The 104,024-nt window shown below is 27.3% G+C and overlaps 5 protein-coding genes and 1 pseudogene across 6 annotated transcripts; 2 read left to right on the top strand and 4 right to left on the bottom strand.

The window, feature by feature from the left end:
* Positions 1 to 11,373: 11,373 nt before the first annotated feature.
* Positions 11,374 to 15,651, bottom strand: LOC132925572 (pre-mRNA-processing factor 39-like; annotated as a pseudogene).
* Positions 15,652 to 19,205: 3,554 nt separating this feature from the next.
* Positions 19,206 to 22,368, bottom strand: LOC132925571 (uncharacterized). Its single transcript, XM_060989961.1, has 7 exons — positions 22,235 to 22,368; positions 21,793 to 22,096; positions 21,550 to 21,731; positions 21,354 to 21,490; positions 20,954 to 21,180; positions 19,903 to 20,429; positions 19,206 to 19,251 (listed from the first exon to the last, which is right to left on the bottom strand). Exons 1-7 carry the CDS (start codon positions 22,366 to 22,368, stop codon positions 19,206 to 19,208), a joined length of 1,557 nt encoding a protein of 518 aa, XP_060845944.1.
* A 6,129-nt stretch (positions 22,369 to 28,497) lies between these two features.
* LOC132926683 (uncharacterized) lies at positions 28,498 to 31,480 on the bottom strand. 2 transcript variants are annotated; one of them, XM_060991081.1, is made up of 6 exons: positions 31,200 to 31,480; positions 29,736 to 29,875; positions 29,569 to 29,675; positions 29,104 to 29,232; positions 28,797 to 29,029; positions 28,498 to 28,610 (listed from the first exon to the last, which is right to left on the bottom strand). In XM_060991081.1, exons 2-6 carry the CDS (start codon positions 29,830 to 29,832, stop codon positions 28,514 to 28,516), a joined length of 663 nt encoding a protein of 220 aa, XP_060847064.1. In that variant the 5' UTR covers positions 29,833 to 29,875; positions 31,200 to 31,480; the 3' UTR covers positions 28,498 to 28,513. The 2 variants fall into 2 exon arrangements, with proteins under 2 accessions (XP_060847064.1, XP_060847065.1); XM_060991082.1 differs by lacking the exon at positions 31,200 to 31,480 and adding an exon at positions 29,955 to 30,500.
* A 3,438-nt stretch (positions 31,481 to 34,918) lies between these two features.
* On the top strand, positions 34,919 to 38,657 carry LOC132927556 (TP53-regulated inhibitor of apoptosis 1-like). The gene is made up of 4 exons (XM_060992103.1): positions 34,919 to 35,160; positions 35,884 to 36,077; positions 36,143 to 36,296; positions 38,517 to 38,657. Exons 2-3 carry the CDS (start codon positions 35,886 to 35,888, stop codon positions 36,245 to 36,247), a joined length of 297 nt encoding a protein of 98 aa, XP_060848086.1. The 5' UTR covers positions 34,919 to 35,160; positions 35,884 to 35,885; the 3' UTR covers positions 36,248 to 36,296; positions 38,517 to 38,657.
* Positions 38,658 to 43,235: 4,578 nt separating this feature from the next.
* Positions 43,236 to 50,152, top strand: LOC132927175 (coiled-coil domain-containing protein 25). Its single transcript, XM_060991649.1, has 6 exons — positions 43,236 to 43,560; positions 43,669 to 43,716; positions 46,217 to 46,308; positions 48,530 to 48,709; positions 49,257 to 49,456; positions 49,894 to 50,152. The coding sequence occupies exons 1-6, from the start codon at positions 43,536 to 43,538 to the stop codon at positions 49,973 to 49,975; spliced, it is 627 nt and encodes a 208-aa protein (XP_060847632.1). The 5' UTR covers positions 43,236 to 43,535; the 3' UTR covers positions 49,976 to 50,152.
* Positions 50,153 to 71,559: 21,407 nt separating this feature from the next.
* Positions 71,560 to 87,448, bottom strand: LOC132924312 (neuromodulin). Its single transcript, XM_060988541.1, has 4 exons — positions 87,004 to 87,448; positions 76,023 to 76,136; positions 75,563 to 75,726; positions 71,560 to 73,681 (listed from the first exon to the last, which is right to left on the bottom strand). The coding sequence occupies exons 1-4, from the start codon at positions 87,155 to 87,157 to the stop codon at positions 73,547 to 73,549; spliced, it is 567 nt and encodes a 188-aa protein (XP_060844524.1). The 5' UTR covers positions 87,158 to 87,448; the 3' UTR covers positions 71,560 to 73,546.
* Between the last annotated feature and the right edge of the window lie 16,576 nt (positions 87,449 to 104,024).

The raw sequence follows: 104,024 nt of genomic DNA, 5'->3' as shown, positions 1-104,024 counted from the left end.
ATATACATAAGTAGGTACGAGTAATATTAATATATTATACTAATATGGTATAAATATATATTATTATAATAATTTAATTAAATACTAATAATAAAATTAGGTCTCAAATTAATATGCATTTTCATCTTTTTTTTTTTAAAACAGTCCAAAAAGTAGCTATATCAGCTACAATTAATACAAGTTTGAATTATAAATTATAATCGATAGATTCAAAATACATAATTTTTTTTTCTTATTTTTGCATACTTGGATTATCTTTAATTTTCATGCATGTTTTGGCATTTTTCTAAAATATATACATATATTGAGAGAAAATTGTATTAAGTTATATAATAATACTATTACCTAACTTACTAGACATATTATTCACATTTCGATTATTTTTAAATTTCTATTAGCCCGTATATCGACTTTCGGTCAATTATCGTCAATAGTAACTGATTATTGTATTATCGGCTTGCTATGTTAAGAATTACATACATACCTTAGAATTTAGATAAATGACATATTATATTGTATTATAAATAAGTTTTTTGTAAATTCTCCGACGATAATGTAGGATAAGTAATGGTTTAAATTTTATATGACCTTGCTTCGGGATAATATGTGTTTGTGTAGTCGTGTGTGAATTAAAAATAATATCAAAAGTAAATATGTTTTGGAATTTGGAGAAAATATTTTTTATTTGACGGAAACATTCTATTTTGTATAATGTGCAAGATTAATAGTCAACAGTGAAAAGCGCTTTACTGTCTAAACTGTAAAACACATCCGAATATCTGAGCCGGAAAAATGAGAATACATTAAAATCGAAGCAATTATTGACAAATTTACCAGAAAATTTTATATACGCTAAAGATTTGTGCAAGACAGTTCCGTAGGTAAGGAAAAGAGGTTTTGGGGGGGGTCAAACCGTCAAACCTCCTTCATTGCCAAAATCCCAATTAGTAAATAAATAAGTTATAATATAATTAATAATCTTTAATTAATTAAAAAATATACCTATTACCTATATAGTAAATAGGTATTAGTAGATTTTAATGAATCCCTCTAGCTGAGTAAAAACAGAACATGAATATTTTTGAGATGCAATTTTACAAAAATGTGTTTGTTTTAGTACTTTTGTACATTTCTCTAGAATTTAGATCAAGGAAAACGGTCACTTTGTATGGTCTATTAAACTGCTTAACGCGGACATTTTGTACTATTATACGTATTAATGTATTTAGTATTTGTATATACATACAACTTATATATAAAATATAAGAACGAAAGTTCTCAAGGTTCGTATATTGTAAATATAAGTTATATACCTAAATAATAAGTATATAAAATGTCAATATTACAAACGTTAAAAAATATAATACTTTAGTCATAAGTCAAATTTATAGGTACCTATATAATATATTATATTAACAAGTCAAAATAATCAGTTTTTTTTAATCTATTACTACTATATTATCAAAAGTCATGTTAAAAAATAAATTATAGATGTGTACAATATAAATAAATAATTATACTGAAAAAAATCGTTAAAAAATACATGTCAATATATCGTATATAATATAGCCAATATAGAGAATTTAAAAATTTGAAATTTGTCATTTCCTTTTTGATGCTAATTATAATATACATTTAATAGTTCATTTTTATCACCAGCATTTGATTTTTGTCTCTTATGCATAGGCGCAATTTGAGTTTTAAATTTATGGGGGGGGGGAACTATTATAATTTGCATGTATGCACTGCTGTGTATATGCATTATGTTCCCAGAGATATTGTTCGAACACGGATACGTTTCCCGCCATCTAGTCAACCAGTCCTAAGGTGGTGCGACTGTAGGACGAAAGCTCGCGAAGTTGTCATCGCCGCCGCCTGTCGCAGCCGACACAGCAGTTACTGAACGGTTGCTCTTTCAGCTCTGTGGTTTTGTTCTCCGGCGTTCGGCCCGTGCGGACCTAGTCTTCACTCTTCACACTGGTTTTGGTCACGTGGTTGTTACGTGCCTACCCGTGTCTACCTCACACGCGATCGTCCAGCGTGATCACTGATGCTGTGTTGTGTTTTACGCCCAGTTCGACGTCTTATTCGAGCGATACGACAATCCGTCGTGCGTCCACGTGTGTTCGCGTACTTGCGGTCCGTTATAACTGTGACGTATATGACGTGTCAATAGCAGTGTGTCGTGAGAAAAAACAGCATTACATTGCTCACACACACTCTTACGCGTATAGTCGCGTGGTCCGACGGCTATATTGTGTTTAGGTATCAGGTAGGTACGTCATCGTCGTCCGATATTCGCTGTGTTCGCGTGTGCCACCCACGCCCTAGACACGTGATCGTCTCGCATCTCAAGCTGCTGTCGCTTTACCAGCTTGGAGGACCAGAGGAATAGCCGCAGTATTATCCTGCAATCGTAGACCGTCGTGTCTTCATCGAAGCTGTGGTCATTGGTAACGTGTTATTTTGTACCTGTTCTCTGTTGTAAGCTCCCTCTAGTCCCTCTGGAGCACTGCTAGGTGACTTATTAGTTATTATTATATATTTTTGTATATTTCGGGCGCCCATACTTTAATTATTATGATTTAGTGTATATGTCAGTTTGCGACGTTTGCGTACTATTTATTATAACTTTATGCGCATGGTGTTTTAAATTGTTCATATTATTTCAGACTGCAGTTATACCAATCGGTGGGCGTCCCTTCCTTTCTAACACTTCGCAAGTCGCGGCCGACCACAACCGTCCTTATAGTAGGAGCGGTGACGGCGCAATAGATATATAAAAGTAATAGGGGATATTATTATATTAACAGATCGTTTTGGGGGGCTTAGCCCCCCAAGCCCCCTCAAATTGCGTTTATGCTCTTATGACTATGTAATCTTATGGGGAATGCGTTTTGAACAGATGCTATAACGACTCATTTATATTATATATATACTTTAAGTACCTATTTAATAGTACAGTGTCCGCGTTCTACTATTTTAATTTTTACTCAACCATACAAAATGTCCGCGTTTCGCACTAATAAGCTTTAATGTTCCGAATGTTCGGCCGAATAAAGTGATCTGAAAGACTAATGTGTAATCTTATCTTTTCTTCAAAAATACTGTTGCCATCCAGCGATCGCATACGGGTCATACTGTTGTTAATAATTATTGTTTATCAACATTTTTAATCATTGCCTTTCAGCGTTTGACATTACGATTTACCGATTTACAATAATTTATGACATTACGTCATTTTTCTGTTGAAGTCCGACTAGACACTATACAGTATTATACATTTATACATTTATACAGGATATGAGTGGTCTGAATATTTTTGTGCTTTACAGGTAATTTTGTTATTTTTAAAATTACCTACATCTTATATTTTAAAAATTAAGAGCGTTTAACTGGATTAGCCCTTTTAAATAGGGTACGTCATTATAATTGATCCAGTACAAATTGTCAACAAACTAACTCAACGCAGAGAAAGATTAAATTTATTTCTATAATAATTAAAAAAAAAATAATAAATATTACTAACATGTATAACAAGTATTGCATAGCGGCTCGTAATAAAATGACACGTTCATTAGTCGTTATACCAAGTGATAATCATTTCATATAATGTTGTATTAACCTAATCCTGTACTCAAGTATGTTGTGAGAGAGCTTTCTCTAAGTTAAAAATAATCAAAAACTTTTGGAGATCATCAATTGTTCAATAATTACTGGAGTCACTAATATTAATAGATATTGAATCTGACTTGATACTTAACACCAATGTTATCATTGATAATATTGGAAAAAGTTTTACAGAACTGAGCAATTCATTAATTTTTTAATTATTAAAACATTAGTATAATGATTAATGTTGTTATATGTTTCTAATTAATTAATTAAATTATGGACTTTTGAAATTTAGTTGGTAATAAGAAGGTCATAAACTATGTTGATAGTAAATTAAGTTTTTATTATAAATTATAATTAAAAGGAAAAGATATACCAAATATTTCATTTTAATTTTTCTGTTTTTATTTGTATATTTGAATAAAATATTATCATTCAAAAAGTACTATAATTAAAATTTTAATTATAATTATAATAAATAGTATTATTGTAGTATTGTAGTTTTTTATTGTTTAAAAAAAATTTTAAAAACCAATTTAAAAAAATCAGGAAATGCCACTGGATTTAACTAGTGAAATTCATTAATAATAATCCAACTACTTGATAAATAAGTGGTCGGTGGTTAAATATTTTTAACAATCTGTTATGTTATCGTTATGGTAAATGTTAACCACATGGTTAACTGAGTACAGCAACAGTGTAGTGTTTCGTGGATTTAATATACATCTATAATCAAATGTTTTAAACACGCAAAACACGATACTTACAACTTTACAAGCTACAAGTTGAATATAATCAACTTGACTACTTAACATGACAAAGTGAACACTTATAGTGAAAACTCGGCTTTATAGGATAAGAATTTCACATCTTCGTGATATGGACCATCCATGGTCGTCTTAGTATATTCTGTACCTTACCTACCAGTTACCATAACCATATAGTACCTACGTTTAAAACTATATAATATTTATTATTTAATAATTACTATTAACATACCTACCGGCTACCGTTGCTACCTACGTATTTTGGTTACAATCGGTGTTTACTGTTTTGGTTATTTTTATAAGTTCATAATGATTTACAATGCGACGTACACAAATACGCGCGGACCTCCTCGGTGAGGACTGGTAGTGGTGGTGCGGCACTCGTCGACCGACTGTCATATTATTATAAATATATTCCCACCGCGTAGACTCCACTTCATCGCTCCGTTTGACGGTCAAACATTATTTTAACAATTTCATTATGTACATCAAGCGGATAAAATTAGTCATCAGTTAATTGTTTTTTTTAAGCTATCGATTCCAAAATTGTATAAGAATCAATTTGAGTCTTCTACCTCATATATAGTTAGGATTAGGTTGGCTGTTGGTACGTTTCTACTTCGCCATACGTAATAATTATATTAAAAAGTAACATAAATTACAACGTTGTGTATGAATAACTGTATTGCTACTTATTCATAAATTATAAAATATAAACGAATAGATTATTTTAGGGTTGTCATATGTACAGGATTTCTGCATTTAAATTAATTGTAAACCTACGATACAATCATTTTTATGTGTTTGAAGTTTTAGTTTCTATGAATTTAGACTTTCACGCTTAAAATCACGAAACTCATTAATCATTATTTCTCATTGATTTATCAAATTTTGACAAAATTCAACAAAATCACGTACAATTTCAAATTATTTGTACCTAAAAAAATTTATAAAATGTTCTAATTTTGTGGTTAAGGCTTTATAATTGAATAAAAGATTCCTCATAAGTAATTTTTACTGAAACCTAAAAATCTAAAATATGTATATATTTTTATTATTATTTGTTTTATATAGACGTAATTTTATATTCAAATTTTGTCGTAATTGAACATTTAGTAAAAAAAACGATTTTAGTTTATATAAGCTATTGTCTAAATTTTATACTTTTTATTACTAATAGTAAAATACATTATTCCAATAGGTAGTAATAATATAAATTTATTATATTTGATAAAAATATAGGATACTCTATACTTCATGATACTTAATTATGTTTTATAATATAAACTGACATAATCTCTAATAAGAATCGTTTTTTGTATGCTTATAATAGTATGAGACTCGGGAATTCCTAAAAACAGTAAAAACGATACTAATATACTACCATAATAAAGAATGACACTCCAGTCCTTAAGGTTATTGACAAAAGAGTAAAATATTGTTGTAACATAATCATCAAAATCACGAATAGTTAAATATCAATATAATCAATATAATAATTTAAGGTAAAATATCAAGGATTTTATTATAAGTTGCCTGTGTTTTTTATTTAATATATATATCAACTAAATGTTTTATTCGACTAAATTGTCTTAATTTAATTAATAACTCTATACCCTTAACCACTGCTCACTTGTATATATTATAGGAATCGTTGGTTGAAATACAGCATTAAACAATAAAATGATTTACCATTGAATTCAAGTTTAAAATATCTATTGAACTAATAAAGTACTTAGATACTTATTATAATGATGTATTGATGTGGTACACGCACGACACCTAGGTACTTAAAACAAAAAACTAAAAAAGCGGTTACCTATGTTTTGATTTTTAATTATTAGCTTATAATTTATTAGTTAATAAGAGTTAGGTATAGTGATAAAATTATTTCAACCTATATAAACGTATATAAAATAGAAAATTAAATTACTTATAGCAATGTATATTATGTATTAAGTATAGGGCTATAAGTATTGTAATTAATAAATTATCCTTAGAAAAAAAGGCTGGTAAACTGTTTCCGTTCAAAATTATTTTTCGTGTGCAATGATTTATCACATAAATACGGCACAGTTGCGATTACTTAATTTTAGCGTTGCTGGCCAAAATCAAAGTATGATTGTGTATTTTATATAGTGCGTCGTATGGATACGATGTTTGTCATCAGAAAGTAATATGAAGGAAGCTCATTACGTATAATATATTATTATACAATTTTGTTTTAACTAGCGCTGGCTTTTTTTATTTTTTTAACTAAATCTTGAGACTGAACCACGTTGCGCACAATTATGACCGGAAAACGGATCACTGAAAAGCGATCGGCAGTGAAAAAGTTGGCTGAGCGAGGCGGGACGCTAAGAAAACGCGAAAACACGTCAAGCGTTTCGACCTACGCTTTGGACAGCGATAACGGTGGCCGGTCGACTAGTGACATCGGCGACGTTGTAACACTGAGACGTAATCGTCGGCGCATAGGCCGCCGATCAATGAGGCGTCGGCCGAAGAGCCGCAGGAGGCGTAGTCGGTCACGGTCCGGTCGCCGGCGCATAAGGAGACGTAGCGGTACCGACGAAGACGACATGACCACGGACGCGGAAGAAGACGATGACGAAGCCGACGACGATTCGTCAGCGGTCGATGCGACATCCAGGAGGAGGAGGGCGAGTAGAAGGAAGAGGCGAAATGGCAGCCGGCGTCGTCGTCGTCAATATCAGATCAGTAGTGGCGACGATGAAGACGACGATTACACCACCGACGACAACGCAGAGACCACTGACGAAGCTTCGTCGTATAGCGGCGGCGGAAGCGTCCTCACGATGGCGGCCAGCAAATGTGGAAGTCCTTGTGGCAGCACCCGCCGCCGGAGGAGGAGAAGGAGATCCACGCGTCGGAGGTCGACGGGGTGCAAGCCGAGGAGAAGAAGGAAGAGGAGAAGCAGTGGCTGCCGCGTCTTTGCACTTGGCGAGTCCGCCGTCGGTGAAATATCGGATGATTTGCCAGAGACGAGCGGGACAGGCCACACGCGCATGACGCGGAACACCGGATTGGACACTGTCGCTAGCACTCAACGGGATGGCCGGAAATCGCGCTCGGCGTCCCGTTCAGGCTCTGCCTAAACAGAACACCTTGGCAGTCGTGATGTTTATCATCGATTTTAATATAAGAATTTTTTTTAAAATCTGTTAGATCGAAAATAAATATTATGATACCCGTAAGATAACTAAACCATGTATAATTTGTACGCCGCGTATGAACTGCAAACCACGGGCACCAAGGTCGAAAACCAAATCGTTTTAGTAACCCTTGAAAATTCAAAAAAAAATTACAATTTCAAAATGCTCATAGTCTTATTTTAAAATTAAAATAAGATAAAATAAAAAATATATTACTTTAAAAGAAATGAAAAACAACCAAAAGTTATCATTAACTTATTATTATATAAAAAAAAACATAGGAACAACTTTAGACTTTAAGCAGTGGTTTTTATAACCTTTTTCGAATGACAGAACATTTAAAATTTTATAAGGTTTTCGCGAAACACATTAGTAAAATAAAACAGTATTTATATACATTTTTAATTTTTCTAATATACTAAACAATGCATGACGTATAGCATAAAACAGTTTGCATACATGTTACTATTATGTTAGTCACTAAAAAATAATAAAGTTTAAAAAATTTAACAACTTGAAATGATTATTGAGCTTGGTGACTTTTACAGATATTTTCAATACTCTATACTATGTTCTCTAGTTATTCATGTCTTTTATTTTTATGTTTTGTAAGTCCACGAAAGCAGGGCCGGTGAGAGAGTGGGGCAGCGAGCGCTAGAGCCCCGGGGCCCGTACCTCCGAAAGAGCCCGTGACACCTTTTATACAGAATTGTTTTATAATTATTTGCTGTACCATAAGATACTATTTTAAACAATTTTATCTAATTAATTTTAAATTAATCTATTGTTGGTGATCGCCGATCAGATATTATCTTAAGAAACTATAAGGATATAATTGGTTTAATGGTTTTTATTTTTAGTGTTATTGTTATTTATTTTTTTCCCAAAATGATTTTAACTAATTTACTATGTTTTTGATGTTTACATTTTATAAAAATTTAAAAATTGAATATTTGTATTGTACTAAATTACAATATTTACAATATTTACAATATTTGTATTGTGTTATGTTCAAGAAGTACGTATATATTGGCGGACAAATAAGTGTAAGTAAAGGGGGCTTGGAATCGATCAGCTCGTGGGCCCGACAAAAATTCTCTTCGGCTCTATATAAAAGTCAAAATGTTAAGACAATGAAACTAATCTCTCTAACATCAGATAGTTCATATACTTCGTATAGATATCTCAAATTACATTATTAAGCTTTACAATAGAAAAATAAATAAATTTATTAGAAAAAGGTAAGTAATACCGCATTAGGTGGTATCAAGTGGTATTGTGTACTAGACATTTTATATCAAAATGTTATTGCTTATAGTTAAGTTCATGATAATATAAAATACATAAAAGTTTGAGTTCCCACGAATTTCGTTAAAATTCTAACTTCAAATGCATAATATGAAAATAATGCATGTCTAATGTCTATGTATTTTTAGTATATAAACAGGTACAAGAATATCTTGTGTCGGATTTTGAATTAAATTTTCAAGAATTTTGAACTATTGAATTATTGTTTATCGAAATTTACAAAAAAAAGGTTGAACATTTGTTAAATTTTATCATATGTTGAAAATGATAATATAATCATCTCGTGAAAATGTCATGTATCTATTGTTATTATTTTTTTCTTTTGAAATACAATAAAAAAATCAAAAATTGTTTGAAGAGAAATAATTATACGGATATTTACTTGTAAAAAATATTGAATGTCGTAAATATTAAAATGTAACTTAAAATTTTCTTGCAAAATACAAAATTAATTTGGCTTTCCGGTAGAATTTTTTTTCACATAGGTATAGGTTGAACAACTAATAAAGAACCTTGTATTTTTAAATTTCAGGTATAAAAACAGAATAAATTTATAAATTTTGTCAAAGTTCCAACTTTGAACGCTTATAAAAAAATATTATGATTATAGATTTTTGATATTTTTTAATTGAAAAATATAAACAACTTACGAGGAGCTTTGTATTAAATTTTCAAGCATTTTTACCCACAAATAAATTTCAATCGATATTTAATAATCTAAAAAATTAATAATGTTTTATTTTCATAATATTCTCATATTTTTTGTTTATTTTCAATTATAAAAATAAATACTGCCAATACTGGAAATGTTTAAGTTTGACCTCTCCAAAGTACAAATTAGATCCAAAAACCACTCTTATGTTCAAAATCTAAAATTGTAATTTTTTCGTTTCTAACGATATTTTCACAATAGGTATTCTAATTGTTTAAAAAACTCAACCTTTTATTTTATTGTTCTGTATTTTGAATTAAACAAACGGTTACATATTTTTATATTATTTATATTTAAACAAATTAAATCATAAATTTATATATAAATAATAAAATACAAGATTAATGTCACATCCAAAAAATTTGAAGGAATATAATTGCATAACTAGTCATGATAATATTTTCTCATCTATATAATTATACGCTAACATTTCCTCATTATTATAATAATAAAAGCCGGTTTTTAAATAATAATATAGTACATTTAAAATTAAAATATTTGTTTTGTAAAACTTAAAAATAATTTTTATTTGATAAATAAATTCCTTATAATAATTAAGTTTTATTTCCTAGGTGTCTAATTTTAGAGCATCTGGGAAATATATTAAAATTATACACATTTTAATTGAAATATTATATATTATTTTTATATGAGGTTAAAAAAGTTTGATTATATTAAATTATTAATTAAATGTAGGTAATATGTTTATTAGCAGCACACTTAGTATAATGTACCTATATTATATATAATATTATGTAGTCATATAATTAATGATAAAATCTCCAATTACCTAATAAATTAAATAAAGGTAATATGAATGTAAATAAATTTTATTACAGTCAGTGTATAATCGGGTATTGTAGGACAATATTCAATTTCAATGAATAATGTGTAAAATTATCCATTTTATCCAGGTATTGTATAAAGTTACCAAAAATACAGTAGGAAATTGTGATAAAAAAGATACTATTTATAAAAGTTATTATTTTAAGATAATAATTTACAATAACTTATTTTTGTAAAATATGAATGTTAGAAAAGTAATGTATATTGTAATTTTAATTAAACTATTGAATTTTATAAACTAAAATAATCTATATTAATAAAACGCAATGTTAGTGTACGTATAAGCAATCCATAATTAAGTTTATTAAACTTCTGATAATGAAATTTTGTACATAAATAATTTTATTATATCCAAAAGTGAACTCCTCAAAGCTATTTTTTTAAATTTTGCATTTTTAAGAAGAGTTCTATAAAGATTTATTAGCTGATAAAATAGATACATATTTTTTTTTTTTTTTTTTGTATAGAGTTGTCATTCTTTATAGAAAATAAAATAGTTATTATGATTGGATATTATTTTAGACCTGTATTTTAAATTTGGCCAAACAACTGTGTTAAAAATCTGTGTTGTTAAAATTTAATGTATTTTAATAAGGGTAATCTGATCTAAAATTCTATATTATATTTTTGACTTAGGTTATCATCGACATACCCTCTGATCAAGTTTTTATGTTACAATAAGTATGCAATATGCATGTAAGTTATCATTTTCACTTTATTATTACAAATTTTGAAATCAAACACATTATCGCTATACTGTAATACAGCCATTACTTGGATACCAATGTTAGAGAACGTAATTGATAACTGGTATCGTTAAACAAATACATATCTAGAAAAATTCTACCTATATATAGATTATAATTAGAAAATTTGCATTGCCTACGGAAAATGGAGCACTGTATACAATGTGCGGACAACATAAACAAATAAAAAAAAAAAAATAGATTCAGCTATGCCTGAATATAAGGGCCCGTAGAATGCCCGAATTATTCACTCTGACTGTAACACATATATAATTAGTAAATTATAAAATGTTTCATTAAAAACATTTTTAAACGAAGTACAACATATTACAAATGTTTATTTGTAAATGAGTTTACTTGCTAGAAATATAAACGAGTGCTTAATAAATTAAAAAATTAAAGGTGTGAATTTGCTGATATTCCATGATTTCTATCATGTATTATTGTATTATTCAATTACTGTTTTTTTTCTTTAAAACACACATTTTAAAAATTCTTGTATTCAATTTTAGCTAAACGTCATACTTCATAATCTTGAATATAATCTTCGATGTATTCCATTTTTTTTTTTTGAAAATACAAGTTTTTCTTTGTATAATTTACATTGCAATATTATATCATCAATTGTTTGTAAAACTGATAAATGATTTTTTAAATTTAATTCCATTTTCAATTCAACTAACGTTATATAAATCTCAAGATTGTCGTTCACACTAATGTTGTTTTTTCGTATGGTATCATTTAAAATATCAGGCGCGAGATTTAACTGTCGCTCGTGTTTCCAAACAAAACGTGCATATTTCACCGCAACGTAACTGGAAAAAGACTTTGTTTGAGAAAAATTTAAATGATGCTTAAATAAAATATTTAAGGTCCCATGGTCCTTTCTTCTAGCTAAATTCATTATTCTAGTAGTAACATCTTTTGAATTTGGATAAATGATCCCTAATTTTGTTATAATTTCAATAGCTTTTTCTATCCAACCTTTGTTCTCGGAAAAATCAAAATATTTTAAATTTAGCAAGAATGACTTTGGATGGTGGAATAATGATCTTTTGAATACATCTACTAATAAAGCATTAACGTCTAAATTTACAAAAGATAAATATTCCAAATAATTTAACCATAATCCTTCATTTAAAACACACGATATCAAGCATCTTTCATACAGAAAAATAATGCGTTCATGGTTTCCAGCTTTATTTTCAAACTTAATATAGTTTTCCTAATTTTTTATCTGATCAGACTCTAACTCCCTTACATGAAAGTGAGTTCTTTGTATATTTTCCTCAAATGTTTTCCGACTTTCAAATTCTTTGGCAGTTTGCTTGTGAATATTGTACCATGATTCAATAATATCAATCCTTAATATGGACATTATACTATTTTCAGTATATTCAGTTATCTGTAAACTATCTTCGCCGGGTGGTATAGAATCATCAACAATGATATGTAATCATGCCATAACTTATCAGAACGATAATCAAGTCCACACATTTTTAAACTTCTTTCAAACTCTTTACGAATAAGGTCCTCTTCATTTCTATGTTTCAATCTCAGATATGACATGTAATAAGTTCACAAATCAACACTTATAGGTATGGAACTTAAGCTATTTTCTAATACTTTTTTAAACCCATGTATATTATTATTTCTTTTTTCAAAATTAGCATATTTCTTCCAGTAACCGTAACAAAGTAGATATAGTTCTAAAAATTTAGAGTAAGCCATTCTTGAGTTAACTTCAATATTTTGGTAATCAATTATATTTAATAAATGTATCAATTCCTTGAAATTTGAAGGGTCTCGTTCAAGATGTTTCCATATCTGTTGAAATTGATATTCACAAGTTTTTTCAATTTTAATTTTCTTCAAAGAACGCGGTTCATTTTTATCTAAAGCCTCGTTTTGATTTTGGTAACGCTTTCTATTGTCTACTACAGTCTTTGACAATGTTTTTAGGCTACATGGCAACATTTCATATTCATGTTTCTCAACAATAGTAGTTGGCGGTAGTCCATCTTCTGAATCAGATTTATTGTTAATACATTTTTCATCTTCCAGTAAATTCTTACTATTTCCTAAATCAAAAATTGTATTTTTTAATAATATAAATAAAAACTTATTTAGCTAGGGTGTTCTTACTTTCAACAGGTTCTTTATTATTAACCCGCTCTTCATCTTTAAGAGAGAGATTGGCACTGCCTAAATTAAATATTTTATTTATGAATATTATCAATAAAACAAATTCAATAAAGTTAAGTAAATATTTACATTAACCAGATTCTTGGTTGTTAATTTGAAGAGAAAGCGATGGTCCATCCTTTGTCCTAGGTCTATTGACTCAATAGACCTAGTATTGACAATGCATATTTTGTCTTCAGGTATTAGTTCATCATCAACTAAATCAAAAAAACATTTTAATAAAACACGGGATAACATAAAAGTGATAATATACTTATAAATATAGTATAAATGTGTATAAATTACCTATAATAATTATTTGTGTACTACTGATGTAAATATTACTTTGAAAAATAATTATACAGAATACTAAGAAACTATATTTTCAAGTAATAATAATTCTGGTAAGGGACTGTTACACGTTTATTTTATGCTGATTTAGGGTTGTGGTAAAACTAGTAAAAGGTAATATAATGAGTAGAGCATGATGAGAGTTAAATATTTATTACAGAGACTAAGACCAAAGAGTTAATAGAACCAATGATTAAGTTGCTTAGGGAACACATATTGCTCTGCTTTATGCAATCAACCAGGGATTAAATACCAAAATAACTGAAGAACTAAGGGACTAGAGTTTAATGTAAATTGCAGTATAACAATTTCTTATTTTCAACGTGCATCCTAAATAGTTGTGATAAAATATTCTAGAATAGAACATACTAGGGATCAATATAAACAACTTTGATGAAAAAAATAAAATTCAACTGCTATTATTTTAATAAAAACTAACATTTTAGTGCATTACTGCAGATTGTATTAATATGTAAATTATAACTATTATCACATTTTTTTTTTGATTTGATTGAAAATAAGACTATCTATAAAATTCCATTTATTTTGTGAAGGAATATAAAGTATAAACAGATAATTGTATCTAGAAAAGCTCATTGTTTTGAAAAAAACTTGGTCTTCAGGTTTTTGTTCAGTATCACACATATTTAACATTTACCTGCTATAACTTAAATTGACACAAACTTAAATTATATAGAATGTATAAATTAATGGGAAAGTCAGTAACTGTAATTTGAAATATAATGCTGATATTGTAGTGCAGTGTTTTTCAACGTAATATATGACTAATTCCCTTTTATAATGGTCTAAAATAAAAAAAGCAATTTTGTAGTTATTTATTTGTAATATAGAGAAAAAAAATAATTTTGAAATCTTCTATTTCGAAAAATACAGCATAATATTATTGTAAAATTGTATGGTTTTTACACTGTGATAACTAATTTGCTAATTTAATAGTTTATAAAGAACACACAACTCGTTGAAATTATGCGTAAGATTTTTTTTTTTAAATTGTTCAAAATGTCCACCATTAACTGTATGCACAAATTAATAATTTTAAAATCCTATGAACGTAGTACCAAAATTAATGTATCACTGAAAATATTTTACACATTTTTAATTATAGATTCACGAAATTCCTGTATATACCTATACTATATTTTTTAAGTAGTACAATAAAAAAAAATCTTTGAGATCAAATCTGGAGACTGCATTGGCATTTCTGGGAAATGATTGTTCAACCAATCTCTAGCCACCCGAGCATAATGCGCATAATAATATGCATATTTTTAAAATAGAAGTATTTTTTATTTATTCAAAATTGTTGTTTTAGCCATATTACAAATAAAATCTAATATATAATCTACAAAATGTCTATTTTTTTTATTTTTTTTAAAAAATTCTGAGTGGTTTCTTATTTTAGATTTAGACCATTGTATTAGTCAAAAATTACATTGATAAAAACTACACTAGCATATCTACATAACATTTTAAAATACAACTACAGGTTTTTCAATTAATTTACATATTGTATAGGTACTCTTACTTTTTCCAGATTCTTTATTATATATATCGTCATCTTCCTTAGATGCTTTATCTGAAAATACTTGGTTTTCGAGTTTTTGTTTAGTATCACCAACTATATTTAACATTTTATGTATCATCATTCATCATTAATATCAATAAAAACATACTTTAATGAAGTATTTTACTCTTACCAGACTCTTGATTGTTTACTAACATTTCTTCATTATGCTTAAATTTACTTTCAATACTTGTTTTGTCTTCCGATTTAAATTCAGCAGCAACTTTATCAAATATTTTACCTTTTAATATTAATAAAAATAAAAATAATTGAAATAGGTATTATTACTTTTCCTAGACTCTTCATTAAGAGTAGTGTTAATTTTTTTTTGTAGATTAATGGATTCTTTTTGATCAGGCATGATTTAAAAAAAAAATCTGAAAACAATGAATTTATATTAATTTATTTATTATTAAGTTTATAGATAGGAACTAAAATGAATAAATATGATACTATAGATTCAAATGAACGTAAACATCAATTGGGCACATTATATATGTATCTTTCAAAATGATTGGTTTAGAAATACGAGTATTTTTTATAGATATTTCCAATAACATAATATCAAAACAATTTCACGCATTAAAACATTTGCATTTTATTTTTATGAAATATTTCAACTATATTTTTATAACATAAATCTAAAACATTTATATTATATAAAATAAACAGTAGACATTAGTTATACATGATTATTATAAAGTCAACATAATACGAATTACAGATAATATATAGAAGGCTTCCATACCGTATTTTGAGGATACTTTGCACCATGCGTGGTAATATTGTATCAAATAAAAAGTAGTTTTAAATTTTACAAAATATGTATTGAATATATAAATGATACAATTTTGTTCTTATTACAAATACACAAAAAAAAGTTGAGAAAAATTTTTTGTGTTCATCATCTTCATTTTTAAATTGCAGGTAATTTGTATTTTATTTTATCAGAAATATTAAAAGCATTATGAAGTATATTATTAAGAATATATATGGTTTTAAGTGCAATTTTTTATAGCTATAACAACTTCTGTAAAAAAAACATTAAAATTATCTAATTTCTGGTTAACTTTGTACCACAAAGAAGGTATTATTATTATTATTATTATCATTGCTATCATTCAATCAATCAAAAAATCAAAAACATTTTACAGATGAACTGTGAAACTAGATTAGTTGTTCTTCTAGTAAAAATACATTATTATGGAAATAAGTTCTCCGAAATTAATTAGAAGATACTAAAAGAATTAGAAACCTATTCTGAATAAAATACATGGTTACCAGTTGTTTGTTTTCTTCAATTCCTTCATTGTTTGTATTTTTTAAAAGGCTATTTAAATTAATGCATATATTGATAAGATAACCTATTTCATTTATTTTAAAAGACTGTTAATTTAAAAAACAAATACAAGCTGTGATAGAAAAATAAAAGTACCTAATTATTTAAAAGTTAAAAATGTAAATGTATCAATTTAGAAGTAAATTAAATTATATAATAGTAATAATTAATACGTGATTACACCCGACAACAAATTGTTGATATGTGCATGATGTGCACCCGAAAATAAGTATTTCCTCTTAAGGCTGTATCTTTAATCTTTATATATTATTATAATAATAATTTACTGTACATATACACTACCATAGTATCTTCCATGTATCGTACACAGAAAATCTTATTTATTATTACATAAACACAACTTCTTACTATGGTGTATTCTTTCTAAGAATAAGGGGTGTTAACCCTTTTATGTTATCTTACATTTTTCACGAGATCAATTAATATGGATCAATGGACCATAATATTATTATGTACACTTAAGATAGATTGTTTGTTTATCCCTGCTGTTTATTGTTTACAGTAAAATTAATTTTGTTGACCATTTTTCAAAGAATGCCATCAAGAAAATTATGTTATGAAAAAAAAATATTATTTAATTTAAATTGTAATGTATTGTTAGGTTAAAAGTTATATGGATTTTTAATTATAAAACTATTTATAATTTTTCTTGTTTTTGATAAATTTTTTTAAAATTAAAACTTAAACGCAATTTTTTTTTTATAAATTTCAGAAAAATTCATTTTATGAAATACATTTTATTAAAGCTTCATTAAAAAACCAACAAATACATCTCATCGCTCATCATTTTAAAAAGGCTTGAAGGGGGGGGGTTGATTTATTATATTTACCACGGATCACCTATTGTAAATTCGTTACTGATCCTTTACAAACAATATGTTTCAATCCCCTTAACCCAGTCACTATAATAATAATATAATACTATAATACTATAATTGTTAATATATATAATTTATCAAATTAAGTATTTTTTTAATTAAAAATTCTATTTATATTTTATTTTATTTTATACTTTATAGTTTATATTCAATTTATTTGAGAATGTACAGATGTAACACAATGTGTCTACACCATCATGCTTTTTTTCATTCCAATCAATTATAACTTCCTAAGAACACAACTGATGATGCCCTAGATGTAAAATTAAAGTGAAATAATAAAGATATGAAGTATATACGGTATTGTGGTTCTATGCACAGCATATGCAACAAAAAAAGTGATAATAATATATTGTAGACGACGATTACCTGTATAATTTTATTTAAATAATAGAAATAGCATTTTTTCTATCATATTAATAGTTGTATTGTCGTTGTTTAACTAATAACGGATCCGATAAACATAGCATGTGTTAACAATGCGACTTACCACAAATGATCACGAAACTATGTATATGTTCGAGATAGACTTCAACAGTTCGACAACAACAGCAACGACGATCGCTACCCACCACGGCCAACAGAATATGGCGTAGCCGGTGTTACAGGCTGCAGGACTATCGCTGTCGTCGTCACAGATTCAAGTATAAACGCATGCGCGGGCCCGGAAACGGTGTAGCTCGACGTCACCCACCGCCTAAATATTAGTGAAATCTCCACGCAACCCTTCCCTGCACCGACCCCCTCGGTTGTTAGGAACATTATTTGCTGAGCCAGCAAAGGGCAAATGACCAAATTGGATGATAAACTGCTCGGGACCTCGGGTGTTTGATGTTTGCAAAACTGCAGTGTTCGTCAACTGTTGACACACATATTTGACAATATTTATCAAAACAATACATATTGTAGGCATGGAGGCATGGTGGTTAATTAACATCACATGTCAGAATAACTAATAAATATTAAAACAAAAAAATTTTTTATAGCATGCCTACAATTTGATAATAAATATAAATGAGTAGTTAGACATACATAAACGTATAAACGACGACATTATAAACTATATTTACCTTACCACTTTACCAGGATTGTCGCTGTTAAGTGTTATGAATGTTATGATCAATAAGTGTATGCACTTTTAACGTATTGCTTATACATCACAATAGGTATTTAAAACATTATTTTTTTATCGTTAATTTGGACACATTGATATTTTAATATGTTTATAACATTTGACATATTTTCTTAAAAAACAAAAACTATTTAAATATATATTGTTATATATTATCATTGATTATATGTTATTAATAATTATAATCAATGATATTATAATACATAAATATATTGTTTTTAAATATATTAAATATTAATGTACTTGTAATTTATACTTAGCTAGGTACTGTATAATTGATTTTACTAATCAATAGACCAATAGGTAGGTACCATTTGTTCAATACCTAATGATTTTCTATTCACCCTTCGTTATATTAGCACATACAGTCTGATTAAAATTTAGCTAAATCTATAATTTTAGTTAAAGCTTTATAATATTATTCAGTAATAATATTATGTATGTCGATATAAAAAAATCTAAGTAATTTATATTTCTGTAGGATTTAAATTTTGACAATTTTGTTTGTTTTTCAATTTTTCTTGTATTCTGTCACTTATTTATCTCTATATGTTGAGCATTGACTTCATTCGTACGACCCCAGCTTGCTTCCTAAATAAATATTTTATTGTTAATGTTTTATTTAACACATTTGTTGGGTATCTTTATCTGAGGCTTCGGTTAGTCTTAACAATTGAATTCAATTACTAGAATACCTGACAAATAGATAGTAATAAGTAGATAATGAATTCCTCTTAGTTCGTGCATATGATAAATGATAATATCTTATTTTTGTCACTAACATATTCGTTATAATTAAAATTCATAAGATTCGTCAAAGGTATTATTATAATATAGTAAGTAATAAATATAAATATTATATTATTGTATAAAAGCATTGGAATTTTTTTAATATATTAATAAGGATGGACTAAGTAGGGTCTAGTCTATTATCCCCGATGGCTTGATATAATGCCAGCCTTCATCGGCATTAACCCTGATCAAAAATAAATGAAAGGAGGTCCAATGACCTAATCTAATTAATTATATAGTTCCATTTTCCTTCTAAGCTTATCAGTTGTCACCACAGAGGTGAATTAAAATGTAAATAGTATTATATATAAATATGTATAAGACTAATAAAATATATTCTAGATATTTGTTAAGACTACCAGGCACAGGAAAAGACCCAAACAAGAAATGCGGCCCGCTGTCCTTTGGGCCAGTAGACCACTAGACAAGTCCAGTTTAGTAAATAGTTACTCTTGGCATGTATTTAACGTCTGTGAATTATTAAGACCATTATCAGCCAAATCATGTGTTGAATGAATTTCTTCCATTTGGAGAATTTGATGCATTTTTACTTCTATGCCATTAAAATCTTTAATAATTAGATTTTGTGTTGATTCTCCATCGGATGTCATCGGATCTTCGGTTTGTCCCGTTATACAGCTGTTTTCAATGCAGTTTATTTTATATAAAAGTTCAAATGATTTATTTTCTATTTCTGTCATGTATTCCAAAATGTTTTCTTCGTTTAATGGCTCATTTATTTTAATTTTTAAAGGTCGACATATATACGTGTAGATCTTATCGCATAACTCTTCGTACATTGTTTTCATGTAATCCGTAAATTCTTGTGCTGATGTTAAAATTCGATCATTTGTTTGGATTGTTTCAAAATATTGTTTTACTATGCATTCGTTATTGCTAATTCTATCATCATTTAATATTTTCCTATCAATAGCAATATTTTGATCACGCCTTATAGAACTCTCCAATTCTAAACACTGTTTATTAAAAACAATCAACTAAATTAATCAATACAATCATTAATTTATTAATTATATTTCATATTATAAGCATAAATATAACATGTATTAAAAATAATCTAAAGAAATACTTTCATAAATTGTATTCATATTACAAGTAATAAGTTTTTAATTATTTAACTTCATTAAAAATAGTTATTTTTCGCTTTTTTAGGTAAATTTTCATTCAAGTAGGTAATTATAAATTCAAAATGTATAAAAATCGGTATTCATATCACATAGGTTAAGTCCGGACCCCAGGACCCCCCCAGTCATGTGTTCAAAAATAGATAATAATTTTATGATAAAAAATATTGTTTCCATTTTCACAATTAAAAAAAAAAATATTCAAACTATTCTTTAATTTATCTTGTAGGTTTAATACAATTGATTCACTATTGCTAATTATACCAAGATAATAGAAATATATCATAACGAGTATTTCAATGACACTTAATTACATAAAATTCACGAAATCACAATTATATAACAATTTTGCTTACTTGTTGTTCTAGAAACATTAAATAACGAAATAAACTGTCTTTATTAGAATTGATTCTTATTACATTTTGTACAATCATTTTTAAATCAGTATCTCCACTCATGTGAACCAAATGTTTCATTAATGTTATGAGTTCTTCGTTATCGTTATCGTTAATATTTTGTATTTTGTGTTGCTCAATTTCTTTTTTACTATTGTAAATAATATGGCTATTATGACGTACGCCATCTAAACAAATTAATTAAAAATAATTTAATGATAGAATCAATAACTTATTAATTAAATGTAAAATATTTATATTTTATTGTAGTTAAAAATTATATAGTATGTATACAATAATTAACCGTAGACACTAGACAGCAATATTTAAGTTTGAATTTCAATAATTTTAAAGCGCTTACGTTTTCTTTGAAGAAATTCGGAACTTTCGAGGTCGTTTTTAAATTTATATTCTGTCAAATACATTCTCATTTCTTGTTGTTTTTTTGCCATCCTACTGGCTTCTTGAAATGCTACTAAATTGCTATGCGCTTGCTCTCTAAATTAAATTATAAAAACATACATCCTCACATTAAAATATATTTGGTTAATACAAACCTATCCTTGTTAGATTTTATTGCATTTTCACCAATACGTTTTAAAAGTTTAGCTGCTTTATTTAGTTGATACATTATCGAATCATATTTTTCTTTTTTTTTTCCCAGTTGTTGAAGTAATCCATTTAATGTATGCTTTAACTCTTTTTGTTCTTTGACTTTACTGTTGTATATATGGGTATGCTAAATCAATAAATTTTATTATGTTGATTGATTTGTTTCGATTAGTTTTGTTTTCACTTACTCTAAATAATACATTGTTCAGGTTACAATTAATTTTCGGTACATTGTAAATTTTCGATTTATGTTTTTTTGAACTTTCATATTTTTTTGCATTTTTAATTTTTTTAAGATTAACTTCTTCGTTCAAAAGTTCTATGTATTCATTATACATTCGAAGACTTTGGGATGCTTGTGTTTTTTTAGTAAATAGTTTATTAATAGCTTTTCGGTTTTTTTTATCTTGTTTCATTTTAGACTTAGTTAATGCAATGTTTAAGTTCGTCAAAAGGTTAGTCTGTTCATTTTCTAATAGTAAAGTTGCTAGTCTATGTACAAAAAGAATCTAGTTTAGGTGATACTAAAGTTTAGTCATTATAACTAATAACAGTAATAACTATAGTCATTGTTACAGAACATTGTTCTGTAATGCATACATTTTAACCATAGTATAAATATATTTTTACTTATTGTTGTTACGGTATTTCATGGGCACTACATTTTTATGTAATTCTTGTCGTTTGGCAAGAAATGTATACTTCAATAAATTAGCTTGAATTATTTCACTGGTGTTTTCTTTTTTGATGAAATTTGAATACATAATTGATTCAAAATGTAGTGGTTTATATAAATAAGTTAAATATTTACTAAATAAAAATATATATTAATATAACAGTTATTTTGGGATATAAATTATATACAATGTATATATATATGTATATATATATATATATATATATTAGTTGATAGGCACTATTCATGGCTATATTATATTTTGTTTATTTAATACAATTGTAAGCCAGATAATTAAATTTTTTAAATTATATTTGATTAACTTGCTAGTTTCAGCGCATCTTTATTATTTCGTCGAGAATATTACTGATCAAGAATACTCTTATAATATTATAATCCGATAAGTACTTAATTTATATTATCTAGTTATTATTTTATTAACCACTACTTAAATTGCACCTAAAATAAACATACTTTACGCCATTTACTCCAACATTTGGAAGTGCCGGGTAAGGCATTCAGTGTTTCGGGAATAGCTTCCCACCTTTTTTGTGCAACCTTTTGGGTAAATGTTGGTGTAAATTTACCAGCTACCAGTTGAGGATCACCTTTCAACAATTCAACTAACTCTTGCATTTGTTGCTGAGTTGGTCGAGATGACATTATAAATATAAATTATAGTAAATTAAAAAATGTTAAATTATAAAATGTGTACGCCGCACCTAATGTGTTAATTTTTAATAACTACCGTAGTACCTAGTACCGTCATTCGATGATAATACGAAATTAATAGACAATTATTATTATAGTGAAAAGAATGTATTTAATTTTTGGTGCAGCAACTAAATTAACCACCGATTTTTATTGTAGACTTTAAAAATAATCATAGAATAATGTTAATCAGTTTATAACAATATTTTACAATTATAAATAGGTGGGCATTGCATTTATCATATCTGTACAATATACAGATTATACAAATGTACTAAATACATAGGTTATAAATGTTATAATAATTTATTTTTAATAATTATTTGTGACCTGTCGGGTGGTACTACTGAGTACCTTCCCACTCTGTTGTTTTCACCGCTATTTCACTCAACAAAATTATTTATTGTACAAAATTATGTATAGCTTGTAATTATTCTTAATAAAATAAAAAAAAAAAAAAATAATTATTATTATAATCAGCGTAGTGCTGAAAAAACAATGTTTTCGAATGTTTAAGTACTTAGTACCTACTTGTATTTATTTTTAACAATTTATTTTGTTCACTTTTATAGAAAAATTTGACATTGGTACCTAATTTTATTGACAAAAATGATGAAATAAGTGATTTCACAAAATATTTCATTCTCAAACGTTATAATGTTCTTAAATACTTTACTTATCCATTTTCACTACATTTTAAACACGGCAAATAAAAAAAATATCTTTTTTTTTAAAAAATATTTTTTAAGATCAAATCACTTTCAAAAATATTCTTGGCTTGAGTACTCAATTCTAAAATCTGGATAATTTTGTAAATTGTACTGTGTATTATTTTTGGTGTCAACAAAGAATGGTAGAAAAAATACTAAGCAACTGAAAATCCTTATTACTGAACTATTAAAGAATTTTTCAAAATCAATTAGTAAAGATGGTTATTTAGAAAAATATAACAAAAATTGGTACTACAAAAACGGTATACAGTTTGCTATTGATTGTCAAAAAACTTATTTAGTAAATATTTTAAATTCAAAAAGAATGAAACAAATAAAATAAAATCGAGTGTCTTAAACGTATAGTAGAAACAAATATATTTTTAGAAAAGCAAAATATTGCACTTAGGGGACACAGAGGTGATTGCAATATTATTATGAAAATTAACAAAGTCCATTGTGAATGAAGGCAATTATAGAGTGATGCCAAGATTCAAAATACAAGCAGGTCATACTAAATTAGAAAATCGCTTAAAATTGTTAAGTTTTTAAGTAACATATATGATCTATACTATTCAAAATGAATTAATTGAAGTTTGTGAAACAAAAATAACATTTCATATCTTAAAAGAAATAGAATAGGCTAAATTGTATAGTATAATATTTGACGAGACGACAGATACTTCAAAAATGTCTCAAATGAGTTTAATTATTCATTACATTTATAATGAAAAAGTATATGAAAAATGTATTGCGTTTATTAATTGACATTAGTATTTATAAATAGTAGAGTAGGGACTGTTGAAGAAATTGAAGATGAAGTTACTATTGAACCAAAAATAACTGGTGAAATGCTTGGGTCAACTGCAATTAATATAATGTCTGAACTTGGATTAAGTATTAATAATTTTATAGGAAAAGCTACTGATGGGTATATAATTATGACGTATGATATCAAAAACCAAAGGTATATAAACTAACGTAATATAATGCTAGTTTTAAATTAATGCTCTGTTGATATTTATCCAACTGTAAAACAATTGTTTTTAATAATTTATACTTTACCTGTAAGTATTGGCTAGAGAGTAGCTTCTCTACTCTTTGTAGTTTAGCTTATTTATTTTATTAATAATTTTAAAATAAAATAAAATATGTTTTACAATATATGTAATAGTATGATTTTTACTTACTTATATAATATTATTTATATTTATGTAAAGTTTCTAATTTATAAATAGTTATAATATACTTGCTCCCTTGATACCTACTTTAAATGTATTCGATTAAAAACCTGGTTTAGGTCTCGAATGTAGGAAGAACGCTTAATTAGCTTAGCGCTTTAACACGTCCATAGGGACAAACAATTAAATGTGGAAGATATTATTGATAGATGTTCCAAGGAGAAAAAAACATGTAAGGATTTGATTTTGTAGATAAATGTATTGATTGTATTAATAATAGTATATTGTTTAACATTTTGTAAATTATTAAATAGTAAAAATAAATTTTATTTATTTATTGTTTATTATATTAAGTTTGTAAATTAAGAAATAATGTAAATAATTAGCCTACAAATTCCAATATAGGCTAAATAGAAAAAAAAAAGTAATTTCATTTTTGAAAATTCACCCTCCCCCTTGGGTGACCTCTGGATCCGCAACTTAACCCGATCACCGAATTATCATCGTATAACGAATGCCATGGCATTATTAGGTACCTACTATAGACCTGCCCGGTCCAAGAAATATTGTAAAAAAAAAGCCCAAGCCTGGCCCGAAAATCATCCTAAGCTCGTTCAGGTCCATGGATATTTTTTTATAAGCCCGGTCCGATCCGGTTCAAAACATTGTTTGATAAAAAAAGCTCGGTCCGGTCCAGTCCAAAATATTTTTGGAGAAAAAGCCCATGCCCGGTCCGAAAATAATTCTAAAAAATTCAGTTTGGTCTGAAATTTATTTTTAGCTCTAGAACATTATATTTAACTATAATTTATGTATAATAAAAATGTTTATGAGTAATAGTTGCTTGTGTACAAAAATGTCATAATATTCGTTATTTGTGATTATCCCAACGTCAAACAACGTTAAAACTTATAATTTTAATTTTAAATAATAATTATTTGTCATACAACAAATAAAAAACCAAAAAATGCCCAGGTGAGATGTAAAATATCCTTAAAAAGCCCGATTCAAAATTGGTTTAAGCCCGGCTCGGCTCGGCTCGAAAAGTTTTATCAAAAATAAAGCCCGGTCTATCCTTGGTTTTAATATTTTGAGTCCGACCTGAAAAGTTCTAAATGTAGTGTTCTACGATTATGGGTTTTAGGCGATTGGCCCGCTATAAGCAGAGCCACTATTCCAGCGGCCCTATGTCCCTATCGTATCAAAAATTTGACCAGCCCATAAAAAAACAAAGGTGGGGCAATTGCCCTCGTCTGCCCCCCCCCCCCCATATGACACTACTTGGGTTAGTGGGAGAAGAACAATAGGTTATTTATTTTGATTAAATCAGAGAAATATTTTTCGAATTAGTTATCGTGTATATTGTTTTTTTGCTTGTATTACATGAATTTTTAATCGATCAGTTTGATGCTGATGTTTTATTTAATAAATATCCCTTATCATTAACTTAATTAAAATTTAACTAGACTGTTCCGATTAATGAAAAATTTAGAATAATGACTTTCAACGTTTTAAATGTTATAATAACGTTATATTTGACAAAAAAACGATTGTCATTTGTAAATGTAATTAAAATGGAAAGCGATAATCAAAAGAAGTTAAATACCACAAAACAAAACATAATAATTAGGTAACAAAATATGTAATATACTTATATATCATTAAAAAAACATAACGCAAAACGAAATAATTTAAAATCCGTTTAATTAAAAGTTATATTGGTTTCGTACTCGGACTAAGATTAGTCGGTGGTTACGTAGAAATATTTATATCATGCGATTTAATTTTGTCTTAGCCTTAGCAAACAATCTAATAATTGATTAAATTGTATTCCGTATTCCGGTCATTATCTACCCGCATTAAATCATTATTTTTGATAACGTTTTAATTCTAAATAACGATAAACGCAAAATTTGTATAACGTTTAACTTTTAAGTAACAATAAACGGTAATAATAATAAATTTATTTTAAAATTTAAGTTACGTGATGGAACAATCTTTAAAATAACTGCATTGATATTTACTATTTCTAATTTGAATAAAAAACTATGAAAAATGGAAAAATCTTATTATTATCAAGTGTTTTTGGTAAGTTTGCAATAAAATCTTTTTTTATTTTTGAGGTTGTCTACATTCTGAATTCTGTTTTTTGGACGATTGAAATTAATATTATTGATTTTTTGGATTTCAACATTATTTTTGTTTGATGGAGCTACCCAATATGATGAAACATATATGTTATTGACTTATATGACTATGATTTTTTTTAAACAGACATACTCTAAGTAAAATAGGATTGCATTAAAATATGTGAACATCATACACCCAATCCTGTTATATAGGTACAATGCGAAGCCCGAATATCCCCATAACTCTTCAAGTCAAGACAAAAGCTTAAAATTGTTAAACCGTTGAGAATGAGCCACCTGTTGTTAATTAGAAAAATTAAAAACTTAATAATTTTAAATCAATGTTTTACCAAGTAGCTGCAAATTATCTTAAGTCATGAGTAACGATACATTAATTATTTTATTCAGTAAACCAGATATTTTATTTTTATTCTTATATTTTATACACAAAACTATGTTCATAATATGATTTGCAATTAAATTAAAGTTAGCAAAGGTGGCCAAGTTAACATTAATTTTTTAATATAATAACCGAAGATATTGTTAAACAGAATGCTACGAGTCTACTAGGTACTAGGTAGGTACATGATTTTAAATAATTGCATTATTTTTCTATTAAATAAAAGTTTTTACAATAATTTCTACAACTTTTTAAATTATTAAGTAGAATTAAAACAACTTTTAACTAGTTGACGCCAACATTTGGAAATTAGTTAGAATAATGTTTAAAATTAGTCAATATTTAAAGGCTGACTTAGATTTTGAAAATTATTAAGACAACTTAGTTATATGCATGGTACCCATGACACATTAGGCTATCTTAATTCAACAACTACAAGTACATAATTAGTAAAATCAAGCCATTTAGCATTATATATCTATCTGCTTATAAAGAAATTATAAGCTTCTAAACTTTTAAATGCTTTAAATTGATTTAAAGTATAAGAGCTTTTAGTTAAAACCAAATAGTTAAATACATCGGGATTAGTTATTTGTGGGAGAATTTCTATGTCAGTCATCCATGTGATACTTGGATCCTTTAACAAGTAAGGATATTTTGAACCTACAACTTCAATATTCATATATCTAACTTTAACATCTCCTGTATTATATAGGTATTCACATGAGGAGTTCTGATTTGCCCAGGCAAAGAATTTTATTTCTTAAATAAGAGCCATATTTTATTATATATTACCAAATAGAATGTAATTATTTTTGATCAAACATTTTATATGATCTGTTGTCTATGAGATAAATTATAAAAAAAGAAATAATATTTGCTTAAGCAAAAAAAAAAACATTATTTTACCTATTATTACAAAAACACTTAACTGGAAACATTGTTTTAAATTTAAATTGTTGAAATTTAAATAACAAAAATAAAATATAAATTTAAATTTACTTTAGAATTCAAATCAATCAATCATTATCAAAATAGTATTATAATATATAAAAACTAAAATCAAGTAAATAATAATTTACAAAGTATTGCAATAATATATTTATTCCAAAAAATCAGTGCTATAAATATATTTGAAAAACAAATCTTGTGTATTCTTCACAATGTCATCTTGGCTGGTGTCACATAGTAATTTCAAACTAAAATAGAAAAAAATTTAATTTTAACTTTAGTTAAAATATTGATAGAAAATACATACAACAAATATAATTATTTAATAATATAATTTATTTTATTATTTACTTTGTCATCTAAAATAATTGTAACAACAAGTTAAAATATTTTTATTTTTATTTTTAAATCTAAGTTCAAAACATAAAACTTACTGTTTTAAACAATCTTCTTTTATCTCTTTGTTAAGTGTGTTTTTCAGTTTAATAAGTGCTATCATACAATATCTTAACAATAAAGAAAAACTATCTTTGCGTGCATCTACATGCATAACACTAGTGTCTATTGGTATAGCGTTAACATGTTTCCATGCCGTAAAAACATAGTCCACAACAGCACACCATTGTTTGCAACCAACCAAGAATCTACCATGGTAATTGACAAATGTCTGGGGAAAGAAATTATAATAGTAACATAGCCATTTATAAATTTTAAATCAGCAATCATTTACTAAAAATTTACCTGAAAGGCTAGTAAATGAAGTACCAACTCGCTTGAGGTCTTTGGAGAAACTTTCACTCTCCATTTTAAAAATGACTGGTATATATTACGGTTTAAATAATATAGATGTTTGTCAATGTAATCAAAAGGCTGTTAATAAAAATATATTAGAAAATACATGATTAGAATTTATATAAAATCAATTAAATTATGTTATTAAATTTAAATTTAGAACCTATGATATTAATGATGTCTTTATGATATTTGACATTATCATAAGCTATAAAACAAATGAATTGATCATTCAATTATAATATTAAAAAATGTAATAGTTATACATTTCAATGCTGCAATTTTATAATTTAAATTAGCTTTAAATAATAAGAGAAAAATATATAATATTAATTAACTTATATTTTAATTATTATTTACATAATAACATATAAAAAATATTAATAATAATAATATTAGGTATATCATAAAAACCTCAATTTTTTCCGCGAAAGAAAGTTTAAGCATTGAACGCAACGGCGTTGGTAATTTTATTTTATCAGAGCTCTTCATTTTAGTATCGCCTAAAAATTGGTTTATACCTAAAATAGAATTTGAAAAAATTAATATTAACATATATATTTTTTTTTATAACACTATACTTGGTTGAGCTCCATCTAATGATAATTTGCCAATTTCTGTTGATAAATTATCTAGTGTATTCTTCAAATGGGTGTCTGAATTGGGATTGTTGTCCATTTTCAATATATCCTCTTCAATAATTGTTAAATTGTTAATAAAACTAAAACAAAATATAACCATTAATATTACCATTATTATTGTCATTAAAAATGTATATTAATATAAATATGAATACAAACATTTTTTAATTATGACTAATCAGTAGGTACCTAAATGCTAAAGTAAGTGCCTACCAATTTATACATAGTATACTTGTTTAAACAAGTAACTGTGTAAGTATAGGTAGGTAGTTATTTAAAATTTATTTTTGTTTTTACTAATTATATTAAATCAGTAATTATTATAATTCAATACTATTGATTCATATATATAGGTATATAAGTATTTAGTGTTAAAATTGCAAATTTAAGTCTGATAACATTATGTTTTCTGTGTTGTTAAGTCTAGTGAAATAGAAAATAGTATGAATAGTATGGTATTTTTAATTTGTTATTGAAGTATAATATAATATTTTTTGAAAACATTGAATGTTAATGAATGGTTAATAGGATCGGATATATAATATGCTGAAAGCAATAGCAAAAAGAACAATCTCGTGGTGTGAGCACACTTCTTTACAACAAAATGGCCGTTGACACGAGAGCACGTGAATTATACGCAACGGCGAACGGAACAGAACGAACGTAAACAACGACAACGACTGAACGACTGTTGGCGGCGGTGTATGCGTCGTTGCCCGGACCAGGGCGACGGACACGTCAGTAGTGCCAACTTCACGGGTGACCGAGCGCGGTCACTTATCATACCCCTGTCCAAGACCGGCGGTAATCAGTTTTGGACAAAAGGATCGAACAATAGTTGCTGGCAACTGTAGCCGAAGCCGAAGATAAGTGTCACGTATTTACGTTTCGCTGTATCATCTGCTGAACGGCAGCAGATAACGCCGGAGGGACGCAGGCAGACGCGCATTCATTTATTCATAGATTTCAGCGTCCCCCTTCATTTAATTAAGCGAAAAAAATACTAGCTCTAAAAAACTTTACTATATGTGCAGGGGGTGTGGGTGGCGAAGTCCACAACGGGTTACTTAACTATTTATCTGCTATGGAACGGTCTATTCTGAACTAAAACCAGCGTCCATCCTCAATTTTTTTTCCTATTTGAGCACTGTTCTTGTTATATTATTGCGTTTGAATGCAGTCGTACACGAGAAATCGTTTCCGTACGTTGACGGTAGCGTGTCCCTACATTTAGGTTCTACGTTTATTTGAAAACTTCATTAGCGAAAATGACAATTCGAAATAGTTAGATGCACAAACCAATTTTTAATTTGCATTAGGCAAATTAATGATTTAAATAATGATTATATTATAAATTATAGCATAGTTTTCGATATTGATACGTAAAATTCAATATTTACTTACCAGCAATGGCGGCGGCGGCTGTCGAAAACTGTATACAGGTATTCGGGACGGCTGTGACCAGGGCAATGATGACTGATGACAATGAGCGGTGGCGGGTATGTCTGGCGTCTGAGGATGTCCTTGTAACTTGTACAATTGATCGTGTGGCGCGGGCTGTGGCTGTGCGGTGGTCAGTGCATGGTGGGTGAAGATTTTCGTTGTATTCATTCGTTGTCAACCATTGGTATTATATAAGTACAGGTAGAATCGAACAAAATTACAGTGTTGTAATTTTTTTTTTAACTACATCTGGCAACGTCGCATCAGTTTTGGGTGAAATCGTATCACAAACAGATAAAATAAACCTTTTAAATCACATTTATCACAGTTACATTATCAATAATTCTGATGATTATATCAATAATTATATATATAAGTAAAATAAATGTAAAAAAAAATACACCAATCATGAATCCATTAGTAATTCATTGATATAAACCATACGGCTACACATTTTTATATTAATATCAGTCTCATATACCCTTGTTCAATAAGTAAAATTTCATCATTGCAGTCTTCAGTTAAATATTGATCACCAGTTCGTATATTTTATGAGTATAATTATCATGATTTATGTTATTATGTTAAAAATTTCAAGTTCCTACGAATAATATTTTTCTAAAATGTTGATATTAAAGATAGGTAAATAATAGGTTTTAAAAATCCTTAGTGCCAGATTTTTGAAAAATTAAATTATATATATTACATATTCTATTATGAAAACCTTAAAACAACTTGTAAGAGTAATTTTTTAATAATACAATAAATTTTACTAAAATATTTGAATCAAACAATAAAACGCGTATGTCGCGTATGTATTAATATTTAAATTTAAAAACAAATACATTTTAGGTAGGGGGAAATGAGATTTTTACATTTTGATCTACTCCGATTTAATCGTTTAGAAGGTTATTTCAGAGAATGAATTAGTCCGAGACCTGTTATGGCCTATGTTAATATAATAGACCCAATGGCGTCGAACTTGGGGGGTTGAAGTCTAGTCATGACCAGAGCAAATTTTTAAATGGTAGATGTGGTATACCGGTATACGAATAATGAATGAATTTATCCTATAAATCACTATAATATATTAATATCACTAATATTGGGATGGGGTAGATGGTAAAATTTAAACGGGGTGGCTGTTGACCGGTTCATTTAAAATTTTATTTGGCGCCACTGGACAATATTCTCCTTGGCGTCACTGTTAGGTCATGGCTTACATTATTTTTGGCGCCCAAACCGGGAATCTGCCACTGCGGACGCACTGGACCAATATAGTTCATAGCTCGCTCTCTCTCGTACACTATTGTCACTGCTATAGCTCTCCCTCTCGAAGTCTCGACACGAAACGCCATACACAACCAAACCAAACACGTTATTAGCATCCTATATTCTAGACTATATAGTCCTTCGCCGTTTAAGTACGCCATCTTTTCTTTGTATTTCTTCCACACCAAAACTTCTTGAAACACGATTTCGACTGATTTTGTTTCTTCGTCGTTCCAAATTTCCAACTATTATTGACAGTATTAAGGTAAGTCACTTTTAAAAAGTAATTAAGTTATTTTACAAAGATATAACTATTGAAGTTACTATACATTAATTAAAATAATATTATATTATAAATTGTAAAATATTGTTTACAAAGGTGCTTATTGTATCATTCTTATACGTTATAAAATATATTAAAGATATAAAAGTAATAATCAATATTTTGTACATAGTTATCTGTAGGCATTAATACATTTGATGGTGAAATTAAAATAAAACAATATTTTGGAAGGCTAGACGAATGACGATGAGATTTATATTATAAAATTAAAATTTTGAAAAATTATAAGATTATTTAAAAATTTTGAAATTTTTGCTAAACAATTATAATGAACATTATATTGAGGATCATGGAAAAACTCGGCGTCTTGCTCTTCATAATATTGTCATCTTTTAATTTTATAATAGGTATATTTACTCTAGAATCAAAATTGAGCAAGTTCTACTCGGACTGCGTAAACGTATATAATTTGCTATATTGCGCGTAGGTTAGAGAGAGATAACAAATACTACGTTGGCATCATACATTTTGTGATGTTAGCTTTAATATTAGAGTAATTTTACCTATTATTAAATTTAAAAGTAAGAATATTATCTAGATAATGACATGATTTTATTGATATTATTATTTTAAAGTGAGTTATGAACATTTTAAAGTTGCAATATTTTACATAGCTGTAACTCACTTTAAAATAATATCATTACAAGTATAAATCATTGTCTAGATAATATTCTTACCTTTAAATTTGATAATAGGTAAATTTAATCCAATATTAAAGCTAATATCACAAAATGTATTCTGCTGAACGAAATTTTGTTATGATGTACATTAGTAAGACAGAGACAACATATGCGGGTATGGCGTCCTCTTAATTATAAAATTTATTTTTGTATGTCTTATATTTATAAACGGATTCAAAATTTCAAGCGAAATTTTTTCAAGCTCTTGATGACATTATAGCTCTTTATCGCATTTCACTTCAAATAGTCTTTAAAAAGAAAATCATCCTTATCTATATACATTTAATATTTTTAAATTGTTATGATAAGTACTAATTATGAAAAACCTTCTATTCTATTTTCAAGCTTGTTGGCTGAACGAACACTTTTTTTAATTGACATTTATATAAAAAATGTCTTATTGTACTTACTTATGATTACGATTTGAAAATATAATACTTATAACTTATAAGTTATAAGATTCTTCATTAGTAATTTATATTGAAAAAAATGTATAGACAATTATTTTTTAAAGACATTTTTAGTTCAAATTTGGACGAAATTACTTATTTAACCGTTAATTATTTAATATTTTATTTTGATTTACAAACATTATTCGTTTGAACTTAAAACGATTGCGTATATTATAATAATATCAAATTTATTAAACATATAAAGTAGTAGGTCATAGATGTAGAGTACACCTACTATATCAGAGCATCATTATTATAATTTATTTTTTCATTATTTACATTATACGTCATTTTGAAAATATTAAAATACTATAGGAATTTGCGATATATTCTGTAAATTTGTATTGGTATGAAATCATTATCTTGCGAAGAATAATTGTCGTGCAGTGAAATGAGAGAGATATAAGGATAATATCAGTTTTAAATGTTCGATACGAAATTAATAACTATTAACTAGGTGTTTATCTTTAAAAATTGTTTACACGACTCATCATAGATATCAATTTTTTTTAAGTTTGTATGGTGGTAACTTGGTTGTGTATAAGCAATATATCAAATTTTGTGTTATACGAAAAATATCGTCAACAAAATAAACTTTTTTGTTTATTAAATACCTACTATTTTATATTTCATCAGCTGAAATTTTTTATCATAACAATTAAAAATAATAAATGTATTATTTTAGTATTAGTGTATGAGTGTATAAGTTTGAGACTAATGAATAGTTATACTGACAACTGATAAATGACTAAGTACCTCAGTAGTAGAAACTATAAACCAATAAACTAGTCGGCAGTTCATTTGATAACATAATAGTACACATTATTCCACCTTCCACCATACTATCAGTAACAATTATCATTCACGGTTTCGCGCCATCAAGAAATTCTTTTATCTCGATACTTCACGCGTTGTAAACATTGTAAACACAAACCAAGATAATAATATAATTCATTTTATAATATTTTCAGTGTTATTATTTTCATGATAATTGATAGTAAATGTCACGCTATTGATTTGACTCAAGTGTAAGTGCATAACCTTTGAAAATTAAAACAATTCAATAATTACCACCGGTTCTCTATCATTAAAATCGATTTCGTCCGCCTAGTACCATTACACAATTATTCACTAGTTTATTTTCCATTTATCGCGTACATTCAGAAAAATAGTAGGTATGTAACAGTTTAATAAATTCAGTGATGGGTATTCTAATACCTATCTATATTCTTGGGATTTTAGAAGTATATGTGCATATTTTAAATTTTAAGTATTATTTATTCTATACTAGTGATTTTCAACCATCTTTTTCATACGGCACACTCCAAAATTAATTACAAAATAAAAATAAATTTATTTTTTATATGTAGTCTCATATTTAATCTTTTGAAATAAAAAGTATAACTTTTGTAGCCCTATAATTAAATCCCGAAATGACACATTTTTGGCCTGTACAAATCTTTTTGAATCGTCAACATTTTCTTTTTCGACAGTTAAATTTTCTTTCCTGATAATTCAATACAAATTTAATCATAATTTTTGAGATAATAAACAATATTTTCAATTAATTAACTACTTGTATATTTATTAACTAAACATTTTAAAGTAAAAGCTATACACATTTTTATTTTTGTTTGGCTCACCAAAGTTATTAATTTTTGAATTTGACCCGAGAGAGTTTTTATTACTGTTTTACATTATAGCATTAACATTATGTGATGATTCAATAATAGTCTATTGTCCAAATTGTTAATTGGCTGTTCATAAAGATTTGTACTTAAATATTTTTGTTAAATATTGATGCTTTGATGCTTAATTTTTTTGATATATTTTTGTTACTTATTAAATTATTAATTTTGAATTATAATACTTATATAAAGTTATCATTTGTGTAATAGAGATGGGTGATAATAATTCTATCCCTGCTCCTGCAAAGGTTGATCGACTTAACAGTTTCCATCCTGACTGTGATGAATTAAAAGAAAAATATGATGAATGTTTTAATGTATGGTTCACTGAACATTATATGAATGGGCATTATAACAACGAAGGGTGTAATAAAATATTCGAGTTGTATACAGACTGTGTCAAAGTATGTTTAAATAAATTAATGAATTATTATTTCAATGAATTAATAACTATCAATATTTCAAATAGCGTGGTATGAAAGAATACGGATTGCAATACGAACAAACAACTGCTTCACACTTGGGAACGAACAAAGAAAAAACTCCACTTACGGATACAGAAAATCCAAAGTAGAATAATGAATAACGATAAAAAGATAGCAATAAACAATCTGGCAGAAAAAGTATGGCAATTTTTATTTATTTTTATTTACTTATTGATAAGATAATTTAAGTTAAAATAAAAATTAATATAATTTATAATGAATAATAAATATTTATTAATGATAAAACAGGAAAACATTTTTGTAGCTCCATGTGTTTTTAAAGCTAAAAAGTGAATATAATAAATAAAACCCGATTCTTATAAAAAAAATGTAGAAAAGGTTATTGAATGTATTTAAATAATTAGTGATTTTGTATTAAAATTGGCTATGTTGTATAAGATGGAGACAACACATGCGGATATGATGACCTTTTAAGAGTATGAAATGATTGATAAAAATGTTCTGTCTTGTATTCTAAAAAAATAAATACCTAAAGAATTTTTATACTTTTATAACCAACTTAATATACTGTGAATAAAACTAAATAATGTTATATAATATAAATTTATAAATCACTATTTGGTTATCTTTTAAAAATATTACAATAGCCATTACAATACTTCAATAAATAATAAAGACATTGAAAACTCCCCTGACAAACACTTCTAAATAGTGATGATCTCTGAGAAAAACAACTGAAATCTCTGAAAAGCAGACACCTCCGAGTAGTGGACAAAATTTCAGCAACCAAGTTTATTTAAAGGTTTAATTGTAGAAAATTGCCTTCATCTATAATCTTATATGCCTTTAAGACAGGTGTGCCCAACTTGCAGCCCGCAAAAGTATTCCAACCGACCTGTCACCGTTTTATAAAAATTAGAAATTTTTATAGGTATAAATAAGAATAAAAATTATAATTTAAAAAAAAATCTTAGTATAATAAGCTTTAAAAATTACAAATTATCATTGAAAACACAGCATTAAGCTGGTATCAATTTTGCACTTTTTTATTTTGAGATATTTTAATAATTGAAATTAAATTAATTATTTTTTTCAAACACAAGAAAATATGTGAACTTGCATTTTTTAATGACAAAAACAAACTTGTGACTAGCGTGGAAAGATTCAATATACATGATTAGGGCCATAAATTCGATAAGTGAACAAAAATAATATTTTATTTATTGTACATTTTATCAAAATGAACAAAATAAAATTGATATACGGCCCACAGTAAAAATATAAATTTGAAATGTGGCCTGTAAGTTAAAAAAAGTGGGGCATGCCTGCTCTATAACAAAATGCACTAATCTATCTGCATATTAACAGGTCCAATATTCCTTATTATATTCTATTCAGTACAATTTCCATTCTCAATTCCTTCACTAATATTCTCTTCAACTTTTTACTAAAACAATTTACTTAAGGTACATTTTTCCTGCAATGTCCAGAATCTATACATAGCCAGGGTCTAAACATAATGTGATGGTGACCATACTATTATTTGCTGTATCTAGATCAGCGTTTCTTAAACTGTGTTTGGTGGAACCCCAGTGTTCCGTGGAGATAACTTCAGGGTTCTACAAGTCTACAAAGCTTAAGTAATTTTTTCAAAATTTTCAAGAAAATTAATTTAAAATATCCAACTAAAGATTAGTAGTGGGGAAAAAAAGTTTGCATTATAGAAAAAAAATATTTGTATATTAAATAATAATGTAAGCCGTATGGAATAGCCTATCAGCTATTTTATAGTTCAAAAGATGAATATCCTCAATTGTCACAAAAGGCCGTGTTGAGACTTTTACTTTTTGCAACCTATGTATCGACAAAAACAAAATACCGCAACAGACTTGATGCCGAACCTTATATATAATTCAACTTTCATCAATAAAACCCAATATTAGGAATATTTGTAAGACTAAAAGGCAATTTCACTTATCCCATTAAAATGTATACTGTGTCTTATTAAAGTATTATTATTTTAATTTTTATTTTAACATGTTATATGAATTAAATACCTTTAACACAATATTGTTATATGATTATAATTTATTTGCAAAAAATTCTAAAAAAAGCTAAAAATAAAAGGTAAGGGTTCCGCGATGAAAGTGGATATAAAAAAGGGTTCCACAGATAAAATAAATTTAAGAAACGCTGGTCTAGATGCTTTAGGAAAAATGTACTTTTCATTTCTTTTTTAAAATTTTTTTTATTAATGTTTAAATTTGATTATAAAAATACTATTGTTTGATTTATAAAAGTGTTCTTAACAGTTATATTTTGCATTCATCATAATTTAATTTAATTATTAAATAATTTATAAAAGTTATAATCGATTATAATTTAATGTTTATATAGAAGGACTCGCACGAACTGGAAAACTCATTAGATATAGAATTGGAAAAGCTGAAAATGAAAAAAAAAGAAAAAGATGACATTATGAAAGCATTACATCAGTACAATGACATTAAAGATGCTACTCAAGAAGTTTTGGGAAGATTAGCTATTCTAGAAGGAGTAACTGTAGCCGAAATGCATCGAAAATATAATTTACTCGAATCCGATTGAATATTACTATTATAATTAAAGACATTTTAACTTTATAAATATTTATATTTAAAAAATAATACTTTCATTACGGTACTTAACTATAAAATGTGATTGATTTGTTTTAAATTTGCTCAATTGTTTTTAAAACAATATATATATATATTATATTCATATAATTATAATTATGTTGTAATCATAGATATATAGATACTGTTACTATTCACTTTAAGTTAGTAATTGATATTATATTTGTTTTTTGATGTTTATCTACAAGAAAAATTGTGTTTACAAGATTATAATATATAAATTCTAAATTAAGTTTAAAAAATGCTTTGATTAACAATGCACAGAACATTTTTAAGTTTTTTTACTCCATCTAAATGTTTCTAAATATGCCATATTCAGTGATTAATTAATTATAAATAATATTTGTTAAATAATTTAGCAAATTTAATTTTACTTAGAAAAATATTTATTTATGTATATAATATATATTTCTACAAATTAAGAAGATTTTAACTATGATCAATGTATTTTTTGAGAATTCATTGAATTTAAGAATATATTTCTAGCAATTCTTGCTACTTAGTAATACTTTTATTATATTCATGTATTATTATATAAAAATTTGTAATTTTTAAATTCTTTTACATTTAGCATCTATGCTTCTTTAATATAATAATAAGAAGTTTTATCTATTTAATGTAAGTTAAGTACATCTATAAACATATTAAAAGGCTTTTCTAACTATAATCTGTATAATCAAAATTATCATATTTATTCTTATTTTACAGAGAATTAGTTATAAGATAATCGACATTCTATAATGTATTTAAATGTACATGTCTAATAATCTATATATTTAAAATATAATTCTAAACTTCAATAATTACTGTACATTTTTAGTTTCTTCAAATTATCTCTAATGATTTGTGTACATTATTTAAAATAACTATTTACTGAAATAGGATTCAATTGAAATTAACAAGTAATGCCGTATAAATATGAAATAATCTTTATAACACGGTTTATCTCCACCTTTAATTAAAATTAAAATTAAAATTATTAACACTATTTTTATGTTTAAATTAATTAATATAAAATATTAAAAATAAGAAAAACAAAAATTAAAATAAAAACATTTTTAAAACTTCAGATAATGACCAATTATGTTAATTTGTACAGGTATAATCCAAATCCAATGTTAGTTACCTACTTATTTTTAACACCAAAACACCAATTTTATTTAAAAATTACATTTTAATACACACTAATTTATAAAAAAATATTGACACATAACTGGTTTAAATATAGTACAATTTACTTAATTTGTATTGTTGGATACCTACTTTATCTAATAATTTATAAAATGCTTGGTGTTAAGGTAATATTAAAATTAAAATTACATTAAAAAATATCAACTAAAATAAAATATTAATGCATTTTAATTTAATTTAATGCAACTTAAAATTTTTGAATTAAATTACTAATAATAAACATAGTTCTAATATTCCTATTAATTATATTGTTGTCTAGGAAAAAACCAAATATTAATAAAAAAAAAATGACTTGAATTATTAATATTTTTACAATATTGTGTATTCTATATAATTTATTTTACTTATTTTAGTTTATATAGGTCACTTTGAGTGTGGAGTCAGTTTTAATTAGCTGGACAGTTCTAAGACAGGATTGTAGCCTGGTGGGGGGGGGGGCGTTATAGGTGTAGTCACCACCCCCCCCTTAGCTGTGGTATACTCATAGATTTGCATTTTTTTTTATTAATGATAATATTTACATGTTTTTCTCATAAACCAATATCTATTCACTTGATAAAGTATACGTGAAGTTATTAATTTTATGTATATAATTTTGTCAATGAATCTTGAATAACGCCCCTCCCCCCTTTAAAATTCCTGGCTAGTGGCTACGCACCTGTTCTAAGAACTCTTCTTATCAAAATTCTGTGTGAAATAGTCCGATTTTGTATCAAAAGGTTGATTAAAGTTATTTATACATAATACATATACAATAATGTATAGGTACCTTTTTATCTTAATAATACCATAGACAAGCTGTATAGTATAAAATATCACCTATATGTACATAAAGTTATAAAATTTCAATCATTTTTATTTTTTACACAGACACAGACACACACTTCTAGTATCTAGAATTTCCCAAAACAGAAAAATATTAACAGTTTTTATGTAAAAAAAAATATTTAATTTAGACAAAAATAATTTTAATCAGGTACAATTACTACAATTTTAATTGAATTTACAATTAGAATTAATATCTTACAAAATATGCAAATTTGATTTTTGTAAGTTTTAGATTTATTCTTGTGATTTTTTCCTTGATTCAATTATATTTATATAATATACTCATTTTAATAATGTATAATTCAATAATAAAACTGATATAGTTAATAAGTATAGTATTTTAATTTTCTCATGCTTGTAAAAATATATCAAATAAAATTGTAAATACTAGTTACAAGAAATTATATTCCCGTATTGCTATTAAAAATGGTCCAATAAAGAAATTTATTTTTCATGTATAATTTATTTCAGAAAAAAAAAACTTATTATTACATAGAAAATTATTGTGGTTTTATGAATTTGATATAGATAATTAATTTTTAAAGAAGACTATTAAATATATTTCCTTACCTATTTCCCTAATTTGTAATAAGACCATTAAAGATGGGGTTTTTCTAAATATTTTTGAAAATGCATTATTTTACTAGTATATAAGTCTGATAATAATATACTGTGAAAGCTATACACCAATTGCATCATGCTTGACTTTAAGTAAAATTACTGAAACATTTCTTAAAATTAGGCTTATATATTTTTAAATTATAAAAACTTTATCTTAAAGAATCAATTTTGTTTTTAATCAGAAAAATCAACTATAGATGCCTTAACTTAAGCCAAATTTTGTATTAGAAAGAATCTAATAATATAATATGATTAAATATACTAATAAATTATAAAAAAATCTTTTGACTACAATTTATAATCTATGAATAAAGAAGTCTGTAGCTTGAGCATCCTAGTATTAAATTATTCTAAATCTATTCTTATCTTATTTATCATTAGTTATCAAGCAGAACTAAGGTGTGAAGATGGATATTAGATAATATTGAATTAAAGTGTGGTATACACTATACAATATACTACAACTTCCAAGGTCCCATACTGGGTCCTTTGTTATTTTGAATTTATAATTAAAGTTTACTTAAAATGTTTTTAGTTTGAACTTAGATGTTGAGTTAATTTCTTTTTCTGATGATACTCTTGTCTTTACTGAAGGTATTAAAATTACCTAGGTTAATATTAGACAAAACTATATTCGCACTTTTACCAACTAAAAATTGGGTTTGACTATAATTGTATGGCATTAAATACTAATAAATCAAAATAAATGTTTTTAGAATTTATAATAATACCAATAATTTTGTATGTACCGTATTTGCTTTTAATTATTCATTCAAGTAATCGTAATTCGTAATATTATGCTTAGTTTTAAGGAATAAATTAACTTTATTACATTGTTTTTAAGTACATATTTGAATGTATAAATCATTTTTTCAAATAAAAAAATAAAAATTACAATTATTGTTGAGTGATTAAGTAGAAAACATTAGGTAATTCATTTAAATATTTTAGTAAAATTTTTTACCTATATCCAAAATACAATAAATAATATTGTTAATATAATTAAAAATGTATCTTATACATTTAAGCTAGTAAAAGAAATTGTGAGTCTTATATAATGGTTTAAGAACTATAATACACATTATGTAACTACCTCTATAATATGGTTTAAAATGTTTAACGAATGTAGGAAATATTAAGCTATATATTACATTAAATATAAACCCACTGCCCACGGCTGTATTGCAATATATTTCATATATTTAATGTATATTAAATTAATTGTCTTGATTCGAATTACGTTTGGTTCAATTATTTGACTTCCGTGTTCTAATTTTAATTTGATGTAGATCATATTATAAATAATATTATCTAGGACATCGCACAGGCTTTTATTGATATTTTTATTTTTAAGTGTGAGTTGTAGCTATGTAAAATATTAAAAGTTTAAAATGATCTTAACTCACTTTAAAATAAAAATATCAGAGCTTAAGCGCCGACGTCCTAAATAACATTTTCGTAACTCTATAAGTTTGATAATGGATAAATCGACTCTAATATCAAAGAAAACAGTACAAAATGGATTCGTAAAAAAAAAAAAATTGCTGTGTCTCACATTAGTAAGACGGTGACAACACACGAGGGTGTGGCGTCTCGTTATTGGATTTTTCGTGTGTGTGCTTTTTTTTTCGCACAATCCATGGGATATAGACGTTTTTGATTTTATGAAACGGTGCCGTGTCAAATTGCACTCGGGCAACCTAATGCGCGCGCGGTAGAAAACGTACCGCAGTCCCGCGGCAGACCACAGACAGTTGTTATCAACCATTAGATACTAACCGATATCCCACATTGATAGTGGGTAATCGCGGAATCGGCGGGGACGCGATACACTGCGCGCACGTTTTCGTCGTCGAATTCGTTTTGACAAATTACAGACTACTAATACCGACTGCGTGTTGTCGTCGCAATACCATCCGCTGCGATTTATTAGTGCTCTCGACTTAGCGCAGTAGACGTTTGATTGTCGATCGGCAGTATTTCGTTCACCGTCGCCTATCTGCTGAGACGTAACGTATCGCGTTTGTCGTTTCTCGTTATAGTTTCACATTTGGTGTTCGCCGCCGACTAATTCGCACCGAAGATTTAAGCGGCGCCTACGATGGTGTTACAGTACACGAGCACAGGTATGTGGCATCAGATGCAATACAAATTCAACGCGTCGTCGACGAGTGCATTTGACTCGACAGCGTTTAAATTGTTGTGATCTTATGATGTTTCTATTTTTTTTTCAGCCGTCGACCCACCTGTTACGCTGCTGAGAGGTGTCGACAGCTATGAAAGTAAGTCCGAGGTTACTTTATGGTTTGATCGCATTCAAATGCTTGAATCTTTAGATTAAAATTAAAAAATTAACATTTGTTTGTTTCATCAACGAGTATGAATAATATAATAGGTAAATAGGCAGTTAATAAATTCATACAATATTCAAATACCTAAAATAATGGCCTGTGTTGAGTATGTTAGAAAAAAAACCATTGCATGTCCTTTAATTTGTATGTAAATTATTGCATTAATGCATTTATTTAACATATGTATTGGTTTGAATAGTTTAAAATAAGATAAAGTTATGTATTGTTATATGTTAGAAAAGTTTTGAAAGCGGTCTCTTCCCAGTTTGCTGTTATAAAATTTCAAATAAAATTAGTTATTAAAACTGTTTATAATCATAAATATTTTAAGAAGTTTTGTGTATTTGGGTAGGTGCTAAAAAAAAAAAAACATTAATTGTTAAATATAATTAGTATACTACACATGCACATTGTTATTATAACTGAATAACCAACTGTAGAGTTCAGAACTTAAAGTACCATAATCATAATTTTATTATAAGCACTAAAAAATTATATATTAATTATATATGCATGAAAAGTAAAATATGAAATGCAAACTTAATAAATGTAAAAAATCTTATAACTTAATTTACTTTTATAATGTAATTTTTCATATGTTAATATTATATTATTGTTCTTTTTTTTAAAGGTAAAAATCCCTTTTACACAATATATACATATATATAAGTAGGTTTCCAATAACAAATTATGTCTAGTATGTAATTATAGAAGAATAAAATAAAAAATTATTAATAATTTTTAAAATAAACAGAACAAAAATACAAACATTTATAATTATTTAATATTAGTATAACAAAAGCTTAAAAATTTAACACAAGATTCTTTAGATACTTTAGAAATACTATAGATACTTTTTAATACAAGAATTTAAAAAAAGTTGAGGAAAATCCACATTTTTTTTCTATAAGAGTGAAGTTGTTTATACTTTGACAAAATTTGAAAATATCATAAAAATGTCTTAATTATTTTGTACTTAAAAATGTATAAAATATTTAATTTTTATTGTTAAGGCTCGACAGTTTAAAACATCGTTCTCATTGAGTAGTTCTTAATGAAACCCAAAAATCTAAGTTTGTATAATCACAATTTTTTACAGATTTTTTTTTTCGATTTAAACAGAACAATTTCAGTTATTTTGAAATAATTCAAAAAATATTCTCAGATACTTGAAATGTTTAAATATATTAGTACAGTAGACGCAGCTTATAAGACTAACTTTGGGACCAGCACAAAATGAGTCTTATAATCGAATGCATCTTATAGGCAAAATGGGGAAAAACGAACAAGATTTTTTTATTGATTAATAATTTTATTTGCTTTTATTATATATTACACATTAATATACATAAATATTAAATATCATTACAGAACTTTTACTATTATTATAAATAAAAATTGATATGTAATTTAATACAATTAAATAGTTTTTTTAGATAAATATTATGCATTTATCAATTATGAAAAAAATTAGTGATTTTGATTTGTTTTTATTTTCAATTAGTATACTGTAAATGTACAGCTCGTATTAATATTTAATAATAAATTTAGTACAAATTTTTAGTTTTTCAAAACCAATTTATTTTTATATTTTACCAAAAAATTTTATTTAATACCATTTTTCTTACAGAATTTGTCATGCAATAGTTTTTTTTTTAAATATATGTCCAGACCGTCCTAGACAATTTTTAGTCTAATAAGCAACTGAATTGTATATCTGTGAATCTTATAGGTGGCATCCATTGCATATTATTATATTTTACCAAACAGACTGCACAATGATACATTCAAAATATTTAAATTTATTTAAGCTATTGCCTATTTATAGTTTATACCGTATTACTAATAATACAATTAATTACTATAATAGGTAATTAATAAAAATTTAAATATATGATTGGTAATAAAGGCTGACAGATCCTTTTTACTCAGAATGGACTTTTGTGTTCAATGAATAATTATTTATCATTTAATTAAAATTTAACACATTTATTATATGTGTTTATATATTATATATATGTGACCCACTCAACGACAAGGTACATTTGGTACAAAAGAGTGGTTATCTATTTCCCATTTTTTACTTTAAAAAAAAAATACTCAATGTGTGTGCCTATATATTCTAATTTTTATATTTTTACTCATTTAAAATGTATAGCTTAGAAAGTTAATTAATAGCTTAAGATCATAAAGTCATTGTATATAATATTTAATCAATTTTTTTTATTAACATTGAATTTACATCCATCATTGAATGTGATAATTAATTTTTACACCAATATTTGTATTTTTCTACTATAAATGTAGATAATCATTATAAAAGTTAACATTAAAAATAGGTTATAATATAGACATGGAAATTATATTTGAATTAAATTATTATTTAATAAATAAAATATTTTTTTCAATATAATATTTGTTTTTCTTTTAGATGATGAACTTATTGAAAATATGTTACCTATAGATGTGTGGTTTCATGTGGATAGCCTCTCATCAGCACATGTGTATCTAAGGTTAAAAGAGGTATTGTTAATAATTGAATTATTTTATCAAATTTATGTTGCTTTTAATTAATTTTGAATTTATTATTATTTTGGGCTATCAAAAGGGATAAGTCAAAGTATAGAAGGTTATGTATTTAATTGATTTTGGTCATGTGTTCAATTAAATAGGTGCTAAAAGTTGCTCAATAAGACCCTAGGTTTATAGAAAAGTTTAAACTTCATACTTGTATATTCTAAACAATTTTATTTTAAAATTTTAATTTAAATAATTACTTATATTTATTTACACTATAACTGTAACTAAATAATATTTTACAGTGAAATTATTAAATGATTAGTGTTTTACTTTATAATCGTTAAATATGTATTAATAAATTTAAACTATTGTAATTAAATAAATTTATTTAGTTCTTGACTGACTTTTTTTGAATTTTCTATTTTAGTATTTGAAGCATTATTACGCCCAAATATCAACTTTATTTTGAACTATAATTTTTTAGCAAGAAACCTATATTTTATTCTAATTCTAAAGCTAGGATTTTATTTTTCTTAATAACTATAAATTGGACAAAGTTGAACACGCTCATTCAAATCTAATGTTTTGCTTATTTAAATACAAAATTAAATTTAGTAAACCAGAAAATTAGGTCATTATAATTTATAACTAATGAAAAATAAAGTTACCCTAAGATATTAACATTACGTATTATATTTATTTTAATTACTAAATATTAACTCATTTAATCTATCTATTAAGAGGGCGCTATACCCGCATGTTTTGTCTTACATAAACACAACATACCAAATTGTTAACCATATGTGTTGTTAGCTTTAATGTTGGAGTGAATTTACCTGTTATCATATTAGAACATTATTAATGATGTAGCTTAGATTTTTTCAATATTTTATTTTTAAGTCAAATATAAGTATGTAAATACATGTTTGTAAATCATTAAAAATTAAAAATGCTCATATTTAGCTTAAAAATTAAAATATCAAAAAAAATTGAATACTACATCACTGTTATTGTTTTAACCATTTTACCTTTAACTTTGATAATAAATAATAATAATAATAATAATAATAGGTAAATTCACTCTTAATATTAAAATTAATATCACAAAATGGCTTCTACCAAACGTTTATTTTCTACTATATGTATGTAAGCAGAGCCGTAGCAGTGTTTATTTGCGCTCCTGGCCATTTAACATATTTCCGCCCTTGTAAAAATTATTTATCCTCCTTTCTCGCCCACGTACTTACATATATAAAAGATTTATACATTCGTTATTTTATTTTATTTTTATTAGCTATTATAATAATTATTATATTTAATAAGAAAAAAAACACTGCAAAACTTATTATAACCTTATATAATAATTTAAAAAATAATTATACTTTTATACATTTCAAAATTTCACTTTTCGTGTTTTTATAGTAGCAAATTTATCTATAATATTTTAAAAATAAATTTTTGAAGCCAATTCACGTTCAATCGATATAATACTCATATTTGTCAATTTTTCCTGTGACATTGTAGACCTTAGATAGTTCTTAATAATTTTCAGTTTACTAAAACTTCTTTCTCAAGTTTTTCCTTTTATGGACTGATACAAAAAGACTAAATACTAAAATAGGAGTAGTTATCTACCACCCATAAATATGAATAAATTGATGAAGGTCTTTAAAATATAAAAATAAAACATTTAGAATCCTAATTTTAAATTAAACATGCAACTATGAGTTAATAATAATAATCGATTTTGAAAATCATTATAATCACAATAACACAAAACATAACACATTATCGGCAACTAAATCGGTTCTTAAAATATCATTCGGCCACTCGGTGTCTTGGTGTTATATTGTAATGATATATTATTTTGTGAACACTTGTAAATTGTAATATTTTTGTACACAATACACCATAATAAAGTACTATAGTGTAGCTATTCTAGTATAATTATTTTGCCCATATTCTAAATAAAATGTATGTTATTAATAATTGGTATAATACATGGTATATTTTATTTTGGATTTTGCGCCCCTTTTTTCGTTGTGCCACTGGCCTGGGCCAGTTTTGCCAAGCTCTAGCTATGGCTCTGTATGTAAGACAAAGTACACAAAAACTACAGACCTGGGTGTATGGTGTTCTCTTAAATACTATTTAATATATTTGTGTATGATTTGTACTGTGTATGAAGTATGTCTTGTTTTATTAATGTTAATTATTTTTACAGGGCCAAACAATTGATGACATACCTAAACCATTATTTGAGGATGCATGCCAATTAGTTAAAGCAAACAGTATTCAAGGATGCAAATTAGCTGAAGTTAAAGTTGTCTACACAATGTGGTCAAATCTTAAAAAATTACCAGGCATGAAACCTGGCGAAGTGTCATTTGTTAATCCTAGTAGTGTATGTTTGTATTTATTTTTATATTATGCTACAGTCAAAGTGTATAATTCAGTAATTCTAAACAATTTCTAGTCATTTAATGTTATAGAATAAGCAAAATTGACTAATTATTTTATATAAATCCAGAGTAATTCTAATAAAATTAATAATCGTTTATTATTTATACATTCACCATTTATTTATATAGTATATTCTTATAAAACTAAACAATATATTTAAATTAAGTATAAATTTAATTTTTGCACAAGTAGTTTATGAGTTATATAGCTTATAAGTATTTAACATTTTGGTGTGTGGAGTGATACTTGGATACTCCATTTAAAGATTCATTTCGACTGAAACAAAAAAAATGATTTTCATAAACGTTACTAGATTTTGAAATAATGAGTATTTGATAGAAAAAAAATCACTGTGTACAATTCTACTTATTAATACTTTGACTGTAACATATACTAATATATTTATATATATTATAATATATTTGTACAATATATTTTTAGTTTAACATTAATAGCATAACACTTTTATAACATTTCATATTCTATAGGTAAAAAAGGTTAATGTGAAAAAAGAAAAGACTATTGTTAATAGATTACAAAAGACCGAAAAAAGTATAGTAATTGATTATGAGAGTGAGAGAGCTGATTGGGACCGAAAAGAAACTGAGAAGAAGAAAGCAGAAAGAAAAATTAATTTAGAAAAGAAAAAGGAAGAAGAGCGTAGAAATCGTGAAGCTGCTGAACTGAAGTAATTATAAAATATAGTTAGGTGAAGTGGGGTAATTGTAAAAATATAATGCAATCTTTATAAAGAAAATTGGATATTGTCTGTATTATTTTTATTTTTTGTATCTGTGCTTAAATTAAGTTAATGATTCTTTAAAAAATAAGGATTCTTGAATTGTGTGTTATTAACAATAAGAAAGATAACAAAACAAAGCTGTACTTTTTATCTTTATTTTTGAAAACAAATGGTATTATAAAATGAAATATTTTATATTTTATTATATAATCTCAAATGTTTGTGCTAAATACAAATGTACTATACAAAAATATGTTTTTACCTTTAAACTAATGTAATAATATGATTATATGATTATTTTTAATTGTTCCTATTTACAATTACCCCTACTTGATTAAAATATGAATCAATAAATGTTTAACTTATTTTATAATCATTTTCAGGTCTTACTCATCTCTTATGAAAACGGAAAATATGACAGCCAATACTGATTATTCTGGCTACGATTCAGACAGTTTTATGTAAACATTTAAAAAAAAAAGTACATAACAAAATTCAGCGAGCTTATCATCATTATATTATTCTTTGAAGTTACTTGTTTACATTTAAATTTGTAATTATAGAAGTATTATTGATACCTTTTTACTGTCTGATCAATGTATTTTTATAAAAATAAATGAGCTTAATTTGGTTGTAATGAAATTTGATAAGTTAATGTTTTCCATTAAAAAATACAAATATATTATTATTATTATATAATTCTTGTAAATTTATTATAAGTAATATTTTAATAGGTTGTAAAAAATACATAACTACAATATACTAATAGCTATTATTAGCAAAGGGACAGTTCTTTAATAAAAAGCTTCAATATGATATGAATATAATGTCTGTTAAACTCATCAAAATATGTATTTGCCAAGTTTAACAATAACATTAATATTATCTCTTCTGGTGTTCTTAGAAAAGTTCTATTACATTATCACCTTCCCTTATTTTTTTGTTTAGAAAATATTTAAATGCATTACTTAATTTTTTTTCCATTTATTTTTATTCATACCAATACAAATAAAAAATGTATTTATCAAAATATGTCTTACACTTTTTTTTAAATCTTGGCATAACAATAATAATGTTTACCAATTGTAATAACTTATATAAACATAATCTATTAACTGTTATCTGCCATATATACAATACATCAACAAATTTATCTTAAAATTAAATTGTATATGATTATCACTATTACATTTAAAAAACACTTTATAATATATATCATACTGTGTCTACATTTGTTTTATGCTTGCATAATAGAACATAAATAATGTATTTATACTTAAAAAAAAGATATATTATTATGGAAATAATGTATGTTGAGAGATAAATAAACAAATGAATCATAATAAAATAATTCATATATAATTGTAAAATTAAAAAAAAAATAGGATTTTGAATTTAATAGAAGAATAAATCAAATAAGATACGTTTATAGTATATATATGATAATATGTTAATGTATTATAATGCATTATAATGCATTTTTATATGTAAGGTGAGAATAATTATCCACTATAGTTATTATCTTTTTTTCAACATGAACTATTTGATTTTTTATACATCAATAATAATGTAATTAATTTTATTTTAATGACAATACAAATGTTTTATTTTAAATAATATTTTTGGTATATTTATTCAATTATCTTGTATTTATTAATTACAATATGTGCCATATTATCTATAAAATCAATTCTAAACTGATTTAAAAGGATGATTAAGTGATTAATATACAGAAAACTGCATAAGCCTCATAAAAGGGATATACACGTTTTAAAGATCGGTTTTGGGTTTATCTGATTTTTTTCTAGGATATTTAGTAGGTTATAAATGTTGAGTGGTAAAAATTATAAATTTATCTAGGTACCTATTGTTTAAAACAATTTAATTTCAGTTTTCTATGCATAATCATACGTATTTAAATTTGTTGTTTTGATTTGATTGATGTGTTAATAATATATATTTCAATAAATTATTAAACATTTTCTTTTTGTATTCTTAGTAATTTGATAGCCCAAAAATGTGAAGAGACAAAGAAGCCACCGTAGAATGAAAAAGGTTGGATACTTGCGACCTTTGGATATTATAATGCACTGTTAAGTCTAATAAATTAACTACATAAATGTATAACATGCTTATCTGTTTAATGTCAAAATATATACAAATCTATCACATTTATGTAAAGCTATATAATTTATATTGATGAATTATGAATTAATAAGATATATTATTAATTCATTGAAAATTTTTTGCATAAGTTAAATATTTTTATTCTCATATGTTAAGGCATTTAAGAGGGCGTCACACCCGCTGTGTTGTCTCTGTCTTACAAGTACGTAACATAGCAAATTTATGCTCAGCAGATCACATTTAGCTCCGTTAGTTTAAAAATTAGAGCGAATCGACCTATCATGAAACTTGCTGGTAAGAAAATTATCTGTGTTTGTATGTTGGTTTTTTACGATAGTTCAATTTTTTAGCTAGTTATGCGCATATAACTTAGCGTAAATTAAAAATGCTCATAACTCACTTAAAAACTTAATAAACGTAAAAAACCAACTTACAAACACAGATAATGTTCTTACCAGCAAGTTTCATGATAGGTCGATTCACTCTAATTTTTAAACTAACGGAGCTAAATGTGATCTGCTGAGCATAAATTTGCTATGTTACGTACTTGTAAGACGGATGAGACAGCGGGTGCTGCGGACTCAGGTGCTGAAGACTTAAAAAATTAAGTTTAACTAATAATTACGCATATGGAAATAAATTACCTTCATTTAATGTGAAATACTAGTAATTTAAGTACCATCATAATATGACATTTGTGACATTTGGACTTTTATGTATACTTTTGGATACCTACATAATGATTTTTAAATAGTTTTGTTGAGAACACATTGCAAAATAATTCTTTCTTTTTGTTGATTTTTTAAAATGTATCTGTTCAAGTAATAATCATTATGGTAGACAAATTTAAAAGAAAATACCTAATTATTATTTATGAGAAACCTACCTCTTACTTTTCTAAATTTGTTTTACCATAAAAATAACACGTTGGTAAGACAAATGAAGGGTACCTAACTTCTGACAGCTATAATACTTATATATGTAAATATACTTTAATAGTTTAATATATAAAGTTAGAAGTTGCAAGTTTATACACTTTTATTCTCATAGTGTGTACCTATGTATGAGAGTATTTCTACCTGAAATTTGTCATCGAAACAATTTAAATTAAGTACCTAATAATCATGGTACTATACATGATAATAGTCATGGGCATTTCCCGGTGGGCCCCGCTTCGTATTTCAGTAATTTCTCGGAAGGCCAAACATGGTCTATCCGCCCATGCTAATAATTGAATTAATTAATAGTTTAAAAATCATTAGAACTTATTCCATATTATGATTGTATCACATGAATACATCTTCCTTCAAATGTTATAAGTTATAACTTATAAACAAGGCTAGGAAGTTTGGAAAATTATAATTATACTTAATTGATAAAATATGCGAAATAAATGTATTTAGTACGCAAAAATAGATCATAATTGGTCATAATGATTATTGATTAATAATTCTTTTGATTAGGAACTCATTAAAATGGAAAAAAATCATTTATAGATATAACTATACACCGTTTATTGTGAATTAATGTACCTCAGAAACTGTCACAGGAAATAGAGTATTTAAAGGACATCATTGCGTATTACTTTGATATTTTCTGACGTCACTCGTTTTTGAGTCACCTGATAAAACATGGATAAATATGGATTTAAAACTTACGTTCAAAAATGTGATCATAATTTTGAAATGTATATTTCTTGGTTTAGCTTTGTGGAATTGGTGGAGCTTTGATTACATTTTAGAGGGGTGGGAGTTATTGAGTAGCTTGTCGGTTCGTCATTCGTGTGTAAAATGTTATTTAAAACCAGCGTTTAATGTTTATCATTATTAATGTTTTTTTTTATTTATTACCGGTACATCTATATATTACCCACCTGTTCCCATCACGGCGTTAGCATAATATATACTAAATTATTACGATTATTTGAGTAAAATATGTCAACATTTCGAATTTCGAATATATTGAAATAAAAGCGATTTTGGTTACCCTCCTACCTATTAATCGAATTTGACTCAGCTTTTAGTTTTTTTCCCACTTTAAAAATGATTGTAGGTTGTTATAACAATTTAAACCAAAATACACTGGAGACGTATTCAAACCAGCACCGGTGGATTTCCCAACGGGGAAATCGATTTTCATCAGAGATGTTTAAAAGCTTAACTCTTAAACTCGCGCAGCTATAAATGTTTAATTTTTTTCCATTCAAAATACATAAGATAGCACTGTAGCGTAATTCACAATTCGACGCTGTTGGATTGTTTAACTAGGTCGCTTACTTACACTACACAAGAGTGAATTAAACTTTGCACTTAAACTTAATTACACTGGCCGCACACCGTGTCCAATGAACCGCAGGTCTATTAAATCTGAAATCAGTTTTAGACTTACCATCTAACATAAAAACACTGAACGACTGAACAGACGCTGCCAAGAAACACCGTATCCTGCAGCTCATCCAGCTGATCCGATTTATACTGGTGAAGATTAATAATTAGACACTCGTTCAGTTTTCAACAACTATTCTACATGAACAAAATATATAATATTCTAGACCACTAAATCATTGGCACCAATGTTACAAAACATATAACTTGCATCGTCAGTAGGCTTTCAACTAGAAATATTCAATCGGGTACACGATGGGTATAATATTATAAAAGTATATGTTATTCTTATTTCAATATAAAATACAGTTACCTAAACACATCTAATTTATTTCCTTTTTAATACATTTTCATGCAAATAAACCTATTTCAACATTAAATATAATACCTATTATTACCTATTTAATTTAGCTGAACGCTTTATTTCCATGCGGATATCCTGTAAAAGTAAAACTGTATAGTGAGTAGGACCTAACCTACCTATAGGTATCTAACTACATGGGAGATGGTATTTTGCGCCAATTTTATTATCTGTAATTTGCGCCACCAATAGGTAAATTTAAGTACGCATGTAATTTGCACTACAACAGAAAACAAAATGGAATATGTATGTAATCTGCGCCACACTTAACTTTGATTGTTAGAATTTGAGTATACTTATATATACATTTATTTATAACTATAATATGGCTGAATTTTATACATTGGAATTATACTTTTTTTAAATTACTTTTAATAATTTTCAAGAAATGTATAACTATTAAAATTAACTTGATTGATTATTGATTAAAAATACAATAATATGTTATTTTTAAAAAAAAATTGTTTAGTTATTTAAAAGTGGTGCAAATTACAATTTGAATAAGGCGAAAAATGGCGCAAATTACAATTTTTTAAGGTACAAAATGGTGCAGATTATATAATGTCCTTTTATTTAGATTTATGTGGCGCAAACTTCAACCTTAAAGTGGCGCAAATTGCATAAATATTTTTTTCTTCAGGTTTTTTTGGCGCAAATTACATAATCCCAACTACATAGGTACCTATTATTATATAGATAGGTACTTAAATAATATTACACGTCATGGTTAGCGTAAAAGGTAAGGTATATATTGAACTAATAAATCCAATAATGAGTATAAGATTTTGTAGCACGAAACATATGTTCTAAAATAATGTTTATACTTGATCATTTTACATGTATTTAAAAATTTTAAGAAAATTATCAAGTATAGGTAACTAGTGTACTACCTCCGTTTTTTAAAGTTAAAACAAAATAGGAAGTTTATGTTTAAACTTTAAGCATTTAAATAATGCATTAATGTGTATAATATTACTATTATTGTTTAATTTAGCCATTCACTATTTTTTTACTCTCCAACGGTAATCAATTAATTAGTCGCTGTAGTAGCGAACAATATTGTCGTCAGGGGAACAATAAGTCATTGTGACCCACATTTATTACGAGTTCGTTTAATTTGTTTGTAATTTTGTTTCATTATTACTGGGAAACAATACTGATATGTTATACTGTGTGTAATACTTACATCCCATCTTCATTGGATAAAAAGTATAAATTATTCTACAATAGTCGTTTAAAGTTATTTATAAAAGCATTTTTACAATGAATTTAACAAGAGTCGTCAAATTGGTTCTACGAACCGACAAAAGTAAGTGACGGTTCTAAGTAAATATTTTTTTGTGTTCGTTTCCAACAATATTTATAATTTATAATTTTAAGAAATTGGTAATTGCGAATGGTTTTCGAATACTGTAGTCAGTGCAATCACACATAAAAGTATAGTCCATTTGCTAATTATTCAAGTTTGTTTGGAATGTATTTATCCCGGAAAAATAAATTATTCAGAAAATCAACTAATTTAAAAAAAAAATATTTTATACAGTTAATTTTACAATGTATATATATATTGTACATATAATTATGTTACGCTTTTAAGTTACAAATTACTTTTGATTATTAAAAGTATAGAAACAAATCAATGATACCAACTAATTTTTTTTAATACTATAAATACACCTTTATTCGTTTTTAAAAAGATTTTGAAAATGTTAAGTTATTAAATTGTAATTTTGTGCTTACAGCTACTATATATTTATTTTAATATAACTTTGATTACAATCAAATATTCAAATATAGTATATTTTTATACAATATACAATATACAATAAACATGTATAATATTCAGAATAGGTTATTAATTTAAAATACCGGCTTAAAAGTTGAAGTAGATTATATTACTTACATTTATTTAAATACCAGTAGTTAAGTTAGTAAGTAGTAGGTAGTATGAGTTTTTATCTTCAAATATAATATAATTGTATAGGTAAGTATTAAATGTCCGACGGGAAGCTGATGTTTTCAGTTTTTAAATGCATTTAGGAGGATAGACACCATTCACTCGACGTAATGTTTCGCAATTGTCAAATGTTTCAAGTGGCATGTAATTACAAACAACTTTGAGTATTAAATTTCAATGGAAAAAAAAATAAGTACTGTTCAATTCAAAAACGTCAGATTCCGGTAGATCACTCTTTTATAGAAAGTCGCTGGTACTTATTTTTAAATTATTATAGGTATTAGTGGATCAAATATATTCAAGTTCAAACTGAAAATTATTTATTTTATTATTGTATTGACCTTTATTAAGTCTTAACCTTTTTTGACCATTGTAATAAGAAAATAAACATTTTAAAAATTAACCTAAATGGTTATTAAGCCATTATTATAATATTATTAATTGATATCTACTTAGTAATTATCTAACTAACTGTATATTATATAATGGCGCATACAAATCAAACTAGCAAATCTGTAATTATTACAATATATACTAACCTATATTCTATGTTTTATAGATAAATTGTCCATATTATTATTATTTAATTCTAGAAGCATTTATGTATAACAGTAACAAATCTAAAATTATTTGTTTGAATTCACATCTGTGTGCATTTTCTAACAAATTTTCTTACTTAAATATTGCTTCGAATCAATTTCTCCCAATATCCTATGCTACAAACCAACTAAATTCATAAATTTGTCAAATATCATATACATGGTTACTATTATCGGACAAGTCATGTTTCAAAATCGAAGAAGCTGTAAACACCGCCAAACTTAATTGTCAAAATAAGAATAGCGGTGATTGTGATAAAAAAAAACCTAAAAAGTCAATCAAACAGAAAATTATTGATGAACTGAATCATTATTATTATGGTTTTACACTTCTGGGACTCAATACTAAAATTTCCTTTAAATTAAAAAAAAAAAATGAGAGGCATTGAATTGACAAGAAGGGAACACTACTTAGTAAGCAGTTTTTATAAATTTAATAATAAAATAAATAGATAATAGATAACTAGATTGTACAATATGTATTGCCTACATATTATGTTTCGTGTTTAAATTTTAAACAATTTATTTTTGAATACATGATTCTAAAAATAAATTGAAAATGATATGATACGAGTAGTAATTACTTACAATGTTTTTTTGTGGTTATTATCAAAATAAGTATATTATACTAATAAGAATAGCAAATAAAAAGAGTAGGTAACTAGTTAAAAATAATTTTTAAAAACTTAACTCGCAATTACTTGGTCAGTTAATTAAAGCATTTTTTATACACTTAGTAGTACCTATCTTAGATTTTTACAATTAATTTTGTACATGATATCACAAGTTAAAATTATGTCTATTGTATACCTATAAAAATAATATAATCTATAACTAGTACAATTATAGTTAAAAATAATTAATTAATTGGTATATGATATACTATAAACTAGCTGTATACATACAGTGATTTTAAATATAAATAAACAAATATTTTTTTTTATTTTATAGAAGGAATACTATAGAATGTAATTTAAATACCACTTCGTTATAGTACCTAGTAATATACTTATCATTTAAATATTTTTAAAGTTTTATAATTATTAAATGTACCTTAGGTGTTAACTAAAAATAATTAACTTATGTTTAATCGAGTTTTTTTTTTTAATTTTCTTCTTATATTACCTAACGGTGTTTTAATTATATATATATTTTTTATAAATTCAACCCATCAAAGATCAAACGAATTAGGTAGATGTACTAAAACAGATTAACGTAATTTTTAAAATATAATTTAATTTAGTAAATTTTAAACGTTATTCGTAAGTGTTCAAGTATGTTTCCCAAACAGAACGTATATTCGTAAAACCCCGATTCCCTGTGCTTTATCGTCATTGTCGACATATGCCCAGAGCTACGGCGGGTTACGTCCGCAGAAATGACAAGTCGCGCGTACGTCTTATCTAGGGAGCATATGGCACAGTTCCAGTGACTCGTCAGAGTTCCGCGTTACGGGTGTATCGCTCTCGTTTGAGCTGCCCGTCTCGTGTACTGTTGTAATGATCTGACAACGCGTGCGATTCGATTCTGATCCGATTATTCGGTGGCTGTGACGTCGTTGAATGACATACGAATCTGTTCGAAACATTGTACACATTACGAAAACGTTAATTTTTTTTTGTAGTGTTTGTAAAATTGTAACGTATAATAATTGTCTACAAGATCTTTTTTAGTAATACAATATATCCACGTTCATTTAGTTAAGTTTATTATTTATAAACACCTAGTTATGAATATTTTTTTTTATAGATTTCCTATAAAATATGAGCAATCAACTCAACTGTGGCCAATCGCTGTTAAAAGTGAATTAGTGTAAAATTTGTTGAAAAAACACTCATAGATTTTACATCTTCTTTTATATATTATTATCATAAAAGTGAAAAATAGTTACGTTCACAATATTTAGGATCGCAGCGGTCGCGTAGAAAAAACATCTAGGTGTGGTCACCGCAGCCTAACGATTGAAAAAATTAATTACCCATTAATATTAACTAATTTTTTTTTCATAGTCGATACAATAATATACAAATATCATGGCTATACGTTTTAGGTTATAGGTATATTTTGCATCAGAAAAAACTGATGATTTACAAATTCCCTACAGCAAAAGTTGCGTTTCCAGCGTTGTGTTTCAAATAAATAGAAGGGGTATGCTAAAAAAAAATAAAAAAGAAGGTGGACTCCGTCCCCCTACGTCCACACACAATTCAAGCACTGGTGTGTGTAAGCCATTATCGTATTTTTGCGACGAAATTTGAATTCTCAGATTTACGATAATAATCAAAATAAACCATACCTTATGAGAATTTGTCGAATTTTTCTATACAACTACTTTAAATATTCATTCATAATAAATTATAGTCGCGTCGTACCCACATCATAGAAAAATAAAATATAAATGAAAAATTAATTTGTATAAATAAAAATATTAAAATAACAACTATTGATAAGTATAATGCTATGGATCTTTCCAAAAAAATACACTCAACGATTAAAATACTTATAAAAAGATGTTGTGACTATTTTTTTCAATATTTTTTAATTGGTAATGGACGTTGGATAAACCTTGTATTAAATTATCAAATTAACATTTATAGACAACAAATGTTAAATGGTTGATAGCCTAAAAAGTAAAAGAGTATCAAAATATATAAAATTTTATAGAATGTACAGAACATTTTAATATAATTAAGTGTTTAGGAAAAATTTTAAATATCTACGGTTGTTCTTTCATGAGTTACACAAAAAAAAAAAAAAAAAACAAAATAGAATTATCAAAACCAAATTTTCATAAAAATTATATTTTTTCCTTTATTCTTTTTTCCTCGGTTATTTTGAAAAATACTAAGAATTTTCAATTTTGACCTATTTAAAGCAGGGGTGACCAACAGGTCGATCGTGGCATGTGTTCGAGTCGATCGCGACTCCCTTTCGTATTTTCTTGAAGTTTTAGATTTTTTCTGAAAACAAATAAAAATAATAAAATACTTTTTTTGTTGTTGTAAATGTGTTTTTTTTTGTTTAACTCATAAATATAAGAGTTAGATTAAGAAAAAGGCAATAAATATTTATGAAAAACGAAATTATACACTGTTATCGAGTACCTAGCTATGTTGCTACATATAGTATAGGTACATTGGTTATACATAAAGGTTAATTAAATAAACATAATAATAATAGGTATCTTAAAAGTAATAATTTATAATCAAATATATTAAAATGCGTGTAACGTGTTGAGTAAAATTGTGAAATTCAAACATAATTTATAAGTGAAACACGCACATATATTGTATACAATTTATGTATGTTTATTCATTTATTGAGAAACTCTTTTTTTTTTTTTTTTGACAATCGCAACAACCTGCGAAAGCTCAGAGGTTGACCACAAGTATATTGACCCTTAATTTAAAGTATACCATCTAGAACCAATAATTTGCTACCAGAAACCAATCCCAAAGTTGAAACTCGAAGAAAAAAATACATCATTGTAAAATGAATACATTTATTGCTCAGAATCTAAAAAATAATTAAACTGTATACATAAATTATAATCTATTTAATTATAAATTATTTGCTTTTTAATCTCGAGTCGGTATAGATATTATACCTACGTATAATGGATAGTCGTCACGTTGGATAGATTTATTTGTGGACATATACATTATAAAAATAACTCGACGGAAAATTAAAAAATGTACACATTTTCACTTAAGTATATATATAGTGCTCGATTTGTACTGAATTGTAAATGTTTAAACGTCAAAAATAAAGTGTAACTAAAATAATATTTTCATAAAGTACCTGTGGTAAACTATACAACAACTATATCTACCTACGTAAACATTAGCATAATAGTTATTTATTTATTCTAATACTGTCTTTAGTATGCTATATTATTGTTATTCCGCAATCGTGATCAAAATAATATTATATAAACAGTATTTACTTACCCATTGTTTCCGTTTTTTTTTAATCTTATATTCTAATCTATTGATATTTACTAATTATTACTCAGCTTACACTGATGTTAAATTGTTGTTTCATTGTTTTTATGTAATAATATTTTTATTGCGAAATATCGGATAATTTTATTGTTCTCTTATATATTTATAATAATATTTAGTCTGCCAATTCTTATTTATTTTTTTTTTACAGCGTTTTATATTTTCACTCCAAATATAATAGTTTATCAATTATAATAACGACATTAACAACTAAGAAACTAAAAAATATATAATAGTATGTAAAATAGGTATAGGTACACTTCATATAATTCATAAATCTATTATTTATAATATATTATGTAAATTTATGAACATCCGTTTAATATTTTAGCATAATATTCTGTGAATTCAGTAATCTGGTGAATAATAAAACAATGACTATAAGGATTTATTTTACATAAATAATATTTATATTGTCTAGGTACTTTCCTTGATCCCTAAAACATGTAAAAATATCCAACATAAATGATTAATTTACAAAGTGCATATATTTTATTTTTCATTTGATATTTGAGATATTTCAATATTTATACATTTACGACAAAACTTAATTTTAACAATTGTATAATAATTTATTAATAATAAAAAAAGATCCATAAAAATACTCTAGAATTATAGATAAAGAAATCTTAATCATAAATTATATTTATATGATATGTTTTATGCTTATACCAAATCATTTGTCGTTTTTCTCAATTTTTCGTGACAACGTGTAATGAATATTTATTGTCATCCATTTTATACTACGCCATGCATAATACGTGCCTACATTATTAATAATTTAATTGTAAGCTTTTTGGGAATCATTGATTATAATACGAATATAATATTTAATAATACCTAAGTTAGTATTATATTATTATTTCATGTCTTATTATTTTCAGTTTTAGGTAATTTATCATTGCCTAATTGTTTATTTGTGTGTATAAATTCTTAAATTAAAGTAAGTATATAAAACCCAAATATCTTTTTAATTGTGAAAAACATTTAAATATTAATTTTTTATGAGTGCGCGATTTAAAATATGTAGGTACAACCAAAAGCTATTGCCCACAAAATCTATTTTTATCTTTTCTTCAATGCAAATCAACAATTTTATATTACAATGTAAATAGTATAATATTAAATAATACCTAGTACGTAACAATATTTATATTGTATAAATAATGTATTTTTATTTTAAAAAAATCGTTATTTCTCCAGTTTGCTCCACTTTTAATATAATATATACTCGATACTCGTATGTTTTTAAGTTGGATACTTATAGATATTTTAATTTTTTTACATCAACCGATTTTGAGTATCGCTAAATATCACTATTTGTTATGTTACTGTACCCATTATTACTTTACAGTTAATAAAGTAATAAACAAAGATATATAATATTTTTGGTTCAACTTAAGATTTTAAACCTTAAACCTAAAATACCTAAATAGCAAAATAATGGTGAAAAACCCAGAACTATATAAAATAATATTAAACAATCCAATTTTTTTTTCTCGTTACATCGGTCATCATCAGAGTAACAGTTTCAATCATTGCAACCTAATTTTATAGACGTATAGTTATAATTTTAATTTTAGTTACAATTCATTATTAAAAGATTTAGTTTTATATATAACTAGAGAGTTTGCCACATTCACCAACTCTCACAGATTTAATATTATATAAAACGTATTTAAATTATTTTTTGGTTGAGATGACAATTATAATATATTTATTATATAAATAAAACAAAATGTTTATTTTAAAGAGATTCGTAATTAAAAGGAGTTATATAAAATACGTATATGGTGCGATTTCCGTTACAGTTGGGCAAATTACGAAATATTGTAATACCAACAGGGCGATAGACAACTCACTGTACTGTATATAAATATCGGTAATAACCTTATGTAACTAGTACCGACATTTTATCAATTTAATAAAAAAATGAATTTATCAGTATTTTTGTGTATGCATCAATATAATACCTATTGTATTGACGTGATGGCACATTATCGATTATAGAGTATATAGTGAGTATATAGAATACAGATAACTTTAAAACATTTTTATCATCAACATTTTTCAATTATAATTTATATTAATATATTTTGAAAGTTTAAAAATTGTATTTGGACTTTTCGGTCTAGAAGTATGGGTTCTGGGATAGTGTATTTTAATAGAAATATAAAATATACTATTGAACAATTCTCTAAACAATAGGTTTAAGTATATAACCGTATAGGTACGTGAACTGTGAAAATTAACTTGACTATACTTACTGTCTACTAAGTACTAAGTGTATTGACCTCAACTAATGCACCGTCTCACGATCGAATATTCTTATATTCTCTTTTTTTGTTTTTTGGTAAATATCGTGATAATACTCGTATTTAATATATATTTAATAATCAAGATATCGATTTGGCTTAATAATTTTACTGAATTCACAGCCGCTAACTCGGTAACTAATAACTATAACTTAACTCGCCATCTGTGGTCTGTGATAATAGGCAACTAGCAGAAGTGTGGGCTTTCAAGTAAAAAGTGAAATGCGTCACAACTGCCGTGACTCTAATTACAGTGAACCAAATTATCCATATTTTCAGTTTTTTCCTGCAAAAAGAAAAGGAGTAAGTTGTTTGAGTGATTAAAGCTGATCATTTGTATGATTTTGATTAGTATAATTTGCGATTTGATCGCTTATTATCAGTTAACGTAATTAATGTATATATACATATATATATATATAAATATATAATGATATAAATAGTTTAACTTGGTACTTTGATACAATTAAAAGTTTTGGAAACCAATTAAAAATTATAATAATATCCAATGTGTATATTAGCTACTATAAAAAGGAAACGTAATAAAATAATAACATTAATAATATTATGTCTAAGCTTATTTACATAAATCAATGTATACATTTTCAATCTTTTTTCTGTTTTATTTTTCTACTTCAATAATTTTGTTTTTAAACGCTTGAAATTTAATAATAATTAACACACAACAGGGAAAGGATATTATAATACCTTTTAGTTCTATATTTTGTGTAAAGGTATACAATACTTATTAAATATAGGTATTAGGTAACTATACCATAACAAATAACACTTGTATTTTTAGGCGCTTCAAAAGTATTATTTTGTAGCACCAGAAATATTCAAGTTTTTAAGTTTTTTTTAATTCATCTGTACTACTATGATAGATTAGATAGGCAAAATGGGTAATTACTAATTAAGAATATGTACATGTGTTTAATATTATTTATATAATATTCAATTCAATATAAGTATTTGCTTTTACCTTTAATAATAGTGTGTTGAAACATTTATTGAAATACTTCAAATACTAGTAAGAAAATGGTCAGTTCGTATCATAAATTGCATGTCTAACGAAAATATAACGATAAAACACTTTACATGATAGTATAGCGAGCTTGGGAAAGAGTTTTTATTATTAACTTGACGATATTATTGATTTCACTTACTAAAATACACTACAATAAGTTGACCTTCTTGTAATGAAACACACCCAAATTGTCAAACTATCGGTTTGAATGATAACTTTTTTTTGTATTAACAAAATGTTTAAAAATAAATTGTTTGGATATAATAATTTTAATATTCTTTTCATAGATTTTTTGTACAAAAAATCAATTATAAATTTATTAGTGTTACATAGTCAAATATTCTTTTGATACACGTTAACGTCAACTTTTAATACCTTAAACGTTATTAATATACATTTATTATTGATAAAAATAAAATATGTCACCGACCTGGTTGCTATTTATATAGTTTCTACTTGAAATTGAATCTTTTTCCTTATATATTTGATATTATTTTTAAGCTCTAAATCTAAAACCTGACGTAATGCTCATCGTTCATCATATGTTCCACCTTCGTGACTGTCTCATCGAATAACGAACACTAATAAATCATCAAAATAAACATTTTCAATGTCACCCAAAAATGCACACGCTATATTTTTTACAATATGCTTCAGTTGTATTATTATTATTATACTAAATGGAATTCTAAGTAGTTCTTAAGTTTCAAATCACATGGTTTTTAACTATTCATATTTCTGAAACAATTCAAATACAAAGATTTGTATTTTCTAGTTTTTTTTTTAATTTTACTAATAATTTATTAACATGAAAATATTATTCTGTATTAGTACCGGTGTATCCTTAATACCTATGTGTGTATATATATATATATGTATACTTGCATCGTCAACATCTCACAATGCAAATTATTCACTTGTTGTGACAGTAAGGAAGGTATTAGTTATCAGTTTATCACCAATAATTAAAAAGTCAACTATCGTTATCCATATAAATGTAATTTTAGAGAGGAAACTTAAAACATGATATTTATCAATAACTGAGTCAGAAATTATTAATAATATCATCAAAATTATCTTTAATTATTTTATGGCTTAGTAAAAGGTTACAAAAATTTTAACCCCTTAAAGAATCTGACTATATTTTCTTTATACCAGAAAAGATATCGAAGTTGAAAATCTAAAAATGCTTATTTCTTTAAAAGATGGTGCCAGATATAAAAAAAAAAATAAAATGTATATCAATGTAAAAGCAATACATTCATCGCTCCGCTTAGAATCTAAAATCATAATATGGTAAAAACAAATTTTAATTACAACACAATAAAGTTTTAAGACATTTATTATTTCATTGAAACCTCATTCTCGACCAAATTAAGGCTTACCTACGATATTTGACCTTTTAACCATGGATATTTTCAATATGAAATCATGTGAATTAAAAATCAGCTTACCATTTTTTTTTCCGATAAACAATAATATTACTTGAATATTTTTTACACTACTCAGTAAGTTTTGAAATGTTTCAACATATATTTTATATTATAATCAATTTAGCTAACACGTTGATGGACAATCGATCAATTTTACTGTTATAACAGTAATCATCTATTTGTATCGATATTGGCAATGTTAAATATTACTGCTACAGCAGTAATATTTCTAATGGTTTCTTATGGAAAAGGAAGTTGTGACTTATGTTGCCCACATTAATTTATAATAGTAAAATTGTGTACCTATAAATGAACCTTTGTTTGAAATATTTTATATTGCATACTATTATTTTTTAGTTGTTTTTAGTAATATTTACTGTTAGAGCTGTTGTAGGTTATGTTTGTTGTTAATCCTATAAAATATAATTTAACTGTTAACACTTAACAACAAATATATATTAAGTTTATGCAGGATAAAAATATAATGAAATAAAAAAAAGTCATTTGGTTTTTAATTATTTTCAAAATATTAGAATTTAGAATTATTATAATATAAAAATATAATAACTATGTATCTATTAGGTATTATAAAGATTAAGTTTAGTGCTGGGCTTCTAGTATATTGTATCAAACATTACAGCGATTTATAGTTATTACCCCGTAACAATAAATATTTTTGTAAAAATATATATTCATTACTTAGGTATGTTAGCCTATATTTCTAATAATATTTTATAAATTGATGTTTATATAATAATTTATTTTGCCATCATTAATATTATATAGGTAGACTCAGTTTTGCCAAAAATAAATTGCGTATATTATGTAGGTAATAATATTTAGTTCATTAGGTATTTATTTATTTATTTTTTTTATTTTAATACGTGTTGGGTCTCAGGAGGATAATAATTATATTATTGTCTGTTATTAACTTATAGGTCAATACCAACGTACCGTAGAATGGTGTGAGAAGGTTCATGGTATAATCAACTTAAAATTAATCTAAATATTTTTTAAATGTCATTGTTTTATTGATTTTTATGTAAGCTTGAAAAATCAATACAAGTTTCATCGTACGTTTTTAAAACTGAAATTAAAAAATAAAGTTAACCAAAGATTTACAATAATTTTTTAAAGACATTTCAAGTACAAATTTTAACGATAGAGGATATTTTTTAATACAAAATAACTGTTTTAATTATATTTTTAGATGTAATTAATAAAGGTTTGCGCGACAATAAACTTTTACTAATACTATTGCATTTTACTATATATTTTAACTACGTAATAGTCGCAATACTATTTTAAAATATTTAGCAAATTAAATTATTGCCTATATTGGGTATTTATAATACGAACCTATTCATTATACCATTCTATAGTAGTAAGTCGATATTGATTAAAAATGTAATAACAATAATTTATATAATATGAATATTATATAGAATATAATATATACTATTAAAATTTATTAAATGCTTTTGACAAAAATTATACCTATCGTATATAATAACTAATAGTAAAATAAATTATTATAATAATTTATAGCGATATATATTTACTATTTATATGAAATTAGGCTGATAAACCATTTTCTCAGAATCGTTTTTTGTACCTATGGGATGATTTATCATTTAATTCAAATTTAACACATCCGTTACAGCGACCTACTCATTTACGAGTGTACGACGTATACTCAACACCTACTATATAGCAAAGCAATTATATCTACTTGCATGCTTTATTTTAATTGAATTCAAAAAAAAAGAAGAAGAATATAAAATGAAAATATAGTTATTCATAATATATTAACCCACCCAAGAAACTTGAAACATTCCACTATTAATTATAGATATTATAAGAAGTGACGGTTTGAAAATAATTTTGTTAATTTTTAGTTACTCAAAATTTAAAATAAACATTTTAGATATTTGCATTTTTTAGTTGAGTATTGTATAATTAGCCAAAATGCTTGAGAATGTATCACAAGGTAATATAAGTAGGTAATAATTTCATAAATTGTGTTCATAACAATTTAAACAATATCAAAATTACAATTATTTTTATAATTATTTGAGGTTCAAAATTTAATAAAATAGGTTAAATAATCTGATTTACTATTGAATTAAAATTTAACTCATCCATTACTACAGGAACCTACTCAATGACGAGGTTCATTAGAAACCTGCTATACAGCAGAGGGTGACTTCCCCGGTTTTATTTATATCGTTATTGTGATTTGAATAATACCGGCCAGTTACCATTTAATTAACTTTGTATTTTTGGTATTAATTCGAAATTACTCTATGTCCCTATAATATTTTTCGACGTAGGATGATAATTGCTAACCACTAACCACAACCAATAGCTTGTGGTTAAGTGTAATTGAATTAGACGATAAACGAGGGTGGGTCATAACTCATCATATTATGCACTCACTATGTTATAATATAATTACTATAACTACCTACCTTATAACGTCTGAAGGCGAGGTACTTTATACGACCCTTAAAATGCTATTCATCTTACATAAATAAATCATTATTTCACTATTATGAATAAAACCATTAGTAAGCATGCCAATTTATTAAAAATTTCTTGGTTACTATTTTTTTTCTTTGTATTATACTATATTACATCATTATATATAATATTTTAGAAAATATATTATACTTACCTAAATATGTACCTACTATATATTGTAATTATCCGTCAAGCTGTCGGTAATATATAGGTCATGGTGGCGTGTAACTAATGTCTTACGCGAGAAAATCGTTTTATTATAATTTATAATCGTTTTATTATAATTTATAATCGTAAATTATAAAACGCACCTAATTAACTTTTACTTTCTTTTTTGCTTTCAGAAAGCTTTCAAAATTTGGCTGTTAATGGTTTTGATGGATGTATGTAGATTTTATTTCTCATGAAAACTTCATCAACGGATAAACTTTTTATTTGTATCATATTATACAAAAATTAGTATGGTTAATTTTATATTTTTAATATTTTAGTAGTAGAATTAGTAGATCAATACATTTTTTTTTAGTACACCTTAAATCATTTTTTTTTTAAGTGAATTGAATTAAATATGAATTAAATAATAATAACAAATTCATCATACAAATACTTTTAATTATATTAACTAGATCAGTCCCGATTTTGGAAAGAATGATAGTATATTGGTATTTGAAAGAACTTTCAAACGTTCAGTCCAAGAGTTTCAATATTTCATTATTTTTCGACGTGCCGTTGGATACTTTTTTTTTGTTCCTAGTTTCACGGTAGATATCCCATTTGATAATTATATTATGTTTAATGGAGAAGTCTGAATTATTACTGTCGTTTATACTTAAAATTTGTTAGAATCATACGATTCTGTGTTTATACATTTTTTCATTATATTTTTAAAAGTCCTGTTTTGTTGTTGACTTGGTTTAATTTGTATACATTTTATATCTAAATATTTTTCTTTGGTGATGTTAAAACCTGAGTACATTTAGAACGAGCTAAATGTCTTTAATAATTTGTATAGTATGTGTTTGAAGGTATTAAACCGATTTTTACGTCATTTTTATTATTGAATAATTTTGATTGTTAATAATAAGTATTTATATTTTCCAAATATTTATTCAACATCAATTTTCGGTTATTTTTATTTGATGTTAGTTGTTTATGGTTTAGAAATCCTCTATTTTCATCAACGTGCCTAAAATGTTTAAATTATTAAATGTTTACTATTTTTATTTGGACATATTGAGAGGCAATGACGTAACTTTAATATTTACATACCAACATGTAAATAACTGAATCATCGGATAAAAATACCAACGACGAAACATTTTTGATTAGAACGTATATTTCGATAAAAGAGAAGAATTAATTAAATAAAGTATAGTTCAAGTAAATAATAAGTTGTAAAAAAGTACAATACATTGACTACTGAATTGTTAAGAGCTTAAATTAATACAAAAATATGATTATTATATTTTTACAATCGTATTATACTGAATACACTCAGAATACACATCTATAGAACTATTATTTTTTTCAATTGACATTTGTTTTTATTTTATTTTTTCAACACTCAAAATGGCAACGTGTTATATTTTAAATTTACTTATCAGAAATACTTTTCATTATATTTTCGATACTAAGGAAAAATTTAAAATTCAAACGAAAATTATTATGAAACAAATTGTGTTGTATGAAAAGTAACTTCGCTGCAGTAACGTGTTACATTTGTAACGTTACCTACTACAAACACTGAAAATACGTACCTGGTACGAGTGTTACCTACTGTTTAAAATAGTATATTTAAGAACTGTTATAACAATCTAAAGATTATTATAGTGTTTTTTTAATACTATCAAAATATATTGAATTTTCTTTTTCTCAAAAATTTAACCACTTACAAAATATACATAATATATGCATTGTTAACTTGTAATAGATTTGAAAATGTTTTTTATAAAAATGAATTAATAATCGATGGTATTTTTAACAAGCGTCTAGCATATTTTTTTTATTATACATTTTATTCGCTTTGAACAATTGCTATTATAAGTTTTAACGATTGTTAACATAGCTGTTTTCGTTTTACCGTTATGTCGGTTATTCGATATCGGAGGCTTGTTAAAGATGATACTTGCGATAAGGTACCGATGTAAATTTATGTGTTTAGCTCAAAAGTTTAATTTATTTTTAGGAATAATACTATACTGTACCAACAAAACATTTTTGAAACATTTATAATCACGATAAAATATATTATATTAAACAGCTGGTTAAATAATGTTATCATTAAGAAAATTATAAGTTCTGAACTTAGTAATTAGTACTTACCTAAATAAAGTTTTAAAGTTCAATGGAAATTCCTCTATTAATCTCCTTTTAGATCTTTCCACCCACTACAAAATTTGAACTATTTTATTTTAAATTATTTCACCATCATCACCATCATTTAAACTTAGTACTTGTTAGTTGTCACTACTTCATAGTTTTTTCTTGTTCTTATAAACATTTTTTCCAAAAATTAGTGACATTTTAAAAGTCAGAAGTACCATCTGTATTCAGTTTTCAACTTGTAGAATATTAGTTATTGTATGAAGATGCTTTATGAGATCTTTTACAACTGAAAATTGTTCTTAAAAAACCTAATAAAAATAGTAAATTAATATCTACTTGATATTTTAAATCTGATATCATAGAATTTAGAATGTGATTTCTGAGCTTGGAATCACCCGTGTTGCTATTTCAAAAATAATTATGATGTTTTTTATTATCAACAGATGTATTGGTGTATTAATTGTATGATTTATTAAATCACGCAATTTAAATAATGATTCAGATCATAAAAAATTATTATGGTAGAATATGATATTAAAAATAGAAATATTTTTTGCTTACAAAAAATAAACAACAATAATTTGTTGACATTTATTAAAATGTATATTAATATTATGGAATACTGTAATTATTGCGTTGAATTTTAAAGTATTATTCTAAAGTGTATGTATATAATAAAAATGACCTTTCCGTTTAACCATTGTAAGTACTAAGTACCATACACGATGGGCACTAAATCCAATTTCCAATCAATATATAGTAAAGTGTTGACTTACACAACTTTTAAAAGTATTTCAACTACATAATGTGTTTACACGTAGGTATATAAAAAAACAAATCGTTATAAACCATTAACAACGACGCAATGTTCAGAATCTACAAATTGACATTTTTTTACACGAAGAAATTGTTGTTTTTTTTTGAATGCTCAAGGCAACAGTGATGACTGATGAGTGACACTGAGTGTGATACAAATTGTAATAAATAAACAAAATTATATTTCTAAAATACGTATATTTGAAAATGACGACTGTAAAATACTAAAATAGATAGATATGCAATAAATCGACAATACAACTAATAAAATACAATTAATAATTTGAGGATTCTGTAAGTAATAATATAAGAAAAAAAACAGAATTATAATATAATCAACAACTTTAACAACAACAACAACTATTTAGTTCAATTATTATTTAAGTATAATATACCTAAAGTTGGTGTATATTATATTGTGTACGTGTGTATAAGTGTGAATGTTTTGTTGTTGAAAAAAAAAAATCTACAATAATCAACTACTTGTTTACCTATTTAATAAATAGATTGATTGATTGATTAAAATATATAATAATAATAATAATAATAATACTATATGTTGAAATTAAATTAATTATGAAATAATTAAATGGTTAATGAAATATAATTGTAATAATAAGGAATTTATCATTTGAAATAAAAAGAAAAATAGTATACTATTTTTATTCAAAGAATATTTTACGAAAAAATTATTTTTCAATCATTTATTTTGTATAAATGTAATATATTTTTCAAGTGAGCAGCGACAATGAGTTTAAAATACAAATTTTAATTTTAAATGACCCAACAGGCAATATTTTGTTTGCCGGTGTACGAGTGCTTAAAGTGATGTTTTATAATAATGAATGTTTATAAATTTATGTAAAATTATCAAACATTTTTTCTACATCCTACTCGATTAATAATAATTAATAAATTGTAGAAACAGAAAGTTCAAGCAAATATAATTGGTTCGTTTTCGTGGATATACGTTGATTACCTACGTAGGTATTATATAAATGCGAGTTCCGTCTAAATAAATGTATACGATTTTTAATACGATGTATATATTATAATTTATAACTACAATAGTCAATAATAATAATAATAATAATAATAATAATAAATTTAATATTATCTCATAAATGTTAAAAATGTTAAGACGACTGGTGGAAAAAAGTAGTTATATGAAACGGTTATGACAATAAATTAATACTGCAGCGTTGGAATAAACACTGTGCAATATAGAATTATAGAAGAAAATAATTGATATTACTATTCCTTGAAACGACGCATTATAAGCTCCCCTAAGCTCAATGTAATAATAACCCTCGTCATTTTCGTGATTTTTAATTTTATATATAATTATTATTATTTTGATTACAATTACGTTTGATTATTACGTTCTGGTGGGACACAACGGTATTCATACAATTATTATAGCATTATAGTACCCTGCAGCTACCAAATTTTAGTTACAATACATAAGGTAGGTATATAATACGATATACAATATCGACTGTAGTTTATTATTTTGGTAGAAACTCCAGAAAAGTATTTAAATTGATGTGCGTGTTTTAAAATATATATATTAATAATATTAATAATAGTAAAAATAATAATAATAATAATAATTACACATTGATACGAATTACGCGTTGGTCACAATCGAAATAGTGAAAATGAATATAATATTATGAATGTATTATTAATATAAGACGAGGATGGCGGAAAAGGAATGTTATTAGCTTACTTAATAGAAAAAAAATTGAACGATACTTTATTTAATTAGTTACATAATATAGGTATCTAATGCTGTGGTTTACGAACCGATCGACATAATATTATGTTGCTGAATCTAATAAAGAAACTTGTCACGACAGCGTTGGAAAACCTATATATAATATTGAATGTAGTAAATGTAATTTTAATAAAACGTTTCCTCTCCTACATCCGCAGTGAAATAAAATAATATTACCAAAAATTACTATGATGACGATGATAATAATAATAATAATAATAACAACCACTGTGGTGTAGTTGCAATTGTCGTATTATGCTGAATTAACTCGTCCGTCCTCGATAGATATTATTATTATTATTATTACCGTATAGCGTTGTTGAATGTAAGAAAAAAAAAATAATATTAATAATAATAATGGAAATTTTATACAGCAGCGGCGGTCCTATTGCTTGTTATCGATTGCGTCGTCAGCCTTCCGAGCTTTGTGCCCGCGGAACGATGCCTGAATCTTCGTGGCGGCTTTGTGCAGCTCCGGATCGGCCAAGTCCACGTCCAACAGCTCGCTTAGGTCCGCGTCCTGTACACAACAGTTTAATGGATGTGTAGTACATTTTATGGGCAATATCAAAATAAATGGGTTACATATCATACGGTCGACGATGATGAACGAAGTATGACAATAAATTATTATAGCGCGTGTATAGGTATAAATTGTAAATTTTCTGAATTGGTCGATGAGATGGCGAATCAATGATTTCATTCCAATCAAATGGGTTTTTATACTGCAGCCTAGTGCAACAAACTTTTTCCGAGAACTTATTTCCACGCTGGAAAACAACCTTCAATGTTCCGTTACATATACATTGTGATCGCGAGACGCCGTGAAATGCAATTCAAAAATTGCAGAAAAAAAATGTTTATAGCTCAACTTTTAACGCTTTTGAATTCTATGCAGGTCTAGAAATAAAAGTGGACGAGTGACGCATTAACCATAAATCTATGCATATTAATATAGAGTCTACTCTCTATTTTGTTTTTGAACGCATATCATATTATATAAGCGACGATTGTAATACATTAGGGTGTTCCACTATTCAATTATATTATATTTTAGATTCAGAGCGTACATATTGGTTTTTATGATTAAATGATAGGTATATGTATTTCGTTCTAGAATATTTGTTTCGAAAAACACTTTGTGGATTACTATAAAAGTTTCAACCGTAGGTAGACGGTAAATGTGTATAGACAAGTAATTGAATCTGTATTTTCTCTTTTAAGATGCATTTATTTAATATTCTAGTAATTTTAAACACTGACAAAATCCAAATATATTTAGGTAGGAGCTCCTCCCAAAATTGATTTTGTATTATTACTATTTTCAGACAATGGTTTGACATTTTAATTATATTATTTCTGCATTGCTAATATATGTTGTTCAAACGTTTATTGAAAATATATTAAAACCGCCAAGTAAATTAATATTAGTGTGTTTGATGTATTATTAATATGCAGAAAATAATATCACTGCTGTTCAGTGTTATTATTCCTTTATTCTCATCGTGTACATTTCTCATGTCACCAACATATCAACCAATTATTGTTCATCTTTACATAACAATAAAAACCTCTAATTGAAATAGAAAATTAACATTATTTCTCGATATAGAATATTAATAAAATTATGGAAATGTGTTTGAATTTTGAATGTTTCTTAATTAGGTTTCGTAGAAAATAGTTTTGCTAGGTATTTAAAATTGCATGTTATTTAAATAAATAAAAATAAAAATAACGTTTTTTTTATATTAAAATATCTTGATTCTAAGAGCAATATTGTAGTTAATATAAAAATGTATTTTCTATAAAACGTAGAGAAAAAAAATATTTATCAATTTTTTATAATTATTATTGGACCACAGTAAGTAAGGGAAATTTACTTTTGCTTATTCGTCTGGAATTATAGATGTATCAAACATATTAGCTGTTTCAACCCTAGTCAAATTCTTTGTCTCATTATAAGACAACGCAATTTTTTTTTAATCTATATATACCTACATATTTATGATATACCTATGTATATTTTTATAACTTGTCTAAAAATTATATAAAGGTTCATTTATAATAAATAATAATATTGGGCAGCATAATAAAACGTAATATAATATAACCTTTTACAATAATATCGTAAATTATTATCCTCAGTCTCTCTTGTGCTTATATAATATTAAATATATTTTATATTCGTATAATTATTGTAAATCTTTATGTACGCATCGTATTATAATTTGTCTCCTATATATATATTATAGTCCTATATTATAACATTATACACTACAATTTTAAAATGAACTTTCCCGTGCCAACTAATGTTAGTTTTATATTATGATTAATAAAACATTATACCGTTAAAATAATATCTTACTCTCGCATATAAATAAATAATATTATGTATTTATACCTTGTTTATGTCGACGTTTTTCAATTGCGATTCGAGAGTCTCGTCTTTAGAAGTCAAAGCAGAAGCGGTAGCGCCACCAGGCTCATCTTTTCCGCCAGCTTGCTGTTTCCTAGTCATATGACCTCGGAACGAAGCTTGGATTTTGGTCGCGGCGTGACACAATTCTGTTTATAAATACATGCAATACAAATAAAAAAATAAATAGTTTTCGCGAACACATATTGTATGTGTATGTGTGTGCGTGTGAGAATTGTATTTCAACAGATTCGAAATAAAAAAAAAAAAACACTAAACAAAAGAAAGAATTTCCATTTATCTTGTAATAAATGCACACACTATTCACATAGTATGTCACTCGCACATACACACACACAAACGCGCGCACACAACACGACAAAAGTGTGCGTGCGCGCGGAACGCATTTCGTTTATGTGTCCTCGGGGGTTCGATTTTCCCTTACCAACGTCATCCGGCCGGAATTCCTTTTCGAAATCTACTTCCTCGGATGTTTTCATCGTGTCGGAGTTTTCTTCTTCGCTAACCGAACTGGTCAAACTGTCGCGGTCTCCCGAATCTATATACACACAAACAGAATACGACGTAAATTCAATTACGATATACGCTCTCCCTTGCCATGATATGCACGTAAGTGTCTATGGGACAGGGGTTAGAAAAAGCCTCCTAGTATAAATCATGTCCACATCAATATCTATCGCAATGTATTAATTTTTTTTCTTTTACCTCCTGCGGCTGTGCAGGAGTTATTAAAAATAAATTTCGATAAAAACATAATCGAATATAAAATAACATATTAAAGTATGTAGGTAGGACATATAGGTACTAATATTATATGTTAACGATCATTTCCTGGGATCATCGTGCGAAGATTGGAAATTTATAGATTAGTGCTGATTAGGTAATCAATAGTGGTGCGAAATCCCACTAGTAAGATTTTCGTAAAAAAAAATTAAGGGCTCAAGCTCCCATCGATTTAATTCTCCATTTGCATTAATAATTTAACAATTTAATAGTGATATTATGTATTGTAATTATTTTTCTACACTCCAAGTCTGCAAGCGCGGACAACTATATATACTGCATAAAACATATTTTATTATTATGTATTTATGATATATATCTACATGCTTTTTAGATCATTTTTATGTACATGGTACACATGCATATATATGTATATTGTATACACAATGGCGAGTATACTGCAGTATTTGTATTGTTGCGCACAGCTAAATATAAAATATCGTACAAAGCTGGTAACCCAATCATCATTAAACATTTAAAACGTGTATAATTTGTTTTAAATGTAATCCATTTTCGCTGTCCTCCTCTTCCCAACTTCCACTCACATTCACTATCATCATCAGTCGGTGGTATTAAGCAGAGGGCATTAACTCAAAGTGGTGTGCAGCGTGCGCAAACATTTTTGGCAGATCCCGATGTCCTACTCCTACATATATTTTCAAAATGACAGTCGTATACAAACCGCTAATATAGATCGGAAGAGGAACTGCGCAATGCATTTTTAACGAACTTTTAAATCCTCATTACGCTATGGAAAATTATACATGTCATTAAAACTTTTGGAACATAAGTACATGGCTATACAAATTACATACACAAACCTATATAATATATATATATGTGTGTGTGTATATGTAAAAGTCAAGTAATGTTTAATTTCAAAACATGATTTATGGGATTCGCATATTATATTCTACAATATTGTTATTTGTTTTGTATCGATTATTTGTTTAATTTGACATTGTTCACATTTTTATTTCGGTCATTAAAACATGTTTGGGAAACAAAAAAATTGGAACGACTTTCCGCTTACGACCTAAATACAATAGGCCACGAAAACAATACAATACACGTTGATACGCCACTACATTTTATTATAGTGTTTTAGTAAATAGTGAATAATACGCAAACGTCGCAAACGCATTAAAAAATCAAAAAGTACAATAATAATTAAAATACCGGAGTGAAAACTTTTTAAAAATTATAAAGGTTAAAAGTTGCAAAACAAACAAAAAATATATTGTAAAATAAAAATGCATGATGAATAAATAATGCATAATATAGTACATAGATTAAATACATATAACACTAGGTATTAGATATTTATTGTACGTATATTTATGAATACAATTTCAGGATTTAATTCACTCCCGAAATATAGGTACACGATAAATATAAGATAATATAATAAAAACAAAAAGTACATATTTAATACCAAAAAGTATTTGAATACCTTTACTCAAATACTCTTACTCAAATACTTTACAAGGGTGCATATATAAATATATATTATATATATTATACAAATACAATATATATAACAAATTTACACACCCCATGTGTGTTTTATATTTTTATACCATAACCCATAGCTGTTCCGTAGATACCATCATTTTTGTGGGATTTTATTTATCCCAAATGCTATTGCTATTTGCTATATAATAAATATTACCTATAGTTTAAATTTTTGTTTTGGTTTTTGGCACTCAAACTGTATATTTGAAAAATGCTAACAATGAGAAAGAATACTCGAGGAAAAAATACTTGACAAAATAAAATACTCGACTTCTTTTTTGTTAGTAGATAAAATGATAATAAAATGAACATAAATAGATGAACAATAAAAACATGGGTATATAATAATAATAATAATAATAATAATATTAAAAAAATGTCTACTACACTATATAATATATATATGACTTTTGAAAGGGTGGTGTTGAGAAGGAAACACTGCCACACTGGTATATCTGTGCCCTACATTTTTTTTTTAGATTCCGCATACAGTAGTGCAAATCAATGCTCCATTTCTCGTACCCTTAACTGTTTTATCATATTCTTGTGTCTTTTATTCTTTTCAGTTTGTATGCCTTTTTTTAATCATTGGAACTGCTTCTTACAAGAGGATTTTTTTTTTATCGGTAACGTCCATCTCATTTGGCTCGTTCCAGATTACATAAAATAGTAATTTGCAAATATTGCAGTTATAATTTTCCAAAGCCATTTTGTCAACTAATAATAACAACAACTACTATAATAAAGTCTGGTTAAAACTGCAGTATAATATACGTCATAATATGTACTATACCTACTATTATTCGTATACAGAGTATAAGACGAGTACCTAAGTATACGTAGCAATATTGCAATAAATATCATATCACTATATTTTATTACTGTGTGATTGTTTATTTCATTTTAATACGATTTTCTTGGTTTGTTTTTTATGCCTACTGTGCAAATTTTGAGTAAATCTAAAGTTGATTGAAATTATTAAAAGTACAAACTGGAATATCAAAAATCATACAAAAAAAATTACGGCCATCGAAGCTAGTGGATGATAAATTGAAATATTATATAATATGTTTATGTTTATAATTTTTTTGTCAGTATAAAATATTTTCTATGGTGAAGATTTCAGTAAAAATCATAATAAATAATTATTCCCGGGGGAAAAATCTCGATTATAAAGTTTTCAAAACAAACTTATTTTTAATCCATCAATAAAATTATTTTCGCCTGTATGAAAATACGTCACGATGTAAATCGTTCTCACAAGTTGTGCCAATCTATGTATATATATATATATATAGGTGTATTGTGAACCATCAATCAAACAACCTTTCGTGCACAAAAAAAAAACAATTTCCACTACTTGTGCAATAAGGTCGTTACTCTCAGAAAATAATATAATATTGTCTTTACAAGTTTGTATTTTTTTAAATTTTAAATCCACCCCAAATGTTATTTGTAATCATTTGTCATGAAATGTATTTATTTTATGTATTTCGTTAATTCAATTATATGAAATCTTAAAAGCTCAAAAATATTTTAGTCAAACTGTCATATATAAGCTATAAATAATAATAATAATAATTTATGAAAAAAAAAATAATAATATGACATAATTATTAACTCGATATTTATACGGTTTAAATATGTTCATTCTCGGCAAGTTCATGAGAGTCAACTGTTTGGAATTAATTTGAAAACTCACGACATCTTTATATACTAACAAAAAAAGCTCCAAAGAATTGCCTGTAATTGTATAATTACAACGTTATTAAAAACTAAAAAAAGCATAAAATAAGCATCAATAATACTCAATGCTAGTTGATATACCAAATATTGTAATTAGCTTTATATTTTTACGGGATTAGACGTACAATTTGATAACTCAAACTGTCGTAAAAACCAAATTAAACCTAATACGAGTTATATGTATTATACCTACCCATACCCGCCTAGCCTGGGCATAAACGAATTAAGTTAATATTAACTTTTAGCTTTTTTTAAATTTAATTTTTGTTAACTTTGCTTTTAACTTAATTAATTATTATTGAAAATAATTTAAAAAGTAATGAGTTTCAATCGAATTCAAGTTACGTGTACCTATTCGTAAATAATCAAATAATAAATATAATACAATTATAAATTATTGACTAATAATATAATTCAAATTGCATTATAAACAATAATGATTAACGAGAAATTAAAAATTCGATAACCTAACTTTATTAAATAAAAAAAAAAAATTTGAAATAACGCCACTGAATACATTGCATAAATTAAAATTCACGATGGTTGCAATATTTATTGTTCACACGAGCCCATCGAATGTATAAGTAGGTAATATTATTGTATCAATAAACTTAAGGTTAACTGGAAATTGCGTTGTATTAGACTTATATAGACGATTGTGCATGAATGGTGTAATATGTGCATAATGTATATCATGATGACAGTCTAAGTGTAAACCAACTATAGAACCGTTTTCACGGAATACTAAAAAAAAAATAAGCTCTTCGCCCGTCTACGAATTATTATTATCATTATTATACTGCAGCAGCAGTCAGCCAGCCAGCTATTGTACTTGGCGTTTCCGCAATTCGCGTTGTTCGCGCGGGCAATTTATTTCGCGACGGGCGTAATGTATTTAATATTTATACAATTGTGGAACTACGCTGGGCTATATAATAATATACATATACATATATTTGTATAGGATAGGTGTGTGTACCAGCTATTATACGCGCGCATACGGCGCCATTAATATTATATTATTAACGATTTATCATCGCGATTCGCGACGTGTATATATAATGTATACAACGCAATGCTTAGGTGTAATTTGCAGGGTACCTTTACGTATGTACGAAATATTACATCATATTTATCATGCAAGTGTGTATGTGATTTTGTGGTGGGTGTGGGGAGGGTGTGGGTGTGTGGTTGGTGGATATACGTCAACACGCCGCTGGCGGGTCTTTTTGTTTTTCCGAACCGGGGACACCCCTTAATAAATATAGTTCTAGAGTAGATGTATATTATTAATAATATATGAATTAATAACATTCTATTCGGATCGGTGTAAAATATAATATACTGTACCTATGTATATATTTTACATCCTTTGATGTGGTAAGTAATATTTGTATAACGTGAAAGGGAAAATATTTATCTTACATATATCACCTATAGACTAATAAGTAACAATTTTAGTACTTATAAGTAAATTATATGAAAGATCAACAGAAATTTAATGAAGCACGGTATGTATGTAGACACCTAAGGTTACCAGTCACTAATTAGTAATCACCTCACACCGATTTTCGTTTCTAAAATTCCCGGGCCCATTTTTAAGACCTGAACATGTCTGTCCGTTACCGCCACGGATTAAGCCATATGTTACACATATTATACGACGCGAGGATAATGAATACTTTAAATTTTTAAGTACAAAATATTATGTAGTAGGTAATATTCGAAAAAAATATCGGCGATCTAGTGCGGTTGACGGCATTGGGTAATTCGAATAATAACGAAAAACGAAAATTCTAATTATTGATAAATTTCCAACTAGAATCGTAATAAATAATAATAATAGTAATAAATTGTAAGGTTCTTGTGGTGCAACGGTGATTTGCCATTCGTACCCGTGTACACGGTTGCACGTAAAAGTTTGCACAGAAAGAATTTTCACCTTCAACGCAACTAAGAAAAAAAATCGACAACAAGCTAATTAAACTTTTTTCGTAATGTAACCCTCACTGCAGAGAAAACGTCCGGTTGTGGGGGGGAGGTTAGGGGGAGGTAGACGACGACCCGAGTTTTAAACTGCTGACGTCTGCGTGCTGCAGATAAAATATGCTGATAATATGTTCGAATACATATTATACAGGAATAAATAAGACAAACCACCACCACCACCGCCAGCACTACTGTACGGTTCGTCGCGGGACCATTGAATATAAAGGAAACACTATACTATAGAGTATTATCATCGATTCGCATATTATTATTATATGCACTACTACAGCGTAAAACGTCAACTATGTACGCTCGAGAAACGTTTGTTTTTTTTTTTTTTAAACTTTTTTTTTTTCTACACATTATGCAAAAACGAAAAAGACGTCCCCGATCGATGAAATCCGCTGCCGGTTTCGAAGGATAAAGGAGGTCAGCGCTGTGCGCGTCAGGTACAATGTATATATATATATACACAACGTTGTAATAAAATAGATGGCCGCGGATACGAAAAGACGCGCGCATAATATGTATATACAGTGGCGGCGCGATTTCCGCTCGACGCGATTAACACGGCGACGGGCAACGCAGATCGTTTTCATTATTATAATTAAAACCTATCGATTCGGCGGAATAATTTTTGTTCGCATCGACTGTTTCGACGGGTTTTGTACGAGATAAACCGCGGAAGGGGCCCGGTGGTGCAGCTCATCGTCTGTACAGTATCGGCCGCGGTTGCTGTTCAGTATTATATACGCGTCGGTTGTTTGCCTGTACGTAATAATATTATAACACACCCTAAGCCCATATACGCGCGCGTTTTCGGTGTATATTTTTCGCGCTCCGATTCACCCCCCCCCCCCCCCGAAGTATACACCTATTTTAACGGCATATACGAAATGATTAAATACATATATATATATATAGTCGGTATGTATAATATAATATAGGTAATATATATATATATATATATATACGTAATATGTGTTTCGGAAATCGACGTGATTACTTGTGACGGACAAAGCCATCCCTCCCGATCGTGACCAAATATACCTATATATATATATATAGATAATACGGACAAGACAAAATGGTGAGTTGTTGCGGATGGACGAGGCCGCGGAGGGATAACCGGAGACGGTGGTCGGTCGGGGGAGAGAGGGGGGGGGGTTCTCTATATAGATGGGATGTATATGTGTGTGGTATCTTTGTGTGTGTGTGGTGGTTTTCGGCGGCGAACTGCATCGATCGCGGCGCGCGGTAGTTAGGTCGTTCGCGGGGGGTGTGAGCGTACGCGCGAGGGCGGCCCGTGTCGGTCATTGGAGGTCATCAGGTCGCGCGTTCGACCAAGGCCGCGCGTCACCTTCTCGGCAATTATATCGCGCTATACACTGCCACTGCTATATGTGCACTGCCATTCGCCGTCGTGTTTACTACCTATATGTATACATCATAATAATATCATACACACTATGCGATACATGTATATTACCATCTCTATATCATTATTATTATTATATATATATATATATATATATAGTCGTGATATTATACATATATAATGGGCACTTAAACTATGTGTACTTCACCGTAGAACGGCGACTGTACGCGTAGTATATTTACGTATAACAACACTCCGTCATACCCGTCCACCCGCCAACTCACATCACCGGAGGAGACTCCACCCGCGTCCGTACATGAATATATGCGATCTCGTTATTATTGTGCCATATATGCAATATATATATATATATATATGTATACGCACTTTGCGCGCGTAAAAATATTATATTATGCCCATAGACCTTATACCTCATAGACCTAAGTTCTACGATTATACCTATAATAACATGACGATCGCCGTAAACGCGGATGTTGCAGCATTATGCACCGTACACAAACGATATTAGCTCGCGGAAATTTCTTACGACCCGCTAGTCCGTACAGCGTTGAACGTATTCGCTTATGCCCCGGCTAGGTCAGACGGAGCGGTGAACTCGAAAGTATTAAATAATTATAATAATAATAATAATAATAATAGTTAGTTACTACGTTCTGCTCGGAGCGACCCCCCGATGATGTATAGTGTATCCCCTATACCTATATAATATACAACGTTATCAAGTTACACTTCGGGACTAAAATATATTATGATAATAATAATAATAATAATAATATATAAATTACTACGGTAGGGTCGAAATTGCATTTTAATACTACCCAGCCAACCGACCGTCAAGATGATAAAACACTCTGACCTTTTCGATACATTATATGTGCGCGCCTTTCACGTTCGACAAGTTTCCCGCAATCGCGGAGTCGTGTATATTTATGTACACCTATATATATATGTATATGTATCGAGTTGGCAGCCGAGAGAACGGGGTTTTATTATACTGCGGCGGTACCTTCCTTTCCCCGTGTATACATATACATATACTTATTGCCTTTCTTTTTATATTCGTCCGAAACGCGCCTTTATTTATCGGTATACATCGCCGCGATACAACACAATATATACGAGTTGCGAGACGTGCAGAAATGGAAAAACTATCCGAGTGGCCCCGCGAAATCGCCAAATCTCAACAATACGCCTCGGTCGGCAGCGGGCCGTGTGGGATCTGGTGCCACCTCGCCTCGTTGCCGCCGCTAAATAATAAATTACCATACACTCGGATACTGCAAAGTTTGCGGGCGTCACTGCGGCACTACAATATAAATTCGCCGCGTGTATATATACCGCTGCATCGGCGTCACACGGCACAACGGTATACAAAAAATAATATAATATACAGTGACTATATTATATACACACACACACTCACATATATATATATATATAGTGTATAATTTATATATTATTATATTTACTTATATTTTATGTGATGTGTATAAACAAATGATCCCGTGACGTAGTACAAGTCATAACATTATATTATATACTATATAATACCCGACAATGTTTAATGAGATGACAAAATGATGATGATGATGATGATAATAATAATAATAATAATAATGTAACGTATGCGGACGAGACGTCATACGAATTGTGAAGTGGTTATTATTAAAATAATATATACTTACGTGCGTGGGCGCGTGAAGTGGAGATGCGGTGTGACGTCCCGTGCTACTCTGCTGCAGGTGTAATATGCAGGTACTCTATATTGCGCGCGTGTATATGCGGTTATATTCTATTGAAAAGTGTAGAACGTCGGCGGACGACTGCGCTGGCGGTGGATGTTTATTATATTATATTGTATTGTATACAGTGAAATGTAATAAATGATCGAACAAATATATACAATATTTTTATTACAATAATAATATATTAAACTCTGCACGCAGGTGGTATGGCACAGGTGTAAGCCGTGCGGCGCGTTCGCGGTCTATGTGTGTGTGGGTGTGTGTGTGTACCTGTGCGGTACACAACGGTTTTTTTCTAAAATTTTATTTTTTATATTTTTTAACGTATCGTAATGGGTAATGCTAATATTATTATTATTATTTATTATATATTGGTGATAACAACACGAACAATACGACGGAATATCGCAGTGCAGTGTTATATATGTTGTTGTTGTTTGGTCGTTTTAATAGAAGCGATTTCGTTTTGTAATAATATAATAAAATTAATATTGCGATGTACAGGCGGGAGGACGACGACGACGGCGGCCGACTGTGCGGGGCAGTCGCGTGCGGAAAGAGATATTACGGAGACGGACGCGGCGCGCTGTCTGGTCTGGCAACGGCGGCGGCGACGGTATATCGGTGTCGGCGGCGGTGGTAGTAGTAGTAGTAGTAGCAGCAGCCGTAGAGGAGAGTTAGTGGAGAGCGTACCAGAGTGCCGTCGGTGACGGTGGCCGGCGAGCGTATGACGGCGCGGCGGCGGGTTCGTGCGACTATATACCGCGGCGCGACGTGCCCCGCACGTTGTAAAACGTACGGCGGTGGCGGCACAGAGCGCAAACGCCGCCGCCGGTCGAGCGCGTATATATTATTATTAGGTACACACATACATATATACATATATATATATATAAAAGCACTTGTCCCGTGTGCGGGTGTGTGTGTGTGTGTGTGTGTGTCGGAATTGAAAAAAGCTGCGGCGCGGCGGGTGGAATATATGTATAATACCGTTCGCTCGCATATATATATATATATACGAATAGCGTATATGCGGCAGCGCCGGCGCCCCTGACACTCCCTGGCGGCGAGGCCGAGCAGTGCGCGCCGTGGCGAGTCGCCGGCCGCCCTCGTCGCGCGCATAATCGCTATGATACACACCACCGCCACGTCGTCTCGGCGCGCGCGATCCCCCCCCCCGCAACCACCGCCGCCGCCGCCTCCGACACCACTGCCGCAGCGCCAGGGACTCGGTCGTATATACAATAATGCGAAATCGCGTACGTATATATATATCGTGTGTGTATGCGAGTCGTACGCCGCATAGGTATGCGGAGTATGTGGCGTGCGTCGTACGGGCCCCGCGCCTCCTCCCCCCCATAACCCCTCCACTTCGTCGCTACTCGTCGCCCACAACTCCTGTCGCGCGGCATACGCCGCACACACGGATAATATGCGAGAGACGTGTATATATAATATACGTTTCCCGTAAACTATTATTGTAGGTATAATACGTGACGTGTTCCACGACTCGGCTAATTAAGCGAGACATAGAGAGAGCATTTGCGTCAAACCGGCCAAATCCCTCCGCAGTGTTCGCCGCGGCATTCGAGCCCGACAATTCGGTCGTTTACATTTTATTGTTGATTTATTTTTTTTATTTTTTTACGTAATCCGCTTATGACCGCCGCCGACGTCGACGACGAACGTCTTGTGTGCGCACCGTATAACGAGTTTACTCGTATATATATATATATAATATAGTCCCCCCAAAAGTCGACGTGTATTGTATTACTCTGTGTTTACGGTTCTTTTGTGTGCGTATACAACGTCATAATCATATTATTATACATGCGGCGGGCACGATTTATAATATTGTAATAATTATATCGTATAAAAAAATTGTAAATATACCTACACGAGTGACGTCGCGGGACGGTCGTTAAAAACAGATTAGTAAAAAATATATAAACATGACAACGACAACGTCACGCGACATAATCACATAATAATATAATATGCTCTAAATATATACATCACATTCGCTTATGATACGCGTCACGTCTTAACGATATCGTCCGCGGGTACACATATAGCACCGCCAACGAGCATAATATATAGTAATGATATATTATGTACATATATTGTTGGTATATAGTACACACACGCACACACGCGTCGAGACTGAATCGTCATCGTTATTATTTCATTTTTTTTTTTTTGATATTTTCGAAACGTCGTCCACTTACCGTCGCTCAACGGTATCAACAGCGTTTTGGCCGCATCGGATTCGGCGGCCGACGACAATTTGTCGGAGACCCCTCCTCCGCCGCCGCCGCCGTCCACACCCACGACTCCTCTGCCGCCGACGGCGCTTCCGTCTTTGCTCGGGTTACAGCCCATGGTGACCGCGGTCGGCCGCGCTGCAGCGCATCACCCGCGGTGGTCCTTGTTCCTCACCCACCGCCGCCACCGCCGCCGCCGCCGCCGCTGCCGTCGTACGACCGGACCGCATCCGAAGTGGTGCACCGCCGGCGCCAAGGGTCGTGCGGTCGCGGTTACGGCCCCGGAAAACGAGAATGCCGCGCCGCGGTGCTGACGTTGTGTCTATATGCTGCGGTGTGTGTGTGTGTGTGTGTGTGTGTGTGTGCAACTCTCGGTGTCGTCGCGGCGTGTGTAACGTCGACGTACATCAACCGCCGAGTCGTAAGTACGGTTTGCGTGGGTATTGCTGTGCAATAAACGACTACGGAGCGCATAGGTATTTCGGTAACGGACGACGGGGTGAGTCGTGAGCGAGTGGCAGAGAGAGAGAGAGAGAGAGAGAGAGAGACACGGAGTGAGTGAGAGGCACGGACGGGGAAGGAGCGAGAAAAATCCGCCGCGGCCTTATTACTATATATGTACGCGTATAAACCGAGGAATATATTACGGCATAATACGTATATAATAATATACAAGAACGGCAGCGGAGCAGGCGTACCTATTTTTTAGGGTCGCCCAACCCTCTTCGTCCGCAAGTGTTTTCATTCACTGTTTAAAACGTGTATATATAATATGTGTGTGTGTGTGTGTGTGTGTGTTAAGGTACGGTAAGTATACCTGTACAGTATGGTCGTTATGCTTCGCCCCCGTCTTATATTTTATTTATTTTTTCTAAAAAAAAAAAAAAGACGAAAAACGCACATCGTCTACGACGGCCGTCCGCGCCGTTTATTACACGGGCAGGTTATATAATATTATATACGTATATACGCGCACGTATACACATAGGCAGTCTGGAATATAAGCGTATTAAGAGGTCGGTTGCCTACGGTAACGGCGACAACAGTGGCGGCAACAACAGTAATAATAATACTAACAATAATAATAATAATAATAATAATAATAATAATAATAATAATGTATATACGAAATTAAACGGGGGCTGGGTATATATAATAATATGGACATTTACTGTATATAGAGCGGCCGACCGGTGTGTGTGTGTGTGTGTGTGTGTGTGTGGAACGGGCAGAGCGGGAAGAGTCACTTCCGCCGCCGCCGTCGTCCGCGGAGTATTTTAATGTGCACACTGGTGCGCGTACCTATATAGCTATACTGGACGCCGTCGGTTTTTTATTCGCGTTCATCACGCATTCGTTAATGTACATCAACCCTGAACCCTCCCCCGGCTATCGTCGCGTACATGCCGGCCGCGTGGGTGTATATAATGTGTAGGGATTATATATGGCGGAAGAGGCAGGAGATGCGCCGCCGAGTTCAAAGATTTTTAATCTGTCCGGTGTTTACTATACATATTCGTATCATCAATATGTAAACGAGTATAAATATATATATATACACCGCAGAGTTATTAAAAATTATCAAATTCCATTTTTAAAACCGTTTTTATAAGCCGCAACGAATCGCATCGAAAAAATATTCCATACAAAACATATGGATTCTAGGTTTTGTATGGAATATTTAGGTCCTTGATAGGTAAACACCAAATATTTAAAACTATTCGTATTATTTACCTATATGTGGGCTAATGGCTATGTATAATATGATACGTTCGGTGGTCAGCACTATACCTAAATACAAATTATAAATGTTATATACCGTGCGAAATAAAATAAAATACTTAATAACGGTATTTTTAATGTGTTCCAAGCCCAGTATTATTGAATTCTAAAAAAAAAGCTAGCATTTACACAACTCGCCCCAAGACTGTCGTTATCCGTTCTATGGCAACGATAGTTTTTCTAAATTTTACGTGCCCTAAGCCTTCATTGGTTCGTCTCCACGAAGTGAAATTCCAAATTTATTTTGGAATACAATTATTTAGTAAGTACGTAATCATAACATTCGTATTTACATAACTGTTCTGCACGTCATTTCCCTGCCCACAAAAATCAATCTTATACAATGGACATGCGCCAAATCAAAAATTGATTTTCGTGTTTGTTGGCAAATGACATGCGAATTTCGAGAATAGTCTTGCAAACACATTATGCTAATTATACGTACTAAATGTTGATGCAAGAAAAAATGTGGATATTAGTATTTTTGTAATTATGTTTGGAAGGAGGGTTGAAGATGCATATCTAAAATGCTCCTAACTCCCACTTCATTTTTGTTATCGTGCTCAAACCAAAACTATGCAAATATACATACTAATTACTTGCTAAATATTTGAAATTTTTTTAAATTAAAAATGGCAATGCGAGGATACGTAATTACATAATTTCTTATTAAATTAAGTTATCTATGCGATTTCAACAGGAAACAACGTATTCGTATATCATTATCGGTGCAAATGGTGTATTTAGCAATATTTCTAAAAGTGTATGCGGGATAAGTCTGTCCTTTTTAAATCATTGTCGATATATACCTAGTTTATATCTACTATGTTTGTAAAATTAATTAAAAAATGTAGAATAATATAGATACAGAATCTGAAATTAAAAAAAAAATATAATAAACTAGAACGCAGTTGGTTCCGTGTACTGAAAACATAATCGCATTTCCCGAGTAAAAAATATCCTTCGCGAGGCTGCAGGCTATATATGGAATATATTTTGACACATTTGTTACTACAAAAGGGTACAAATATAATCGGTGCTTGTAAAATAAATGATGTATTATGTAGATTTATTATGTAATTTGAAGTGTCTAACACATACAGACATACATTCGTGATTTAATAAAATTAATCTATGAAAAAGTTCAGTAATATTAACATGTTATATAAATCATATTGCGACTAAAAAAATGTAATAAATATTATCTAAATTAATAATAATAAAAAAACGGATATACGATATTTATTTTTATTAAACAAAATTATATATACCTATTGTTTAACGTTTTAGTTGAAATAAACCGTTGTGTATTTGTATGACATAAAGCTTAATGGTTAAGGTCAATAATTAGTTAAAATTATAAATACATGGATATTATAGTGGGTACATTCGATTTTTAAAACATTGCCTACGTTTTCTGTTTATAGAGATGTACAAAATACTTAATACAAAATAACTGCATACATTTACTTTCTTTGAACATATAGCCGGATTAAGAGGGAGGGTAGGTCCAGCCCTCCCCCCCAAAAAAAACTATTATGGGCATGCAGTTTTTCTTCAATTATATTATTCAATCGAAAAATGTATTATGGTGATATAATAACCAGGCAATGGTTAATATATTTGGAATCAATCGGAACAGTTTTCTGTTTTCCGTTCAAATTATTTTCATTTGATAATAAATTTAAGTCTTCATTTTTAAAATCATGTTATCATAATTTGAAACATGCTGATGAATTAGTATCTAGTCATGAAAACAGTATAAAACATAAAAACGCAGTAAGTTCATGGTTAATTTTAAGTTGGAAAAAGTTTGAAGTCGATACTTTCTTTGTTATTACAGATAAATTGATTTATGAAATTGACAAAATGACTAAATTATTATAATATTTTTTTTTTCAATTCAAACTTTTAATTAACTTTAAAACTGACAATGAATCAGTCATTGATTCATTAAATAACTGTATTCAGTTATACCATAACGATTTTGATGATAACTTGAAAATCGAAATATCATAAATCACAGTTTCTTCAGATATTGACAATTGTGGGGCTATAGAAAAATATTTCTTTATGAACGAAATCTTATTGTGATTTTTTTCCAAATGCATATATTGCATTGAAATTATAGTATTACACTTGACAATACCGATGACAAATTGCGTAGCAGAACGTTTATTTTCAAAGTTGGTCTAATTTTAATTATATAATTGACTAAGATCTACACAGTAAACAGATTGAAGATAGGTTGAACGCGTTAACAATCATGTCAATTTAAAATGATATATGTAAAAAAACTCATTTAATGACGTTATAGATACTTTTGCATCAAATATATCTAGAAAAAAGAATTTTAAATAATTATTTGTTTGTATTTTTTAATAAATTAACTATGTAATGTAAATTTGCTTGACTACATTGAACATGTTCAATCAGGGCTGAAGAACACAAATCTGTATTGAATTAATACACATTTTCTTTATTAATAGTTAGACTATTCTATTATTAAAAATACTAAACATTAAATACAGTGAGTAAAAATAGTATTTAAAATTTAAATACAAGTTGCTGTAATTTATATATATATATATATATATATAATATATCTTTATTAATTAGATTTAATTAGTAATTACATAAATTTAAATATTTGAAATTTAGTAATTTAAGTCTACAAATTAAATATAATTTAATAAAATATTTTCTGACATTATAATATAATTAATCGTAACATTTAAAATTAAGTTGACAAATTAAAAATTGAATTATTACCAAATTATAAGAATGTCATAAACACAGTACATAGATACTATGTAATATGCAGCAATCTATGCCTTGATTAATATCCCACAATATCTTCTATAAAAACACATAAAATAGCACTCAATAAGGCGCTCAGTCGCACACCCGATTAATATTCTTTCACTGCGTACATGTTATTAGTTAATGTTTCTTTTTATCAAATTAAAATATTGTTCATAGTATACTTTTTGTATTTCATTAATTCCTAATCCAATCAAAAACCCCAGAAGATTATTTCAAACAGCAAATTCCGTTAGAGGTGAGGTAATATCTTCAATACATACATCACGCATAGTCCTATATATATATATATATATATATTATATACATATACATTAAATACATACAAAGAAAAACTCTCTTACTTACTCCCCATATCAAGGTTTCATGTTAATAAATATACATATATACATACATAAATTAATGAGTTGAGAATGCCAATTTAAATACAATATATTAATTGCTCTACTAATATTAAATCAGAACCTTTTATTATATTTCTAACTCATTACAATGCAAAATACTTCAGAAAACAATCAATAAATATTAAATACTGAATACCTATTGTCAAATATTTAATATTCAACACTTCAAGTAATGGCCTGTCCCTGTATGTAATGTATATACACTATACAGACAATATCGTCTACTTGTGTTATTGACCCGTAGTCCATATAGTCAATAACAGTAATAGACACTTACGTTATTAGTTATATAGTTTATTACACAAATTAGTATTCACAGTACCTACCCTATTACATCACGGTATAAATGTTATGTTATTTATATGTTAATATTGTGTAATAATATTCGTCACAACTTCAGTTCCAATTAGGTAGGTACCTATATTAAGAACAAACTACCAACTTATATCTCAAAACCACTACATCACATAGTATTGAATGAAATATACATAATACATATATTATTATTATTATTATACATAACAGCACGTGTACAAAAATGTATAATGTAAGTACCTACCTCGCTCTCAGTGCAACATGACAGTCAAGAGCGTTCTCTTTATATAATGATGATAATAATAATAATAATAATAATATTATTTTGATCCAAATAACACGCATGCGGTAACACATCATACCATATTATTGACATATTATTATGTATGACGTATATTATATAGGTACGTCATAACCTATTCGGCGGTGCCTATAGTCCTGTATTATGTACAATACGTAAATAATAATAATATACACGGGAATATGTTAATACTTATTAGTCTATATAAAGTATAAGGTGACTACTCGAAAAACGCATTGTTGAGACTGTTGCGTACACTATTATAAACTATAAATTATAATATAACAATATCGTGCTGCACGTCGTATAATGACTGCTGAAGGTATACAAATGTACGACCGTTTTCTACTGTATATACTATATATATACTTGTATTATATTTCATTAATATCGTTATCATGCAGCGCCAGCCGTTCAGACTGCCGGTTGTTCGCAGTGGTTAGGTCGTGTGGCAGGTTAGGCTATCGGAGACCGTAAATGCTAAATACGCTCGCATTATTATTGTGGAATTCGTATAACACTTTACAAAGGTATCAGAATAAGCTGTACCTACGGGCTTTAAATATACGCGCTCTATATAAAATTATTTTATGTAACGTTAGGCATATTTTTTTTTTCGTATTTATACAAATAGGTAGGTACTAAAAATACGACAGTACGAGTATTATGATATTTGTCTGTTTAAATTGTTATTCATTAGAACACTGGTCATTGGTTCCAATTTATTAATATTAATGTTCGATTTGAATAATCGGCATTCATTAATTAATTTTTTTCTGTCAATTTTTGCGTAATTTTAAATAACCTTTAAAAAAAAAAAACTATCTATCTTTTTTAATTTTTATTATTCAATTTTTTATTGTTAAATGTCAATGTATTTCCATTTGCACGAGCTTCAATGTCTATGGAATTTTCGTAATTGCTAAAATAAAGACATTTTCAATATTTTATATTTTAGGTATACAATGTGCATACCAAAAACATTATAATATTGTATAATAAAAAATTAATAACTATACTGTCCATACTATATATAGTTTAATAAGCACGGCATTAAAAAAGTTCTTTTACGCGTAACTATAGTATATAAGACAAGGTATAAAGCGGTATAACATAAAAAATATATAAAATATCTATACCGTATTTTGTATCACAACTCACTAGCGTATTATTATTATAACGAAATGACGACGAAGTCGCCGATCGGCGAGTGTCCGATTTCCGAGTACCAGTGGAATCAGCTTCTCGCGTTTACGGTCGTATATTAAATTATTATTGTCGCTGTATAATATACCGTAGGGATGCAAGCTATATCATATCATATGTCGAGGTTGTTGGCTCCGCATGAATCGTATGGCAGAACCGTTCTCGAGTATCATACATTATATCGAATGTGATGGTGTATAATGTGTGTTATACACATCAATATAATATAATACACATATGTACAGGGAATGTTGAGCCAAATGGTTATATTTTTGATTATATGCATTTATTTAAATCTTTATTTTTAGAAGTTTTAAGCAAAATTACAAAGTTGATTATTTCAAATACTTAGTTTTTTATGGTATTTTTTAAGGCGTATCCTGTGTCGATCCAATATATTTTTTTTTTTAATGAGAAACTCTTCTTATTATTTATTGTTAAGCCATTTATTATTTTTTTCAATAATTCTGATACATTTATAAATATAAATTCAAGTAACGAATTGAAATATGCGTTATATACCATAATAATATATCTAAACTAAAAAATGTATTTTTTTGTAATTTAAAAATGAATAACTGTAGACTTGAAATTGTTTCCAAATATTCTCATATTAGTATATGCAATAGATATGCTAAACAGTAAATGTTACATAATTTTAAAAATATTTATTTATTTGTTTGTGCTGTTTTTTACAGGTATTTAAATGTTTCACTTTTTAGTTTTTTTTTTATTTATAAACATGATGATTAAAAGATAATTATTTTCCGATTAAAAATTAATATAATTTTAAATTGTTTTAGCTTAGGATTATAAAGTTTAAAAATTTAATACCAGATTTCTCATTAATGTTTCAGTCGTGTTATAAATTATATATAATAATATAATATAATATGATGTGAATCCAGCAAGCGTGTGTAGTGCGTGTGAGCGTATGACAAAGAGAGAAAGAGAGAGAGAGAGAAGCGAATTAAGACGAATATTAGGCTGTATTTTTTTTAAGTATCTACCTATACAATATTATTATACCAACGACAGAAGGGCGTGTGTATAGCGTGTCAAAATGCCGGGTTTCGCACGCTATTCGGGAACGTACCAGGCCCGGGGATTAACGCGTGGGCGTATGTTTGTAAAGACGTCATCGCGGCGTCGGGTATTGAAATAACGACGGCAAAGCCAATATATTATTATAACTGAATACAATTTTGGGGGCCAAGCGATTTTTTAAAGTGTTTTTTCTTAGCTCATCTGCCTGCCAGACGCTATTTACAGCTATATTCAGCCTTACAACAATACAAAATCGCAGGTACCAGTGAACGACTTAATCAGATTATACATAATAAAATATCCTCGGTGATCCATTAAGTGCCCATCATACACAAATTGTTTTAAAAAGTTTTAACAACAGAAAATATTATTTTTTCATAATTTAATGTCATGGTAAAACAACGCTTTTGAATAAAAAATATATTTTTTAAATTTATAAAGTTTTTTTTAATCAAAACATTAATTTTAAATTTCATATAACGAAGCCACCACTTTGCTCATCTAAACTTTAAAAACTTATAACTAATTTTCGTTTCGATAAACATTTATACTCGTTCAAAGAAAGTAAAACACTTAAAAATGTTAACGATAATATTTTGAAAGTAATTTTTTTACACTGTTTAAAACGTAAATTGAAAAAAAAAATTAACAAACAAATACGAAAAAAAATATCTGTCTTTTTTTTCACTTTTTGATCGTAACCACGCATAATAGGTATTACGAATTACAATAATATTCATTGGGTCTGTAAATAGGTTTTAAAAGTTTTAATGTTTTGACGATTTAGTAAAAACAAATGGTCCACGAATTTTGTTTGTTTATTATGTTATTGTTTTATATTTACTGTTGTTTTTAATTATGGATACAATAACGATTAGGCTTAAACCAAAATTGGCGATGAACGGATAATACATAATAAACAAACCGTAAATCGAAAAAATTGATTAAAATAATATTGTATATTTACATTATTTTAAATTCTGAACAAGTTTTTTTTTGCTTTAAAATAGAAACAAAGTTATTCATAATTTAAACTTATAGGCTATACTGCTATAGCAATTTAAAGTATCTAAAATACAATATGAGCCCTTTTTTAGAAACGTTTGAAGTTCAAACTTTGACAACAATCAAAAAATTATTTTGTAATTAAAAATTGCATGAATATTAATTGTTTTTTATTATTTTTACAATTTATATTGTTTTATTATTTTATAACTTTTATTATTTGTGCGTTCATATTAACGAACAGATAAATATTAACGACAAACTAATTGATTTATTTTAAAAACATAATAAAAGCTTGGAAAATATTAAATTGCTCCATCATATTTTTAATAACATAATTTTTAAACAAGATGAACTTTGATTAACATAGTAATTAATTAAAAAATTTTAATACAATTCTTATGAATTAAAAATATTAAGAGTTGTTTTACGCTGCAAAAACGAGGCACGATAGCTTAAAAAAGTCAAAATATCTATATAAAAAATTATGTTGTGTATAACAAAATCTAATATAAATATTTTGTGAAGATTCCAAATACCTAGTTATTTTTTTTTTTTAATTCAAAAAAAAAATATCAAAAATTATTTGAGGTGAAATGGTTTTATACGGTTGAATATCTAATGTAAACATTTGAACTTCAAATGGCTATAAAATCATAAAAAATTAATAAGACTTTTAGTAAACTTTTTATTTTTGTTATAGATAAAGAAACTGATAAGGAATTTTGTACTATATTTTCAAATCTTAGATAAAAAAAATAAAATTTTTATGAATTTTTAATTACAAAATAATTTGTAAATGTCGAGGTTTTAATGAATTTTATTAGAATTGTAACTTTAACACTTATAAGAAAATAATGTGACAATACATTTTCGACACTTTTTAATTAGTATTATAATAATATAATGAGAAACTTACGAGAAACCTTTTATTCGATTTTAAAGTATTTTTACTCAATGATAAATTTTTTATCGACATTTATAGAAAAAAAAACTAAAATAATTAAAAAAATAAAAATTCTTATAATAATAGCTCAACAATTTCAACAATTTTTGAAAATTGTATTATATTTATGTAATGATAATATAAAGATTTGGTGTAAAATTGAAGTATTAATAGTTATTGGTTTTTAAATCACGAGTACAATAAAAAACATATGATTTTGTACAAAAATTCTTGTTTCTTTTTATTATTTTTTACTTTTGTCTCCCTAAGCATCAAATAGATCTAATTTACTACCGAAGCCACCCCTAAAGTTTAAAATTAAAACATTTTTACTGTCCTAAAAGGTAACGACATACAGGAAAATAATACATCAGTGTAAAATCAATACATTATGACTTGTAGTGTATTAGTATATACAATATTATTATCAAACATAAAATCTAATTTATGAAATTATTACATTTGGATTCTATACATTTTTAATAATAAAAGCAATTTTAAATTATGGTGAAACTTTTATTTATTCATTTTTTTTTTATTATCATTATTGTATAGTTATTTGTAGATTGTAATGATTGTATAATAATGTATATATTACACCAACTCTAGATGATAATTTAATATATTATTAAGGCCATCCCTAGGATTTGCGTGGCCCAAGAAAAAAATAGCAACTCCTAATATTTACACATTCTTGTTTTTGTACTGGAAAAAAAACCTAATGTATACAGTGAAGAATAAAAATTAAAGCTTAGTAATTATTTACATAAATATATAATAGCAAAATAAAGGTTATTTAACCCTTTATATAGTGCATAATATTATATTATCTTTTGTATTTTCACTCCAATGGTTGAATTGACCTTTTCTTAAATTTAAAAGAAAATATAATATAACTAGGCCCTAAAGGTTTCACGAATGTCTTAATTTTGAAGCAAGTTTGAGAATTTTTAAATCGTAAAATATTTGTAGATTTTTAAATACTCACGACTTCAAAATTAAATTATAAAAAAGCATTGGTACGTATTTTAAGGTAAATAAGGTTTAACTAGTTTAAGGTTTTTTTTTAGAGTAGTTACTTTCCCTCTATATTTATAATAAGGGACATGACTATTTTACGACAATATTATAACCTTCAAAATACCGATACACGTTTTTTGGCAACAAAATCGCTGATTTTGGCAGTTTTCTTACAGATTTTAATATTAATTTAGTAATTTTATGAATTTGACTAATATTGTAACATGTTAAAATTAGGGTTTATAAAATTTGGGCGAAAAGATTCTAAGCTTAATGAGTTATTTAAATTAAATATATTATTAGTTATTACATATTATGTGAGATGAAAAACGTAATGATACGGTTCAACTTCTTGAATTTTAATTATCTGCTATATTTTACTATAGAATAAATAATCTTCATTCTTAAAAAAAACTGTAGGCTATATAATACTATATCTTACACTCTAAGTTAAAACTTCGAACTAACAAAATTTTTAATTCTTTAAGAACAATTAATTTGAATTTTTTTTGTTATACACAGGACACAGCTCAATTGTGTTAATACATGTTAGGTAACCATTTTTGCTTATGCTTAGAAAAAAATACAACCTACTACTCATGTGTTGTTTATTATACAGCATATAATATCAAAATTATCAAGGTAGATAAGTGAAATAGTTTTTTTTTATTAAATTTACTTGTAACCGTTGATTATTTTATAATTGTATACCTTGTAATTGGTTCACTTATTAAAAAATCAGAATAAGAATAAGAAAATATACCAATCGATATTATTATCCTTTATAGGTACTAATAATTTTAAGTGATCTACTAATATATAGTATTCTATAGTTTAGTGAACCAGTGAGGTACAATAAAAAAGCGGATCGAGAAGTGTGTACTCAATGTGTTGTCACGTCGTTATTATTATTATTAGTATATTTATACTGTAAACGACTTGAATTGGTTAAACCCTTACAAAGTTTTCAAAGAAAATCGTCGCAAACGACGAGGACAAAGCAGACCGTTAGTTGAGGAGTGCCTGTTAGTGTCATTTGCGATTGATTGGTTTTACATGGAACTTTTGAAAAGTTCAACGGTGGCCATACAATGGGATATTTTTTTGATTGATTGTATTTTAATAAAGCATACACTCCTAATAACAGCTATGGTCACGTAATTCACTTTTGTTGAAAAATATATAATGATATGGTACAAAAGGATTTTGTATTAAAAAAATAAATAAATGAACGGGCTATTATGGTAAGTGATTATATTTACACATTAACAGTGTGACCTATCGAACTGCCATTGATTTGGACTGGCTGCATGCCAACTATTATACAGCTCTTTCTAAAGCAGGTTAACATTTGGGTTTAAAAATGCCAAAATAAGTTTTGTCGGTGAAGTTTTGAAAAAAAGTCATTATCACATAAAAATGTTTTTTTTTTTTTTTTTTTTAAATAAAATATTATATTATAATGCTCACAAAATTGGCCCTAAATTATCCGATCGATTAAAAAAATGTGAATTTGATGTAAATTAAAAGTAATTATTAATTAAAATTAATACAAATATTCAATATCCATGTAACATTAAAATATTAGGTACAAGTTAAAAACTAAAAACTATTTTATGGGATGAGAAATTTCATGTAACGATGGCTGTCAGATCGATTCAAAAATGTATCCAATATTTTGCTAATTGATTGCAAATTGTTCCAAATTAGTTTTTATAAATTAAAATAAATATTCTATTTTTGTTGAACTGTACATGTGTTTTTGCCAGATCCTGAATTTGTTCAACTTTAAAAATCAGTTAATAGTTTCAAATCTGATTTAAAATCTAAAATTGGTAAAGTTAGCTCGAGAAATGGTCTTAGTTTTTTTTGTTATTATTATTAATATTAATTGAATAGTTGACAAATTCTAAAAACTAATTTGCAATTATTTCATTTAAATTAAAAAAATATTAGTACTTTTTTTGAATCGATCGAAGAATGTTCGAGTGGCAAATCATACGTACATATAAATTATATAAACTTTAATAAATATATGAAGTAACTCAAAATTCTAAGATATACTAAATTTATAATTAAATAAGAACATTTTGAATGTTTAAAAATTGTCGTGTTTCGTTTTGGATATTATTTTCATAATTAACAAAAAATAGAAACTATAGTTTAGATTGTTTAGAAAATACTGCATAACTGGTACATGACATGTGTGCAATTGTCTCCCTTCAATGTAGGGTAGTGTTGTTATGTTGTATTATATTAGATTGATTTTGAAAAAAAAATGATAAATCATCGAAATTCAAAAGACGAATTAGAGCTTGGGTTACTAAGGTGTTTGTCATTTTAGACTGTTAGCGAAGATGTATGGTTTGGAAATGTTATCCAAAGGGTATAGAGAATATTTCAGATGGCTCATTTTTTATTTCCATGATTATTATTTTCTATTGTTCTAAGCGTAAAAAAAACGGTAACATATTTTGAAAAAATAAATAGAATATTTTCACCAATATATAAGTATGTACTATATTGGTATTTATTTTTATTATTAATGTGATTTTTGAACAGAAAAGTAAAACATATCCTTTAAGTGTTTTTAACACAAATTATTGTAAAATGAATTTTGACATAATTAAAATATTAATTAATCTATTGCTTACATTTAAAATAGTAATTATAAAATTACAATAAAAAAATGTAATAAAAAATAAAACTTTTACATGTGTTTAACAAACAAATAATTGTTGTTGTTAATTTCAGTATATTCCTAAAGAAATTTAAATTAACTTTTATACCATTCAAAAATACATGAAAATTAAAATTAATAAATTATTATTTAAAAATGTACTAATATTAGTTAATTATTTCGTTTAAAATCTTAATAATGCCTATTTTACTTATGGATTATAGTTATTAGTTTATTATACATATAGAAAATAAATATATTTCCTAATTTAAAAAGTATTCAATTTATTTTCAATTTATTTTTTATTATAATTATAGGGTATTTCGAAAAATAATAACATAATAATTCAGTGAAAAATTGTATAATACCTATCGATTAAAACGAAATATATGATTTTAGTATGACTATTTTCAAATATTATGTTTTCATTAACGTTCAAAAATATAATAAAATTCAGTTGTATTATTTTAGGATATAACTACACTAAATTATATTTAATCTTGTTTAAAATGTAGTATGTAGGTATTCATTTTTAGTATCTATATAATTTTATTCATTTAACATTTAACATTTTGTCTTTGTTGTAACGATGTAACTAATTATGTACATTGCATATGTTGTTTAAATGTAAAATAAACAACTGTCCAAATAACCTTAGTTTTTAGCCACCATACATAATTTAATATTTATGTTGTAGCCACTAAAAGTATTGATTTCCTCAATCGTTCAAACACTCTTGAAGTTTGGATATCAATAGCCGCTTGCTGAATTTAACCCCAAAGTTATACAGACCCTAAAGTTGTGTACATGCACTTCATTAGCATACACTAAGGGTATTTTAATTTTACCCTATGAATAAAAATCCAATTATGAACAATGGTGATTGGTGGTGTAATGTTAAGTGTTTGAGGTAGCCGTGTAACTGTTTAAAGTTTCAAATTGCCTAGCCTCAATAGTCTTGACCCATGTCCAATATTCTAGAGCGTTTGATAAAATATTCACTAGTTCACTTATTAAATTTCTCACGTATCATCATGATTTAATAAAACATGAATTGGTCAAAAATCCTTTATAGTATGCCTAGAATGTGGCGATTATCAAGTAATTTAATCTTTCTAAACACTTATAAGAATATGACTCTGTCGTACAGATTTATATTGCTGAGTTTATCCAATCTACTATACATGCAGTATACAAGTCAAATATATTTTTCTCCTTTCCTCTGTTTTGAATTATAGAATTTTCTTATAGGACGTATTGTACATTTTCAAACAAATACTATTTTATCAGAAAAAAATAAATAATAATCACCAATCTATTGATCAGGTATAAACGAATTGGCACAACATGCGACTACATAAAATATTGATGGTAAAATTACTTGTATCGATTAAATGTCATGGTGAAATTATAGCCTCATCGGGTTATAAAGTATTTATAAATAAATTATGTATGCTCAAAGAAAGTATAGATATTAAGGTATTTGACAAAATAGGTAGCTAATTTTGTATCCAAAATTGATATTTTTGAAAATAAAATAAGAAATGAATATGTATATCTTTAAATAAACGTATACAGTATACACGCAACGTATAATAAATAAGTTTATACTATACAGTGTAAATGCAAAATGCTAATTATCAAATTAATAACGAGTTAAACTTAGAATTTCTGGTTAAAATGTGTTAAATATGCTACATATTAACCACAAAAAAATCTATTTGTTTTAGGTGCAATATTTTTCTATATTATAGTTGTGTATTTTAGAAAATTGACAATGATCTAGTTAAAAATTAAAATACATATTTTTTGCATGATGGTCATAGTATGGTATCTTGTACTTTTACACCCTGCGTACATTTCAAATTCAAAATATACCATGTCCATTTTATAATATAGATATAATTGTATAGGTATATTGTATTATATTATTATGTTATATGAATTGCTTAAACTATATTACTATTATTATTAAAGTTACGCTCCTACATATTATGTAAAATTAATTCAACGGGACATTTAACATTTTATTTCTAAGTCTATTTTTATGATGTGAGTTTTACCTAAATGGCTAAATCACAAAGCTTATTACAAGAGCACACATCGCACCTCTATCGCATCGCACCGGCATTTAAATTGTTTCATTTGCAATTTTTATTGAGCTTTAATAATTTATTGCTAAATAAGCTGTAAGCTTAAAAATACGTTACACATTAAGACAAGTAAATAATTTATGTATCTATAAGTAATAGTACAGCATATTGTTTTTCATAATATATTAATATCAAACATTTATAATTTATTTAGATTAATAAAAAAACTGGGAAAGAAAAATTAAATTTAAATTTAGTTTCTGTTTATTTTAAGACTCATAATAAATAAATAAATAAAATAATAAAATAACATCAAGTAAATATAATATTCTAGCATATTTTGAATTTGAAATACATAACTTCATTCTTCATACCCGCAGTTTTTAAAGTTATATATATATATATATATATATATATATATATTAATACATAATGCTTCAATATATTGAATGGTTTTAAATTATATCTAAATGACGCAAAAGTAAAGTAATTTTACTCCTACTTTTAAATAAAAGCTAGTACTTTAAGACAAAATAAATGTATGATCTATGTACGGTAAATTATAATATTTTGAGAAAATATAAATTTAAACTTTAAAGCAAAACATCACAATTAATCAGAAATGCGACATAATAAGATATATTTTTACTATAAGTGTAATAACTTAGTAGTGCCGTGATCAGGGGGGGCTCCAGGTCTCAAGCCCCCCTCCCAAAAAATGTCAGACGATAATAATTTTATTGAAAATACAATTTTATATGCGTGAGATGCCATGATAACCCTAAATACGGAGAATAGCTAAAAAAAAAATTCATTAACTGTTTGTGGTGATAAAGCAACGCCCCTCTTATCACATTTAGTTGATCTTGATTTGATAATATATATAATTATATGAATTATATTGTCAGAAATACAGTGCAAACTTAATTTGTTGTCATAATTTGCCATCAAAAATTAAGCCCCCCCCTTGAAAAAAATCCTGGCTACGGCACTGTAACTTAGTAACTTTGTGATTTAAAGTAACAAATTAATAATATTTTATAAAAACAGATTATAAATTAGTAAAGCGTTAGATGAAGAAAAAAAACTTTACAATTTTAAATCCTGAGCAGAGCGATGAATGTATTAATTTTACAATGATTTGTGGTTTTTTTTTATTATGTAATTGATGATACTTCTTAGAAAAACTGCATTAATTTTTAACTTTAAAGGTGGTTGTTCCCGTTATTAATCTCTGATAACAAGATATAGTTGGTACTTTTGAAAGTTAAAATAAAAAATCTTAGTATAACACCGAAAGACATTTACTTTTTAAAATAATCTGAATACCTATAAAACACATTACAGAAAAGTTTTTGTCAAA

This window comes from Rhopalosiphum padi, chromosome 3, assembly GCF_020882245.1.
Source record: "Rhopalosiphum padi isolate XX-2018 chromosome 3, ASM2088224v1, whole genome shotgun sequence".
NCBI classification, from domain to species: domain Eukaryota; kingdom Metazoa; phylum Arthropoda; class Insecta; order Hemiptera; family Aphididae; genus Rhopalosiphum; species Rhopalosiphum padi.
Note: the sequence above shows the minus strand (reverse complement) of the source record. Positions and strands in the feature narration are given on the sequence as shown.

Bases quoted from the DNA above. Each gene is read 5' to 3' on its own strand.
- LOC132924312 (XM_060988541.1), bottom strand. From the start codon at position 87,157: ATGGGCTGTAACCCGAGCAAAGACGGAAGCGCCGTCGGCGGCAGAGGA. The intron at 76,137-87,003 runs GTAAGTGGACGA...GTGTGTATATAG, and splicing joins GTTGATACCGTTGAGCGACG to ATTCGGGAGACCGCGACAGT. The intron at 75,727-76,022 runs GTAAGGGAAAAT...ATTTATAAACAG, and splicing joins ATTCCGGCCGGATGACGTTG to AATTGTGTCACGCCGCGACC.
- LOC132925571 (XM_060989961.1), bottom strand. From the start codon at position 22,368: ATGTATTCAAATTTCATCAAAAAAGAAAACACCAGTGAAATAATTCAA. The intron at 21,491-21,549 runs GTTTGTATTAAC...AATTTAATTTAG, and splicing joins ATAAAATCTAACAAGGATAG to AGAGCAAGCGCATAGCAATT. The intron at 21,181-21,353 runs GTAAGCGCTTTA...TAATTTGTTTAG, and splicing joins CGAATTTCTTCAAAGAAAAC to ATGGCGTACGTCATAATAGC.
- LOC132927175 (XM_060991649.1), top strand. From the start codon at position 43,536: ATGGTGTTACAGTACACGAGCACAG. The intron at 43,717-46,216 runs GTAAGTCCGAGG...TTTTTCTTTTAG, and splicing joins AGGTGTCGACAGCTATGAAA to ATGATGAACTTATTGAAAAT. The intron at 46,309-48,529 runs GTATTGTTAATA...TTATTTTTACAG, and splicing joins TGTATCTAAGGTTAAAAGAG to GGCCAAACAATTGATGACAT.
- LOC132926683 (XM_060991081.1), bottom strand. From the start codon at position 29,832: ATGGACAACAATCCCAATTCAGACACCCATTTGAAGAATACACTAGAT. The intron at 29,676-29,735 runs GTATAGTGTTAT...ATTCTATTTTAG, and splicing joins ATTAGATGGAGCTCAACCAA to GTATAAACCAATTTTTAGGC. The intron at 28,611-28,796 runs GTAAGTTTTATG...TTTCTATTTTAG, and splicing joins AAAGAAGATTGTTTAAAACA to TTTGAAATTACTATGTGACA.
- LOC132927556 (XM_060992103.1), top strand. From the start codon at position 35,886: ATGGGTGATAATAATTCTATCCCTGCTCCTGCAAAGGTTGATCGACTT. The intron at 36,078-36,142 runs GTATGTTTAAAT...TATTTCAAATAG, and splicing joins TGTATACAGACTGTGTCAAA to CGTGGTATGAAAGAATACGG.